The sequence below is a fragment of the Monodon monoceros genome, unplaced genomic scaffold (genome assembly GCF_005190385.1).
Source record: "Monodon monoceros isolate NGI ecotype Baffin Bay Population unplaced genomic scaffold, NGI_Narwhal_1 Super_Scaffold_8, whole genome shotgun sequence".
Lineage (NCBI taxonomy): Eukaryota > Metazoa > Chordata > Mammalia > Artiodactyla > Monodontidae > Monodon > Monodon monoceros.
The window spans coordinates 26,111,105-26,255,283 of NW_021703785.1; the positions used below are offsets into that span (position 1 = coordinate 26,111,105).

The following is a 144,179-nucleotide window of genomic DNA, read 5'->3' on the forward strand; positions in this document are numbered from 1 at the left end:
GGAGGTTCCTTAAAAAACTACAAATAGAACTACCATACGACCCAGCAATCCCACTACTGGGCATATACCCTGAGAAAACCATAATTCAAAAAGAGTCATGTACCAAAATGTTCATTGCAGCTCTATTTACAATAGCCAGGAGATGGAAACAACCTAAGTGTCCATCATCGGATGAATGGTTAAAGATGTGGTGGGCTTCCCTGGTGGCACAGTGGTTGGGAGTCCGCCTGCCGATACGGGGGACCGCATACTGCAAAAAAAAAGAAAGAAAAAAGAAAAAGGAAGATGTGGCACATATATACAATGGAATATTACTCAGCCATAAAAATAAACGAAATTGCGTTATTTGTAGTGAGGTGGATGGACCTAGAGTCTGTCATACAGAGTGAAGTAAGTCAGAAAGAGAAAGACAAATACCGTATGCTAACACATATATATGGAATCTAAGAAAAAAACAATGTCATGAAGAACCTAGGGGTAAGACAGGAATAAAGACACAGACCTACTAGAGAATGGACTTGAGGATATGGGGAGGGGGAAGGGTAAGCTGTGACAAAGAGAGTGGCATGGACATATATACACTACCAAACGTAAAATAGATAGCTAGTGGGAAGCAGCCGCATAGCACAGGGAGATCAGCTCGGTGCTTTGTGACCACCTGGAGGGGTGGGATAGGGAGGATGGGAGGGAGGAAGACGCAAGAGGGTAGAGATATGGGAACGTATGTATATGTATAACTGATTCACTTTGTTATAAAGCAGAAACTAACACACCATTGTAAAGCAATTATACTCCAATAAAGATGTAAAAAGAAAAATTTTTTAATTAAAAAAATAAAGAGTTTTCCTCCTCAGGTGGTTACCTGCTTAGTGAGAATCACATCAGGTGGGGCACATCTGCCACACTGCTAGGGCTCCTTCTACAGGCAAATATTTCAGCCAAAGCAGTCAAGTTCCCTGTTGTTTTTCCTTTCCTCCCATTTGTTTTCAACTTTTACTGAATTAAATAATGATGCACATGAAACCGTGCCCGGAAGTAACTATCTTGGTTCTTGCCTTCAGGCGTTTAGGGAAGGAGTGTGATACAGCAGAAGAGCACTGGATTTGAAGTCAGGGTGTGGGTTCAAGTCCTGGTCTACCACTTACACTGAACAATCACTTTGCATCATTGCTAGGTCTCAAATTCCTAATGCATGAGATGGGTAATAATAATATAGCGTTGTTAGGATAATGAGATTAGGTGTCTGGAAAGCACTTTATAAAATATAAAGCATGTTTCAAATAATAATTATTATGATTGTGAAAGGAATAAGTGAAAACCTTAGGCAAAGGATTAAATCGGTTCCATATAACAATCATTTAGCATCCCTCATTTAGAAGAGAAATAATTTCCCTTAAGTCTTTCCTTGTTTGCTAAATCTATCAGATCCTACATCCCTGTCTAAAATTTAACGTGGTTACCCTTATTCCCAACCCTGTAAAATTTGTCATCTAAACACAAAGCAAGTATGTCATTGTTGAGATATTCCTTTTCCCAGTGAACTCTTAGAAGGAAGATATGATGTAAAAAGCAAAGGGAAGGCAGCTAGTAGGCATTCGCTCATTTATTCATTCCGCAGGTGTGTACTGAGAACCTGCCATGTGTCTTGAGAGCCTGCCGGGTGGCCAGGGCTATGTGAGGAACTGTGGTGAAGTACCAACCAGGACGAGCGGGGGGAAAAGTGATAAATGTTACAACTAGGAAAGACGGCGATCATGAGCAGGAAACCTCACGGAGTCAAAAACTATAGAAGTGGGCTTCCCTGGTGGCGCAGTGGTTGAGAGTCCGCCTGCCGATGCAGGGGACACAGGTTCGTGCCCCGGTCCGGGAAGATCCCACATGCCGCGGAGCGGCTGGGCCCGGGAGCCATGGCCGCTGAGCCTGCGCGTCCGGAGCCTGTGCTCCGCAACAGGAGAGCCACAACAGTGAGAGGCCCGCGCACCGCAAAAAAAAAAAAAAAAACTATAGAAGTGAAGCTTGAATTCACCGTCCAAATGGGGCTGGGCAGGATTGGTGCCCAGGCATGGAGAACAGGAAGGTCTGGGTGAGAGAGAGTACGGTTCGTTAGAATAGCTGAAAGAAACTGAGCATACCTGGAGTGTGAGAGGGAAAGTGGTAAGAGGCTGGAAGGGTAAACAGGAACCCTAAACCTTGGAACCCCTGTCAAGGGATTTGGATGGTATCCTAGGGGCATTGGGAAATCATTAGAAGATTTCAAACAAGAGTGGGAACCTCAGATTTCTAGGGTTTTTTTTTTTGTGGGTTTTGCTCTGTTTGGTTGCAATTTGGAGCATGCTTTTGAGAGGAGAAGGAACGAGGCGAGGAAACTGGTTGTAATACTCCAGGGTGAAAATGCTTGTGATCTAGTCTTGTGACAAATGGAATCAGAGAAAGGAAGGGAGCATTCTTCCTAAAACTCAAATCTGATGATGTCACTCCCACACTTGAAACTCTTCAAACTTTTCCCATTGTGCTTGGGGTAAAATTTCAAAAACTCTTAAGACAGCTTAAAGGGCCCTTCACGTTCTGGAACCCCCTTCCTCCCCGCTTACACACCAACCCTCTCTGCTCCTTGTATGTACTAAGCTCTTTGGACCTTGAGGTCTATTACACATAAGCCGCCTAGAAACTTCATAATCTGTTTGGTTTACTGAGGAATAAATGAATGAAGTGAATGATTTAAGAGATATGTATCAGTTAGGCTTGTAATTGATAAAACTCGGAGGGGAGAAGGACATCAAGGATGAAACAGACGTTTCTGGCTTGAGCAACTGGTTGGTTTAGGGAACCTCTGAAGAAGAGGCAGAGAAGATCGTTCAGTTTGGCTTATATTGAGCTTGAGATGGCTGCAAGTTATCCAAGAGGCGATCCTAAACAGGCTATTGGACCTCAGTACTTAACATACACCTGATTCTGTGCCAGGCACTTTCACACCTATTATCTCCTGTAATTAACTAAAGCCAAATGTAGGTGAAAAACAATTAACTATATGATCTAATTTTAAAACAGGCGCTGCAGTAATTATGTTAATCCAGACTATGAGTAGCCCACATCTATTCATCTGGGGAAATGAGAAATTTATCCCTGGAGGAGTTTTAAACTATTGATTTCAATCACTTCCTTTCCAAAGTATCCCTATGGCACAATTATGGGAAGACTTAAAAAACAAAAACAAGCGTAGATGGGTTGGCGAATAATTTTATTCCCATGGAGCCATTTTAGCCTGTCCCAGTCTTTTGCATGAGTAATCATGGGGCCCAGCTCATTTTAAATAAGTACAACAGAGGTAAAGAGGAAAATGCCCTACCACCTTCAGCTCAGCCAACATTCTGCATTCCATATCACCGTCAACACCAGTCCCTGCAAGGGTTCTCCCTTCCTACTTTTGACAAAGTATTAAAATCCAGACCTGTGAAATATTTCTTCTACCTGGTTTATATATTTTATGTATGTTTGTTTCATCTCCAGGTGCAACATTAGCATTCCAGAATCCATTTCCATTGCATCCTTCAAACCTGCGGACTCTAAGTTCCCCAGCAATAGAACCAAGCTCCTTGCTCCATAATATTTTAAAACAATGTTTCTCAAAATATGATCTATAGCTCAGCACACTGGAATCAACAGGGCTGATCTCTTAAAACACAGACTTGGGTCCTTACCCCCAGATCTACTAAATCATCATTTCTCAAGACAGAACCCAGGAATCTGCATTTGTAAAAAGCTACCCAGGTGTCATATATTCACACTAAAGTTTAAGAATTCGGATAATTTTTCTTAAGTAAGGTAGACAATTCTCACTACACATCTTGCTATCGGAAATAGTTATGCCTTCTCACAGAGAAGTAACATACCAGAACAATAAATACGTTCAATAAGTTAATAAAAATTTGAATCCACAAGTAAAAACAAGAGACTGTTTTATCACTCTGAATTGGACTCCTTGAAAGAAAATTTTAGAAGATTTTACCCACCTACTGCTGCCACTAGAATAATTGCTGGAGAACAAATATTTTACACAGAACTACTAAATACCAGGTAAATGTTCACTGATTACAAAAAAGTAAGCTAATTAAAGGGGGTACTTTATTTTTTTAATTTTATTTCATTTTTTTTATACAGCACGTTCTTATTAGTTATCTATTTTATACGTATTGGTGTATATATGTCAATCCCAATCTCCCAATTCATCCCACTAAAGCGGGTACTTTATAATTAAGGTATCTTCCTGAGAGTAGGGAAGATTCACGTTACAGAGTAATTCCTGTGTTATGAGGGTTTTGTTTTTAGATTCTGTTTTGTTTTGTGCATATTTGTTTGGTTTTTGGTAAGTGCTTTTCAAATACGTTTTCTAAAAGGAATGGCAGAATTGACTCACTGAATTAAACCCTCAACTATTGCCCACAAACCTTCATTCAATGTCTGTATCTTTCCCATAGAAAGATTGTGTGCGTGTGTGTTTATATATATATTTAATACTCAACCTAAATACAGATATTTCAGTGTGTTTAAAACTCTTGTTTTCCGAGACAAATAAATACTGTTATTTGAGAGATGCTGGACAAACAGAGATATGTGAGACTTAATCTCTGCGTTTCTCTGCATTTTTTAAATTTGAAAAAGAGAAGACAAAATCACTTTTGTGAACATTTTCATTCACAAAGCTGCAGTCTTTCTTTTATTATTCAGATACTGAAAGGTTAATTTTTAAGTACTTTTCGTTTGCGAAATAAATAGAAAATTCTATTATCCATCAATTAAACATAGGTAAGAAGTAACAGACTTTGAACAGAGGAGAGATACATATTATGCATGCAAGGAAAATTAAAACTCGAGATGCTGCCGGGGTGTGGGGCACGTGCTTTGATGTACAAAAGAACCATTGTTCGTGTGGGACAAAACCTCCCCAGTATGGAACAGAGATAAAAAGGCGGGAGTTTCTAGCAGATCAAGGTCAACTGAGATCTATGAATAACATAAATGCTATTAATCTAGTACCGAATGAATCACGGGAGTTCAGCAGGGTATGGTTATGTGGCAGAGTTCGTGGCAGGAGTGTTTTATGTCACTTTTGTATTAGATAATGAGCATATTCATCCAGATTCCTAAATACCATCCAAACTGGCACAGAAGAAGCCTTAAGGAGCTTGAGAGAACAAATCAAAGAACTAGATCTGAAGCTCAGAAAGGTAATAGGGATGTTCAAACAGTGCGGCAAGTTATGTTTGCAGGCATCCGTACAATCTCACCCTGCAGGAAATAGCGTGAGAAAGGATTTCTTAGTTGGATGGCTAGCAGCTTATTATGTATAATGTTGCCTCCCTCATTATGTCCTAGTTTAATACTTAGAAACGATGCAGACAGTAATACCTTAAAAGACTGGATGCTGGAAAACATGGAATTCTTTTCCTCTGATGACTAATTTAAAATACAAAATGAGCTACTTCTTTCTTCGGGGAAACATTATAAGCTCAGTAAGTATCATTCTGTTTTTTTCAGATTAGAATCTACCTAAACGCTTGGGATTCCTTTCATCTAAGTCTTATTGAAAAATATATTTATTTTATATATATATATATATATGTTTATTTATTTACATTCCACATCCATTTATATTTTTTAGTCTTTATTGGAGCATAGTTGATTTACAATGTTGTGTTAGTTTCTGCTGTACAGCAACGTGAATCAGCCACACATATACATATATCCACTCTTACTTAGACTCTCTTCCCATATAGGTTATCACAGAGTATTGAGTAGAGTTCCCTGTGCTACACAGTAGGTCCTTACTAGTTACCTATTTACATATAGTAGTGTGCATATGTCATATATATGTGTATACATATACATATATATATAGTAGTTTGTATATGTCAGTGTGTATACGTATATTTTAAAAGCACAATTAAAGGAGTTGAAAAAAGGAAAGAGTTGAAAAGGAAGGAGAACTGGGCAGAAAACAGAGGACTTGTAACTGGTGCTAGTAAACTAATCCAACAGAAAATAGGAAGGAAACAAAAGAAAGAGAAATAAGAATAAAAGAAAGTAAAAGTAAGGAAATAATATAAAGATGAATTTTTTTAAAGTAGACTGCAAAGTAGTACGCCTTTCACTAAGGGACTGCATTTCCATCTACCCAGTGGAGCATAAAACCTTATAGAAATACATTAAAAACTCACAAAAAGCAAGCACCATAGAAGATTGGCCCATGATGACATCTTAATTTGAACACAGCTGGCCACATGTACTGAGCTCCTACCACTTAGACCCTGTTTCCACTTTATTCATTCTTTTATTCAATAAATATTAAATGCCTTGAATTGGGCATTGAGGATACTGCGGTGAACAAGACATACATAATTCCTGCCTCATAAAGCTTGTTGCTTTAAGATTGATTTCGGTGGTTAAAGAGGGTTGAATAGTGTTCTCCAAAAATTCACATCTATCCAGAATCTCAGAATGTGACCAACTGGAAATAGGGTCTTTGTTAGGATTTTGAGATTAAGTCAACCTGGATTCAGAGTGGGCCCTAAGTCCAAGGACTGGTGTCCTTACAAGAGGAGCGGATGTAGAGACACAGAGAAGGTGGCAGAGGGAAGGTGGGGGCAGAGATTGAAGTGATGCATCCACAAGGCAGGGAAAGTCGAGAACTGCCAGCCGCCCCCAGGAGCTAAGAGGGCACAGGATGGTTCTCCCTCTGCTTGCAGAAGGAACCAGCCCTGCTGACTCCTTGATTTCAGACTTCCTGGCCTCTAGAACTGTGAGAGAATGAATTTTTGTTGTTTTAAGCCACCCAATCTGTGGTCATTTGTGATGGTAGCCCTAAGAAACTCAGATAGTGATGCACAGAATTAATGCAGACGTCAAAACCCAGACTACAGTACCACTGAACATGTGAGCAGCCAGAGGAAACAAAAATGCAGACATCAACAAAATCCTTAATAAAGGAACCAAAGAATGAAGGTGGGCTCGCCAACAGAAGGGACTTTAAGATCATCTAGCATCATCCTATTCATTTTAGAGCTGAAGAAACTGAAGGGATCTGTCCTTTGGCTTCCTTTCTCCTTCGTCTCAAGTGAGATGTAGATGGTCTCTTCTGTGTCAGGCAGGAAAACTCTGGCTGGCTGACACCCTGAATGATTCAGCTGGATTCCCAGGGAGTGGGAAGTTCTCACCAGTAAGATGGTAATTATAAAATGCTTTTATTCTAGAGCACTTAACCTGTAGGTCACAATGGGAGAAGCAAGAAATATGGACTCCCTGTCCTTTAGAAACACATCCACAATCCCAAATATGAGACCTGTTACATTTAAGCTATAAGTCAAACAAGTATATTTTTGGTTCCTTGGGTTAAAACTAAAGGCTTAAAACAAGGCAGAAGGAAGGGAAAGTGTAGAATATTTCCACCAGTGGCATTTAAAACGAGGGCAGGATGTTGCTATCTGGCTGATAGCAGACCAGTTCTATCAAACCAGAAAAGCCGGACAACACACACACACACACACACACACACAGCCTATTTAATTATGTTGAAGGACTACGAAAGTAGCCAAAAGCTTGAGGGGGTCAAGATCCTTGGCAGAAGGAAAGTTAATTGAGAAGCCGGAGAGAAAGTGGCTGCTGAGATGCAAAGAAACTGAGCACAACCGTGAACGGTCTCATGGGACAGGAGAGTCAACAACGGGAGCTCAAGACCATCAGGAGACCCAAGGTGTGAGGAACCAAGATCCTAGAGAGAAGGGAAACACAGGAAAATAAGCCGCTTTTGCTCTTGAGACACTCATCCATTCGTCTGTAGAGCAGTCCAAGAGATGAGGAAGTAGATCCAAAAGGTGCTTTGCTAAGCGGCTGAAACACTGAGCAGAGCTATTGGCAGCCTTACTGCACTGGGAGATCAAAAAAAAAAAAAAAAAAGAGTATGGGGGCTGCCAACGTGGAGGTGCCCAGGCAAACATTTCAGGGTTTCAAGTGAGATTTCCTACACCTTCAAGTAAGGGCAAACCCCAAGTAGAGACGCCTTAAAGATTGGAACTCGGCCCCAAGTCAGCTTGTTTCCTAATTGGTTTAAGGTGATCTGCTTGTCTACTACCTGCCTTCCAGAATCTAAAGAAATTCTCTCTGAAGAAAGAGAACATCTTCGAGCCTTTCTACAGTTTTTCACATGTGAGGTCCAGCCTTCCCTGGAAGGTGAGCAGACACACTCGAGAGAGAGAACTAGAAGGAAAGAAACCATCATGGAACCAGACCCAGTTATGATTCGGATATGGAAAGGATCAGACCCAAACTTTAAAACCAGAGCAGATTTGCACATCCCTTTACCACAGACAGTCCACAAAGCATCACAGACAAACTTGTAGTGCATGAAACTAGAATGGGACCTAGCTAAGCACCTTGGTGACTCAGAAACTTCTCTTCTGAAGGCTGTTGTCCTGAGGGAGAAGAGGGAACACTGAACCATTGGGAACCATTGCCCCAGAGGCTCAGTCCTGTACCCCCTTAGTGGCTGAAGCCAGTATTTCCCCAAATACTGCCAACCTGGCAGTCTGCATAAGGGATATGCAGACCAAGTCCTGGAACAGGGATATCCTTGAGGTAACAGCTTCTGGGACCAAGACAAGCAGGCAGAAAGGAAAGTGAGGGGGCCCCTGGTTTTCCCCACTGGCAGCATCAGAAAGGCTCCGAACGGAGAGAGGAGCTCTGATGCTGACAGGTGCCAACCTGGGAGGGAACCACTGGCTCCACGGTACCAGGACAGGCGACGGGCTTTGCTCTGGTCACTCACGTCTGTGGTCTGGGTGTCTTTGCATGCTAAAAACCAAGGACAGGGCTTTTGCCCTCTCTCTCCCTTCCCCTAATGACTTTTAGTGGTGAAGCAGTTAAGGCAGTATTCCTCCTCTTGGCTGGGACTTTGCATTTTTTACTGGCACCGTCTTATCCCCAGAGACAATAGCAGATTGTGTGCCGTGTTCGCAGAGGGATCTTGTCCTGGCAGGCAGGCTTCCAGTCAACACACTTAACATCCTCTGCAGAGACCGTGCCACGTGCCTTGTTCCAACCTGACTTTCAAGTGTCTTTTATAAAGACAATCATCCTAATCACAACGGGCAACTGCGTGAGGAACTTGCACAGATCTGAAACCAAAAATATTCCTAAGAAAGGCTGAGGGAGAAGCAAAGAGAGAGAGAGGATGCCCCAAAGGGTAGTAGGGAAGGTGGCCTCGACTGAAATCCTGGGACCAAAATGCTCCTGACCTCCTGCCTGTTCCCTGATTAGAAAAAGCCCGTCTCTTCCTCATACCTCTGACCTGGTTAACAGCCCTAAACAGCTTTCTGTTGGGTAATTTTAACCACAGCCATCACCCAGGTGAGGAGCTTTCCTGGCAGAAAGGTAAGAAATTTCAAGATACGCAGAACTGCCAACCAGGGCCCGAAGGTCTGTGTCCCCGACCGGCAGCCACGCCCTGAAACCACAGTTCCTCCCCAACAGCCAGGGGGAAAGCACCCCACAGGTCACCCCCAGGAAAGGCTCTCTCGGGCGACGAGAAATATGAACTAAGAGAAACAATGACTAAAGCCCTCGTATAGTCACAGCTCATAAAGCACAAAGCATTCTGGACTTCCATATTTCAAAAACTTATGTGAAGAAGACAGATTTTAAACATAAGGAGACAAATTCATCAAGGTTAAAGCAGCTTGCCAGAGGTCACGTGGCTGGAAGATGACAAAGCTGGTTATTCAAATAAACTTTCTGGGGGAGAAAAGACAAATCCATCACACAGAAAAATTCCCAAATAATTTACGGAGATGCTCTGCCCTCAACGAGGTGGTACATAACTGCCCACTCCATACGTGTGGGCTGAGCACCGTGATGACCTTCCAGGAGGACGGTGTGGGATCGTGAGGGTAAGTTCACTGTGGAGAAACCTGACACAACCTCCGCCATCAGGTGGTCAATGGCAACATCAACACTGATAAGTCACAAGGATTGGATGTGATGAGAATGGCACTTTACCTCTGTGGTCTGCCTCCCAAAAACCCATCAACCCAGTCCAATCGTGAGAAAAACAGCAGAGAAATTCCAACTGAGGGACATTCTACAAACACCTGACCATTCTACAAACACCTGACCAAACACCTGACCAGCACCTTCTCAAAACTGTCGAGGTCAGCAAAGACATGGAACGTCTAAGAAAGTGTCTCAGCCTAGAGGAGCCTAAGGAGACATGATGATTAAGTGTACTGTGGTATTCTAGACAAAATCTAGACAGGAAAAGGTCATGAGGTGAAAACTAAGGAAATCTGAATAAATTATGGACTTCAGTTAATGATAATGTATCAATAGTGGTGCATGAATGGTAACAAATATACCATGCTAATGTAAGATGTTAATAATAGGAGAAACTGTGTGCCAGGTAGATAAGAAAGCTCAGTAGTATCGTCTCAATTTTTCTATAAATCTAAAACTGTTCAAAAATTAAAATTTCACTTGACTAAAATGCCCGAATATCTCTGCCTAACATCTTTCTATAACAGCACACAGTTCTGTCTCTTATTAAGCAAGCATTTTCTTGGTATGTAACTCAGTTAATTAAGTCTAGCTCCCTGACCAGACACTAGATTCTGAGAAAGCAGGGACCACGCCTGGTTTTGCTGAGCATTTGACCCCTACCACTTTGCACAGTGGCTGGCCCCTAGTAGGTGCTCAATAATGCTGAATGAATGAAACTAGTTCCAAGGGTGTTTAGAACAGCTTTCTCTAAACACATTAAATTCAAACATTCAAAGCTAGGGCAGAAAGGATGCTAAAATATTTAAAGTAGCAAAACAAGAAAACAGGATCCCAGCACTGATTTTAATTAAGGTATTAATTCTGATGGTGCGGATTAACATGGACATTTAAGAACAAAGCACAAAAATATCAAAACACTTAACACACACACACACACACACACACACACACACAAAGAGCAAAGCACAAACCATATGATCCAGCAATCCCATTCCTGGTCATACATCCTGAATAGATGAAAACTCTAATTCAAAAAGATACATGCACCCCAATGTTCATAGCAGCACTGTTCACCACAGCCAAGACACAGAGACAGCCCAAGTGCCTATTGATAGATGATTGGTTTAGGATGTGGTGTATATATATATACATATATATAATGGAATATTACTCAGTCATAAAAAAGCATGAAATATTGCCATTTGCAGCAACATAGATGGACCTAGAGAATATCATACTAAGTGAAGTCAGACAGAGAAAGACAAATATCATATGATATCACTTATATGTGGAATCTAAAAAATAGTACAAACAAATCTATATACAAAACAGAAGTAGATTCACAGAAATAGAAAACAAACTTATGGTTACCAAAGGAAAAAGGGAGGGGGAGAGGGATAAACCAGGAGTATGGGATTACCAAATTCAAACTACTGTACACAAAATAGATAAGCAACAAGGATTTATACAGGGAACTATATTCAATATCTTATAATAACCTATAATGGAAAATAATCTGAAAAAATATATGTATGTATAACTGAATCACTTTGCTGTATACCTGAAACGAATACAATATTGTCAATCAACGATATTTCAATAAAAAATAAAAAATTTTAAAAAGAGCAAAGCACAAACTAGAGCAAGGTTACAAGCATGAGTTGGAACCCACATTACAAAGAAGAGGAATCAAAGAGTCAATGAACTTCAAGATACATACAAACAATCTGGTATCACATTAAAAGTCAGTGGGATCCATGTGTACTCACAGAAATACAGCATTTGTAGGCCTGAAAGTTATCCTTTCACTTTCTTGGCTTCTTGGCTTTATTCAAAATTCTTTGTACAGTCTGAGTTTCCCTACAGAAAGAAGACAAAATATTTAAATGGTTACAGACTAGATAATCACCCCATGAAGAAAAGTTAAGAAGTTGAGAAAGGTTATCCAGAAAAGGAAAAAGCTAATAAGTGATCAATAAAAACTACTTAATATGTAACAAGTGTCTGTAAGGAGAGACCTGACTACTTTTGTGGCTTCACAGAAACCACATAAGAGAAAAATTAGCTTAAATTGCCATGAGGCTTTTTCATCAGAAACTTCCTCTCATATCTTGGATAGTTTTAAAATTAGAATGGCCAGCCATCTGGTTGACATGGCCCTACCAAGAAAGAAGGGTGGTCTTCAGGAAAGTCTTTTAGATCCTTATCAATCTATGATTCTATTATTTGACTCTGTCTTGACTCTGCACATATATAAAATGATGGCCACAAGGCCTTCTTCCATCACCAGCCAGACCACAATCTTCACGTGGGCAGAAACCATTTCTGTTTTGTTCACCTCTCTCCTCAGCACCCAACCTTAGTGCCTGGCTTTTTGGTGATCAATCAACACTTGTTGAACACGCACATTAATAAGTAAATCAACATTGAATCATGAAGAAGATGGCCAATTATTTTCTGCTTTTTAGACTTATGAGAACTCAAACTAGAAGAACAAGAGCAAACGAATGTTGCTATCGTTAATTTCTATTCAATCATCTAAAAGAACTTAAGTAGATATTCTACAGAAAAGCCTAGGAAAAGGCATTAACACAGGGCCTGAGCCACTATAGTCACTATGGTAAATGTAATTTACAAAGATGGCCACGTTTAATGTATAACCCATCCCACTCTTCTTACAAAGTGACACTGACACACCTCCATTAGGGTCCACATTCCCTTTCCTTGAACCCAGGCACACCTTGTAACTGTCCTAAATGTTACAAAAATGAGGCAATGTTATTTCTGAGTCTAAGTTATACAAGGCAATATATGGCTTTCTCTTTCCTTTAGAATGTTTACCCTTGTAACCCAGCTACCATGTTGGGGAGAGGCCTAGGCCACATGGAAAGGCCACAGGTGGTGACCCAACATCAAGCACTAGACATGTGAGTGAATGAGACTTCAGAAGATTCCAGCCCCCAGCCTTCAAGCCTTCCCACTGGGGCCCCAGTCACCATGGAGCCATCTCTCCTGTGCTATGCCTGAATTTTGGGCACACCAAAATCATAAAAGTTAATATATGATTATTTTTATCTTAAACAACTGAGTTTCAGGTAATTTGTTACACAGCAAGATACGTAATATAGGGATTACTCGATGTTAGTTCAATTAGTTTAACTGGCTTGAATATCCCCAGGTCAGCTGAACAAATTTGATGAACGCCTACTCTTATATGTCTGGCACAGTTTTAGGCGCTAGGAATACACACACTTGAGTCAGGCCCCTCCCTTCTACTAGCTTCCTGGCACAGTTTTAGGCGCTAGGAATACACACACTTGAGTCAGGCCCCTCCCTTCTACTAGCTTCCTGTAAGGGCAATAAACACAAAGTAAAAAGTTAATCTCAGCATAATATGATCTGTCTTTCTATTACTAGTGGATCCTTCCAGGCTCAAACTTGGATCCTGAAATGGGGAGCTGGTGACCCCTGTGGGCACCTCTTAAACTGATTGGCATGTGATCTCCTGGCTTTTCTTGTGATGGCGGGGACAAGAAAAGTAGCTAAAGAAGGAGGTGGAGGTTATATTTACAGTGGGCTGGGGCTCCTGAGGAGAGGGAGAGGTACAGAACAAGGACAGGCATCGTTTACACAACCCAGGCCTGATTCTGAGTCTCTTTGAGAGGGGAGTCAATTGAGAAGTGAAGAGAGTTAAGCTTTTGAAAGATCTTGTGACACCCTCAGTGCAGTCAGGGCTGTTTCAGGGGCCCAAGTGGTAAAGGCAGAGTCTGCAAGACGTCAATACTGTGTTACCGCATTGGTTATTTCTTATTAAGTTAATACATTCATGGTCTGGGGTTTTTTTTAACTGTGATAAAATATATATACCATAAAATGTACCATTTTGGCCATTTTGAAGAGTACAGTTCAATGGCATTAAGTATATTCACAGTATTGTGCAACCATCACCACCATTTGTCTCCAGAACTTCTTCACCATCCCAAACTCAAACTGAAGCTCCACATCCATGATAACTCCCCGCTCTCCCTCCTGCCAGCCCCTGGTAGCTTCCTTTCTACCTTCTGGCTCTACAAACTTGACCATCCTAGGTACTGGTTCACAAACTCAGGAGCATCCCAGTGAAATCTGAGACCGGCGCCTTACATGGAGGTGCACGGAGGGACCGAGAAAGAGGCAGCTCACTCCAGGGTGGTAGGTGGCAGTTTTAACAAGCAGGGGAACTTACTTATGAGGCTTGTCTTTAGGGGCCGCACGATGAGTGTCTGTCTGCCCTGCCCGCCAGCATCTTAACTGTTTATACAGACGCCTTAAGGGGGTTCAGTCACGTATGCATCCAGATGGTCTCAACAACACACTGCTCCCTCCAGCCTGCGTCCTTGAAAATGTCTCCTAGTGTGGGAATGGTGAGTGAAATATACATTCACAGAACAGGGGCGGGCGGGTAACGAGCCTCCCATTGCCCGCGTCCAGTTCACGGGTGAACCAGCGGTCACATTCTCGCGATGACCTCCTCCAACCCGCTACCCCTCACAACCTGCTCTTACAATTTTATAGGCCCCTCGTTTTTTGCAATGTGCCCCGAGCGGTCAGCAAGGGGTGTCACTAGCATGGAGGTAGTTCATTCGGTGGCCCTCTGGCTGCACTGGAGGCCAATAGCACAGCAATGATATAGGCACGTGCAAGAGAAAAGACAGATTAAGAAAATGATTCCCAAAATAAGTAAGAATTTTTCCGTTAAGAGTTCCATCATCCAAACTTTTGATTTTTTAAGTCCCCTAGGCCAGGGGTCAGATCATTCAGAGTGTTCACTAGTGTCCTCGTGTGATTTAATAAAGATGACACATGAGCAGACTCATCAGGTATGAACACACAACAGTCTGTTTGGATAATGACACAGGTGCCTCCTGCGAGGCAGTAATAATGTCCAAGGCCATCCTGTTTTGGAGCACAGCTTTTCTCATTAGAGATTTCAGTATTCAGTAATGACAGGCTTTGCCAAGTATTACTTAAGCCTTGTTCCAGGCCAATGGAAGGGACAAAGATGGTGGCCAAATGATTGTACCAGTGGAAAAGGGAACATGCGCACCTGGCCTTGAGGAGAGGGGGGTTGGCAATGTCTGTTACTATGGGGTGGATTCTCTCCTGCACCCAGGGAAAACCCAGGGCACAGCTGCCCAATCTCCCAGGTGGCAGCCGCAGCCACAGATGTGTACCATGTAACCACTGGGTCCCACTGGGGGTGACCCAATAAATACATGGGCGTGAGCGGTGCAACAAGTCAATGCCACACCAGTCACTATCCTTTAATGTGACAGAATGACTGCACAGTTCCAGTGATATCCACCCCTTATTCCTGGTACAATTCTGTTGGCTCTATTTAAAGTGATTTTTCTATTCCCAACATAGGGGTGCCCACGTGCTCAAATGTCTATTACCTGAGTGAGTGACATGAACCCACCTCAAGTCTGAGTATAGTTACCCATCGGTCTGGTGATGGAATTTTTAGGGCCCTGTCGGTCAGTAGGTTGATGCTTGCCTGTGTAGTTTAACTGACAGAAAAAGAACACCCATGCATATTGATAGCGTGTGTCATAGGCCAGGTGTCCGGATCAGTATGGGTGATATCAGACGAATTAAGAGCGCTAGTCCTAGCTTGTTCTTCCTTAATGTACTGCTTTAGGGCCTTCCAATCCCCTTCCTGGAGTGGCGATGCCCACCATGGCAATCCTGACAAGCTAGAGAGGGGCAGCTGCTCACATACCCAATAGCTGGATTGATTCCTTTGCCAGGCATTCAAGTGGGCCCGCTGAAGAAAAATATTTCCATCAGGTGCCCATTCTGTGACCAAACACCATAAGGGCAGCGAAGTCAAATGTTGAAAAGACAGATATTTAGTAAGAACTTGTATGGGAAGGTCTTCCCCTTCTACAAGAATTACGCTTGTGGCCTGACCCTTAGATGTTAATGGGGCTGCAGCGTTAGAAGTCTGACCCAGTTGTGCAGACCCTCCATGTTGGCCTGAGGAGGCAAAACTGGGAGGAGACGCCAGACGAGGACCCGCACCTTCTCCCATCTCTCAGTGCTGCACGTGCCATTCCAGGTAGAGTGCGTTTCAGCAGGTCCGGTGTGCAGCAAGACAACAGGATGCCAGTAAAAACTGAGGGCTTCCCCCTCGGCCAGGGTGCAAAGTAATCCATCCATCCCCGTGGGATGCCACATTGCAAATTCCAGTGGATAGCGCCTTTCCCAGGCATGATGGGACCTGGTGTTCTCCACAGCTTAGCGCGTTGATCCACAGTAAGAATCGGGACAGCGGTTGTTTCCCGTGACTTCCATAACTTTATAGTGTTGGGTGTTTCAGCAGGGGTCCCCAACGCTGTACTGGTTGCTCATGCGAATGTATAAAGGCTGGGATAGTACTTTAGTCCACTAGGCCAAGGTGGCTTTACCTGTTAGCCATTTAAGCTGCTGCTTTAATATTCCTTTCTTCCTTTTCTACCAACCTTGCTGCTTGCAGTTCATAGGGGAGATGGAACCTCCCTTCAGCGTCATGTTCTTTTACTCAGTCTTGCACATCATGACCTTTGAAATGTGACCCTCGATCGCTATCAGTTTGATGAGGTTATCTGTACGTGGTATTCAGCTTCTCTAATCCCCTAATGGTGGCAGTCTGCTTTCCATGGCAGCAGGGGAAAGCTTGGGTTAGGCCACATGTACTGTCCACACAAAACAGGGCATATTTAGAGCCCTCACTCAGAGAGGGAGGGGGTCAATATTATCCATTTGCTAATCTGTCCCTGGTTGGAAACTCCAGTGAACGGCTTCAGACTCCTTTGGCAGTTGCCATGGGTGTTGTTTAGAATACACAGAACGTGCTGTTACCAAAATAACCAAATCACTGTCTATCAAGGGCAAGCCGGCATCCTTGGCAATATGCCATCCCGCCCAGGTGCTATGGTTGCCACTTTTTCTAAGTCCCTAATCTGCTGTGTCTACTGAAGGATCAGTTGCTAGGGTTCATACCCAGGCTAGAGCAGCAGCTTCCCGATTGCCAGGGGGTGTCAGCACCTTATGAGCCAGGACGAGGAAGACAGTGAGGGTGTCTTTCCACACATCCTGACCCCACAAGGACTTATTCACGATCATCCACCCCTTGGCTTCCCACTGTCCAAGCCACAGGGTTAACCCCTTTAAAACAGCCCAACGATTAGTGCAAAGGGTTAACGGCCAGGGCTTCTGAGTGACCACCAGCCAGACTGCCCCCTTCAGCCCACTGGCTGCTGCAGTTCGTTCCTGTTTCCATCCAGATGGTGTCAGTGTTGGGCTAATAGAGACTGCAGTCCGTGTGGACAGATGGCCCCAACTAGACCATCTGCAAGCCAGACATCAGTGGGAGTTTCCCTCCTCCGTCTCTAAGGGTTGCAGGGGCCGCCACAGCTATGGGGTGGGGAGGGGCACCTGGAGGATCCACATACTCCACAGGGCCTGGAAGCACCCACGTTTCTAGAGACAGTGGGCTGGCGGGCAGGGTGCTCCTATGCGACAAACGGGTGTGTCATTTAATCAACGTGGGAGTTTAAGCCATGACAGAGGTAGGTCAACAGAACATATTTTTAACCCACCGCTTGATAGGAAGGGAAGTTCTTGCCAAGATATATTGTTCCTTCATGGGAGGCTGTACCTGAGGGGCTCTTTGTACACAGCAAGGAGCTAGTGCTCTCTGGGGGTATCAGGTTTCTGCCCTCTTCCAGAACTGAGACCAAAATCCTAGGGGTGCTCTCTCCTTCTGTTGTCTCTGCCACACGGCCCAACCCATACCTTCCAGAGTCACACATGCCTCTAACTCAAATGGTAGCCTGCTTGGGAGATGCCCAGAGCTTTCATCTGCTTCACTAGTTCATTTCTGCCTGCTTGAAGGGAGCTTGCTGCTCTGATTCCCAGGCCCACATGTGCCCTTTCTTTACCAGGAGGTATAAGGGACAGAGGCACTGTGCCAGGTGGGAATAAAAGTCCTCCCAAACCCCAGAATTCCTACAAAGGCTTGCACTTCTTTCACCTTCTTAGGGGTTAGACAGGCTTGCATCTTATCAATCATAGCTTATGGGACACTCTGGGTCTTGCCCAGCGAAACGACTCCCAAGAACTTTACAGTGGTGCCTGGGCCTTGAGTTTTCTGTGGGTTTGCCGCCCATCCTCTCCCTCACAGATGTTCCAGTAGAGTCTGCAGAAGGTCCTGCAGCAGAGACAAGACTTCATATGTTAACACTATATCATCAATGTAATAGGCCATTTTTCTGAAGTGGGGAAGACGAACAGGGCCAGATCTTGGGCTACCATCCCGTGACATACATGGGATGTCAGGTAGCCCTGGGGAAGCAATTGTTGCCCCTCCCACGTGAAAGCAAATGGATCTTATGACTAGGTGGCCAGCAGTGTACTGAAAAAAGCATTTGCTAAGTCTAGTACAGCATGGTACATTCCTAGGACAGCAGCCAAGATATCTCAGATGGTGGCAATGTTGAGCACAGCCCCTTGGGTGGGAGCAGTACCTTGTTCAGTGCTCTGTGGTCCACGATCATCTGCCATGAGCCATCTGGCTTTTCCACCAGCCATACTGGGCTGTTGAGAGCACTAAGGGCAGGACATAAGATACCCAGTTCTTGGATGGTTTCTTTTATTTCCTTATGCCCCCAGGCAGTTAACATTGTTTGACAATTACCACTCTTCCCCAGGGGCAGTAGATTTACTGGTTCCCAGTTGGCATACCCCTCAGCACTGGTTTGATTACCCTAGCCTGGAGGCAGAATTCACTGACAGAGGTTTGCAGAGTTTGATTTTGTAGAATATCAGTGCCCAATCTGTTCTCTGGTATTGGAGAGATAAAAACCTCGTATTCTCGAGGGGGAGAACACGCAACTTGCAGTGTCAAAGGGACCTTCGCCCTCCATAACCATTGATGGCACTAAAGGGACCAGAAAACTTCAGAGGGTGACCATGTATTAGAGTACATTTGGCTCCAGTCAACCAGAACTGTCACCTTTTGTTTACTTCTGGGGGAGTCAGTGAATAGTGAACTCAACAGGATGCCTCCGATAGCCTCCAATGGCCCTCACCTGGAGGTGATCTTGGCCTGCATCCTATACCCGGGGCATGGTGGCAGGGGGCACCCTGAATAGGACTGTATCCCTGAGGTCTCTGCTGGAGCAGGCAGGGCGTCGGGGATGGTAGGGGCAGATGGGCAGGTCTGCACTGTTCAGGTTTTAAGGGTTTCCACAGGAGACCAACACTGTGTTTCAAGTGGGTCCTGGCAGCAATGGGGTCAAACCACATTCGCTTCCGCATTACTTTTACAAGATTCTTTACAGCCATTTGGTATAGCCTTTCGGGTTTTTGAGCTCCCTTTCTATCTTGGGTCTCTCCCATAGCCCGTACCCGTTCCAAGGATTTGTCATTTCCCCCCCAGATCAACAGTGGATTGCCTAGCATCATAGATATCTTGCCCACCAAGGGGCTCAGCATGGATATCAGTGTCCAAGCTGGGTGCTGGTGGCAGACTGGAGTATTTTAGCCTTCATTCCTGCAGTGAATGTGGCCTGATCGGGGCTTTCAAAAACAAGGGTGTGATTGGTCTGTCTCATTCCAGCTCCCTAAGAACTTATCGCACCTCCTCTATAAATTTCCAGGGTCCCACATGCCTAGCGAGGGCCCCCTCATTGGGCCAAGCCTCCCCACAGGCTAGACTAATCCGACCTGTAACAGAGTGAGGACATACTGTGACCCCACCCAGGGGAACACGCAGGCACCACTGAAGGGCAGGGTGTGTGGCTATGTTGCTCATTTTCTCTGCCTCTTACCCAGTCATAAAAATGCCACTGTTCCCACAGCTACACTAACTTTGCCTGTTTACTTTCCCTCCCTTTCGCTTGAACTTAGCAGCTATACCAATAAGCTCAGTGGGAGAAACTTTTCTCATCATGAACGTGTCCTGACTTAGGGGCTGCCCTGTCGACTGGGGTTGTCGCTGTGCTTTTGCTTTCCTTTCTATTAGGGTCCTATGGCACCTATGTCTTAGGGGGCATTTCATCCGTTTCACTGTCAGTCACAGCATCCTCCCCTTCACTCTCCTCACTTTCCCAGGGATTCCAGCTCGTAGCCTCCCGATCAGCCTCTGTCACCAGCCCTCGGACCTTCAGCCGTGGGAGGTTGCACCCTTCTAGGGTTTTAAAACCACACCTAAGGTCTCCAGCCTCGCGTCCTGCTCTCCACCATGTCTGCCTGCCCTGAGCTAGTCCTCCTGTAACCTCAGCTCTTCTTCCCGCTTTCTAACTCCAGCTTCAGCCTCTAGCTGGGCATCGGTGGCCACCCAGCAGTCCAGCAGAAGCCGCCCACCGTGCAGCCGTTCGCTTCCTTCCAGCCCGCGGCGCGTCCTGCGCAGCTCCTCAAACCAGCGCGGGAAGCCAGCCGGCGCTCTCGGCTTCTCCAGACGCACGCGGTGGTCCACGGGCATCTAAATCCAGGCCACCCCTCCCCACACGGAGGTCAACAGCCAACCTGGGATTTTCCCTACGGATGCCTCTTTCCCAAGATCCATTTCTTCGGTCTCCTGGCTGGTTCACCAACTGTGGAATGGCAAACTCTGGAGCTTCCCGGATGAAATCTAAAACTAGCCCCCATACCCAGAGGGCAAGGAGAAGCCAAAGAAAGAGGCAGCCCACTCCGGATTGGTAGGTGGCAGTTTTAACAAGCAAGGGAATTTACTTACCAGGCTTGCCCTGGCGGCCGCAAGACAAGTAGCTGTCCGCCCCTGCCCACCAGCATCTTAAGTGTGTATAGAATCCTTAACGGGGTTTAGTCAGGTATGCATCTGAATAAGCTCAACACCACATTGTTCTCAAGCCTGCATCCTTGAAAACTGCTCCCACTGTGTGAACAGTGGGTGAAACATACACTCAAAGGACAGGGGAGGATGTGAGGAGCCTCCAACTGCCCTGGTCCAGTTACTGGGTCAACCAGCAGTCACATCCTCTCGATGACCTCCTCCAACGCCAGATACATCATGTAAGTGAATGATACAGTATTTGTTTTGTGTGTGTCTGGCTTACTTCACTTAACATAATGTTTTCAACTTTCATCCATGCTGTAGCATATGTTAGAATTTCATTCATTTTTAAAGCTGAATAATATTCTATTGTATGTATATACCACATTTTGTTTGTCCACTCATCCATGGATGGACACTGGATTCCTTCCACCTTTGGCTGTTATGAATAATGCAGCTATGCACGTGGGTGTCCCTGCTTTCAGGTCTTTGGGGTATATCCCCAGAAATGGAATTGCACTACATGCTGGATCACTAGGCTCCCTTTCTCAGTTTATCTCAATTCCCCTGCGCCTTCAATCTTTGCTCAAAGCCAAGCAAAACCCCATCCTGGGATCCATGCTGTCTTCACTGTCCTTGCTGCAGGTGGCTGGGCTGCTGGAACAACTCATACAGCCACATAGATTGGCTGGAGTACAGGGCCCACAACACTGCCCATCAATTCTTCCATTGCTCTAGAACTCCATAGCCCACTCCCACAGTGGCTATTCCAAGCCTTTACTGCACTCCTCCAGCCCCACACCTTCCTGGATTCTCTCCGCTCAACACCTTACTTCACCTCTTAAAGTGAGGTTTCCCAATCTCCTTCATTCACATTGCACCTTCATGATTTTTGCTCTAATCATTTACCCTGGAACTATCATTTAGTATGTCTCTTTAAATCATTTAATTTTTAATTATTTATTTATTGGCAATAACATCCGGAAGGGTCCCAGTTGTGCTACACAAGATTTTTTTTTTTTTTTTTTTTTTTTTGGCTGCGTTGGGTCTTTGTTGCCGCGCAGGCTTTTCTCTAGTTGCGGTGAGCGAAGGCTACTCTTCGTTGCGGTGCGCAGGCTTCTCATTGCGGTGGCTTCTCTTGTTGCGGAGCATGGGCTCTAGGTGTGCAGGCTTCAGTAGTTATAGTATGCGGGCTGAATATCTGTAGCTCGTGGGCTCCAGAGCACAGGCTCAGTAGTTGTGGCACACGGGCTTCGTTGCTCTGCGGCATGTGGGATCTTCCCGGACCAGGGCTCGAACCCGTGTCCCCTGCATTGGCAGGCGGATTCTTAACCACTATGCCACCAGGGAAGTCCCCAAGATATTTTTCTATAACACAGCTATTCAAAATGTTCATTCAGACACCACTTACAATTATTACCATCAGTAAGTATACCATAATTTGGAAAACTGTCTTCTGGGAATGAGATGAATGGCATTGAGAGCGTACCTGTTCATCCTCTACAAGCTCTCCTACATCCACCCCCAGGAGATCCCACCATCTGGAATCTTAACTCCATCACCCATTGTCCTATTAGGAAACTTGATCCATCAGGAGCCTCCTCTCTCCTCCCACATTTTGACCTCTTTCAGCTCTTCTGGTTCCCATCTCTTGTGCTAGGACTTCGTCACCTGTCCCACTTAAGTCTCCACGCTCTTCTTTCATCACACCCTACTTCTTGCACAGAAACACTAAACTGCTTGAGTTTTTAGCACATATTGTTTTCTCTTGCCTTCTTACCGTTGCCCAGGGTCTTTTCTCGGTCTATAATTCCTTTCTCTACCTCCCCACCTCATCTGAAAAAAAAAAGATAAGAATCTATGGACTGAAAGAGGATAAGAGGTTTGATTTCTTTCTTTTTATGATCTCTAATTTTAAATGGACACAACATATGGACAAGTCATATACATTTGCTCAGTTTTACCACCATCCCTCATTCCCAGCCACCATTCTTTTATAAAACTCTATTATAAAATTTTTAATATTTTTTCCATTCTTTACTCTGGCATCAAAAGACCTTGTGGATGTATAATACTGACAATAACACTACCAAGTCCACAAGTTCAGCTCTGAGTACAAAGTAAAAGAAATGTGTCCAAAATGTCTTTTGCCACAATATAAAGTCGCTCTCAGCAGATATAACATATTTTTCTATGTAACATAAATTAAATCTTTAAACCATATCTTGTTGCTAAAATAAAAGTGCTCTCTAATTTTATCTAGATATCAGACAATATAAATATTTAGAAAGTTTGTTATCCTTAATATAATGATCTTTCTATTACCAATTAATAATTATAGAATTACTATATATAATGCTTTTGATTTGCTCAAATTATTTGACCAAGGTAATCTTTCCTAGAAGACTTCAAATGGATGGATGGATTTCTTCCTAAGTTTTATTTTTCCAAGGTCACAGGAGGAACAGAAATTTTAGTTTGCCACCTCAGTTTCCAAGTCTAATACCTGCAACTTTTTATTGCAACAGTAAAGCAGCAGAAACTACAAGAACTTTCTTTCTTGCTACAGACTGCCCATAAATCCTACATTCCACTGGATTCTGGACAGTGGGTACTGGATGAGGCACATTTCAAGTGCCAGTTTTTTATAGAACACGTCTACAAAAAGATTAATCATTTTAATGTTGTTCATAGTTATCCTTGAAACCTGGTACGCCAGTAGTTAGAAAATATCCTATATTTTACGCTTCAAAGTTCTCAACCTATAAGAACATTTTTTATTCTTTCACATATCTCACATCATTTCATCGCAACCATAATCTTGGTTATGTGGCAAGTGCCCTCTTTTCTTATTCCACTTCCTTCTGAGAGAGAATTGCCTTAGTCTGCATTTGGGGAAGCCATATGCTTCAGGGGAAGCTGGGTAATTCTGCCTCTGCTGTGATAATGAGATTGCCTTTGTCAGTGACTGGTTTGTGAATGACAAAGAACTGTGAGGGCAAATCTCTGAGGGACCTCTAGGGAGGTTTTAAAGCACACTAGGGGAACCCCCCTCGTTTCCTGTCTCTGGAAGCTGAAGCCACAGAGGAAGAAAGTGAGCCCATAAGAGGCTGTAGGCCGAAGGCCCAGGCATTAAAGGGAGTGGATGGAAGGGAGGAGACAGAGGACAAAATACTTATAAACAATAGACAATATATATAAACGTAAAATAAGTATATAGAAAACATACAGAAAAGTGTACAATGGCACGCTGACATAGATCCTTAATGCAACCAAAACTCCAAAGCAGTAGCACACCTCAACAAAAGAGAGACTGATGCAAAAAACATCAAGGAATGAACTACAACTACATGTATTCCCTCACCATGTATCCTCTCTTATCGACTCTCTTCACCTCCCCCAACTGTAGCAACTTTATCTAGTCTTGGGGCTGGGGCGTTACCTGGATCTGTCCAATACTCTTCTATGCCTCTTGTTTGTGTCACAGGGTTATTATACTTGGGTCCTTCGGAGTTCTGATTTTTGACACTGATTTTCTTACAGCTCAAAATCTTTTTATCTTCAACTACTGTCCCTGCCATGAATGTCATATGTGCATTTGAGAACATGAAACTAAAATTGACTTTTTTTTTATTACTCAAGACCCTTACTTGATAGTCCTGACGCTGAGAACACGCTGAGAACTACTACCTTCCCTGCTGCCTGGCTAGAGGACGCATGGTATGACTCACAGGCAGATCAAGGAAAGAAGTATAGATTAATATTTTAAGTTATCATCTCGTTACACTAAAGAAAAGTTTGCAATTATTTTGATATCTTATTTCAAAATAAGTATGGGAAAATGTAAGACATTTTCCTTTAACTTACCTTAAATAAGTGAAATAGAACGTTTATTGATGACGTATTGATGAACAGCAAACCTATTCATGAAAACCCTGATTCATTTTTATTTTCAGTTTAATTTTGACATATTGTGAGGGTTCTTTGTTAAAGATATGATGTTAAGTTAAAACATTTCTTAAGTATATTTCCAATGGGACAACCTTATCCAACAAAAATCCAAAGTTCCAATTTGCCCGGCCAATTTGACGTAGTCCTGATGTGGATGTAGATCAGGACTGCAACTGTAACATGGGCATTAGTCACAACCTTGCCTCTTTCTGTTGAAGAACATTTCCAGTTTGCACTGGGAGGTGAATATTTTGCCCTATATGGGAACAGCCCTACCCAGGCTGCCTGCATCCAGGGTTTCAATGCAGTTTAATCCAGTCCCTCCACACAGTATCTTTTCCTATCAGGTTATTTTCTCCTATCCTGGATTTCAGAGCCAGGTGACCTAGGTCAGCTCACCACAATAGTGCTTCCTTATATAAGAGCTTGATGGGAAAGAATAAAGTCTACAACTTGTCAACTCATTTCTGCTTGTAGCACTGCCAAATTTGGGGGCAAATTTCGCTTCTCTTTTGCTCTACATGCCAATGAATGGTTGGGCCATCCTTGGGGCTCCCTTATTCGTCACTCTTCTCCTCCCATTCTGTCTGTCAAGTGAAGTTCTTTGTTCGAGACATAACACACAAGGCACTGCCGTAAGATTACTCGGCCTGCTGTGACAGTCAGCTTGACCATTAGGGTCCCTGGAGCTGACCAAAGAACCATGATCAGAATCTTCATCCTTTGGCTACTGTTGAAAAAAGCACTGATGTCACATCCCACACAGTTTATAGGCTGTGATTTACCGCTGCTGGACAATTATTGTATTCATTGTTTAATTATTACATATAAAGCTGTCATGAACGTCTGTATAAAGAATCTTTTCTTCAGTTGAATTTTTTCCACGTGATAAATTCCCATAAATGAGATTATTAAAACTACTACAAATGACAATTATGACAATTGTATAGAAATAAAATTTAGGGTAAAACCTATTTTAGAAAAAAAGAGAACAAAACTTGCCTGAAAATTTGTGGCAACTCTGCGTGGGGTCAAGACCTGCGAGGAAAGTGTCAAAATGAAAATTGTATTAAGGTAATGAGATTAGGAGTGATTTTGTTTTTCAAAAATTTATAAAATGATGTTAAATTTTGCTGCAATTTTTTAAAAGAGCACTGAAGTTTTCTAATTATAGGGGACATGAGTTTCTCATTGAAAAAGTATTTATTCTTATTCTCTAAAGAGTATGTGGAAAAAGAGTGGGTTTTCTTCAGAACATTAGAGCTTTTAATGACATAGTCAAACTATACTGGTATTGTTTGCTGGGGTTTCAATAGTTGAAAAGTATCTAAAGAAAAATAACAACAACAAAAAGAATCTCAAAGTACCCTGTTTTTATTGTGCTGCTCTTTGTCATAAATGTGCACATTTGGGGAGTTGTAATAATGACTGATCTACTAATTCAACATAATTGAATAATCATTTTTTCATATTTTAGTCTTCATTCATTCAGATTTGAATTTAGTTTACATCTTGTATGTAGATTCCAGAGGAAAGAGAAAGCAAACAATGAGAAGTAAAAAACACTGAGGGTTGGGTGGACTTGCTTCGTGTAAACAAGTAATAAAACATTTCCTCTATTTGTAAAATTGTCTTAAAGGATGGAGAACAGCATTAATGCGTTCTAGTAGCTTACTTTAAATCAACATTTAAACTTTAAGTCTTTATTCCTTTTGCTTCTAAGTATCATTATGTATCACTTTGTCCTTACTTCGACAATTAGGTAATCTCTAGCATTTAATAGGAAGCTTTTGTTTTATGTCTAGAATGCCCACGTTTGCTAAAGTAGATACTATTTTTAAAAATTAATGTGCCTCATTAATTTCATTCTGAAATCACAGTACAAAAGTGCTGTAGACTGCTGCTGTGAATGCTGGGTGGTTTTTTTCTTTTTTTGGAGGGGGGAGGTTGTGTGTTTTGGTTTTGGTTTGGCTTTTTACTTAAGATTTTATGCTGTATGGGGTCTGTGTGTGTGTGTGTATGTGTGTGTGTGTGAGAGAGAGAGAGAGAGAGAGAGAGATTTGGTAAGGTTCAGCAGGGGAAATACAAGGAAAAAGAAGTTACAAGAAGAAAGTTTCAAGTTTTGCAAATAGATCACTCATTAAAAGTTTATATGGTAAATGCAGGAAGGCTCATCCCGGGGTTTTATAGAGCATTCTGGGTGGGCAGAAGCGTCGGCAGAACCCAAAGCTTACGTAAACCATTGCTCTTTCAAATACCCCTCTAACTCCTCAATGAACATTCAGCTACTCCTTACCCTTAAGTAAACACACTCAGGAATCAAAGGAAGACGAACTCGGTCACACAATTCAACAAACTATTCATTTCTCATGCACCTTTTACAGATATGTGAATGCTAAAGAATGCTGGACCTGGAGGAGAAGAGGGATGTACAATAAATTACTTAAGGAATTAGCAGTACTTTTTATTTTCTTTACTTAAGAATGTCATCTTTTCCATTTTTAAAGATTTTCAAAAGTCACCCCCAAATCTGTGGCATGATCAACAACAATACACACTAGAGATGGAAACATCTAAGATTTTTTAAAGCATTTTTAATTTTTATGGACATGGGCAACTAAATAGATGATCTGCTTCCTTAGGAAAGCATAAAACACTTCTCCAGTAAAAGCTAAAAATGATTCCTACCTCCAAGAATCTTGCTAGCTTTATTTCCCAGGTATTTTTAGAAAAATTTCAGTTTATGGGCTCCACTGTATCTCTGGACTCTTTAGTCTCATAATTCAAGGTCACTACTTAATAGTTCTCTGGGTAACCTTGTTCCTAGAATTCCCCTTCCAAGCTCCCATCACCAGGGCTCTGGCTCTTATACTTTCCACACAGCATCAAGTTCAGGGCTTAATAATCATAAGGCTTTACCTGCTTCTATTAGCATTCTTGAGGTACATTAAAATAAATAGCCAATGACTAAAATTGCTTGGATTTTTCTCCACTCTAAATGACTTATAAGATTACATACTTACTTGAACAGTCACATGAGAATTTCTTGACATTATTTTTCCTGGTTTAAATTTTTAGTTAACTACACAATTGAAATCCCTGTTATATGACAAGAGATTTTTGAATGAAACCTGGAATTTTCACATTATGTTTTGAGACTGGATCTTAATGAATACCTTCTGTTTTAGAGGGCTTTCTCTGGCCAGGAAAAGGAGTTGCTGCCTTGTTACTGCAGGCAGAGTGGAAGCCCAGGTCTCCCGCTCGGCCTGCACTGACACCCAGGGAGGGGGCTCCCTCATTACTGCTGAGGAGGGAAGGGTACTCCAGCTCCTCACATGGTGTCCACTAACCCTAAGGAGGCGTGGCCTTGTTATCACTGGATGGCGAAAGTCCTAACTCCCCTCTAGGCCTCTTCTGACACCCAAGTGCAAGCTCCCTACTTGGCCTTCTCAGCCCAGTGGAGGGAGGGTGCCTCATTACAGCCTGGCAAGCACGGTAGTCTAGACTCCTCACTTCGTTGGTGAAGGTAGCAATGAAACCATGTTTATTTTCTGTGTGTTTGGCTGCAGCAGAGTGGCTATTGTCTAACAGTTTTCTGTCTTGTTAGGTTGGCCCTTTCCTGGTCCTTTGTAGAGATCAGAGTTTTGCTGGGGGCTGTTTGTGTCTGTGGCCTTTAGTGTTTCCGGGATGCTGGCTACTTTGGCTCCATGTCTGGGATATACAAAGCAAGGAAAACTCAGGGAACTCACCCCCATGTTGTCTCCTTGGTCCCAAGGTTCCTGGCTGGTCTGCCTTCTTCCCTCCACCTTTTCTTAGTTAGCTATGTTCTATGTAATGTTCAGATACAAGCCTAGCAAAATATGTGCAAGATCTATATGTGAAAAATTACAAAACTCTGACTAATGAAATCAGAGAAGAACTGAATAAATGGAGAGAGTTTCCATGTTCATGGATGGGTAGACTCAATATTATCAAGATGTCAGTTCCTCCCAACTAGATCTATATAGATTTAATGCAATCCTACCTAGGATAGACTTTCACATTTTGGTCAGAGCTGTTTTGAGAGCAAAATATTTGGGCTTTGAAGTTAAATGGAATTTGAGTGTAAATTGTAGTCATCTCATAAATGGTAGTTTCTTCAGATTTTGTTCTAGATAAAATAAAACTGCCTAAAAGATTTCAGCTGAGGACTCCAGCTTCTAGGAAGACGGAGTAAACATACTTTCCCTATTCCTCCCACTAAATACAACTAAAATTCCTGCTTTCACTACATCTGCATCAGAATTTTGCTACAAATTTTGATAACTTGTGTTTTCATTTTCATTTAATTCAAAATATTTTTAAATTTCTCCTGAGATTTCTTCTTTGACCCCCATGTGTTATTTAGACGTGTGTTGTTTAATCTCTACATATTTTAGGATTTTCCTGTTATCTTTCTGTTATTGATTTCTGGTTTAATTCCACCATGGTATGAGAACAAACATGGTATGATTTTTATCCTTTTAGGTTTTTGAGGTTTGCTTTGTGGTCCAGAATGTGGTCTATCTTGGTGAATGTTCCATGTGAACTTGAGAAGAATGTGTGTATTGTGCTGTTGTGGATGAAGTAGTCTATGATATCAATCGTATCCAGTTGATTGGTGGTGGTGCTGAGTTCAGCTCTGTTCTTACTGATTTTCTGCCTGCTGGATCTGTCCAAAAATCCTGCCCTAAAAGACTTCAAATATAAGAATTCAGATAGTCTTGCGTTTGAGGCATGTGTATTGAAGACAGCTAATGGGACATCTAGTCAACAGCAGACCTAATGGGATGTATATTGTGAGTTTCTGAGGAACCCCAGATTTGGGCAGAATTGGGCAGATGTACTCTCCCCAGGTAGTACTGGACCGTGGCTGGCTTCCCTGGGCAGGGGTGGAACAGAGCATCCCTGGAGAACAGAGCACAACTGGAATTCCTGTGAGCCACTAGCTGCAGAGAGGAAGAAGACAAGTTGAGCAGAGCATACCCAGGTATTTACGTTTCAAATTTACCCATGAAATAAATTATTCCCCTGGGGAAGAGCTAATAAAGAGGTGGACGAGGTCAGGAGTTATACCAATTACATTCCTTCCACACAGATGAAACATCAAAAGTGGTGACCTCCCACCCCTTCCAAGAGTACACATTAAATCTTAAAAAAAAAAAAAAAAAAAAACCTCACAAACATGTAAGATATTAGCATTATTGGAAACATTTTCCCAGAATTTGAGGACCCAGAGATTTGTCAACTGTAGATGAATGGCTGAAGTTAATACACAGGATGAAGCTCACATTACAAGTAATTTCTCTTGCAGAATATTTTATATTCAGCCTTTACTCTTGCCTTCAGACAATGATAAACTAGGTTTGTGTTAGCCAAGAAATAAACTAGGTTTGTATTAGCCAAGAAATGGTAAGAGAGGAGGGGGAAAGGAAGAAAGGTCAGGAAGTCAGGGAGGTAAGAACAAAGAAGAGACAGGGGAGAGAAAGGCAGGGAAGAGGTCATCACTGTTAATAAGGAAGTGTGAACAGTCCCAGGGTTTGTCTACCCAGAGTTGTGAGTGTGGTCAGTTTCAGAATCTGAACCCTGAGCAGGCAAGAGGTATTTATCTCTGCAGGGCTTCTTTATATCTTATTGCTTTAACTTTTCTCTGGTAAAAATTATTTTTGTCTGGGGGAAGAGAATTTGGGGTGGGGAAAAATGTATTTCTGATTAGTATTAAGGGGGAAGGGCTTCCCTGGTGGTGCAGTGGTTGAGAGTCCGCCTGCCGACGCAGGGGACACGGGTTCGTGCCCCGGTCCGGGAAGATCCCACATGCCACGGAGCGGCTGGGCCCGTGAGCCATGGCCGCTGGGCCTGCATGTCCGGAGCCTGTGCTCCGCAGCGGGAGAGGCCATGGCAGTGAGAGGCCCGCGTACCACAAAAAAAAAAAAAAAAAAATTAAGGGGGAGCATGAGGCAGCACTCAAAGCCGCAGTAATCACTGCAAACCCACTATGGGGAGGCATCTGTGCAAGGCTTTCCTGGCGTGGACAACCCGTGAAGCTCAGCGTCCTTCACCTCGCACTAGACCGGAGGGCAGAACCAGGGCAGGTGAGAGTGGAGACTGTGGGTTTTCTTTAGGCCCGTATGAGCAGCAGGGTCTTTACCTAGAACCCTCCTGACTCAAAAGAAGAATCAGACTTATAGTTTCATTTCTAAAAATAAAAACCAAGATCACGCATTTGGGAGCTGGATCACTGTAGAGGGAGTGCCTATTTCAGCTGGCCATTTCCGTTTGTTGTTTTACCAAGCAGAGGTTTGGAAATGGCACCTGCTTCCCCTGGCAAGGTTTTGTTGATGGCCAGTGTGGGTAGCACTGAATGATCTTTGAGACAGTGGTTAAATGGTTGCTGCTGACATTTCCACTAAGCCCAGCTCTAGAAGCAATTGTTGAGAAGTTCGTCACTCTGTGGGGCTCCCAACTGGAAAATGAAGAGAATGAAGGGGCAGAGTAAAGCAGATGTAAACCCACTGCTTTCACACTGCTGTTGCAATGACTTGACTGACAATCAATAAACCAGGTGCAATGAGCTTGGATGGTCAGTAACCCTGTGGGCATGCAAGACTTCTAACTTCTTTTTCATGTTGGTGGCTTCTGATGGCCTGAGCAGTTCTCCTGTCAATTTTGGGGAAACAGATAGTTATGCCTGTGTATCTGTTTGAATTGCTCTTAGGTATCAGTAGTAAAAAACTTGACTAATAACAACCAAGCAAATAATTTATTTTTCTCATTGAGCAAAAAGTTGGAAGATAGGTGGGTCCAGGGCTGGTGCAATGCTCGATGATGTCAGGGAACCTCACGGCTCCTCCTTCTTTACCACTCTACATACTTAGCCTACCAACTCTTGCCTCAATGGCACAAGATAGCTGCTTAAGCTCCAGATGTCACACTTGAGCCCAAGGCAGGAAAAATTTGGGAAAAGGAAAGGAGGGGCTTTAAATATCTGTTGCTTTAGTCAGAGAACCCTGGGACACAATTTTGGTAATGAAGCAAGGAAAATTAACTTTAAACCCAGAATCATTTTGTTCTTCTCTAAACCTACCCAGGCTGGTTATCCTCATCAACCCCAACCCCTTTCCACCTAATAACCTGGTTCCAGAGAATTTCTCACCAAAACAGCTGTAAGAGATCGTAAGACAGGACATTTAAATGCTGCAGATACCTGATCCTGGAGCAGCCCAGCTCCCAAAGGCCTTGAAGCCACAAGTCACCCTTCATCTAGAGACTAAAGGACCACGGAAATAAGCCTTGGTTTCTCAGGAATAAACTACATTCGCAGCAAGAAATAATACTCTCCCCTGAGAGCTGCCTCCGGGAATATAGAGAAAAAGGCACATTCTCTCCAACATTGTGCCTGGGAACACCTCACCTTGATGAAATTAGAAGTCATGCTGACATCACAGAACACAGGGCCATTCTAGTAAAATAATGTATGTGGGAAACATCTGTGAGAGTGTATGATCGTCAACAGTGGTTACTGCTGGAGAGGGAGAGGGAGTTGGGAGATATGTGAAAAGGAGATATCACAATTGATTCCATATATTTCTTGTACCCATATATTTGGAGAAGAGGGTGCTTATACTATTGCTGGCTTCTGAAGTTAGTAATATGTCAAGCGGTAAAGTGAATGGCTCCAACGACAGGTGGAGAATCTCGGACTTGACTTTTTAAAGGTGTAACCGTGTGCTGGGCACACTGGACTATGAAGTTACACTGGGCCTGGATCCTACCCTCAGCGGAAGTGACTAGGCGTGAATGCAAATTACTCCAACCCAGAGTAGAAGGTGAAGAGGTTCAGGTGCAGTATCACGGGAACTGAAAAGAGAATTAGTTCCTTCTGAGGAGGAGCAAAGAGATGGTAAAATATGAAATGTTTAAACATACTTGCACACTTCCATCTTTTCAAGATCTAGTTCCAGTGTCATCTCTGCAGTGAAGGGTGCCCTAGTTCTCTCAGAGATCAATTACTCAGACCCATGATGTTTGTTCCCATCTATCTCACGTTAGCACCTTTTTCTGTTTATAAATCTGCTTCCATTAGCCTCTGAGCTAAAGGGCAAAAGCATCTTACATATCCAGGGACACACACAGATCCTGGCCCTAGCAGCTATGCCACCCACCCCATCCATCCATTCATTCAATTTGTCAATATCTGTGCTAGGTGCTGGGGAGGCAAGCAAAGCTGAATAAGAGAAAATATCCACCACTGGGGACAGAAACACAAATATCAACAGTGATGGCGCAGTGTCATAAATGCCTTGACGGGAATAATAGAGGGGTCTAAGAACCAAGAGGACCAGAGTCAGGGCAGGAGGATGAGAAAGGCTTCCCCAAAGAGAGAGAATTCAAGCTCTTTTTGAAGAAGATGGGAAGAGGAATAAGGTAGGAGATGGATTTCATGTGGCGGCAACAGCATGATCCCTTCAAGAACTATGAACTGACACTCAAAAACATCTCACCCCAACTACGATCACGGTAGAGTCCAAGGGACTTAGCTCCAATCTATGTGTTTCCCTTTCAAAGTCATAGACATTAAAAAAATAAATAAATTCAAGACTAAGAACCCATCATTCATAAGAGAAAGCTGGTGAAGTAATTTATCCTAGAATCAGAAACCACCTGCCCACCAACCTATTTTCTGTTCACTTGCCAACCAGGATTTCAGTGCACTGGCTCCCTGAGCAAAAGCAATGAGTCACCAATGATAGAGTGACAGCATCTCATCAACTCACAGCGGAACTCTGAGGGGACTGGCCTGTAGGCTTCCGAGCTTCAGCCCAGAGACGTGTGTGTGCTTCCTCTGCCCCACCAGCTGGCGCGCTTCCACTCTTTGCATAACTGGGCCCCTTAAAATCAATGGTCATCTAGGCAACTGTTGCTTTAATTCCACTTGCCACAGAGGAGATACAGGGAGCCAGCACTCGATCAACGTGATGCTACTATAATCACCCTTTCCAAAGGGACTGGCAGATAAAATGCCCACATCAGGCAAGGGCTTACTTCAGGTCCCGGAGGCATTTGCTAACACTAACTGGCGGCCCAGTCAGCAAACACACTGAGCCGAAAGATGTAGTGTCTACCTTTTTCTTTGGCATAAATCTCACCTAATCCTCAGGTACATATTGTGCTTCCCAACAAACAGATGGGGAAACTGAGGTGTGTCGGTTAAGCAAATTGCCTGAGCTTGCATGAGAGCTGATATTTGAGTCCGGGGGTAATCTAGCTCTAAAACCCAGTCTTTCTGTTACACAAAGCTCCCTCTCTTAATCATCCACAGGCTCCTCAAGGATAGAGAAGGGAAGATACTAGTGGAAAAACATTATATTTTTTTGAGGCGAGAAAAATCAACTATATGGTAATTAATCCAATTCTGCTCACTTTACAGGATTACGGAGAAAGTAACTGCCTTCTCAGCACAAACAGTTCTATTCTGTCCCAACGCTCCCACACTGCCCTGCAGATACAGCCCTGCGGAGAGCCACGCTGTGTGTTTAAAGGCAGGAAAACCAGAAGGCTCTCAGTGAGAGAGGTCATGAAGCAAGAACTCCAGAAATGCTCATTAACCGTTTGAGATCTGTATTACGTGCCTCTTCCTTGCCCTGCAAAGTCTGACTTATGTGTTGATCCTAACACTTGTAACTTCCTATCACTTGTACACAAGGAGATACATATAGAGAGAAACACATGATAAGAGAGGCATCAGCAGGACTACTAGACCAAAATCCACAACTTCAAACTATGGGAAGGAAATGTGCTGTCACAGGGCAGATGTATTGCATTGGAACCTCTGGAAATTGAGGCTGGGATGTTAATTTCCCCCCAATTCCCAGTTGACTATAATGCACCATATTGAATAACAATCACAGCTCTAGAGAGATATTCAAAGAATCATTCAATCAAAAATTCACCTCTGGAGATCCTGTAGAATTAGGGATATGTACGACCCAGCTGTCTCTTGAAAGTTCATAACTCTCAGCTGAAAATGGTATTTAAGGTGAGGGTTTCAGCCATTTTGGCGAGTTACTCAGTTTTTCTGGGTCTTTCCCACGTATACATGTTATTAAACTTTTGTTTGATTTTATCCCGTTTGAAAAAAGAAGGTTCATAAATCTCAGTGAACTGACGCTTTCCATAGTCTCATCATTTTAAAAATCTGGATTTAGGAAGTGATATTTCACACTTTATTATATTAGAATGAGCGGTCACCAATGCTTGCTAGCAATTAAGGGTCTTTAGGTCTTCTCTCTGAATGAATAAAATGGGAATTAAAGGTTTACAGCCCAAATGCCATAGTTAGTCAAACCAAATCACTATGCAGGAATTTACATGGCTGAGAAAACTAAGTTTGATGGAAACAAAATAACATATTTCCACACTAGGGATTTATGCACAAGTACAGTTCTTATACCTCTGAAGAGTTCATCTTTCCAACAAGGTTATTTGTTACTTTTCACATTCTGAGTCCTCCAGATTGCTTCTGAGCTTTGGGCAAACTTTTGTTGTACTTGCTGATCTCACTATGCTTCTGGTAAAGCTAAAAGAAGACAAGAAACTGCTTTAAGGAAGGATAGTCTGTGGCCCTTCTCGCTGTCACTAAAGGTAAAGCACTGATTTAATTAAAACAAACACGAAGGGGTAGAAAAGTAATAAAGTGGGTTTGTTTGTTCTTTTTGTTTTGCAAGCTTGAGAGGAAAACCACCTCCAAGATTATGTGAACCAGTGTGTGATCTGGGCTTGCTATAACCTCAGCTGTTAAAGGGGCAATAACCCTATCTCTTCCCTATTTAGCTGCTGAATTTTTTTTTTAATGGTTTCCATGAAAACTAAGTGGGTTTTTTAGAAGCAGGTAGCTTAATCTCTCAAAACAAAAACAAACAAAAAAAGAAAGCTAAGTTGAAAACATCAAGAAAGAAAAGTGAAAACAAGCAAACATGTTGAGTTCAAAATAAACATTTTCTTTTTAACTGCTTAACTTTTACGAAGTATGGAATGAGCTTTTTCTGTTTTTCTAAATAACTTTAGGGAAGGTTGCATTTTAGGTCATATGTCCCAAATAAGAACACACACCCATAAGCAGGTCTGATCTACGGTGACGACTAACCTTTTGCAAAGTAGAAAGAAACATAAATTATCTTCATAAAGCTGATGCTTTTGCATTTATTAAAATTAAACTGCAATCTATCTCCCAACATACAAATTACTGAGACAAGTTAAATGATGTTCCCACACTCCAACCTAATTCCATGCCAGTTGTTTTCATGTAACATAAGTTTGATCATATAAACATTTTGTGAGGCCAAGGTGGTGATAATATATTGTGAATCAAACTGATTTTGAAAAACATGCATGACAGGTTCACATTTCCACATTTACTGAACTTTATTAACACATATAAAACATGTTTTATATATGGGCAAGGACATTCAATACTAAATGGCACATTATCATCTAACAGTTGAACTTTATATCAAGAATGAGGTTTTAGAATATAATACACTAATATTTCATGACTATTTGAAGAATTAAATAGCAAACAATTAAAATAACAATTAACAGCAGTTTAAACATACGAAAAGCTCACTGTTTACTATTTACCATAAGTGGAATCATTCCGATACAACTTCTATTTAAAAATTTAAAAAAAGGAAAAAAAAAATAGTACCATGTGTGTTCTACAGGCCAAAAAAACGGGTGTCTAGGCAGGGCTGATTAGGTGACTCCTGCCCTAATACTGCAGTTACTTCTCTCAAAGGGCAGTGGGTTTAGGCAGTCACTTCTCAGCACAGTGTAGAGTTATATACAGGGTGATCATATAATTTCTCCTCCAAATTAGGACACTTATGAGAGAGGAGGCACTATATAAGGTGAGGAAATAGGAATAACCAGATCTGTTATGAGCAAACTCAGGATATATATGTCACTCTAGTTAAATACAGTATCAGATGCACTATCATTACCTTTGTGCTTTGGGGGACAGTATAGACCAGTTGAAAAAAATTATATTAAATTAAGAAACCCTGAATTTTTCTCCAACTGGACTTTCTGAACTCTACTTTTCCTGTCATCAGAGGTTTTGCTGGAAATATTAGTGATTATTATCTTAACAGGTTAAAATTTATGAACTTCAAAGGCATGGGATATAGCTTATAGACTCAAAAGGCTAGAGATTAGTATTTTTTTCTATTAAAAAGAGATTTTCATTTTAACCAACTATAATAGAATTTGTCTTTTAATTTCTAAGATGTATCCTGAACACACTATATAGAAAATGTATTTTTACCTTAAATTCAGTTTACTTCATAAAAACATAAAAATGGATTTTTCTGGCCATAACTAGCTTATTAAAATATAATAGAAATAATGTAATATATTTTTTGTATTAACTTCCGAGCTCCAGTTCACACTCATTCAAAAATTGTTTATAGATAGACCTAACAAGGATTTTGATTTTCAATCTTTAAGGCAGGGTGCAAAGGCAATTAAGTATCTCCAAAACACAACAGCAGCTATTCTGTCCAAGCTCACAGGAAATGAGGGGAAGTGTGTAGGATCTGATAAATCCAGAAGAGAATGTTGTTTTTTAAAATAATATTCTGATTCTCCTGATTGGATGATGAGATTTAAGACTACCAATGAATTGTACCAATTAAAGAGGATCAGGTAACATCACACTTGAATCTTACAGATTTGGGGGGAAAAAAAATCAAAACAAAAAGTGAAGTTTTGACATTGGGTCAACATCCACATGCAGAAACTAAGTATTAACGCCACAGAAACAAAAATAAAATTTTAATAAATTGATGTATGATAGATGATCTAGATATTTTAACTTACTATGTATCATAGCTTAATTTCATTAAAAACTATTACAAAGAACAAAGTACAGGTCTACAGGAAAATTAATGTGCAATAAAGAGACCTAGCACGAGTTCACATTTCTTCTAAGTAAATTTTAACTTTAATTAATTTCCAAATCAGGCAACTAAATCAAATATTTTGTTTCTTTACCCCAGGCTATTGTTTTACTTCAATGGGTGTAACACAGGTACTTTAACAAACAATAAAAATTCTAGCAGAGGAGGAGAATAAATGAGGGAAAACAAGAAAATAGGAGGCTCAATTAGCAAAACAAAACATGTTTTATTTATCAAAGACAATGAAATAAATCAGAAAATACAGAGAAATACAAAAAAAGTTATAAAGCGTAATAAATTTTATTTTTTCAGGAATGGAAAAATGACCCTGAATAGTTTTAGATGTATCTTTTAGTAGTCAGTGTCTAATAATAAACAAGCAATATATTTTATATGTTCTATATAGCTGTATCAACTGATTTTTAAGTTTAAAAGATAATTCCCATCATTTTTAATGTTGCATTTCAAAAGCAAAGATATAACTGAAGAGAAAACAGATGAGACATAAAATGATTTGTAAAATGTAGTAGCTTATGAATGTAAAATAGATTCCAGTTGTAATAATATTCACACACTCTCGCAACACACTCACACCCCTATATTCCACAGACACATTTCCATAACTTGAAAACAGATATTTCACATATCTCAATTCAGGAAATGATTTTTACAAGTTAATCCTACAATCAGAAAGCAAGAAGCTATTAAAAGCACAAGTTTTTATTTGCTAAATTAAACTAAACATCTAAAGGAAAAAATATTACAATGATATTTAAAGATACTTTTTATTGGCTTTTTAAAAGACAAAATGCAAATGAGAGTATCTTATTCAGAAAATTAATTTTCAAAAATGTCTTAAGTGAAATAAATATAATATCTAATACAATCTCTTCCTGCAAGAATCTCTAAGATGAACAATGCTAAAAACCAAACTTCTCATTTGAGAAACCCTAAAACTGTCATGTCCCTTTAAAAAAAAAAAAAAAATTTTTCTTATAAAGGACATGTGGCATACCCACATTTTCTTAAAATTTGTCCTAAAACTATCTTTAACACCCAAATTTTCTATATATATTAAGTTCACTTAATTTAAAATTAATGAGGAGATATCTATCTAGACACAATTTCTAAGAAAAAGATGCAGAAAGTAATTTATGCATGGTTATTTACAGAAAGTCTCGCTAAATAATGATGTAAATATTGGTTCAACAATCTGACAAAGCCTAATAATCAGCACTGCAGGTTTCAAAAAACTTTATATATAACAAAGGATGTTTCATGTGTAGAGTTACTAGATAAACCTAAGAGCCAGAAACTAAAGTATTTGACATGGTTAATAGTTTCATTTTTATTGTTAAATGTCAGGTCAGAAGTCAATGGCATTTACATGCTGGAAGACTGTTTATCACTCAACTCTTTCAATTATATCAAACACTGATTAATCAAATGTGACTGCACTTTACTGCTACCACTTTATGGTTTCTTTCAAGTATACCCAAATCTTTTAAATGGGCACATATGCAACTGTGCAAAACAAATGAAATATAAATATTTAAGAGAATGGACAGAAATGGCTTTTAAGCATAAACCACTCTGCCATTCAGTTATGAAGCTCTATCTTTTCCTCACTAATTTGTCTTCTGCTTTTAGTAGTCTTCTATCTTATTAAAGTTGCAGGTTTACAGACGATCTGGAAATTTCACATTGATACAAGAAAGGAATGTCTGGTCGATGCAGTCTAGGGACAAAAAGAATTAGCCTTAAAATGTATTAAGTTGCAATTATCTAAACGACAGCATAATGAAAACCGATCTTATAAGCAGTATTACATCAAGTATATAATATCCTTTTGGTAAGAATGACATAAGGTAGCATATATCAAAATATGTTCTAAAGTTTAGGCTTCTAACCGTCTAGAAAATATTTACATTAGAGTTTAAACTCTTGAAAATGCAAACAAGGTAATCACACTGAATATTCACAGAATATCATTTAAATTAGTAAAATTACTTTGCCTTTTATCTTACAGGTAATACCGACAAACTCTTAAGGTCACTGCTTGTAAAGACATTTTACCAGTTAAAGAGAAAATGTGACATCTTCTAGGGGGAGGAAGAAAGCTTAGTGGAACATTTAAAGTGATATTTAAATATAATCCAGAAATGCAATTGTAATCATTGTTCTCTTTAGCAGAAATAAGTAAATCATGTCAGCTTATGTAAAACTCATATAAGCATAAAATTTAAGCAACCAAATCACAAACCATACAATTTATTTACACTTAAGTCACAGCAACTTGAAGCATTTTGTACTTAAAGATACATCCAGAAGTTAAGTGTTTTAGTAGACATTTTGCTTATGCGGTTCAACTACTTTAAAAGTTCAAATCAATGAAGTGTATGGTACTTGCTTTAAAAGTATCAATAGTATAGCGAGTAGAGATATGAGGTCTCTTCATGTGAAGATCTACTAGCTGCATAATAAATAAATGCCTTTACTATAGACACAGCCTCCAGAAACTCACTGGATAACCAGTAAGACAACCTCTGCTCATTTCTTTATATTCCCATTTATTCAAGTTGCAGCCTTGGTTGTTGATACAAACTGGCACACATTAAGAAAATAGTAACAAAGCTCCTATTTTCTTCACACAACTTTTATTCATTGATCCAGTTTGTTAAGATCAGTGCATGGCAAGTTGCTTTTCAATCAGACTTGTTTTTTTGTTTGTTTTATCCACCAGATATCTATGTGAATTTCACACTGTTTTATGCAAAATGCCCACTCTCTCTGTGTAAGTGCTTTGTCATATTTTGGTTTTCAAGCTTTCAAATGCTGTGCTGGTGGTTACTTCGTATACATCCTGTGGTCAAGCTTTAAAAAGAAATTTAAAAGTCTGATTTAAAGTTTCAGTTTACTCATAATACATTTTTAAAAATTAAAATGTATGAAATTCAATTTTTAAAATGGAAGTTATCTTAAAAGTTCACAACTTCTTAAATTTCAGTAAGTGACTGTTAGCAGTATAAAAATCTATTAAATATGCTGAATTTGAGTAAACAACATGAGTACACATTAAGCATTTAATATGCATCTGGTGAATTTGAATACAAAAGGAATAAACAATTAATATATTAATATTTCTTACCTCTATAATAAGAAGAAATATCTTGTTCTATGAGCAGCTGCCATGCTTTCAGACATGTTTCTGACTTTTAGATAATTAACAAATCCTCTGAAGAAAAGAAGCAGGCCTGAGAAGGTTGAAATAATACAGATATGTTATGTTCTTACACAGAAAGGGGACACAATACATTTTAGATAGACAATTATAAACAAGATCTTCTTGGTCTAAGGAATTTAACGTGTAGGATTACAGTCATTCCATAATATATTTTACATTATTATGACAAATCTATTGTAAGGAAATATAATAAAATTTTACTGCCACCCCCAAATTCTTTCAATTTGTTACACCTAGATGTATCTAAAGTAAAGTAAATCCAGCCACGAAAATCCAAAATTACACAAAAATACACACTTACTAAATTATTTCTTAAAAAGCAAAGCTACCTAATGCATTTAAACTGATTCAACTCACAGAAGTCCCATTTTATACCAAACTTTTTAATTACTATAACTACTAAGCAAACTAAGACATATTTATTGATATAAAGTATTCAAGAGAAAACATATGCATGTAATTGCTAACAATTGTGGGATAAAACCAATAACAAGCCTTCTAGCAAGATCAGGTGCCTGTCATCTGCAAGATTTGTATTTAGAGATATGTGCATTATGTAAATAATTTACTTATTAGTTATTATTTTCAAGTAATAAAAGACTAATTTATAATAAAAATTAAGTTGAGAAAAATCAAGAAAGAAGACTTTGGAAGCAGCCACTAGTGATTTCTTAAATGATTTGAGATGTATCTTCTATCTATCTCAGTGTTCTCCTCTGTAAAATAGTATTTTTAAATAATAATCATTTACATTAATAATCATTTATAATAATCACAGGTGTCTTTAGTAATCAATTAAACAAAGCCTGTGAAATGCTTCAAAGTTTCAGGTGAAAAATATTAGCTGAGTATAAAAAGCATTACCATTATTAGTAGAGCTAAGTCTTTGATATACTTAAGCATACAATTCTAAGGGCAACATTTATTGACTCTAGTAAATTTTTAACTAGGTAATGGTGGGCGGGAGGGCAGGGACCAAAAGATATGTACGCATGCAACTTTCCTCACCAGGAGGAAGAGTCTGTCAATTTAAAATGTAAAGTCTCAACTGAAATTTGTAACCCAATTCTAAGACAATAATCGAAGCACTAAAATAAGAAGCATGGTTATAATAAATTAGAGAGGAAAGATAGAAGAGATATACAAATAATGACTTAAACAAGTGGTATAAGTTTCACCTAAATCTGATCCCATCTGCTTCCCATATCCTCTTTCCACTTGTGACCCCCACTCTGAATTCTCCCCTCATGCCCTTCCAGATGCTGTTCAAAGATAATGATATTGTGAAAAATGTACACCAAAATTATTTGTGAAATCCTTTCTTTTGTCTATGAAGCTGCTGATTCTAAGACATATTTTGTTCTGCTCAGGCATTTTCCAAAATAAGCCAATTCACATCTAGAAACCGATCACTCAGCAGCTATTGTTTCTCAGCATTCTATGATGTGCTCAACACTCTTCTGAGTATTATGTGAGAGGAACATTTTGATCATGAATTAAGTTTTCACATTCCCCTAAATGCTAGATTATGGCTCTGATATGGAACTGGGGCTGCCCTCTGCATTCTACTCTGTCTTACAGTTGCCTTCCGAAGGCTCCTCAATCCGCTAATAATATTTATAAGCAAGTATCTCATTCAATATGCTTAAATACCTAAAAGACTTTATCAATTTTTTCACTTTTAAGGAAGAAACTCAATAATGAGCACAGAATCAGTCAGAAAACAATTAACAACACAAAAAACTGGCTAAACTTTTGTACAAGTCCGACTCCCGAACAAAATCACAACATTAGAATAATTTCATTATAATTATTAGAGAAACAATCTAGGATTTTTAGTGACCTTAACCGACCACTAAGATTTTGTTTCCCCAAAGATCCAAAAGATGCAACAGCAGGACTAAATATAAACTCAAGGAGAACACTGCCACCTACTGAAATGCTATTTTCTGGTATAATTATGTTACTAGAGAAATGTGGGCTCTTAAACCTAAAAAGAAACAAAATGTATTCTTCATGTCGGTAAATAAATTTGAAATGTGGATTAAAGGTATCATGTGATTTTAAGATTAACTTAATTATCATATATCTAAAGAGGAAAACACAAGGGATTGGAAATCGGAAATCCATAAAATTCATCAATATTAATAAAAGACATGCCTTGTAAGAAGAAAACTCAACAGAAGTACTGTGATCATTAGGCATGAAGCCTTTCCTTATGCCTGACTGATTAATGATTAATGCAGGGAACACTTCCAAAGTGTAAAGAATGTTTCAATGATCCAAAAATAAAAGAATGGACAGAATATCCAACTATCCTCCTCTCAACACTTCCTACGATCATTAAAAGAAAATTATGCATGTATATTTTCCAAAATAAATGCTGAAGGTAACTATTTTTTAATCATTTTAGGATTTTCAAGTTTTGTAGGATTGACTTATCATTCAACCACTGATTCTTTAAATTGACAGGCTCTGAATTTTAAATCAGAAATCCAGAATGCTACATAGAATTATCTGAATAGCCAAGATGATATAAGTGTTTGGATATGAGAATTTTACAACAGGAAAACTTTTTTCCACATAAATTATAAAACAGTATATTTACATCTCACATTTTTAGGAAACATCAAAGTTAAACTAAATACAAATTAGTCATACTGAAATGCATTAAGAATAAACTTACCAAGTACAAGAAATATCCACCAAAGCCAATACTGTCCATTGAAATATCCAGTAAAATAATCAGAAAACTGTGGAGCGAACATAAATATATTAACCGTATTTGTGTATCTAAATTTGAAAATCATAAGTCTTAGTTTCAGAATGATTTACCTCAAATAATCTTTAGCACTTAAAACAGCACAAAAAGAAAAACAGAAAAGAAAAAAATAATGACATACACATATAATTATTTGAGAAAAAAATAACAGCAACACACTTATGCAAAATATTTTAGAAACAAAAAATAGTTTCAAACTGCTTGTAAAGAAGAAAGATAAGTGCTATATATCTGAATCCAACATTTTCTCATTAAGGAGTTCACATGTCAGTTCTTTTTTCATAATCTCTCAAAGCCACAACTACCATCCCAAACACACTACAGCAACCTGCTGCTTTAGATATTAACACCAAAAGCCACATTAGTTTAATCTTATCAGATGGGGATGTTCTGCTGACCTCTAAAAAGAAGAGCTTTTGACCTTCTATACACCCCCTACTGTTAATCACTGCCAAGAATACTAGGCACATAAAGACCCCCAACTCATTAGAGTCTTTTTATTTTCAAACTAGATGCTCCAGCATTCATTTCCCAACAGTGAGCTGAGAACAGCGAAATGAACCTTGAAGCGGCATTTCAACAGTTCCTATTAGTGGCCGTGGTAGACAGTTTATATTCTCTGTGAAGTGAGGATATGAATAGGCAGACGGAAGGCAGGGTTTGATGATATTGGACACAGGTATCTTTTCCTTGATTAGACTAGGGACATGATGATTTATTATCTTCGAAAAGTTTTCTTTTTAAATCAGTCTAATATTCCTGCTTATCTACTCTGTTTCCATTGGTCTCTGAACCGAATCTGATTTAACTAAAAATGAGTTTGTTAAATGCAGATTTGTCCTCAGATGTATCTATCTCCAACTTTATAGGTAATTATTTCCAACTATTCATTGGTAATTTCCATAAAAGCTTAAAAATCTTATAGGTGTGGTTATAACAAAAATGCTTACAAATTGCAATGTTACTAGTGAGGAAGTATATCCACTAAAGGTTATCTAAATCTGTTTTTAAAAGCTTTCAAATTATTCTCACAGGAAGTATTTACAATATATGAACCATGATCTAAGTTCTCAGTTTAGAGTTTTAGAAATTACAAAGATTAGAGATTTCAGAGTACCATCATAGATGCAAATCCCACATACTCCTACACCTTTAAAATATGTACAATAAAGGGAGAACTAGAAAGTTGTGGAAATATATATAGCTTGTAAAGTAGGAAAGCACTACACTACTTTTTAATCAAATGATTAATAATTAGAAATAAAAGGTTTTCATACAGGTTTTAGAGATTATAAGAACAAAAGGAATAAAGAACCTAAGCAATACATTTTTAACTTTCTAATTTTTAAATATATTTAAAAATATATATTTCTAATATTTAAAATATATTTAATATATAATATTACCCGAAAAGAGGCAACCAGAAAAGAACAATGTCATTCTTCACCAAAACTACGAACCTGCAGCTATTCTTTATTTATTCCCAAGTGAAGAATAGAATTACCTTCACTTTGAAGTCAAAGAGAAAAACTCACCATGTAAAAAGGATAAACTAATAAGCTTTTGGGCTCATTACTAAGTTGTCAAGTGTTTCAAAATACTAAAAGTCATAGGGCTGAGCCAAGCTGTGTTTTTGGTTTTTTTAAAATAACTAAATAACTCATGTTGACTGGTCAACCACAGGCTGCAGAAATCAAATTTTGGAAAATAAATTAACCAACAGTAAGAATTTATCTGATTTAAATTTGAAAAAAAAGAATTCATCTGATTTTATTTTATTAATATGACACCAGTATTTTATTGTTTACATCCTATCTACTTTCTAAAAGACTTGTCAGTTTTTAATAAAATATATATGCCTTTTAAAACAAATAATAGAAACATCAAAAGCCTTAAAAATAATATCAGTACCTGGGCTAAAGATATTTACACTAAATATGAGGTTCGCAGCAGCTCAGAAACAAAAAGAAAAGCAGCAGTTAATTTATAAATTGCTTATTATCTAATAAAAGGAAACACCAGGCTTTCAGGAGAAAACCTTTCTCTCAGCATTGAACTACAAGGGAAACTTATTGCCTTAAGCATTATAATAAAAGTCAAAGTACAGTGTTACAGAGGCAGTAGAGAATTAGGAGAACAGGCACTGAACTGAAATCAAGCTAGATTCAAATCCACATACAAACTGTGGGACACTGAGCAAGTTATTAGACTTTTTATTCTTAGTTTCATCATCAATAAAATGGCTGGCTTGTCTCCAGCATCACTGATACAGACAGGGTTAAAGAATTTAGTGCCTGTAATGAATTATGCCTGGAACATAGTAAGTACTCACTGAATGGTGGCTACTGTTATTTTATAACAAAAGATTTTTTTTTTTTGGTACGCGGGCCTCTCACTGTTGTGGCCTCTCCCGTTGCGGAGCACAGGCTCCGGACGCGCAGGCTCAGTGGCCATGGCTCACGGGCCCAGCCGCTCCGCGGCATGTGGGATCCTCCCGGACCGGGGCATGAACCCGTGTCCCCTGCATTGGCAGGCGGACTCTCAACCACTGCGCCACCAGGGAAGCCCTACAACAAAAGATTTTTTAAAATCCTTCTCTTATATCAATTCTCAATATACACTACAGGTATAATATTAACCTTAACTCAGTAAAGGTATTTTAAAAGGAAACTCAACAGTCCCAGTGATTAAACTTGACGCTCTTATATACCTTACAAAACGTTGAGAAACTCCAGTCTTTGAATTTAAGGTCCCCATCTTATCACACTGACTGGAGTTGATTACTAGACAATCTAACCCCTTCTCAACCTGGGATTCTAAGAGAGAATTAGGCCCTAAAATCCTAGAGGCAAAGGTTGCATATAATGCACTAATTTCTTTTTTATGAATGTAGAATGATACTAGCAATTCAATAACTTTAGGAGAATTGAGAAAATCAAATCATTTTCTGTGTTCTGTGACTTAGACAAGAAATCTCATTTGAAAAATTGTAATTAATTCTATTACTAACATAACCAAGGTTGGACATTACCTAGTTCCAACTCTTTCGAGATTTTCTAGTAATAACTTCTGCAAAGGCAGGGGCTGTCTCTTTATCTCTGCATGCCCCATAACACCTAACAGATTTATGCTAATGGTGGGAACCCACTCTACATTTTTTAAATGAAACTGAAACAAGTAATTGCCAGGGGGGCAGTTCTTACAATGGCTCAGGTTTTAATCACCTTAGAAGAAGCCAGTCCACAGGTCCCACCAAGAATCAACTGTTTAATAACCAAATCCTATAATCTAGTCTGAACAGAGACAGGGTATGAGAAGATTACTGAAACCCTGGGAAGTAATAAAATAAGTTTAAAAATAATGAAGAAACACATAAAATTCAAAGTTTTAATATTTTTATAATGGGTAATTTTTTTAATCTATTTGACAATGTAGGTGCATAACTGAAGTGTGTGAAGCACTTAATAAAAGCCGACATATTAGTATATGATTCTACTGAAAATTTCAGGAAGACTTGACTCATTCAACTAGAAATCAATGTTTAAATATATATGACTTGTAGAAAGTATATATTTTATTAGTTGTATATAGCATTTAAATGCGTGGGTAACTTTTAAGAAGAGTTATTAATTAACAAAGCCACTTTCCTAGCCTTACCTAAAGAAATCAGGAGAAAAGCTTTGTAAAAAGGAGCCAAAAGGGGCCTTCAAGAGGCAAAGGAAAAGAGCTGGGGGAAGATTATGTTAACAATACTACTGCCTATACAACGGGTACAAAAAATTATTCGGGGGCTAGAAAAGCTGTTGAGATAGGAGAAAGAAAAGGACTTCTTGTTATCTCCCTACACACTACCTCGTAAATGATACGAGATAGATAGAGGGTGATTTCCAGGAACAACAGGAAAATGAGAAGAAAGGCTTAGAAGGAATGTAAAGGAAAAAAAGATGAGTTCTCATAACCACCTCACAGGCCTGTACTGTACTTTTTTAGCTCTTAATGTTACCAAAAAAGAAAAAATAAAAATAAAAAAGAAACAGTGAGAAGATATTTAAGTCCATGATAATTTCACTAACCAATGGAAATTTTTATGTTTTAAAACTGATTTTAGGCAGACCTACACTATATCACAATAGTGGCAGCCATGATTTACTGAGCACATATACTTGTGCAGCAACTGAGCAAGGTACTCTCAATATGTCATGTTCATGCCTCACAAAAATACTGAATGGCAGCTATTATCAGCTTACCATGAAGAAACTAATGCTCAGAACAATTTAAAAACTTAAATTTAGAACACTGATATACAAAAAGATGAGATTCAAACTCAGATTTATCTGATTTCAAAGTCCTTTCCACTTACTGAGGCTTCCCTGGTGGCGCAGTGGTTAAGAATCCGCCTGCCAATGCAGGGGACACGGGTTCGAGCCCTGGTCCGGGATGATCCCACATGCCGCGGAGCAACTAAGCCCGTGTGCCACAACTACTGAGCCTGCGCTCTAGAGCCAGCGAGCCACAACTACGCGCCTAAAGCCCATGCTCCACAACAAGAGAAGCCACCGCAAGGAGAAGCCCACGCACCGCAACAAAGAGTAGCCCCCGCTCACCACAACTAGAGAAAGCCCTCAGGCAGCAACAAAGACCCAACGCAGCCAAAAATAAATAAATTAATTAATTAAAAACAAACAAACAAAAATTTCTTTCCACATACTAACAAGCTCTCATATAATACAGTCATAAAATGTCCACACCACAGAGATCACTATGATAGTTAAGGATAGAAGTTAAGAATTAAGTCTCAAAATAATTGAGCTCATATACACAAAATGAACATTTGTGAACCACATAGGAAATTTTATGTATTTTAATTTTAGAGACAAATGTGATAGAGGCTATCAAGACACTCACCCTGACAATAAGGATCCATTTGATCAATGAAAGGCCAAATCCACAGATGGCACCATACCTTCCAGCTATGGTATTGGTGATACAGAAGGATAAACAAAATCCAAGCCAGTTGAAAATAAATGCCACTGAAAGCAAGAGAAATAATTCTTTTAAAGACCACACTTTGGAAACAAATTAACAGAGACATAATATAAACATCAATAATACTTCATAACTTAATGGAAACAGCAGTTCTTTCTCTTAATTCTGTACTAATTAAGTCTTGTTTATAGACTATAGTTTACCTTTTGCAAATGTATTAGTTATTTACTATACATTAACAAGTGGGTAAGCTTGGTTTCTTGTCAGTTTGGTCAACAAGAATCAATACCTTACAGCTTATCACCAAAAGGTGAAAGTGCATTTTTTTTTCTTTTATACATACATTTGTTATTGAAGCTGCATTTTTAAGCCAGTTAAAAATTAGGTCACAATGTAGCTCCCATTCGATCCTACCCAAAAAGTCTAGTCTAAGCCATCATCAGCCAGCCAAATTAAAAAGCAATATTAAAGATGAGCCGAATAAATTATAAACTATGGTTCCCAACGCAGATACTGTTCATTGCCTTTTCTTCTTACCTAACAAAACCTGTTGTTCCCCTTCCCAGAAACCCACCGACCTCTAGAGCCTGTATTTTTAGGAAAGGCTGGACCCCATACTTAGCCCCCAAAGGTGAGTCCTGTCTGGGAAAATCACAGAAGGCCCAAATCCCTTGCCAGTGAATTTTTTTTTAATAGGACTTCTGAAAAACATTCTTAAAAACACAGCAAGGAGAGGGAAGATGGAATATAGGTAAAACAACAGTGGTTTTGAATTGATCATTGTTGAAGCTGGGAGATGGATACACAGATGTTTATTACACTCTTGTCTAGTTTGAGAATTTCTACAATGAAAGTTTTTTAAAAAGAATAGAAGAAAAGGCCCTTCTTCCACTGGGTATCACGTTTAACTGTAATGCCTGGAACTGCTGCAGGGAGCTTGCTATCAGCCTGAGGATTAAACCATCACTCCAAAGAGTGGGGGAGTGAAGAAAACCGAAGTAAAGCAAAGCAGAGCCACAGCACTGATATGGTCTGTGCCTGAGGTCTGCTCATCCAGGGACTTCTTATTTTGTGAGATAATCTCCTAACTATTTAAAACAGTTGAGTAAGGGTTTTCTATTTCTCATAGCAGAAACCATTCTGACATAGGTCCTTGAGATATAATCAGAGTACCTTATTTACGTCCAAGACAGCAACATCATCAAAATAATAATAGTAATAATAATAAAACTAAAGATCAATTTGAACCTAAATCTTGTTCAGTGCCCAGCCTCTTACCCTAAATATCTCCAACCAAGCCTCAGGGAGAATAAAGTAAATTACCTAGAGAAATTCTAGTTTTTCAGAATTCTAAAGACAAAGAGGAAACATTTTAGGATAAGTTTAAATGAAATGGCTATTTCTTCCAAGTAATGCCCTACTCCTGTTAATTTCTTCCTTCCTAATACTTTCTAGTCGCAGCTTTTTTGATCATTTATGGGAAACTGTACTATATGGTGTGATAGTCAGAAAAATCAATTTTGAAATAAGAGACTCGTGTTTGAGTCACATCGTACTCACTCACTAGATATATGACCTTGGACTCATTGCTGACTTCTGTTGAGCCACAGTCCTCTGATCTTTAAGCACCTACTTCACAAGATTGATAAGAGGATTAAGTGAGAATGTAAAGAGTTTAAGCATAGTACAGAAGCTGGCACACGGTGACTGCTAAAAAAATGCTAGCCATCATCACTACCCATACAAAATGATCTCTTCACATTACAGACTAGGTCCCATCTTTCCTGCAAAACAATTTCAAGAGACACTACTATAAATAAAGCTTGTTTACTCTCTACCGTACTGTACAACAGAGATAGGATATTTCCATCATTGTAGAATAATCTATTGCACATAGCCACTCTGTATCAAACTGGCTAATATTTGTGTTAGGTTAGGGAAAGCACATAACAAAAAATAATTTTATATCTATTTAAACTAAAGAATTTATATTACCAAACAGCAGTAGAGATTCCCAACTGGTTGCTACCTATGTGTTAATGACAGGCTGAGATATGTCTCTCCTTAGCCCTTAGGGCAGGCAGGTGAGGTCTGGGGCAGAGGACAGACTGCCACCAGTCCTGAGCACCTTACTCTTTTATCTCAGTGTGCTATAAACATTCTATCATTTTGCAAGCATGTCATGTTGTTGAAACATAGGAGGCACTGATGGAGAAAACCCAAAACAGCAAAACATTCCAAAAGTGTATTTTCACCTGAGTATGTGTATGTTTAGCTTTGGGGAAAAAATAATTTAAACACTGTCCAATTTCTTCAAAATCAGATTTACCGATATCTATTATATGTATCATTGTAGCCAAAAGAGAAATAAGATTCAAAAGAACAAAAAAGTAGTTAATGAGCCACCATGTTTTCTTTATGCTCTCCGCCAGCAGTATGAATTCCTATAAATTGTGCTCATGTGATATAATTTGTTATAGACTGAACTCTGTCCCCTCAAAATTCGTAGATTAAAGCCCTGACCTCCAGTGTGACTGTACTTAGAGATAGTGCCTTTGGGGAGGTGATTAAACTTAAATAAGGTTATAAGGGTGAAGCCCTAATACAATAGGATTGGTGTCCTTATAGGAAGAGGAATAGACACGAGAAAGCGCTCTCTCTCTGCACACATGTAGAGAAGAGGTCATGTGAGGACACCACAAGAAGACAGCCAACTGCAGGCCCAAAGAGAACCCTCACCAGAAACCAAATTTTCTGGCACCTTAATCTTGGACTTCTACCCTCCAGAACTGTGAGAAAATAAATTTTCATTGTTTAAGCCACCCAGACTGTGCTTTTTCGTTATGGCAGCCTGAATAGACAAATGCATAACTTAATCATCTTTAATTGGTTTAAGCACTAGGAAAACAGAGAAGTTGTGACTACTGAAGCATAAATAGATTCACTTTTTATGCCCCTTGGCCTATAAAATAGAAGTAAAGCTGAAGAGGTCTTTACAGTACAGAAAGAGCAAAGCATTCAATTCTGGATCCTCTAGGACATGTCTGTCTCAGTTGTCAAAAAAGAGAATTTAATAAATTGTACACTAAACCTTAAGTATGTAAAATCCATAAAACAAATAATGTGTAGTAGAGGCAGGTGAACATATACATGCCTAAGAAAGAAGACAAGAACAGAAGGACAAGTTAAGACTGAGAACAGGTAGGCTCCACACAAAGTCACAAGCCAAGTAAGAAGCATAGCTGGGACTGGAGCATCCACGTCTTTTATGCCTATATCCAGTGATCTTTTCATTATATACACCTCCCACCTACCCAAAGAGGTTAGCAGAATAATCTAGAAAGCAATATTGTACACTGTAGTTTATCCATTAACTAGTAAGGCTACACTTTAAAATTTTCAATAGCCACAAGATACTTATTAATAATAAAGGGGAAAAGAGTAACTTCATAGTGAAGAAAGCTGGCGGACACTACCTTAACCTGACGAGAGTTAACATCACTAGTAATAAGACATATCTAGATCATTGCTTCTGATTTGATGTACTGAAAAGAACACATCATTTCTGTGGTATTCTTGAGGGGGAAAAAAGAAAAAAAAGGAAATAAATGCAAAACCTGAATCTAATCATGAGGAAACATGAGCTAAATCCTAACTGAAAGACATGCTACAAAATAACTGACCAGTATTCTTCAGAAGAATCAAAGTTGTTATGAAACAAAGAAAGACTAAGAAACTGTTCCAGGTTGAGGCAGACTAAGGAAACACAGAAACTAATATAATGTGTAATCCTGAAATAGATCCTAGATCAAGAAAAGGACATCAGTGGGACAACTGGCAAAATGTGAATAAGGTCTACAAACTAGTTAGTAGTATTTTGTAGTGTTAATTTCCTAATGTTGATCATTGGACTGAAGTTACATACGTTAACACTTGGAAAATGAAAGTTATATGGCAATTGTACTATTTTTGCAATTTTTTCCTAAATTTAAAATTATTTCAAAATGAAAAGTTTAAAAAGTTTTAAATTAAATTTTGATACTTGCTTCGAAAATAAACAAATGAGTATCATAAATGAATGAATACCAATATACTAACATTAAGCACTTATTAAATTTTTTATCACAGAAAAATCCTCATTATATATAAATGCACCAGGTTTCAAACACAGTAAGTTCCCAAAGAATAATCAGTTTCACTATACTTGATTCTGAACTGCATAAAGGCAAATTCCTATCTTATCCTCATGCAATTCTCTTTGTTTAAACTATCAGCCATTGAGAAAAACATGAAGCTAACAATTTATTAATTTTAAGACATTTCCACTAAATTATAAGCAATGAAATGACAAGATTATTTTTCTTATAAACAGAACAAATTCAATAAAATGTTCACAAATATGAGTTTCTTAAGGTGTAGTTATAAATCTTAGATGTCCCCCCTTTCTGGATTCACTTACAGTATGTGACCTCATCTAAAAACATAGCTTTACATGAACAGAATAAGTCATCAATGCATTGTTTTTCAATGTGTAGTGCCCAGATAACCCCTCTAAGAACTGTCACTTTTATGATTCATCCATGGTAGGTACTTGAAAGAATTTACTGAATAAAGATGCTCAAGATCACTAATCGTTGGGGAAATGCAAATTAAATCACAAAGAGATACTACCACACAACTATTAGATTTCTAAAATTTTTTTTTTTTCTGTGGTACCCGGGCCTCTCACTGTTGTGGCCTCTCCCGTTGCGGAGCACAGGCTCCGGACGCGCGGCAATGGCTCAGCGGCACAGGCTCAGCGGCAATGGCTCACGGGCCCAGCCGCTCCGCGGCACATACCCATGTCCCCTGCATCAGCAGGCGGGCTCTCAACCACTGCGCCACCAGGGAAGCCCTAGATTTCTAAAATTTTTAAAACTGTTAATACTAAATGCTGACGAGGATCAGACCAATAGGAACTTTCATTCACTGCTGGTAGGAATGCAGAACAGAACTGAAAGACAGTTCGGCAATTTCTTACAAATCAGAATTCACGTTTCAAAACACCTTTCTAATTCTTTTTAAAGTTACGTACAAGTAACTTAATATCTTTTAAATTATGTTTCCCTCAAGTCTAAAATGGGAATAATGCCGGTGATTAATTATTACTATAGCATGCTGACGTGAAGATTCACACACAGTACAAAAGGCTAAACCTTAGAAAAGTTTTCTAAACAGAATCCATTACATTTTTAAGCATTAGAGTTCAAGGTCATTTCCACAGAACGTCAATCATCGAACGAACCAAACCTTAATTTCTAGCTTTTAACTAACATATAACTGATTCTTTTAGAGACAAAATCTCTTAAAAGTATGCTCAGATACAAGCACATAAGGCACACATAAGGCATTTTTCAGTGACACTTCAAGGGATTAGGAGAAGCAAAACATTATCAGGGGATACACACATTTCGTTCTTTACATTTTCTGAACATGGACAAGCAATTATCTCACCAAATTTACGCGTAAACTTTTTTTTAGGGTTACATGTGGTAAGAGACTGAATTGTAGACATTGAAAACAGAGAAGGAAAGAATTAAACCAACAAAAGGTTTTAACTGAAATATTCTTATTGATAATCACTGCAGTTTTATTTGCACAACTTGTATAACCTGAAATGCTTAAATTATAAACCACGCTAAAGAAAATCTATTTCCAGACCTTAGAAATAGACAATAGAACAGAACATAGACAATAGCTACTGGATAGTTTAGAGTTTGGAAAATATAGCAAGTTGCAATTTGTAGAACAGCCACTAGATGGTAGTGACTACAAATAAATCTATGCTCATTAAAGCAAATAAACTGAAGTACTGGCCTACACCCTACCCAAAGAAATGTATCAGGAAATGAAGGTGAAAAATAATTTATAATCTTACTCTTATAATACTGGTGCAGTATTTGTACAATAGGAAGCATAAAGATATAAACTGTAGAAACAGAATTTAGTAAAAATGTAATAAAAGGCAGGTAATTTACATTAATATATTAAATGTAAATATTTATATTCATATTAATTAATGTAGCACCAGTGGCCAAAAATAAGGTCAACCTTATTTTTGTGCCTAGGTTACTGTGCATTTACAACACTGGTGTATCAGTGAAATGCTGTCAGGTCTAAAAAATAAAGATTGATAAGAAGATAGCATGGTTAAGTGAAATATAGAAATGGAGAGATAATAACTAAGCTCTGAGTCAAATAATTAGATGGTGTCAAATAACATGTTTTTATTCCTAAGAAACAGGTATTTATACTAACTACAAATAACTACAATAAATTTAAATTCTTTCTTTTTCCAATGAAGATTTCTTAAAAGACAACCATAAAAGGAATTAATGTTTACGCTACTCTTTTTGTAAAGAAAATATGTGGGAAGCCTGTTATTAATATAAAGGTTACCAGGTTGAACTTAAACTAAGAAAAAAATTAAAGTTCACTAGACTAACAGTACAAAACAGAGTTATTTGTAGCCAAAGTGTTCATTTCCTTTTCATCATCCTTAACATCATATCTAACTACAAATTATAACTAAAACCACAAGACATAAATATTGCATATACAGGGAGCTCCCCTGGTGGCGCAGTGGTTGAGAGTCCACCTGCCGATGCAGGGGACGCAGGTTCGTGCCCCGGTCCGGGAAGATCCTGCATGCCGTGGAGCGGCTGGGCCCGTGGGCCATGGCCGCTGGGCCTGCGCGTCCGGAGCCTGTGCTCCGCAACGGGAGAGGTCACAACGGTGAGAGGCCCACGTACAACATAAAAAAAAAAAAAAAAAAATTGCATATACATTAGCTGATTGCCAACCTGAATACAATTTAGTAAATCTGAAGAGAAAAGTGTAACTGCCTGCCCATCCACACACACATTTCTGAGCGGTTCAACTACTATTCTTCAGTAGATGAAATGAAATAAGGAAAGGAAGCAAGAAACCATTTGAAAATGGAGGAAAAGGTAAGGGAATTTTCAGACTCAAAAGTAACTCAACTTAGGAAGTATGTATTTTCTATTTTGTCTATTTTTTTTTGTCTGTTATTAAAGTTGAATGTGGTACTTTACATAGGTAAAACATTCCTCAGTTCTAGCTTCAAAATTAACTCTACAGCTGAAATAAATTAAATCAGCATTCTATCACAGAAGGTATGAAAGCGTGGTCATTTAACCAGGTTGAGGGCAGAAATTAACCCTACCATAATCTAATAAATGTACTTAGTTGAATACTGGGTTTCCAAACATTATTTTATCAATTTACAGTTTGAGTGCCATAATATTATGTACTGAGTGTACTATGTGCCATTCCTGAGATAGGAACTGAAATAATGAAGACTCTAATGAAGTCTTTCCACAAGTAGCTTAAGTCTACTTTATAAAGTCAAATGTTAATTTAAGAATGTTGCAAAAAGTTAAAATTTTACGGTTTCCGGTCTTCTAATTACTCGCCATTCCGCACAAATAAGACAGACCTTCATACTCCTGTGTCTCAAATCACATTGTTCCAGTTCCCCAGAATATCTCCTTTTCCAACCCTTCCTCCTGTTTAAAGACACTCAAGTGGAAGTCCTCTGCTCCAAAAGCAGAATTTATCATTTCATTATACATGCTCCTATAGCCCCAAATGGACATGCAGCATTTCACATACAAAAACATATTTAGCTTTAAATATGCTTATATATATCTCTATACAGTCAGCATCTAGCATAATAACTGCAATACAAAGTTACCTGATAAGTGTTTAACAAATTCTAGGATTTGTATCGTATGATCACAGCTAGTTAAATGTCAAGATCAATTTACATTTTAAACAAGGTAAGATACACACTGACAGTTATCTGCCTTCCCTCACTGTCGATGTTACTTTAAATACGTACACAACCAATAAATGCAAAAAAATAGTTTGGAAATAGTTTCAGTTTTCACTTACTGAAAAACGCCAGCATGAAAATCCCATCATTACCCACTCTGAGCTGGTCTGCATCACTGAAGTCATCTCTTGTTGGACACTCTTCCTCTTGAATCTGTAAAACATAAACTATTAGAATAGCTCACTAAACTATTGATAATTACAACTTTATTATCTTAAGTGTAAAGATAAAAATTTAAATAAAACCTAATGTCCTCAATGTATTGTATAGGCAAAATGAGATAATGAGTACAGTATCTGATACATAATAAGTACTCAAAAAACATTAGCAAGTATTAATTTTTCATGGACACCCCTGAAAAGAGTAACTTTAAAAGTAAACACAAAAAAGATAAAAATTGAATAACATCGAATTAATGAAAATGACATCACAAAAGATCGATGTGACACTGCTGCATCAGTGTCAAATGGAAAGAGGATTTTTCATAATCCGTGGTGAACTCTAAATTGGTACCAACTCTATGGTTGGCAATTTGGCAATATTTATCAAAAATTAAAACGTACACATCCTCCAACACAGTAATTCCAGCTCATGAAATATAAGAAATGATGTATTACAGATAATTCACTGCAGCAATGTTAATAAGAGCAAAAACTTAGACACAATCTAAATACCCATCAATAGTGGGCAACTGTCAGGAGATAATTCTCTGTGAGTCTTTCATGTTTCTACATGTCTCCCATGTAGAGGCATTGGCTACCTTTTTTATGTATTATCTTTTCAAGGATGTTTATATAGTAGATGGCTTTGGGAGAGAGAAATAGTATCTCTCTCCAGAGCAGAGATGTAGGCATGCTTATTAGCCATTAGAAAATATTGGGTTCCCCTGAACTCAGAGTTCCACACTGAGAGCAGAGGCATCACTTGGCCCTCTCTGAGTTGCCCTGCAGGACCTGAGGCTCAGGAAACTGCCATGAGAAAATGCTAATACCCTGGCTACTACTACTGCTGTGAAAAATAAAGTTTCTGTCTCTGACCCAGCAGTCCTGTGTCTTCTGTGAGCATCCACAAAACTGTGACAAGCTAATCAGTTACCTTGCAAGTAGGCTAAAATCTCAGACCGTTTATAATTCTTGAGATCAATGAAATAAATTATTGTATATCTAAAACAATGAAATTCAAAAAGCAATGTAAAGATTTAAAAATAAATTACAATCTCCAAAATATATTAAGTGAAAATCATTTATATAGTACAATACTTTTGTGTACAAAAATAATATACAAACACATTACTGTAGTTACTTATGAATGTCGAGAAACTTCTCTGGAAGCACGTACAAAGTCTGTTATCACTAATTGCCTCCAATATTCAACAAATTTTTTTTTTTTTAACAAATATTGATAGAATACCCATTCTACATAAGACTTTGCTTCCTGGTACTTGGGATATATGAATGTATGTAAAACAAAGATGCTTGCCTTTCTGAAGCCTATATCCCAGTGAGGGGAGCTGGACAATAAATAAAGACATAATAAATAAGTTACTAATACAAAAGGTATATAAATGCTCTGCAAAAAAAAAAAAAAGTAAGGAAAGGATGTTTAGGAAAAAAAAATGTAAGGAAAGGATGTTTAGAATGTTTAGTAAGGGCTACAGTTTTCAATATGGTGGTCGCATAAGCCTCATTAAGGTGACACTGAGCAAAGAATTAAAGGAGAGGTAAGAGAGTCAGCCATGCAGATATCTCATAGAGGAGTGTTTTAGGCAGAGGGATAAACCAGTGCCAAGTTCCTAAGAGAGAATCAGACCTGGCATGTTACAGAAATAGTAAGGAGGCTAACATGGTTGAAACCACAGTGAATAAGAGAGAAAACAGGAAGAAATCAAGCCAGAGTCCACTAAAGGACCCTGGATTTTACTAAGTGAACTGGGAGGTCTTACAGAGTTTTGATCAAATGATTGACATGACCTGATTTACAAACTCACTATCTCCATGTTACATATACATAACCTCAGTTGGGTGTTAATTTTCAATTTTGTGTTAGTACACACAGAGGCTCAGAGAAGCTCAGTGCCTTGCCCAAAATCACATAATTAGTTAGGTCAAGGCAGGACTTAAATCCAGGATACCAATGTTCTTTCCATGCAATCATGGTAGTCTCACTACATATATTGCTTTTCTGAAAGAAGAAGACTTTCAGGGACTTCCCTGGTGGCGCAGTGGTTAAGAATCTGCCTGCCAATGCAGGGGACATGGGTTCAAGCCCTGGTCCAGGAAGATCCCACATGCTGCGGAGCAACTAAGCCTGTGCGCCACAACTACTGAAGCCCCCCGCGCGCCTAGAACCTGTGCTCCGCAGCAAGAGAAGCCATCGCAGTGAGAAGCCCGCATACTCCAACGAAGAGCAGCCCCTGCTCGCTGCAACTAGAGAAAGCCTGCGTGCAGTGATGAAGACCCAACGCAGGCAAAAATAAATAAATAATTATATTAAAAAAAAAAAAAAAAGACTTTCAAAACCATATTGCTCCTTATTTAGGCAAAAAGATCCCTTCAACTCTGCAATCATATATCCTTATGGTCTTATGGTCAATTTAATAACTGGCAATGATTAAATACATATTAATGAATTTTTATATCATTTCAAGCTAATTTAAGAAATAAACATTAAAGCACAGTAGAAGGCCAAAAAAACACTGTCAATATGATGGCAAGAATATAAAATTTCATACTCTTTTTGAAATACCAGTCCAAGAGATTTTATCATAGGACATCATTTTTTTTCTTTTTTTAAATTTATTTATTTCTATTTTTATTTTTGGCTGTGTTGGGTCTTTGTTGCTGTATGCGGGCTTTTCTCTAGTTGCGGCGAGCAGGGCTACTCTTTGTTGCGGTGCACGGGCTTATCATTGGGTGGCTTCTCTTGTTGCAGAGCACAGGCTCTAGGTGCGCGGGCTTCAGTAGTTGTGGCACTCGGGCTCAGTAGTTGTGGCTTGTGGGCTCTAGAGAGCAGGCTCAGTAGTTGTGGTGCACAGGCTTAGTTGCTCCACGGCATGTGGGATCTTCCTGGACCAGGGCTCGAACCCATGTCCGCTGCATTGGCAGGCAGACTCCCAACCACTGCGCCACCAGGGAAGCCCAGGACATCATTTTTAAAAAGATAGAAGACATGTGCACAAAGATGTCCTTTACAGCATTAACACGAAAACACAAACACTCTTGAAAAGAATCTAATTGTTCACTAGAGAGGAATGGCCACTATATTATAGTATATTGATTCCATGGAATTTCACTCAACCGTTAACATAACAGAAAAATATTTACATAAAATACTTAAAAAATAAAAGATAGTAGCCATGCAATAATTTCAATTACATTAAACACTGACTTATAAACCCTAAAATTGGTAAAAAAAAAAAAATTAAAACGAAGAGCTGTAATAGGACAACAGTCGTATTTTTCTTTCTAATTTCCCACAGTGGCTAATTTAAAGAAAGCATTCATTAACTTCATTAACTGTTATTTATTAAACACCAAGGATGTGCCAGATAATAGCAAGGTGCTAGAAATGTAAACACAAGGTCGTCTTGGAGTTGTTCACAATTTATCAAGTGCTAGCTTTTACATCAAAAGACAAGTTACTGACACACAATTTTAAACAAGGTACCAAAAAATGAACACTATCCACTATATATGGTCATAATATGAGATTAAGTGACAAGCCATGCTCTAAAAGTTTTATAAAGTGAATCATGTGAAACAAATATTTTTCAGAGAAATATTAAAAATGGGCAATACACTTCAGTAGATCAATGAGTCATCACATAATCATACCTGCAACCCTACTCATGAGAAATACGAAATAGTAGAAAATAGTATTGTTTCCAAGTCTCCAGGCTACCTACATTCCCCCAATGAGACTGGATTTAAGAAATAAACTTTCAGCTCATCCAGCTGAGATTCATTTACAACTGAATGTACTCAAGTGCTAATCAGACCAGTTTTTTATCTGAATCAGGTATAGAAATTCATACTGAATGACACTTTGCAGAAAGAGGGTGCTGGAGCACTGGGATAGAAAGGGACGAATTTGAAAGATTTTTTTACAAGGACCTAAGTTATAAGTTAGTCTCTTCATACAACTCTGTTTTTGCTTTCCATAAAATTTTCCACAATTCTCACAAGCTAGAGTTACAATGGTATCGGAAATGGGTAAAAACAGAAAACTTTTCTTTATGGACATATTCCAGCTCAGGCTCGGAATCACATTACTTTCTAAAAACAAGACACTGGAAATGATGAAGAGTTTTTAATAGTAACACTTCAGAGTTTTCTTTCCAAAAGGTAAAATCACCTTTATGCTTACCTCAAAGCACAGAGAACAAGACTTAATGCTTCCTACTTTCTCTTTAGAGTTCTATCCAACTGTGTAGAAGTTAGGGCAATAGAGGACCCAAGGCCCTAAACATCCTTTAAGGACCTTTACCATTTCCAAAGTCCCTAGAAAAACACTCCCTGAGAAAAGGAGTTACTGTCCTACTTCACTGAGAGTGTGTGCATGTAAATATAATGCATGTACAAACACACATGCACTAATAAAAACTCCACACCTTAATAGATCTATCCTCCTTCTCCATAATTCTCCCCTCCCAACATCAAAAATCCTTATTGACTGAGCTATATTTATGCCACTGTCTTAACAGAAACTTACTTCCCCCTCAGAAGGAAAAGAAATCAATAATAGGGGCTTCCCTGGTGCAGGGGTGCAGTGGTTAAGAATCCGCCTGCCAATGGAGGAGACACGGGTTCGAGCTCTGGTCCAGGAAGATCCCACATGCCGCGAAGCAACTAAGCCTGCGTACCACAACTACTGAGCCTGAGCTCTAGAGCCCGCGAGCCACAACTACTGAGCCCATGTGCCACAACTACTGAAATCCGCACGTCTAGAACACGTGCTCCGCAACAAGAGAAGCTGGCGCACTGCACTGAAGAGGGGCCCCTGCTCGCCACAACTAGGGAGAAGCCCACAAGCAGCAGCAAAGACCCAACAGAGCCAAAAATAAAACAATTAATTAATTAATTAATTTTTTAAAAATCAGTAATAAATTTGAGGTTTACTACCTTTACTTATGTGCTCAAAACTATTTATGATGACGTTTAACTGTGTGTGTGTTGGAGGATGTGAGTGGGAGCAGGTCTGAAGAGGGTTGTGGCTGATGAAAGAAACCTGTCCAGGAAAAACGCTTACCCATCAAATAATCTACGTGCTGGGCTCTGGCCTGATGGCAGCAGAACAAGAATGCTATACATACAAGCACCTTCTTCTCCCTTTTCCCCTCACCTAATTCTAGCTTTCCTGTGTCACGTGATATTTCTGTGTCTTTTTCCTGAACAAAATGGGGTTAACCCAGAATCTGACATCTCTAAAGACTAAAGCAAGAAATAAAAGTAACAAACTCTAGTCCTGCTTGCAGTCACATTAAAATGTAAATAATTTCTACCTTTTACCTGACTGAAGAATAGCATACATACATCTCATTGATTCTCCATTACTGAGACAGCCACTCCTTTTACCAGAACAGGAAATAACACAAATAGTGTATCACTGACTCTATGACTAAGACAGGGAGATGAGGGAGAAAAAAGGGCGGTGGAATCTTTGACCATCATTCCCAAATTCTAGGGTGGCATGTGTTCAAAGGACAAAAAAAAAAAAAAAGTGAATTGACAAACATAATTTTGTAGGCCTGGTAACTTCCTTCTTTGTGTCTTTAACCTACCTTGAGTTCATTCATAGAGTCATGAAACTGGCTATGCTAATATATAAAAAATGAATAGAAAAAAAATGATCTATAATTATAGTTATGGACCACAGAGTCTAAACTATATAAGAAGGGAAATAAGGACATTGAAGACACTTCATTGACAGTGAAGAGGTCAACAGGGTGGGGGTAACTTGAATGAGGGAGTCAGAAGTATGGGGGGTGAAGGTTAGTGCATGATATGCCTGAAATCAAGACTTAGGAAATGATAAATTATTGGTAAAGATTCCACCTAGGATGACCAGGGTGGGTGCAGGAGAAGACCAATAGAAATCGAAATCGAATGAGAAGGTCAAGGAATGCAGAAGGTAAATTTAAATAGGAGAGTGCCAAAAAATGATGACACAAATAAGGAGTAGTAAATACTAAAAAAACTACAAGCACAAAGAACTACTTTTGATATTACTGAATATACATATCAATTAACACAAATAATATTCTCAGAAGGAAATGATAACATTGTCTTACTCTTTGAGATGTTTCTGCTGCTGCAGCTGCCATTGCAGCAGCTTTGGCCTTCTCAGCTTCATCATACGTAGGAAGAGAGGTAGCAACACTGTAAGGAGGTGGCACAGGATAAAACTCACTGTAAACTTCTGTATCTGAAGAAAAGGATTTTTAAAAAAGATAACCATTAAAACAAACTAATATTACGTTTATAGCCAGAACATAATTTAATAAGTTACAGAACGCCACTAAAGACTATCACTATTTGTAGTCCTATAAGCTATATAACATATAAATTACTACTACATCGTATATATTATTTTAGTCCTATATTTATTATCAAGAGAAAGAACTGACAAATGTCATCTAATGGCTGATATACCAAACAAGAACATCAAGAATGAGACTCTGAAAATGTGGGCAACACAAAGGAGGTAAACTCACCTCACCATATATGAGCATCCTCTATGTTCCTACTGCGATGCTCAAAGACTTTATTTGCCCATAATCTCACAGACAAAAAGTAAAAATATCAGGAATAATGGTAACAAACACGGAAACAGCACTAGCCATTTACTATAACACTGCTAAATACATTAACCTTAGCAACTCTGAGGTTCACTTAAGTGATTTGCCCAGTATCACACAATCAAGAAGTGGCAGAAGCCAGGGATTTCCTGACTCCAAATACTTTATTATTTATTTATTCTCATATTTACTTGATAATATATAAGACGTTAATTTTTCTACACAGGTCAATTTTAACAACTCCTAAGAAAACTCAGTATTTCTCTTTGCTAAAAGATTGATGATTTTTAACTCTTTTTTTTACTCTTGTCCCTTCTTCCATTTTCCCCCCATCTACCTAGTTCTTTAGGTTTTCTTTTTTAGAAGAATTTCTCCCTCCCCAATTTTTAAGCTATTTTTGAAATATGATCTCCAGAAGTATATTGCAGTATTAAATATAGACTGCTAATTTTTTAAAAAAACTGCATCATTTATTGCCAACTTTGGTATAAGTAAAATCATACACACAGGTCAATCAATTGATTAGACTTACGCTAGAATCACTGACATAAAAAACAGGCAGATTCTAAAAGTAGTACACACCACAACGTTTGACATCACCTCTGTGGTTTCCTCTATCATAACTACAGCATTTTTACGTCTTCCACATTGTTTACAATTTTACCTATCTTTATCAGATTTTCTTGCATTTTCCACATGAAAAAACACTGCACTCCAGCAATATTTTTCCTGTTGTGTTTTAATATACATAGGTGTTTTTTTTTGTACATAGGTTTTAAAATAAGTATTTTTAATGCTATCAATAAGAGCTAAGGATCTGAAGTTAGGCAATTTTCAATCTAATAACAGGAAGTGGTTAGTGGGAGTATAATACTGAATGTTATCCACCAAAAGTCACAAGAGTCATAAATTCTTAGAAAAGACTTATTATTAGGATGTAAAAACACCATATACCGTCAAGTAAATAGATTTCTTTAATTCTGAAGATGGGAGTGGAAGCAAAATTTAAGTAAAAACCATGATTATGAATTTAAGCAATAACATTAAAACTATACATTTTTAAAACTGGAACAATGGCATATATATATATATATATCCAAGGAGATGAGATCCTTACATTAAAAATAGATGTGTAAGTTTCTGAAAAATTTTAAGACCCAAGATAGAAAAAATATCTCCACCAATAACAGGTGAAAGTTGGGAAGAAGCACCTTTAATTTTCACTTGTTAATTTTACTTACTTTTCTTCTACCCTTTGAGGCAGTGGTTGGTTCTCAACCACAGAATTTAAAGTCTGGGGAGCTCCAATCCCAGCTCCTCTTCTTAGAAGTTATGTGACCTCAAGCAGATCACTTAAGCACTGTGAAGTTCCACTTTCTCATCCATAAAACTGACCCAGCGAGGCTATTACTTGCTATTATGGGACGAAATAGAAGAGTATTTAAGAGGACTCTGTGAACTGTGCAACACTATGCAAATGTCACCTTTTATAACTGACGTTGCTCAGATCTATAAAAGCAGCCATAAGGTGACCTACTGAAGAACATAATCTCCACAGAAAACGGGCACTGCCCATGCCTAAAATATAACAACACTGACTAAGAAGCTGAAGAAAAATAATATCAACAGTTTTCATTAAACAGAAACCCCAAATTCTAGAATTATTCAGTTCCTGTGCTCAATTATAGTCAGGAATGGCCTTTTAGCACAGGTGAAAAAATTAAAAAGACCAGAAATCACAGAGGAGACTGTGAGAATAACTGAACTTCTAGGTACCAGGCTCCACTTGTTTCACAGTTGAAATTTATCTAACCTTTAAAAATGTCATGCTACATTATCAAAACTATTCCAGATCATAGAAAAATGAGAAGCTTCTCAATTCACTTTATGTTGCTTCCATAATATTAATACCCAAACCAAAAAGACAGCACATAAAGTCATAGATCACACTAATAAAGCCACAAAAACTCTAAATAAAATATTAACAAATTTAAATCCAGGAAAGACTAGAACATGATGACAAAAAGAATTTATTCTAAGAATATAGGGATGGATTAGCTTAAAGAAGAAATCTGTTAATAATACATTTCATTACAACAAAAATTGAAGGAGAAAAACCATGTAATTTTACAATAAGGTACCAAAAAGATGACTACCAGGTTTCTGGCCTGCTGGAGCCATTTATTGAAATGGGGAAGACTGTCAAAGGAGAAGCTCTAGAGGGCGGTAGAGGGAAGAGGCTGTATACAGTTGTGGTGGTGATACTCTCTGAAACTCTTCCCATGAAGAGGTGGAGACTAATTCCTCAATAATCTTGAATAGAGACTAAGTGACTCACTTCTAACAGCCTGAATGTGACAGATGTGACACTGTGACTTTTGAGGCAATGTCACGGATTCCATTTGGCTTTCTCTCAGAATGCTTGTTCTTAGAAGCCAGCCTCCGTTCAGTGAAAAGCCCAGGCCACAACAAGAGGTCACATATAGTTGTTCTGGCCAACAGCCTCAGCTGAGGCCCTAGCATCAGCCAGCAAACGTGTGAATAAGGAAGCCTGCAATTACCTCCAGTCCCAGAGTCACCATCAGACAACAATCACCTGAGACCCTAGCAGAGAACTTCATAAAGAAGCCCAGTTCCCCCCAAACCATGAGAATTAACAAGCATAAATGATTGTTATTTTACTCCATTACGTTTGAGGTAGTCTGTTAAACAGCAATAGCAACAGTAGCCACAACAAAGGGATCGCAATTTCACTCTCAGCATCTTCCATCATAGAATGATTAACTTAGCATTACTGGGAAAATACAAATTGTGACCAGAGAAATAGATGAGGGTAGTTCTTGAGAATGACCTGCAAGGATGAGATGAACAGTAGCAAGCAGTAATCACTGCCTTGTATCCAGGAAATATTACCATGAGTAGGGGGGACATTATGTGTATGCTTCACCTCCATTCACATGTACTTACCACATTCTCACATTCATCATTAATAATACCTTGTTTATGACTATATAAGTAAACACACACACACACGGGTATGTTTATATATTCATGTGTGTATGCATTATATGTGTGCATGAACATATATGTATATATGGTTATTTCTTCCAAAAGCTATATGGCTAATCCACTGGGAAGGGATTCTAGTAAGCATAAGAAAGTTTAACAAGCTACACTTTTAAATTAATTTTTAAAACAATGAGACAGGTAATCTATGAAATATTTTATAAACTATCTTTAGAAAAACTTTTTTAAAAATAATCATAAAACCGAAGAAGCCCATTAACAGACTTGATAATTACACAAAACCATACTGGTAAAAACAAAACAAAAAATCGAGCTATTAAAAACATTACTAGGGCTTCCCTAGTGGTGCAGTGGTTGAGAGTCCGCCCGCCGATGCAGGGCACATGGGTTCGTGCCCCGGTCCGGGAGGATCCCACATGCCGCGGAGCGGCTGGGCCCGTGAGCCGTGGCCGCTGGGCCTGCGCGTCCGAAGACTGTGCTCCGCAACGGGAGAGGTCACAGCAGTGGGAGGCCCGCATACCACAAAAAAAACAAAAAACATTACTAGTTGTTTCACACTAAAAACAACAATACCTGAAGTTGTAGGTACTTCCACAGTAATACTGCTATAAGGTGGAGGAGAAGAGTCAGTCTCAAGTCCAGATGCTGAGGGAGCAGCCTGCACATTTTGTGGTGTTGCGTTTGAAGTTGACGGCTGCTCTACAGCAGATGATTCTGAATTATCCTCTTCATTGTGAAGCTAAGAGAACAAAGGAAAATGAAAACATTAATGTGAATCAAATTAAAAACAATTTTTAAAGATCGTTTCAGGCAAAGAATCATTTTTTAGCTAAAAACAAGGTAAAATAGCATTTAAAAAGATGAACAAAATTTTTAAGAGACATAATCAGTCATTAAGAAGTTTAGAATTTTTATAGTTTCTTTACAATAAGGATGAAGTTCAAATTGTTAGGATTTATAGAGGAAAAAAGTCATGATTACAAATAGATTCAAGTTCTTTCAGTCCTACAATAAATATTGTCTACCACGCATCAATCACTGTGTACTGCAAAGAAAACTTCTAATACAACCACAATACCATATCTATTACACTAGTATCTAAAATAACTAGAAATGTAAAATGAATTAATGAAATAGAATAACAATATATATACATTCCAAAAACGTGGAATACTCTGAGGAGGTTTTCCCAAGTACCAAAAGAATTACTAATAAAGCAAAATAAGTCAGTGTGCACATAAAATTCTGAAAAACATCATTACAACAAATTTATTGAAAGTTCAAGAAATGCTAGATACTATATTGAGATCTTTATCACTTAACTCATTCAATCCTCACAACAAACCTGTAAGATAGAGACTATTAAACTGTTATCCCCATTTGACAGATTAAAAGAAAAAAAGAAGAAAAAAACCAAGCCCAAACCACCCTGGACGTGTAGAGACTTAGAGTAACTTGCCAAACATCACAACAGCTAGGAAGGGTAAAGCCACGAATCACACCCAAGCAGTGTGGCTGCACACCTCTTACTTCATTTATATGGAAGGGAGGAAGGAAGGAAGGAAGGAAGGAAGGAAGGAAGGAAGGAAGGGAGGGAGGGAGGGAGGGAGGGAGGGAGGGAAGGGAGGGAGGGAAAGAAATTTTGTCACAGAGCAAATCTGTGTGTTGTGATATAATGCATTTTTGGATTTTAGAAAGAATAGGCGAATTATTACTCCACTTTCTAGGAGCTTCGATAAACTTATTTTCTCTGTACCTCAGTGTCTCCATATGTAAGTTCTGAATGCAACCAAAATCCTCACAGAATTGTAAAATAATATTTGAAAATCATCCAGCATAATGCCTAACACACAGAAGGCATTTAATAAATACTAGTTCCACCCTTCTTCCCTTTTATTTAATATACTTTATTTTATAAACTCAAAAGCAGAAATTATGTGGTACTCTGTCAGTCCAATAAGTAGTCACTCACTTGCCTCTAAAGAATTTTTTTAAATATGCCAAGTAAAACAGGAGGTCAATTTACTTCACTGCTGTCTGCATGTGTCTTGGTAAGCGATTACACTAGCAAAACACTTTTGGGAGTTCATAAAGGTATTGTAACTTTTAACAAAACAGTATAAACAAACCTAAAATCATCTCAAGTTTAAGAAGACAACTTTGTCCATAACACTATGGACAAAAAATGTTGCCTGCCATTCCAGTAAACAATGAGTGTTGCCCACCATCAAATCATCAGCCACTGCAGCCAACCCCACACAGTGCACCCTGAGGGGAACTCAGGATGGAGAGAAACAGGATACTGGCCCTAGATAGTCAAGAAGCATATCTAAAGAAAAATTTCAGTAAGCCCAGACTCTTGCATCTCCGCATACACAGAAAAGCCCTGAAATCATTAACTTAAGATGTCTGTTTCGTGTGATCAGCGGTAATCTTCTCATGCCCTACTCTCCCCCACCACCCCAGCAAGAACTCCAGTGCACCCCGGCTCCTCGCTGTCCTCTTTGCAACAGCACCTCAGAGCTGAGAGGCTGTCTCTGGGGCTATAATCCTCAGTACGGTCCTCAAATAAAACATAACTCGCAATTTTTAGGTTATGCGTTTTTCTTCAGTCAACAGCACCAAAGTTTATACAATAGCATCCACTCACAGAAACTGAATTCTAAGGTCAAATAAGCATAAAGTCAACTCTGTATGAGCTTTTACATTTATTTACTTGCAGCACTTTTCCAAGTAGGCACTAAATGAGCACCCTCTTGACTAGCAACACTCTGCCCTGGTGTCATAAAGCATCTTCTGTTTCCCGTACCCAGGAGAATTCCCAATGTAGTCATCTTTGACAACACTTTTAAGAGCAAAAATGTCAGATGAACAAGTTAAGGCAAATAAAGTACAGATAAATACTTAGTAATTTAGAATATATTAGTATATTTAGTATATATAGTAATTAATATTACTAGACAAATAATAATGAAGGTGTCAAAAAAGAGGAAGCCACTTTTCCATATCTACTATTAATACTGCAAATGTAGATGAAATGTACTAAAGAGAAAATCCTACATGACAAAAAACTCTCCTCTAGTTCCTCACAAGAAACACCCCCTACCACATCAAATATACAAATACGCTCCCCAGAATGACCAACTCTCTTCTTAAACCTGTCAAAATATATTCAAATAACTACAATAAAAAGAACTACAGATACTTTTACATATGATCTCAGAAGTAAAGCTTTGGAACTTATAAAACACACCAATTTATTTCAACTGCCTTACCTAATACCTCCAGTTTTATTTTTACAAAATTATAACATAGGGGACTTCCCTGACAGCCCAGTGGTTAAGACTCCGCACTCCCAATGCAGGGGTACAGGTTCGATCCCTGATCGGGGAACTAAGATCCGGGCATGCCACACAGCACAGCCAAAAAAAAAAACCATATATATATATATATATATATATATATATATATATATATTACAGTGAACAGTTGCTCTGTGTTAACCATAAAACCCAATAACTCAGTCAACAATCTCTACCCGCTGTAGCATAGAACTTCCAATTTACTTTAAATGCAACACTGTATTTTGATATCTCTGGTGTCTCCATAAATTAACCTACTGTGTGATGAGACAAAATTACTTTTAAGGAAGGACAAGAAAAATTTTAACATAAAAATTTTTCTGCCATTTGAGGCACTACCCCCTCCCCTTTAGTGTGCATTGCACATCTGCACTATACATTAACTAGATCCCCTTAGAAGATGCAGGAATGCCTCCTCACTCAAAAAAATTAATTTCCATCTGGTGCCAGCAAGGTAACTCCTTAGGAGATAACATTCCTTTCCCAATTCTGTAAAGAGTCACAATGACCCCACTACTCACCTTGTTGCACTATGTAAACTGTCAATATGTTACTTTGTCTCAAAAACTTATATAACTAACTGTGTTTTGACCTCTAACCAGCAGAACAGCCCTAGGAGCTCTCTGAAAGACTGTCTCCTGGTTTATAATCCTTAGACTGGCTCGAATAAAAATTTCCATTTTGGGCTTCCCTGGTGGTGCAGTGGTTGAGAGTCCACCTGCCGATGCAGGGGAAAAAAATTTCCATTTTCTTAGATTGTTTAATTTTTTCGACATTTGATTACCTTTTAACTAAGTTCTTACAAGGGTTCAAATTAAGTTACATGTTTATCAAATTAGACAATGCCAATTTGTAGAAATTTTTCCTTAATCATGCTGCTATGTTGTTAAATGGTTCTATTTTACATTCTATAACAATTACCTAAACAGCAAGAAAAAAGGGTGGGGGAGGAGTGGGGTGGGACCTACATATATTCAGTAATGAACCAGGCTCTGTGTCCCATCCACACATCACCTCAAAAGTTATCTTCCCAGGGAATTCCCTGGCGGTTTCACTGCAGAGGGAGCAGGGTTCGATCCCTGGTTGGGGAACTAGGATCCCGCAAGCCAAAAAAAAAAAAAAGAAAGTTATCCTCCCAGCTTGTCCTATTTATGAGCCTCCTGGAAAAAAATGTGGGCAATAGCACGTGAAAATTAAAATATCTTTAATCTAGTGACCAGGGTGATGAAAAGTTGCACACTAAACCACAGTTTTTTAGTCCGAAGGGTAAAAGGATGACAAGAGGGCTTTGTTAAACGTATTTATCTATTGCTAGTTTTTATAGATGTATATTAAGTATTTTTAATGATAAGGAAACTGTAATCATTATGATTAGCTAGCTGGAGGTCTAGCCTTCCTGTGTATAAACTATTGTTTCTTTTACTTTAATTGGCGTGTCTCCTATACATATCCCTTTATTCTATTTTAAGGTGATAAAATACTAATGTAATAACTAGTAACTTTATTTCTGAGAAGCTAGAGATCTCACTGAATGTTTTCTAAACATACCAAGATGAGAATTATGGAAGTGCAATCAAGTGTTGTTCAGTGAACAGTGCCATGTACCAGGGCCTGGTAGGTTAGCCAGTTGTATGGTCTTTTTTTCACCTTTCTTCTCATTTCTTTTCTCTTCTTTTGTTTCAGTTTGGGCACAGAAATTGAACTACAGGGCAGAACTGTAAGATTTTTGGGAAGTAAAAAAACGAGCTATCTCTAAAGTTGTTTATTTTGAAAAGTTTCTAAAGAACTAATATATGTTGTATACTGCCATATTCTGACTACATTTATTACCAAAGGGCAAAACTGGGGAAAAGAGTTAGTAGTTGCAAGGAGATAAATTTTAGCTCAATAAAAAAATTTTTTAATTTTTAGTTAGAACTTTTTAATTTTTAGAGTACTAGGTTTTCTGTGGGGCAACAAATCCTTTCAGATTTTGTATGACTGACTATCTGGCAAGACTGTTTTATAACTAGGATGACCATACAGCTGTTTTCCCCAGGACTGTCCCACTTTACACCTGTTGTGTCACAGCCCCATTCAATTTAGCGTTTTCTCCACCCCGTTCATTCTCAAAAAAATTGCACGGTCGGTCAACTGACATATAATGGGATTCTTGGCCTTTGTACAAAATTAGTAGATGACAAAGGTTCCTTCTGACTCTAAGATAACATGATTCTAGAAAAAAACCTCTGGTAGCCTCTATCATTCAATGTTGCCTTATCTAACACCTGATTTAGAGAAGCAAACAGGTATGTGTTGCAGTAAAATCAATCTGTAGAGTCAAGCTACTCATTTTAGTCACCCAAGAAGAAAGTGAGCTACCTTATCTATGCTCCTAGGGATAAGGTGCTAAGAAATTTCTACAAACAGCCCAAGTGTTAAAACCAATAGCTCAGAGGATAGAGTCCCACAAAACAGTGCTGCTTAGCAAAGGGAGCTAGATTTTCTACCAATAACACTAAATTACAGCAGTCGTCCTCACGCACACACATACCATTAAGCAAATGAACAGAATCTTCTTAATTTGAGGTTTACTCCCCACCAAATTTTTTCCACTAAACTTTTGCTGTCTCTGGGTACCTTTCTTCTGAGAACTAGCCTATGATAAAGCAATGATTAGCAAATGATTCGAAAATGATACAAATGATTAGGAAAGAGCGCATAAGCAACAAGTAAACATTAAAGGAAAAATATTTGCCGTGCCTAATTTTCAGCTTCTTCTTTTGGAAGTACAGAAGTTTGGTTACAGTTTTATATTTCATAATATAATACAGGCATATTTCTGCTCGTAAAAACCTTTCTTGTTAGTATGAGAGAATATCATTATTTCATGGTGTTCTACAAAGAACACAGTGGGCTTCAGATGCTCTGTCACCTGAACAAGTCTGCAAAACAACTGTTAAAAACCAAGTATCATCAGATATTCTATCAAGACATAACAAAGTGTCTTTTAAACAAAAAGGATTCTTACTTCATTTTTAAACTGTTACTGTCTGCTCGTGATATGTCAACTGAAAGAAAGGTGCAAAAGAATATATACAGTATAACTGAGTCTTTTTAAATAATGAGAGAGATAAACACAACATGGTAGATCAACTATACTTCAGTAAAACTTTCTTTTAAAAAGCTATTTCCTACAAATTCCAAAATAAATAAATAAATAAATAAGAGATTGCTTGTGTAGTACATATAGACAATCAAAATTTCTGGAAGGACACACAAGAAACAGCAAACAGCTGCAGGTGGGGAAGAGATTTCATCATTCTCTATTTGATTTTTCACCCTAAGCATAAATTACTTTGAATTTTTAAATTTTTAATAAATAAAACCAAAATGCAAAAGTCCTCTAATTTCTGGTTTGGCATGTCTCACAGGCAACAATGTTAAGGTAAACACTATATCCTATGATAAAAAAGCTTTTTCCACAGACAATGTAATATCACTATAATAGCTTCCCTGGGTTTATGTATATACAACTTTCTATTAAAAATGACACAATCTGAAACTGTAACCACAGGAAAAATATATGTGAAGAATGCAAATGAGGAACTGTATCTGTTTTTTTAAAGGAAAAATTGAGAGGGATAATTAATGGGGCAACAGTGATTAAAGAACATAAGACCAAATTTATATTGCCACACTAGACAGTTCTTCTGAGCTTCTGACCTAGATACCCACTCATTAATTCATTTCTTAAAACAACATTAAACATAATCACATACTAAAAAGGGGCTCTAGGCTCTTTATGTACAATTCTTTTCCTCCCATACTGCACTGCCTAGTTGACTTCTACACACAGTTCAGGTCTTAGCTTAAAATCAAGTTCTCAGACTTCCCTGGTGGCGCAGTGATTAAGAATCCGCCTGTCAACGCAGGGGACACGGGTTCGAGCCCTGGTCCGGGAAGATCCCACATGTCGCGGAGCAACTAAGCCTGTGCGCCACCACTACTGAGCCTGCGCTCTAGAGCCCATGAGCCACAACTACTGAAGCCTGCATGCCTTAGAGCCTGTGCTCCACAACAAGAGAAGCCCCCGCTTGCCGCGACTAGAGAAAGCCCGCTCAGCAACGAAGACCCAACGCAGCCATAAATACATAAATAAATTTTTTTTAAAAATCAAGTTCTCAAGAAAATCTTTCCTATCTCTCAAAAGTAGATTAGGACACAATCTTAAAGCACCCTGTTCTTTAGCACACTTACTACAATAGCAATTATTTATGTGCTCATTCATTTACAATCTGTTTTTCCAGCTAAAGTAAGAGCTCTACAAAACTGGAGGTTATGTCTGTCTTGTTGAACACTACAAAAATAAGCTCCAAAGTATTTGGAATCAACTTTGGTTAAAATTAAAAGGAAATGCAATATAGGTCACCAGTCACAACAGTATAAAATGGAAAGACTGGAGAAATAACCTTGCTATAACCCAAGTACCGTGAAGTCTGTAACAGCTAGTTATTACCTTAGTAAGTTAAAGGAGAAAGAGTTAGAGTATATTTACATCCCAATGACCTCCAAGGAACAAAGAAACCAAACAGATGGGATAAAGATCTTATATAAATTGCTATTTTCAGAAGAATTCAGCCTCCAGTTAAATTCCTTTTTATATGCTAAAACTGCAATGTAAATTGGCTAGATCCTAAGATTCTCTCTTTGAATACAAAGTCCTCTATATGGTACACTCATTAGTCGTGTTCATAGTCCTTTAATTAAATTACAAATACTTGACCTTATTCTTAAAATGTTTATATCAACAGAAAGATACACTTTTCAAAATTCTATTTAGCTTACTCAGATCTTACCTAAGAAAATACATATTTACAAATCTGCCCTATAATTATGCCTCTTTAGCAATAGATCAATATGATCTTAACACAGATTATCATAGTCCAAGGGAAAAAAAGAGAGAAAAGAAAAAAAAGAAAGGAGAAAAAATATTTGAGAGGCGGGGCTGGCAACTTCTCATACTTTCATCTAAGGTTGTCTGTCTACGGGGCACTGCTCCCTGCCATCCCCCACTTACCTTCTCGGTCTCCCGCTAATTTCTCAATCTAGCACACATGAATTGAGCATGAAAAGACCATAATGTATGCCATAACTGTCTATATATTTTATCATAGGAAGATGTTCAGCTTCAGCCTCATCTTTCGTGGTTTTATACCAAAATATGTGTTACATAACGTATTTTAAGTTTACTTTTAAAAGACTGCATTTTTCAAATCTGGCCAGTACTTGGGTTTTTGTCCTCTACAACTCAAGCAGCTTTTTGAGATATATTTGTTGATGACTACGCTGTGGTCTTAAGCAATTAAGTTATCTGTGGCAGACATGTGGTTGTCTCCCTCAAATCCCTTCCATCCCTCTTTCATTACAGATTCACAGTAATGTGGGTGGGACTGAGCCCACTCTACTATCTATGTTGGTCAGGATAATCTTCTCCTTTGGCACTGCAACTGCTTCCCAACCAGCCTGGCCCTCCTCCTGGGCAGGGTGCCTGTGTCAAAGGTGGGCAATAAAATAAGCTAAGATTATCCACTTAGAGGATATAGAAAACTGCTGTGGAAATAATGATACAGAGCAATTCCAGGGTTTAAGATTTCCTTAATTGGTTTGGGGACCATAATTTACAAACACCGATGGAGAAGGTGCCCCTACGCATTTTTTATAAGCAGAAGAAAATTTTAATGATAATGTTTGAATTTACAAAACTATTCAAACCCTGAGTTTTCAAAATAGCTCAATGTTCTGATTTTTATAAGCTAACATACTGGTATTTGTAAAGAAATAAATGTTCCCTGCCATTCCAGTTCTACAAGGATAAAGCCATTAGCTACTGCCATGGCCCAGGGACAGCGCACCCTGAGGGGGATTCAGGATGGTGAAAAACAGGAAACATTCTGTGCTTTGGATATACTGGCCCACTTAGATAGTTGAGATACATATCTAAGAAAACATTTCAAATGACCTCAGATTCTTGCATCTTCCCATACACAGAAAAGCACCAAAATCATTCACTTCAGATGTCTTCTTTGTGCTTAGCAGTAATCTTTTTATCTTGACTACCTGGTTTTCCCAGCAAATAAAGTTCATAGGCATCCTAGCTCCTCCCTTACCTCTGGAGCAGTTCCTCGGAGCTGAGAGGCTATCTCTCAGGCTATAGTCCTCAGTAAGGTCCCTGAATAAAACTGAACTCACAACGTTTATGTCATGCATGTTTATTTCAGTCAACATATCCTATCCAACATAAGCAATGATAAATATAATGACAATGGCAACTTGTAATGAAAGGTTCTCTTCTGTTTCCAAAATCAAATAAGAACCCTTTGACAGATTCTCCAGAAAGTTTTTTACCTGCATGCACCAAAATAAGTCAGGAAATGTCATAACTGGTAAAGTTTAAAAAGCAAAATTGGCTAAAGAAGTATACTTCATAATAGAGAAGTGAATCTCAGATATTAAAGTATAGTAATAATATTAAAATAAGCCCCCTTCTAGCAATCAAAATCTGAACATTCAAGAGGTTTTAAAAGCAAAACTATTCAGGCATGAGAATAAAAAACAAGAGCTAGTAAACTCTAACTGCAACCATTTCCTTCCAGGAAACTATCAGTTCCAAGTTTGTGCTGTACTTCATGAGTCCCTAGAAGCTTAGAGACCCTTTAATTAGATCTGGGAATATTATTACCTTCCTAGTCAGATCATAAGCATGTGAAATTTAGGAAGTATGCTTTATTCATCGTGGTATCCCCTAAAACAGGTAGCAGAGTTTAGGACACAGAATTAAGCTTCACATTAAATATGCAGTCCCCTAAGCCTCCCAGAGTTTTTCTTCTACCAAAAGGCAAGAGAGAGCTTGGTCAAGTAATGGATGCACTGAACATCTCAAGATCAATAATCACAACTCATATATTCTATGATTCCCATGGTGTTTTTACACATAGTAGAAACCTGAAATATTTAATCATGCAACTTTTGCGGGCAATCACCATAACTTAATAAGTAAATATTTGTCCCCCAAAGCTTACTGAATTAAACTAACGGTGTTATCCAAAAACCACAGATAACTGAATTAATACATGCTAAAGAAGAATATAAATTCCATCCCCACATCACCCAAGTTTTTAGAGTAACTACTCTAGAGACATTCTTACCACAGCTAGACAAGACAGTCAATAGTGAAGAAAGTCACAAAAATCACAAAGAGCTGCCCCCTCCCAACACAAAATCAAAGACCTGGCAAGGCTAGGTCAATGCATAAACTACCTGAGACTCTTTACACAATGAAGAAAGAAGCATCAGTGACTTTGCGCACAGAACAGTAATAACTGTTCATACATAGGACTTTTATCCATCAAAGAGTAGTTTACTATTAAAGAATAGAGATACAAAAACCAAAAACAGGTCACAACAGGGGTGACCTTTTGATATAAGTTAATAAAAATGAAGACTCTAGGAAAAACAGATTTTATTAGACAAAAGAAATGAAACAACAGCACACAGGAAGAACATAAATTATTAATTTAAAAAGTAAATATTTCTAATAATTAAAGACGCAAAAACGGTGTGTTAGAATGGAGTAGAAGTCGAACTACTGCTAGTAAGAATATAAATTCATTCAACCACCTTGCAGATCAATTTGGCAATTCCTAGTAAGGCTGAAGGTGTGTAGGACCCAATAATTCCACTTGTAAACGTCAATACTAGAAAACTCTCACACTTGCACATAAAGAGGCACATATGAGAATGCTCATGGTAGTACTATTTGTAATAGTGAGACACAGATAACAACTGTCTGGTCAGCACAAAATGAATAAATATTATTCCACTATTTGTATAACAATTCATTTTAAACTTATTAATTAGACCTACACGAGTCATCATAGATAAATCTTTAAAACACGGTAAGTGAATAAAGCAAGCTGAAAAAGTATAAAATAGTAAAATACTGTAACAAATACATGCTAACATCTGTTATCTCCACAGTGGATATAGAAGTATCTTTTACATCATTTTCTATACTTTCCTTTATGCTTGAAATGTTTCATAGTTTTAATATTTACATTAAAACAAACAAAAAAAAGCCGGCTAGCCAAGTTGTCTTCCATGTATAAAGTATATATACCATCCATGAGTCCTTGGGAAAAACTACTCCATGATGAAAACCAGGCAATCATAAAATTAAGCAAATAAAAAGTAAATAAGGAGAAAAGCAATGAGAAAAGATTTGGTGGTTAGCACTGAGTCCTTTCAAAGACAGAACTAATGCTAAACATTGAGCTAAAGACTAAATAGCCGCTGGCAAACAGACAGCAAACCTGAAAAAGTAAAAATATAAGCAACATAAAAATCAGGAACTGGGGAAAGAAAACATGAGAGAAAGTATTAATACCACTCACCTCATCTTTCACAGCAGGGATTTAATCTCTAATATCTAAAATTAAAACATGAGGTTTTAAAAATTACTCCAATTTCTTACTGATTTTTATACTCTTTTAATTTTAGTGAAATCCTACAGAACCTAACAACTCTGTGGTAAAGAAACCTTTATCTAGAATTCAGCAGTTCTTTAAGGATTTTTTCCATGCTGTTAAATCCAAACAAAATCGTATTTTGTATTCTCATTTAAAAAAAATAGAATAGTGGGACTTCCCTGGCAGTCCAGCGGTTAAGATTCCACGCTTCCACTGCAGGGGGCATGGGCTTGATCCCTGGTCTGGGATCTGATCCCGTATGCCATGTAGTGCAGACAAAAAAAAAAAAAAAAAAAAAAAGAGAGAGAGAGAGAGAAAAAAAGAGTAGTGTCCCATTCTTATTACATTATTCCTGTCCATAAGCACCAATGGAAATGTGTTCACCAAATGTCAACATAAGTTATTTCTGGTTGGTAAGATTTGGGTGCCTAGATTGCTTCTTTTGTACTTACACTGCTTGTATTTAAAAAAATAAGTATATATCACTTTTTATAAAAATATACTTTAGCCTAGTAATTCTCATTTTAAGAGAATTCTTAAATTCTACATCCAAAGAAACTAATCAGAAACTTAAAACAGGATTTCTTTGTAAAGCTGTTCATCATAGTGTTATAAAAATGGAAAACTGAAAACAATCTATTCATCCAAAATAAAATAAACACACTGTATCAATATAATAGAATCCTATACAGCCATTTAAGGTGGTGTTTCCAAAGGATACTTAATGAAATAGGAAATGCTCATGATACAGTGTTAAAGAAGTAACAAAATTGTGTGTGTGTAAATCATATATTATTCATATTATTTTAAATAAGATGAACTGTTAGCAGTTTCAAAATGATTGTTAACAGACAAATGGGTAGCATGGGTGCTTGAAAACTGTATTTTGTTGGGTTTTTTTTTTAACTTTTCTGTATTTTTTCTAAGTTCTCTAGAACCGAGATGAAAGAAAGTACGAAACAATCTTTTTTTGTTCTTAATGTAGGACATATGTGATAAAGAGATTTCCATCTATGCTTATAGGAATAAGTTTCTACACGTTAGAAAACTGACATTTATAAAATTGCTCAATGACACTAAAACTGAAAGAAAATCACCACAGACTTTATATCCATTCAATAACCTTTCATAATCATTCTTGTCTTTACAAGAAAAGAAAGGTACATAAACCCAGATAGATGATGCTTGTTATTTTCCATCAACCAGTTAACAGTACTAATACATAAAGTAATACCAGCATGTAACCATTTGAGTGTGATGATATTCTAGTGAAACTCATTTGGAGGTCAAAATGATTCATAAAGGCTTTTTCTTTGTCTCTTTCCCACCTATAACAAGAGTTTTCTTCATGGTGCCCTTCTGTCTTAACTAGTTGTTAATCACATTATATATTTGTCTACATAATCTATTTTCACAGTCAGTAATATTATCTATTCCTTAGAACTTCAATGAGGATGGCGCACCAACACTGTGAGCAACACACCACCAATGTTCCAACTGCTTTATTCTATGCCCAGCTGATAAAAAACCTCCACAAACTTTCCACAAACAACTCTGAGAAAATGCTCATTAAGCACTCAGCATAGCAGCAGTAAGCTACTGTGGCAATAACGGTTGTATCGATCACCATTCTTCCACTGCAGCCCTACATATAAAGCATAGACAGTGCTTCCTCCATCCAAACTAAACTTTAGAAAGCAGATACATTCACATTATCTAACTGCTATATGGTAGGAAAGTGCAAAAATGATAGGGACTTGTCACAAGGACATACGAGCAGATAGTCAAATCTGGGATGATCCGAGCCTCAAAATGATGATAGTATGAGACTATAATCAATAGAATAAAATTAAAATCCATGAATTCATACTAATATAAATGAATAAATAAACTGGAGGCTACAGGAGTTCTTCCTTATAGAATCCTACATAATAAATGCAGAAGAAATGACAGAATTAGGAAATCACCATTTGACAACCATCGTTATAACTCTTTCAGGTGATCATAAACAATGAGTTCTAAAACCAATGGGTGAAAGTATAATTTTTTAAAGGAACTTTGTGGGGTATACTATAAAATAACTGATATGAATCTTTCCAAAACATTAATGTAATCCATGACAAATAAGATTAATGAATTGTTCCAGCTTAAGGGAGACAAAAAGACACTAAGCACAATAGCTAATCATGGACTAGATCCTAATCTAAAAATAAGTTTTTTATTTTGCTATAAAAGACACTAGTAGGGAAACTGGTAAAATATGTTTATAGATTACAGTATTGCATAAATGTCATTGATTTTGATAACTGCACAATAGTTTGTAAAAGTATGTCGTTTTTAGAAAATATACACTGAAATATTTAGATGTAAAGGGATAACATGTCTGCCACTCATTTTCAAATGCTTCAGAAAAAAATATAGCGTATGTGTATATATACACATATATACAAAGAAAATATCACAAAGCATATGTGATAAAACGTCAACTTTTGAGGAAACTGGGTGAATGGTGTACAGGAAATCTGTGTACTATTTTTTCCACACTTTACTGTAAGTCTAAAATTAAAATTATTTTAAAATAAAGTTAAAAAAACAAAATGCTATATGGCAAGAAAATAGAAAAAAAATATGTTGTATTAACAAACAGATTAATTTAAAACTCTACAATCCCAGCTTCTAACTTCCACTCTATCGCTAGAGACCTATATGATCATTAAAAACCTCTACACCTTCAGTCAGTTTACAAAATGATTTCTCTACATTTAATCAAAATCCTAGTTTCCCTGGATGGCACTACGTCCCTCAAAAGCCTCTCAAATGCAAAATGTTAATCCTCACACCACCACCCCTTATCTGGAAACAAGAAGACAAAGAAAATGTTCTTGGATATAGCCAATGCCAGATCAAGAGCCTTTCTCGAAATTCACACTGTCTATACAACCTGCCAGACTTTCTCTCATCCTGTTCTTAGTATTTACAAGGGTCTAAATCATGCCCCAATCAGTAAAACTTACAAGCCAGCCCCCTACCTCCAATATCATCTCCTCTACCTTTATTCCTACTATAATACAAGACAGCTAAACCAACTTAACACTTCAGCTATGAAACAGGAAGCAATAATATGCAAAGTTGAATGGTCTAGTAACTCCATCAGTTCTCTACTTCTCTGACCTGAGAGTCATCTAGAACTGCTTCTACTAGAAACTATTATATTTCTACCTCTTAATTCCTGGTCACAACCTCCTGGCCTTTTTCACTCCCTTACTTCCACTTAGTCTATTCCTTGGGTCTTCCATTTGCTGCCACCTGGTTTACTTTCCATCCTACGTAGCCTGGATTATAAAGTGAAAAACCTGCATGACACTCACCCTCAATTTCCTAGTTCCCATATCCTCTGCCACAGCTACCCCACCAACACCCAATTTGGGGTGAGTCTGTCTACTATCTCCTGGTAGAAGGAGAGAAGCAAATCCCGTAACTGTATAGACGGGCGCCAAGTACAAATTTAGTTTCCAATTCCAGCAGGGCCATCAGAACTAGTCATCACCATGGCAGGCGTTTCAGCTCCGCCACTCTTCTAGCCCCAGCTTCCAACCATGGAACTCTCAGTCCAAATCTTTGCCTCCTACTTCTCAGAGGAAAACAGGATTTCAAGCAAAACCTCCTTCAGTTTCTCTCCCCTGAAGCTCTAAATTTAGCGTACGGCTTCCATTTATATTCTTTACTCCTAAATGCCAAATAACTGTAAAGAGAAGATCCTGCCTCCCAAAGGATTGTTTGTTTTTTCTTTATGATATGTCTCTCCTTTCTTTTCTCCACTAACTTCTTTCTTTTCTCCACTAACTTCTTTCTCTCTGCCCACATGTATATTTTATTCACAGCATACTTAGAAAAAACCTGCCCACAGCTAAAATTTAAATTTTTATCTTGTGCTTTTTGAACTATTTCCATCTCATCTTGTCCTTCTTTTCCTTCAATGACAAACATCCTAGAAGAAGAAAAAAAAAAATCTGTGCACTTCTAATTCCCATTTCCTACCCAATCCATTACCATCTGGCTTTCACTCAAACAGCTCTTACTAAGAACAATGACCTTCTTTCTAATTGTTAGATCCAAGAACCTACTCATCCTATCAAAAATCTTGAATACAGTCGTCCCTGGATATCCTGGTATTTATTCCAGGACCCTCCACTCCCACCCTGCAGATACTGAAGGCCCACAGGTGCTCAGATCCCTATATAAAACGGCATAGTACAGTCTGTCCTCCATATCCGCAGATTTCAGAACCCAAGAATACGGAGGGTATGGTGTACGTTCAACATAGTTGAATGTAGTTCTAATTGGTTTTTCTTTAGCTGCCAGCGAAGTATTCCCTCTGGTTTTCCTCCTACCTTTTTTTTTTTAAGATTTATTTTATTATTTATTTATTTAATTTACTTTTGGCTGCGTCAGGTTGTAGTTGCGGCACATGGGATCTTCGTTGCAAAACGCGGGCTTCTCTCTAGTTGTGGCGTGTGGGCTCCAGAGCACGTGGGCTCTGTAATTTGTGGCACGCAGGCTCTCTAGTTGAGGCACGCAAGCTCAGTAGTTGTGGCGCGTGGGCTTAGTTGTCCCGCGGCATGGGGGATCTTAGTTCCCTGACCAGGAATCAAAACTGCGTCCCCTACATTGTAAGAAGGATTCTTTACCACTGGACCACCAAGGAAGTCCCTGGTTTTCCTCCTACCTTTGACTATTCATTGTTTCTTTTGTAGGGGTCCTTACTTTCCTCTGCCAACTTTAAAGAGTCTTAGCAAAAACTGAATCCAGAGCTGTGGAACACAGAGAGTACACTGAAGCTCCAGTCTACGTCATTAATTAGTTTGATTTAGTTTCATTTGCAAAGGCATAAGGCAACTAATCCCATGTAATACTGTTAAAGTTACTATCACAAGCATTCATTTGTTGTTTAAAAAATTACTATAGTGTACTGTCTAGTTTGATTTCACATTCTTTAAGATAATCAAGTAGTTGCTAAATGAATAGAAGATAGTTTGATGCCAAAAAATCTAAATTTGAGTTCTAGATATACCACCTCCTGTATAACTCTGACTGAGTCTTCGAGCCTCATCTTCTTTCTACAATTCATTCATTTTCTTTCAGTCAGCCAGTTATCAGTCGCTCAACCAATGGTTACTAAATGCCTAATACAGTATGGGTGCAGGAAATAGGTGCAAATCCCAACCCATCAGTCCCTAGAACTTCGAGATTCTAACAACTAGGAGTTCTGAGGCAAGGGCATAATACAGTATGACTACAGTGGCAACAGGGGGAATAAAGAAAATTAAAGTTTGCATACTGTATCACAGGTAAACCAGGGAGCCAACACCAGCAAGGATCAGGCCTGAAATACGAACCTTCTTCAGGGTTAGTTTTGTTCTTTCCTCAGCAAACACAGAGAAGCTAAGAACAGAATCCTCAAGCAAAACTAAATACAGTAAAATCAATTACCAAGACATGCTGTTGTTGTTTAGTCACCCAGGAAGCACAGAAAATGCCAAGATGCCATTGGCAGCAATAGTTAAAGGGTTCATCCATCAAAGTGTTACATGCCAAAGCAAACCCTCAAAAACTGGCTGATAAAAGTAAATACATAATCTGAATAATTTCATAATATCAAAAGCTAAATACACATACAAATACACACACACACTCTCTCTCTCTCAAAAAGCTGACATTTATGTGTCCCTAAACTGATTTCTTTATTTCTGTATACTTATTCTCATGTTACAATGATCACTATAATGCCATATTTCTAAAGGTATTTATCAAGAAAAAAAGAAAAAAAACACTGTTACACCAAGATTTTCCACAACACTTGACATGACTTTTTCTAGTAAAAATTTACACCCACGAGAATTCATTACTGCATGGATTTGCACTAGGAGCAAAGATGCACAAGACAAAAATATGTTATAACTTGTGCCTTTGAAGAAACCAGAGCGAAAATACTATCCAGAGAGAAACTGCATAGGTGGTTCTTTATGGTACTCAAATTCCAACTGTCAGCAAACCCATCTCAGCACACATAATAAAACGAATTTACCAAATAGTTTTGGAAGGGTAGAAACTCTGGTAAACTAAGTTTTTAACTTTATCTTTTGACAGACTGGATTCTCCTTTAAAGAGAAGCCTTAAATGTTTTAGCCCACTAAAACACTGATAAATGTTAGTATGCTTAATGTTTTAGCATGCTAAACATTGATAAAAGAGGACTTAAAAATATTTCATTACATACTACAGTAATTTTTGCTTTTAATTAATAACTCAATGAAAAGCACTACGTAGGAATATATCATGTACCAATAAGCAAACTAACAAAATACTGGCACGAACAGTTCTGAGACTATCCTCAACCACCTACGTTGGACTAAGGATATGAAGCATACTGGTTAAGTACAAAGGCTTCGGAATCAACTTTTTAAGACTCAAATCTAGACTCGTGCACTTACCAACTCTGTGACCTGCTTGGACCTCATTTTTATCATCTACAAAATGGAGTCTATTTTCTTACAGGGCTTTCACAAGGATTACAGAAAATAACACCTGTAAGTACTTAGAATAATGTCTGACATAGTAAAGGCCCAATAAATGTTACTTAAAAAAAACTAAACAAAGACACTTTATGTATAGCATCTACTCTAGTTCCTACAACAATCCTCTGAGGTGAGTATGGTGGAACAAACTTTAAATAACTGAACTGACACACCTAGTTAGGGGCAAAGACAGGATTCAATTTCAGATTTTACTGTCTCTAAATTCAGACTCTTTCTATGTCAAGATGCCTCCAAAAAAAATTCACAGGTAGTAATCTACCCTTCCACAGGATGACCCTTACGAGTATTTCTGATGCTGATTCAAGTACACACACACACATACACTACACACACCTTTGAATTCACCCATCTACTTCTCTTTAATGCCACTAATTATCTAATTATCTAATCCAAGCCACCATTATTGCTTACCGAACTATTGCCATAGCTTCCTAACTAAATGGCAGACCCTGACATTTGGGAGGTCCCCAATGAAAAGGCTGGCTCACCAAGAAATGACACAAGCCTTGATTAACAAGTCAAAAACACACAAACACAGCTTATAGAATATAAATAAGCAAAGAAAGAACACCCAAATTTAAAGAAAACCTCCAACATGAAAGAAAAACAAAACAAAAATATTAGAAGGAAAGTTAATACAGGGAGTAGAAAAACAAAAACCTCAAAAATCTTTAGTTGGCTCAAGTTCCAGCATGGCAGTATAAGCCCCCAACAGTCCAACCCTCCCACTGACAGCCACTATAAACTTGAACAAAATATGAAAAACAACTATCTGAGCATTCTGAACATTAAGGAAAATAGGGATTTGGAGGGAAATTAAACCTTGGAGAAGCAACCTGCACAAAGAGTTTCCCCTTTTTGCAGCTTTGCTGCAAGGCAGAACCATAGTTGTGGAGAGGCACCTTGTCTTGGGCTACTAAAACCTCAGTAGAACCCTTGCTATTTCTAGCCAGAGGAAGCATGCAACAAATGGAGCCCAGGCAGGCCAGAAAGTGAGGGGAAATCACTACCCCTTGAACCATGCATGTGTAGGACTGAACTAAAACAGATGAGTAAAGGCCTAAGGAATTAAGCTTAGATCTGAACCACTGCAAACAGAATGGGAGACAGTATTTACATTTTCCAGAGTACCATAGCAAAACACTCAGAAGATCCAGTATAAATCCAAAATTACCAGAAATACAAAATACTAGGAAATATAAATCACTCCACAGGGAAAAGGCAATCAAGAGATGCCAATTCTAGGATGATTCAGATTACTGTTACCATACAAAGATTTTAAAGCTGCTATTACAACTATGTTCTGGGAAGTAAAGCAATATTACCTTGAAATCAATGAAATGGCAGGGAATCTCAGCAGGTAAATAGAAAACAAAAAATTGAACCAAATAAAAACTTTAGACTGGAAAAATAAAATACATGAAATAAAAAACTCACTGGGTGGGATCCATAGCACAATGAAGATAGAGGAGATAGTGAATTTAAATTAACAGAATTTATCCATTCTAAAGAAGAGAAAAGAAAAAGTATTGAAAAAATAAGCTAACAAACAAATAGAGCCACAGGGACTCTAAACCTTTAAAAGGTCTAGAAAACATGTCATTTGAGACTCAAAGGAAATAACAGACTGCAGCAGGAAAAAAAAAAAAAAAACTGAAGAAATAATGTCCATAACTCTTCAAAGTAGTGAAAGGAGTAAATTTACAAATTCAACCTCAGTTGGGCTAAAACAGAACAAATTCCAAGAAAACTACTCCTAGACACATCATAATAATAGAACTTCTAAAAATCAAGATAAAGAAAAGTTATTGGAGCAGCCCGAGAAAACAATATACTACATACAGAGAAACAATGATTCAAATAACTACAGATTCCTCATCAGAAATCATGGTCATCATAAGAAAATGGAACAAAACCTTAGAGGGCTGAAAGAAAAAAAAACTCGGCCAAGAATTCTACACCCAAAATATGTATCTATAGGGGAGATCCCTGGTGGCCTAATGGTTAGGATTCCACGCTTTCACTGCCACGGCCTGGGTTCAATCCCTGGTAGGGGAAGTGAGATCCCAAAGCTACGGAGCACAGTACTGCCCCACAAAACAAAAAATCTAATACTTCAGGAATGAAGGTAAAATAGACATTTCGAATAAAAGAAAGAAAATTGATTAGAGTTGATCTGCACTTTAAGGAATGATAAAGGAAGTTCTTTAGACTGAAAAAAAATTGATAGTAAAGAAAAACTTGTTTCTTCAGGAATGAAGAGAGAGCATAGGGAATGGTAAAAGTCTAAGTACATATAAAAGATTCTTTTTTCCTCATAAGTTTTATAAAATATGTGTTACAGGCTTCCCTGGTGGCGCAGTGGTTGAGAATCTGCCTGCTAATGCAGGGGACACGGGTTCGAGTCATGGTCTGGGAAGATCCCACATGCCGCGGAGCAACTAGGCCCGTGAGCCACAACTACTGGAGCCTGTGCTCCGCAACAAGAGAGGCCACGACAGTGAGAGGCCCACGCACCACGATGAAGAGTGGCCCCTGCTTGCCACAACTAGAGAAAGCCCTCGCACAGAAACGAAGACCCAACACAGCCAAAAATAAAAATAAATAAATTAAAAGAAGGCTCAACATTTAAAAAAAAATGTGTTATTATTTAAAACAAAAATGATAATGCTTGTTGGGGATGTCAGTGAATGTACAGGTAATACATATGACAACTATAGCATCAAGTTTGGCAAGGGGAAGGGAGTACACAGTATACAGTCACAAAGTTCTACTTTTTACATGAAGTCATATGACATTAATGTTAAACATATATATATATATATATATATATATACACCTAACTTTTCACTGATTATTATAATCTTAGAGCAAGCACAAAAATAATAAAAATAATAAAATTAACATTAATAATTGATAAATAATATTATTAATATTAATTAATAATAATAATATAAAGAGGAATAGCTTAAAAAAGCAATAGAAATTTTGAAAAGGAAACTAAAACAATTATTTTGATCAAATGATCCAAAAGGCAGCAGAAAAGGATGAAAAGAGGAAAAAAAAAAGGATAAACAGAAGGCAAATAATACAACAGTAGAAGTAAACCAACCATACCAATAATTACATTAAATACAAACACTCCGGTTAAAAGGCAGAAGCTGTCAGAGTGAATAAAAAAGCAAAATCCAACTATATGCCACCAACAAAAGGCACACATTAAGAACTCAGGTTGAAAGTAAACAGAAAAAGATATGCCATGCAAAACATAATAAGGGAAATAAAAAAAATAAGACAGGAATGGCTATATTAATATCAAATAAAACAAACTTGAAGACAAAGAGCACTGCCAGAGATAAAGAGGGGCATTTCACAACAATCTCAGAACATAGGAAGCAAGAAATTGAGATAATTAAATGGAGATAGACAACTCCATAACCACAGCAGATTTTAACACCCCCTTGCTTAGCAACTAGTAGAATAACACAAAAACAAAAATCAGCAAGGAATTCCCTGGCAGTCCAGTGGTTAGGACTCAGCACTGTCACTGGCGGGCCCTGGGTTCAATCCCTGATCAGGGAACTAAGATCCTGCAAGCCGTGTGATGTGGCCAAAAACAACAACAAAAACAAACAAACAGAAACAAAAACAAAAATCAGTAAAGACACAGAAGATCAGAACAATACTATGAACCAACCCGATCTGACATTTATATAACACTATATCCAACAACTCAAGAATATACATTCTTTTCAAGTACACATAATACATCACCAAGATAATATACTGGTCCGTAAAACAAGTCTCAATAAATTTAAAAGGAATGAGACCATACTGAGTGCGGTCTCTTACCACTAAAAAATTAAATTAGAAATTTTTTAAAAGATATACAAGAAAATCCCAAATAAATGGAAATCAAATGGAATTCAAGAAATAGCCGATCCAACATAGTAAAGTGATGAAGGGAAGTCTCAGTATGACAGCTGGGTACTAGGCCTAGAGAACAAATACTACAGATAGAAACAGGAGGATGGAGGGCTCTAGGAAGAATGTCTTCAAAGAACAAAATAAAGGAACTAATACTTATCCAGTGCATGTGACCATGCAAAAAAAAAATGTAGCTGGAAAGCAAATTCTGAAAAATGACCAGAGGATCTGCAAAGAATTAACAACAGATACACAAGGGGGGTGGGGGAGGGATAAATTAGGAGTTTGGGATTTACACACACTACTATATGTAAAATAGGTAAACAACAAGGACCTACTGTATAGCACACGGAACTATACTCAATATCCTGATATATATATCAATATATATTTGCTATACACTTGAAACTAACACAACATGGTAAATTAACTATGCCTCAATAAAAGTTTAAAAATTTAAAATCAATAAAGAAATAAAAGTCATAAAATGTGAACACTAATTAATGATTTAACCAAATATTAGGAGCTTTTCATACACTTAATCCTCACAATAATTCTATGAATGAAGTACTTATACTATTCTTACTTTATGGATGAGGAAGCTATGGCAGAGAGAGGTTAAGTAATCAGCCCAAGGTTACAAGTGCTTGTAAGTGAGAAGCCAAGATTGGAAACTACCAGGCTCATCCTATACCATCCGTGCTCCTCATGTCTGGCATCGCCGTCAATTAAAGAAAGTTAACTATAATGAAAGTTCTGTTTCCCAGGATCTTTTAACTCAGCTGACATGTTTACAAGTAATAGAATAAAATTTGTCCTCCAAGCTTTGCTGCATAACCTTAAGCAGAACCTCCCTCAGGCAGTCTTCTGTAAAATGAGACGGCTGAAGAAAATGATCACTAACCACTTTCACAATATCTGGAAACAATTTATTTTCCTTTTCCCATAAGTAAACCAAATAACCTACCCATGGTTAATTATCTGGCAAATGCAAGTCACCAGTCAGATGAGGAATTATGTAAAACTACCAGAATTCATCTAAACAGGTTTCTCGGTACTATTCTAAAAGCAAAGTACATACCCTAATTATGGATATTCAGAATATCAACACTGTATAGGCTGGGCAACATACTGTTACTTTTACATAAGAGAACTCTGGAAAACTGTTCACTTTATAAATATATCAGTAACCTCATGGATACACTTGAAATCATTCAGAAACGGCATTCATTTATTTCTTCAGTAAGTATTTACAAGGCACTATATAATGGGCCCAGAACTACACTGTATACTATTATAAACAAGACAGACCTAAGCCCTACTTCCCACTGAGCCTACAAAATACATACCATGGAATAAGGACTATGATAGGGATAAGTGCACAGTGTTAAAAGAATACACTGAACTTGGTAAAAAAAAAGGGAGGAAATGTAGACGGTGAGGGAAGGTTTTCTGGTGAAAAGAACATCTGAACAGATTTGAATAAAGAATAGAAATTCATCCTGGAGGAAGCAGAACGAAAAGAAAAAAGGGTAATCACATGTTCAAAAGGCAGAAGAGTCCGAAGGCAGGGGAGATCATGGTCGGGAGTGGTGCCTGGAGAGGAGCAGGGCAAGAGAACAAAAGTATTACAGTTTACAGTTCAAGACACGGCACGCGTGCAGGGCAGTAACAAAGTAAGCAAGGTGAGGTTAGCGGAGGCTCATGTTGTTCTCTAAGGTTACAAACAAAAACTTAAAAGGGTCTCAAGTGTTATTTCCAGTGTTAATCCTTCCCCTTGTGGGGAAATCACACAAAAAGTCATGCTGATATAAATGAATGCTCTACCCAAACGAGAACGAATGTTCTCTAAAAACTATTGGATTTCTTCAGTCTAACATCCAAGAGGCTACAAGTCCTACGAGCCTCAAAATTAGTAAAGAAGTAAAACTATCCAGTTTATTTCCTTATTCTCAAAGCCTCTGCCAAATAGCACAATTTCTTTACATAATGTAATGGGTAAGTCTGGAGAAACATCACAGACAAACTAAACCACAGCACATTTCTAAACTTTTAAAATACTAAATCGCTGATATTCAAATCTTAAAAGTCAAAACCTTGAAATAATCTGATAGTAAATCTTAGACTACTTGCAGTATTTCCCAACTTGCACTTGGCATGTCTTAAACAAGAATTTTACCTACACCTTAATTCCAGCTAAGTGATCAAACTTTTGGAAGAAACCATAACAACAACATGGCATGAAAACATAGAGGATGATTTATATAACCAAATGGTAGATAGGCTAGCCTTAATCACAAGGATTTTTTGAGTAAATTTACATTTAATAAAGTCAGCAGAATGTATTCCATAGTTATTTAAATTTAAGTCAGGCCTACACATGTAGAATATGTATAAAATTCTAAAATAATATATTATTAATACACATATAATCGGACAGTGTTTTAGCATGTAGGTGTGACATTAAGGAAAGAATAAAAAGGAAATAGTCTCTAAGTAGTCTATAAGTAGTCAATATAAAGCAGATGAGAAAAATCAAAGCAGTACCCACAACTCCACAGTCAATGAAGGTACCACTGCACATGGCTTCATGGGTTCCTTACTGAACAATCCTATGGGGCCAATCATATATCACAAACAACCTGAGAGAACCCAAGTCTCAGTAGCAAAAAAAAAAGAATTCTTATAAAAATAAGTGTGTGTGTGTGTGTGTGTGTGTGTGTGTGTGTGTAGAGAGAGAGAGAGAGGGAGAGGGAGAAGGGGAGAAGGAAGGAGGAGAGAGACACAGACACTAAGCAACATACTGTTAAGCTGCAAGGTAATGCAAAACATGCACACACACACACACACAATCTGAGAGAGCCCAAGTCTCAGTAGCAAAAAAAAAAAAAAGAATTCTTATAAAAATAAGAGAATAAAATAACATAAGCAAGGTTTTGAGTCTATGGAATTGCTCTTGAGCTAGCACCACTCATTCAGTCATTCTTATCAATTACTTCCTAAGTGCCTACCATATGCAAGATACTGGAACATACAGCAGTGAACAAAACGTACCTGTCCTCATGAAGCTTACACTCAGGGGAAAAAAGGAGGTAGGAATTAAACATGTAAAAGATTTGAAATTATCAGGTCGTGATAACTACTATGGGAAAAATGAAGCAGGTAATGGGGCTAGGGAGTACCGTGAAGGGGGTATTGTGATTTTAAATGGCCTCAATGAGGTGACCACTCCAACAGAATGAAGATTCCATCAGACATGAGAAACTTGTCTTTGCTGTTCTCATAGGAAATTTTATACTCTAACTGGGGTCTCCACACCAATTCTAGTGATAGACCAAGTGCCTGCCTGATTACCAGGTACAAAAAGTAAGTGATGCAAAACAACCTTTACCACGTTCCTAAGGGTTTATTTCAAGACTCAGTGAAATAAAAATTTGTCAGAAGCATCCTGCAACAGGCCCAAACTTAAGGCCTTTATGAGGTGCATTCCTCTTTCATCTACACCAGGGGTGGGCAAATTACACCTAGCAGGCCAAATCCAGCCCACCATCTGTTTCTGTAAATGAAGTTTTATTAGAACACAGCCATGTTAACTTGTTTACATATTAAGTATGGATACTTTTGCACTAAAGCAGCAGATCTGGCACACAGCTGTGACACAGACCACATGACCTGGAAAGCCTAAAATATTTACTATCTGGTCCTTTACTGGAAAGTTTGCTGACCCCTGGTTCTAGATCATCACCACCACCACTACCACCGTCATAGTGAGATTCCTTTCAGGGCCCTCTTCACGAACACATGGCCAGTGCAGTCACGTGGAACCTTGCCTCAGGAGGGCCTCATGCTTGGGGTTTAATACTCTATGGTCACCTTTAAATTCTTAATAATTTTATCTTTGAATCCAAGTTTTATAAGTGAACTCCAGTGGGACAAAAAAGCATGTGCCAGGGACCTGGTGCCTCGGCTCACAGGCAGTCTACCTCCCCAGGAAAGATTCTCAGGCAGCTGAACGCCCTGGCTCAGCTCAACTCACCACCTCATGACTAGGAGTACGGCAAGGTGGTAGCTATGCCCATCCCAGGCTGACGTCACCATGATACATCCCCAAGCAAAGCAGTATCTAGCAAGTCCTGGCATGGAGGCTGCAATCCCTTGGGGGTGCTGTGGGCTAAGACAGCAGGCCTCTCGGAAGTGGAGACTGGCTTTCCTACCCAAGGCCGGGACCCCACGTTTTCATCTGGCAATGCACCTTGCAAGGTATGTAACCGGACTTGACTGCTTTCACGAAACAAAAATTACAAATGAGAGTTCCATTCTTCTATCAAATCTATCATAAAATTGATTTCTTTGTTTTGTCCCATTCCACTGAGCCATCCCCCTTCACCTTGCTCTAGGCACACAGCTCTCTTCTTATTTCTTAAACCAACAAGCTCATTTGCACCACAGGCCCTTATCACACCTGAAATACTCATCAGCTAGAACATTTCAATCAAGTCTTGGCCTGAGTGTCACACCTGCAGAGTGGACAGAGTTTCCTAACAATCCTGATTCCAAGCCACTGAGGAGTCAAACCCACTGGTGAGGCACACCATCTCCAAAGATGCCACCATCAATTTTTTGCCTCCATGTATGTGCACTGCCTCTCCCTCATTGGGAAATGGAGTTTATTTCCCCTCCTTATGAACCTGGGCTGGATTTATGGCTGCTTTAACCAACAGAATGCAGCAGAAATGACATTCTGGAGCTCTAAGCTGAAGCCTTAAGAGGAATGACAGCCTCCTCTTCCCTCTGTGATGTGAAAGGCCAAGGTCACACTGACAGGGCACATGAAGAGGACACACAGAGGAGAACTGAAATGATCAACATTCAACAGTGCCAGCTGAGCTTCCAGTCAACAGTCATCAACAACTGCTAGCAAAGGGAATGAGTCATCTTGGAGGTTCCAACCCAATCAAGCCCCCAAATGGTTGGAGCCCCAGCTAACATCACATGGAACAGAAGAACCGCTTTGCTGATTAGAGCCAAACCAAGGGATCTTGAAACATAATAAAATGCTTGTGTTTTGAGTAGTTTGTTACAAAGCAATATAAAACTAAAACACCAAGATTTGAATACCAGATCCATCACACCTAGATCCACACACTAGATCCTGTATATATGTAACCTCTTTATGTCTCATTTTTTTCATCTGCAAAATGAAGATCATAACATTATCTATTTCACAGAATTATTCTATGGAATAAATGTGCTCATGTGTGTAAAGCACATAGCAGAGTTCTCAGCATACTCCTGACATAATGCAAAAAGATATTATTATTCTATTATTGCTATTTTATTATTGATAAAATGTATTATTTATACCATCATCCTGCTTTACCTTCTTTAAACCATCTATTACTATCTGAAATTATGCTCACTTATTTATCTGCCTCCCCTCCACCAAAGTATGAGCCATGAGACATGAACTTAACTGTCTTGTTCACCAGCACCTAAAACAGAATTTGACTGACAGAGATACTTTATAAATTAATATTGAATAAATGAGTTATAGGACCTCAGTTTCACAGTTAATCAATAATGATATCTAAAAACTGCTCCCATACCTTATCTTAAGTATAAATCTGACAAGAGGCACTCAAAACACAAGATACACACATAAACTATCTATAATATGTTATTTTCAGGATATAATTCCAATGCATTTACTTGTTACTGCACAAATACTACAACATTACTGGATCATGTACTGTTCAAATATGCCTAAGTGATGGCTAGCATCTGACTGAGCACCGTTCAGGTGTTCTAAAGTAGCTTACTCGTTTGTATAATTTTTTTAAAATGAACTGTACTCAATCAAACTAATGACACACTCTCAGTTACTATTGCTACATGCACAGAAACAGCCAGAGAAACTTCCATGTGGGGTCCATTCAAAACCAAATTACCCTGGCAACACAAATTAACATAATACTAATCTTCAAGCTATGGAAACTTGGTTTTAAACACATCTGAGAGTGAATTTCCTCAGTTACAGTATTTTAAAAGTTTAAAATCTATATTAAAGATGAAATAAAAATCAGACATTCACAGAGCCCTGAAGCACCTCTGAGGAAAAGCAGCAGTCTAGAAGGTACACAAAGATACACAAAAACACAATTCAGTGTAACAAGTTCTCTAATACTGTGATTCTCAACTTTTCCTCTACCGTGATGTAGAGATGACAGATGCAAGAAACTCACCCTGCCTCCCTCTTCCAATTATAATATCGTAGGAGTTTTTATATCTAGGTACAGGATTTTATAAGGCAAACAAACCACAGGGGTGTGGTACAGAACGTTAGGTGAGAAATAAACACATGTAAAGTCAGGGAAGTAAGTAAGAGAGAAGACATTATGGTTGAAGCTAATAATAAGTATACCCTGCTGAACTCCAGCAGTTAGTGCATAAAATTAAGGCAGGCAGGGGGGCAGGGAGGAGGGGGGCGGGATTGCTAAGATGTGGCATTGTACAGGTATGGAAAGGTCCATTGAAGGAACTTGTAAGTTAAGAACAGAAATTTATACTTCAAAATCCAATAAGCCTGGGCTTCCCTGGTGGCGCAGTGGTTAAGAATCCGCCTGCCAATGCAGGGGACACGGGTTTGAGCCCTGCTATGGGAAGATCCCACATGCCACGGAGCAACTAAGCCCGTGAGCCACAACTACTGAGCCCATGTGCCACAACTACTGAAGCCCGTGCACCTAGAGCCTGTGCTCTGCAACAAAAGAAGCCACTGCAATGAGAGGCCCGCACACAGCAACGAAGAGTAGCCCGCGCTCGCTGCAACTAGAGAAAGCCCACGCGCAGCAACAAAGACAACACAGCCAAAAATAAATAAATGTATATTTTAAAAAATCCAATAAGCCCACCAGAATGGCTAAAATTAAAAACTCTGAAACACCAAACTTTTGGCAAGGTGGTGAAGCAGCCAAAGCTTCCATACATTGTTGGTCTAAGTGTAAAATGGTACACTTGGAAATGGTACACAGACTTGGAAAAAAGTCTGATGGTTTCTCATAAAATTAAGCATACGCCTACCCTATTACCCAGTAATTCCACCAAAGAGAAATGAAAACCTTCGCCCACAAAATGATTTGCACAAGAATATTCCTAACCACTTTGTCCGTAAGAGCCAAAAACCGGAAACAACCCAAATGTCTATCAACAGAGCAATGGATAAACAAACTGACCTATATTCGTACAAGTTATACAATGAAATACTATTCAACAATAAAAAGGGATGCACTACTGATACACACAATAACAGGATCAATCTCCTAAACTTCTTGCAGAGTGAAAGAAGCTTTGTAGACTATATGCTGTATGATTCTAGAATAGGCAAAGCTCATTCGAAGTGAAAAACGAAACAGTATAGTCATCACCTGGTGGGTAGGAATTAACAGGGAAGGGTCATGAGTGAACTTTCTAGGGTGACAGTAATGTTCTTTCCCAGTAGTCAGGAAACTTTCTCTGTAAAGGGCAGAATAGCAAATATTTCAGGCTTTCTGGGCTCTGCCTCAAATACCCAATTCTGCCACTGTAAATGAATGGCATGGCTGTGCTAACACAAGACTTTATTTACAAAACAAGAGTTAGAATGTAGTTTGTTGATCCCTGCTCTATATTTCAAAAGTGGTTTGGGTTACACAGATGTATGTGCTTGTCAAAACTCATCTAATTGGCCATGGAAGATTTGTGCATTTCACTATATGTCAATTTTATCCTAAAGGAAAAAAACCATAAAGAAATATTGAACTCTAGGCTGATGATAAGCATGTGGTTGGCAGTGAGGTACACTGATATCTGCAACTTATTTTGAAAGCTCAAAAAATAAGATGGAGGGGCTTCCCTGGTGGCGCAGTGGTTGAGAGTCCGCCTGCCAATGCAGGGGACACGGGTTCGAGCCCTGGTCTGGGAGGATCCCACATGCCGCAGATCAACTGGGCCCGTGAGCCACAACTACTGAGCCTGCACGTCTGGAGCCTGTGCTCTGCAACAAGAGAGGCCGTGACAGTGAGAGGCCCGCGCACCACGATGAAGAGTGGCCCCCGCTCGCTGCAACTGGAGAAAGCCCTCGCATAGAAACAAAGACCCAACACAGCCAAAAATAAATAAATAAATAAATAAAACTCAAAAAATAATAATAAGAAGAAGGATTGACAGATATACGATTACACAGATGCAACAAAATGTTGGGAATTGTAGACCCTACAACTGGTATATGGTATATGGAAGTTAACCGTGCAATTCTTTCAACTTCTGTATATATTTGAAAGTTTTTTGTTTTGTTTTGTTTTTGGCTGCGTTGTGCGGCTTGTGGGATCTTAGTTCCCAGACCAGGGATCGAACCCGTGCCCCCTGCGGTGGAAGTGCAGAGTCCTAACCACTGGACCACAAGTGAATTCCCTGAAAGTTTTAATGTTAAAGTGGCGGGGGAGGATATTCAGTAAGAGGCCACTGAAGATATTTAAGCAAAGAAATGAAAATCAAATTTATATTCTACAAATACAATTTATGCAGCGCAAACAATACACAGAAGGATGGTCAGATGAAGGAAGAAAGCACTAAGCAAGCTATTACAATAGTCCATGCCATAGAAAGTATCAACATTTGAGGAGTAAGTACAAAGTGAGTTCATGCAGAGAAGGAAAGTCAGGGGAGTAAAGAGTAGAAAGCTCCTTTATTTCAGGAATGAGGAAGGAGTTTCAAGGAGAACGTTCACAATGTCAACGTAAAAGAACTTAAGCAAGAAGAGAACTGAAAAGTACCTATTAGATTAAGCAATGGAACTTGATGATGTAAAAGAGGTGTGGTAAGAATGTAAGCCAGATAAAGGACATTGATAAGTTCAAAGGAAACAAACAAGTGATGATCAAAGGAATCTAGCTGGGCCAAGAGAGGAAGGCAAAACTAGGGAGCATTGTAAAGTAAAAGACTGAAATACTTCTTTAAAATGGAAAACAAAAGTAAACAACTGCACCTAAAAATCACCATATATTATCTCATCCATAAAATGTACTCTTGGGTAAGGCAGACTGCTATGGGCCTGAGTGTCCCTGCACATTCTTGCTGAGTGTGAAAGAAGGTCAAGGTTACCACAGCATTTAACTGCCTCTCAGAGAGAGGTGAACTAGCTTGTTTATTATTTGCTACAATGTTTGCAGCTTGCTTAAAAAAAAAAAAAAAAAAAAAAAAGTGCTAGACCCTTGGTCCTGAGTTCCTTAGCTGTGATCCACTCTGTTCTTCCATTAGACCCATCACCCTCATGGGACATGGTTACAAGGAAAACCAGCACAAATATGCTGATGTTCGTGAGTCTGAAGGGCTGTGAGTCATAATGTCATTTGTTTCTGACCTGGGAGTCTCCTGTTTTTCTGCCAGCAACCATGAAAAATTAACAGAATATCAGCTTGTAAACACGGTAAAATCAGATCTTAAGACTTTTCACTGCTCTTGACATGGACAACAAAGAACTAGTTGATATTCATGTTGCTAAATAAAACGAGACAAAAACATAGTCACTAGCAAAAACTGAAATATATACAATATTTTATAGTTTATTTACCTTACATTATTCATAATATTTATCATGTACCAGTCTCTACACTATATTTTTTACTTGCACTACATTATATAATTCTCATAATAATCCTAATGAGGTAGGTACTAATATGAGGAAACTGAGGCTTCAAAATGCTATGTAACTAAGCCAAGGGCTCACAAATTGTAATCAGCAAAACCTAAATATAAGCCCAGATAACTTTAAAAGATGTGAGGGTTTTTGTTAACTATTAATAGTCAACCTCCTTCCCAGCTGATTTATCAAGGGCAACTCTAATTCATATATAACAGCAAAGTATCTATATCATCACAGTATGGATAGTTCATTATTTTTATAGAAAACTAACATTTTGGAAATGTTAATATAATCAAAGTTTTCTCTAAAAATCTGTGGTCAAGGTTTAGGAAGAGCTAAGTTAAACAAATCCAAATCACTGTCTTTACGGCAGAAGCTCTCATGGTTTTAAATGTGCAAATGTATGTCTTTATATGCTAATATATATTATAAATCTTTTAAGACCATCTATTATCATCATTCTGAATGACACAGTTTGGGAAACTACTGCTACAATCCACAGTGCCAATTTAACTTATACACAGAATACCTCTGAAAGCTGAGTAGTCAGCTTGGTGGTTCACATACACAAAACCTTTAAAAGGGAGAACATCAAAGTTAGAATGTGGCATAACAGCTCCAAGCCAAGTCACCTACTTCATAGTTTGGCAACACTGCCCATTTCCTACCAGACAAAATTGAATTTCCCATAACACAATGGAACTACCTGGCTTTTTCTGAAATTAGAAGGGTAACAAGTCAAGGCTTTTTGTATTTGTAGCTCTGTACATTGTTATCACTTAACAAAATTTGGACGCTTTTAACAATGGAGGAGAGATCACAGAAAAAGTAGTTTCCACATAAAGCTTGTGAATTGGTTAATGGTAGTAAGTCGTTCTGATGGTCCTAGGCATCACCATTAACTTACCAATATGGAAAGTTAAAATTTAACTCTATGAGTAAGTGGAAAATTAATATCGTATACCATTTCAACACCAAGCATGTTTTCCTGTCTCCTACTTAGTCAGCTCTAAACATTCAACAACTGAACCTGTTTATTGCTCCATTGTTATTAATCATTCCAGAGTTTTTTAAAAAAAACAAAATTGAGCTAAAGTCAGCCACACAACAGTTGTGTTCATTATACAAGCCAGAGCTGTAAGCTGTACATTGGTCCCTAGCTTGCTGCAAACCAACTCAGATGCTTTTTTTTTTTCCTTTGCCCTCTGCTCTGAAGGAATGCCTCCACCCATTCAAAGTCTATGTAGGACACATCTCCAGTAGTTTGGGGTGGGGGGCATATACCTAGGTAAAGTTACTAATCAGGCCATTCTCAACAAAACTAAGAGTTATTCTAGACAGATGAAATTACCATGTAATTACACAGGAATTGGAATCAAAATCTGAATGTAAACTGTACTAAGATTTTCAAACACTTCACATTACAAGGAAAACAAATTGATGTCCTACCTACTTGAAGCAAGAAGTATCTTTAGAAGGGCAGATTTTTGCCCTCTGCTCGGAAGGAATGCCTCCACCCATCCAAAGCCTCTGTGGGACACATCTCCAGTTTGGAGGGAAAAAAAAGGCAATAAAATATGATACTGTCGGGACTTCCCTGGTGGCGCAGTGGTTAAGAATCCGCCTGCCAATGCCGGGGACACAGGTTCGAGCCCTGGTCCGGGAAGATCCCACATTCTGCGGAGCAACTAAGCCCGTGCGTCACAGCTACTGAGCCCGCGCTTTAGAGCCGGTGAGTCACAACTACTGAACCCCGCGCACCTAGAGCCCGTGCTCTGCAACAAGAGAAGCCACTGCAATGAGAAGTCCGCACACAACAAACAGTCCCGCTCGCCGCAACTAGGGAAAGCCTGCATGAAGGAACGAAGACCTAATGCAGCCAAAAATAAATAAATAAAATAAATAAATAAATTTATTAAAAAAAGAAAAAAAATGATACTGTCCACTTATTTTGAAAGGAGTTGTAGAGAAAAAGAAAATATCTTAAAGCTGACAGCAATTCCCAACATTTTGGTGTTAGGAATTCTTAAAAATAATAATCATAACTACTGAAAGCAAATGTGACACTATAATAAATTACTTTAAGGCACAAATACATCAATTAAAAATGTTTTGAGGGCTTCCCTGGTGGAGCAGTGGTTGAGAGTCCACCTGCCGATGCAGGGGACACGGGTTCGTGCCCCGGTACGGGAAGATCCCACATGCCGCAGAGCGGCTGGGTCCGTGAGCCAGGGCCGCTGAGCCTTCGCGTCCGGAGCCTGTGCTCCGCAACAGGAGAGGCCACAACAGTGAGAGGCCCGCGTACCGAAAAAAAAAAATGTTTTGAGCAGTGATTTTCATATGTGAACATGGTGGATTCTGATAAGCAAAACCCCCAAAGAGAAAGAATTCGAATCAGTTAACACCATTAAGGGAAACAAATATCAACAGGAAAGAAAAGAGATTAGAGAAAAGAAATCCCACTGGTAAATGCAATAGGTATTCAATATTTACCTATTGCATTTTATTTTTACTAACATCTGCAAAAATAGGAATGCCTTAAAAAATAAAATGTGTATACACTAACAACCTGAAAAATGCCTTCCCAAACTGGCAACATTTTCCAAACCATTCCAAAAATACTGATAAATTTTCACAGAATTCAGAATATACATCATTTGGAGGTTTTACCGGATGTAAACCAGATGAAGTGGAAGCCTCCTGAGCTTTTATCTTAAAAAAAAATGCAAAATTACATACATTGGAATTTCATCTTTCAGTAGCCTTTGCATATGTCAAAATACACTTATTAATAGAAATTCTTTACTTCACAACTAAGTGCCTCCTGTGCAAATAGATCTGAAACATGAAATCTGCACTAATATATCTATATTTGTAAATTTCACAAACAGTACTATTAAATTGCATCGTCGGTGCTCCATATTAATGTTTTTCTTCTCTCCCTCAGTAAATAGGTTTAACTAAATTTCCACCTCAAAGTTTACAGAATAACATGCTACCTAGCTGCAACGAAACAGTCAACTATTGCTGGGTCCATTTTTTAAATAAGGTTTACATAGGAATCTCCAATGACACCACCGGAATTAGTATCAGAGAAAAAAAACATTAGAAAATTTGACACGGAAAACATAGAGGGGCGCTTTTCACTCATTTCAACATACAAAGGTTTATACGGTTAAGCTGGAAAACCTTGTATTTAAAGAAAAAATTTCAAACAAGATTAGCATTTTTTAAGTAAAACTTCCTGTTTCCCCTCCTACCAAAAAAAAAAAGTGACAGAAAACAGAATGCAATCACTTTTAATTCTAACAAAACAGAAAAGGACAAAATGACAAGGTTAACTAGAACTGAGAAACAAGTTCAGCCCCACGACTATTCTCTACAGTTGCACGATTTTTAAGCCCACATTTTTTTTTTTTACCAAATCCACTTCCCACCCTACGTAGGGCTTACACCTGCCTCCTCCCCACCGACTCCATCTATGACGGCGACACCTTCCCCGCAGGTATGTGAACTCATTTCCAGTATACAATACGCAGGAATATCTCTGAAGTGTCTGGGTCAGGGCATAACGAAATGATCGAGAAAGTGAGACATAAAACAGATACAAGTTTTAAAGGGAGGCGTAGGGGTGTCTAACAGCGGAGGGATGGGGACCTCGAAGGAGACTGGGGTCTGAAAAGAAAGGTCTCAAAGGAGCCACAGGCAGGCTCCATCCGAGAGGTGTGAAGGAAGCAAGGTCCTGCCAGAAGAGCCAAAAATAAATTAGCCAGCACGTCCATTCCGCGAATAACCCGAGGAAAGGGACTCTGGGGGCCACGGCGGGGGCCAATCCCGGGGTCCTCGGCGGCGCAGGAGGCCCGGGCTGGGGCCAGAAACTCACCACCTGGTAGCGGCCAGTCCCCGGCTGGTGATGATCCATCCTGCCCGGCTCGGGATCCGGCTTCCGAGCGGGCGAGTGCCCTCGGCGCTCAGCCCCCTCGATCACCCGGGTCGACGACGTCGTCGCCGCAGCGACCCTTCCGCCTCTGTTTCTGCCGCCGCGGTCGCCCAGCCGGACCACCTCACTTCCCGTCACGGCCGCAGAAGCCGCCGAAACCTCCGCGTCGGCCGGAGCTCTGGGCCGAAGGTCCGGGGCACCGTAAGCGCTACTGAGCATGCTCGGGATGGTCGCGCATGCTCGCTGGGTCCTCCGCCGTCCCATCCGCGTCGCGAGTTGGCGGGGGGTGGGGGGTGGGGGCGGTGTTTAGCTGGGGGGGTGGAGGTGGAAAAGTCAGGCAAGTCCCAGGGAGCAATCTAGGTTGTCAGCCTGTCCGGAGTGGGCGGTGGCAAAAGGATCGGGGAAAAAACATCACCGTCCTTGATTGGTCTTTTTGTTTGGACGGGTTTCGCGCAGGCACAGTCACAGCGCACAGATACAGATGTCGAGGAGAGCGGGGACGCATTCCTAGAACACCTGAGGACAGGTCACCCTGTTTCCCAACACTCCCTCGTATTACTCACCCAGCCTAGGACAAGGCACAGAGATCCGTCTCTAGGACCTTCCTAAAACTCTTATTCAGAATCATCAGTGAGCTAAGGGATGTCTTGTCAGCTTGTTTTGTTTGTCCCCTTCCTGGTAGTAAGAGATTTAAGAATCCAGCAGGGACTCTTCAGTCATACTCATGTATCTCGCCAAGGAAAGAGGCCTCTAGCCTCTAGAGCACTAGGTTGCTGGAAAGATACAAGAAAATAATGAAACAATATAGGACTCTTGTGGTCATATTCATATCAATAATTCCAAAGGGTTTAACAGTAAGGAATTACTCCGTGTGCAACATTGTCAGTCGATCTCAGTATCCGGTTAACCACACATGACCTACTATGTGTGAGTATCTCCCACGGGGTGCAAAGCATGTTTCTCTAGCAAGTAGAAGAGTATGATGGGGCAGCGTACTCTTTAACCCAAAGACCTGCTTTCTATACCCTGAAAACTATGATCCCACGTGACCTGGCTCAGCTATCTTTTTTACTTAACTTCCCTCCTGAATCGCCAAAGGAGATTCCTGGAATGAAGAAGGCTACTGGGTGGGCCTGATCACCTAATTAAAATAGCAAAAATACAATAAAGAGAGAAACTCATTGAGAGATCAGCTGAAAAAATGTAAGCCTTCCTCTGATTGCTTTATTCAAAGAGATGAGCAGTTCTTCGTATTTTTGCCGTCTTGACACATTTGGTGGTTAGAGAGTGTTAATTAATAGGCTAACAATAAGAGGCAATGATATTGTCATACTTAAATGTCCTTAAGCTTTCTTTAGGTCTAACTTAATGTGTTTTAGACTCTAAGATAATAAACATGACATTTCATTGTGTTACTGTACAAGAGCTCACTCTCACAATTTCACCCCAAATGGTATCACCTTTCAATGATCAAAACAACCCCCAGTTCAGCAAAATGAAATTAGATTCCTACACCATTTATGGTCTGTACGGTTCATTTAGAACTTAATTTTATATGCAGCTGCACTTTCATTAATCATTTATATGTCCATTTGTTTTTCAAATAGACTGCTGCTCAGGACAGAGGCCATTCTTTACACCTAGCACACCCGAACAGTAATGGGAACATACCGGTGAAAACCAACGTCCTGACAAAAAGCAAACATCCTAAATCTTGTTAGAGTAACAAATTCTTTCAATTTTACTCTCCTCCCAAGTTTTGTAAATGTTTTGCTAATCCAGAGAGGTGACAAAATTCAACAGGAAAGGGGGTCTTCAGTGAAGAGGAGGAAGAGAAAGAGGGGAAAGAGAAGTAGAATAACAGCTGATACGTATTGAGCCCTTCCCAAGCTAGGAACTGCACGTGTTATCTCATTTCATCCTCACAACTGTTCCATGATGTAGGCACGATTGCAATCCCGGCTTAACAAATCAGGAAACTAAGGCACCGAGAGCCACTTGTCCAAAGCCAAATCACTCGTAAGTAGTGACAGACTCCAGAGCCTCCACTATATTAGGCACCATGGTATAATACACCCTTAAAACGAACAAACAAACAAAACAAGTCTTGTCTCTTTCTGTCCACCACTACTGTGAAACTTCTGCAGAAGACCAAAAAAAAGGTGATGCGTCACAAAGAGCCAATCTGACTTCCTTAAATGCCACCTCCTTGATCTGTATGAAATAAGAGATTCTCATTGTTCTCCAAAGAGCTACTCTGAGCTCCTTTTGCCCATTTCTCCACGAAGCCAGTGTGACCTGTAATGGGCCATCACAAGCAGAGGCCCTGAGTTGTCCCACTAGGAGCAACTTTTTGGGGAAGATATGGGGGTAATGATATTCTTATCATTCTAGAGGCCTTAAGCAACATTTGAGATGTTGATATTTAATCTTTTGGTGGCGACAATTTGATATTTAATCTTTTGGTGATGACAAGTCTAGTTACTTAAGGAATTGGTGGTGGTCTACCACTATAAACTCAAGTGGGATTTTAGAATTAGAGTACACTTCACTAACACCTCTTGTTCTGGCCTAATCAATATTCATCTCCAAATACACAGCCACCAAAAATTTAACTAGTGCCACACTGCCAGTGTGACAGACATGGAGATAAGATGGCTGGATTCCCTGTCACGAAAGCACACTCTGCCTAGTGCCATCCAGCTGTTAGTTTTGTTGATGTTTCCTTGGCTTGGCTTTCTACCTTGAGGTCATGCTGTCTTCATTGTTGCACCCTTCTGTTTACTAAACAAGGCCGTAGTCTAGCCCCACTTTTGCCTCACATTGGACCCATTTAAGGGGCAATCTCTGCTTCAGAGTTCCCTGCTGAACTAGCTGAGATTTTGTCAGCTCTGCAGTATGATGTGACAGCTCTCCGCACCCAATCCTTTTTGTTCTCACAGATGTTAACTCTCCAATAAAGCTCCTGCACTCATAACTTCATATCAGCATCTGCTTCCTCGAGAGCCCAACCTAGACAAGTACCCATATTGTCGACTGAAAGAAAAACGCACAACATTGTTGTGAGTTAAGTTTTACTCAGGGAACTTTCTGAGGACTGCAGCTCTGAGACAGCTTCTCAGATAGCTCTGAGGAACTGCTCCGAAGAGGTAAGGGCGGAGCCAGGATATCTATGAACTATTTTTGCTGGGAAAAACATGTAGTCAAGCATAAAAAGATTACTGCTAATCACAAAGAACAGACATCTCAAGTTAAAATGATTTTAGTGCTTATCTACGTATGGGAAGATGCAAGAATCTGGGGTCCTTTGAAATTTTTCCTTAGATGTGCATCTTAACTATCTAAGGGCCAGCATATTCAAAGCACAGAATGTTTTCTGGTTTTCTCCATCCTGAATCCCCCTCAGGGCACACTGTCAGAAGACAATTGCTGTGCCTGATGGCTTGATCCTTGTAGTAGAACTGAAATGTTGGCCGGCAACTCTTTTTGTATAAGATATAAAGTGATAGAACGTTATTATCAAAATTATGTTCAATGACTACAACTGCCCTTTCACATAATTGATGTTTCATCTCCAGAATAACCCTCAGTACCCACCATTGTTACCATTTTCTCATGTGGACACAATGTATCTACAGCCTTCCTGTTAAGAATGACTTTGATTTTGTTCTTTAGAGTGATGCTGTCAGGCCAAGTCACAGGGACCCCTTTGCCTGGACATACTTCCCACTGGGAATCCCTCTTACCTTCCCAGAAGCAGAGGCATTCGCTCCAGAAGTAAACCAATTTCTTATCCTCCCTATCCTCCTCTGAACCTCTAACCAGGTATGCTACACTGTGTATACATGTGTAGGATTTTTGTTGAGATTCCCACCAATTAAAGAGCAGCAGAGGACTTCCCTGGTGGCGCAGTGGTTGAGAGTCCACCTGCCGATGCAGGGGACACGGGTTCGTGCCCCGGTCCGGGAAGATCCCACATGCTGCTGCGGAGCGGCTAGGCCCGTGAGCCATGGCCGCTAAGCCTGCGTGTCCGGAGCCTGTGCTCTGCAACGGGAGAGGCCACAACAGTGAGAGGCTGGCGTACTGCAAAAAAAAAAAAAAAAAAAAAAAAAAAGAGCAGCAGACATGCCATTGCCTGCACATGACCATCTACACTGGCCTAAATCACAGGTAGGCAAATGCTCCAAATTTTCCGTACTTCTTCAGTGATTTTTAGTTTTTATATCTCTTCCTCTACAACACAGAACTACTCCTCAAGTAGCTACTGATGGTTAGTGTGACCATAGGTCCTAATAGTTCGTTGCATTTGGAATATGTATGATTTTGTATATTTATCTAGAGAATGATCAAAAAGAGGTAAAATCACATTCTCTGTCTGAAGATTTCTATCTCTACCTAATAAAAATTCACTAGCCATTATTTTCTATATATTAAATTCTAAAGTAGATTTTAGAAAATACAAGACACTATCGTCATTTTAGTAAATGAAAATAAGCATAATTATTACTGCAGTTTTATGTCTGTTACCATGTATGTGGATTTTTTTAAGCAGTTTGTAGGCTCGAACCTCATTTTAGCTTCACATGGTGTTCCTTATTTAACTGGTTCTGACATTCCTGTCATCTGTTCAGCTCTACAATTTTAGAGAGGAAATCTTGTAAAGCGAGCAACTTGACAATCAGGTATCTACTTCCTTTGTCTCTTTATTCTCCTCCAGTATGTTGAAAGACTCTAAAACATAGCTAATGTTCTTTTTTTAAAAAAATGTATATATATATTTATTTATTTATTTATTATCTTTGGCTGCGTTGGGTCTTCATTGCTGCGCGTGGGCTTTCTCTAGTTGCAGTGAGCAGGGGCTACTCTTCGTTGTGGTGCGTGGGCTTCTCATTGCAGTGGCTTCTCTTGTTGCAGAGCACGGGCTCTAGGTGCACGGGCTTCAGTAGTTGTGGCACGTGGGCTCAGTAGTTGTGGCTCACAGGCTTAGTTGCTCCGTGGCATGTGGGATCTTCCTGGACCAGGGCCCAAACCCATGTCCCCTGCATTGGCGGGCAGATTCCTAACCACTGAGCCACCAGGGAAGCCCCATAGCTAACGTTCTTTATCAGTCAGAGTTCAACCAGAGACAGACCAAGAGCAGATAGATATGAAGAGATTGATTGCAAGGAGTTGGCTTACCCTGTTTTGGGGACCTGCTAGGCAAGTCCAAAATCTGTAACTCAGGCTACTGGAACTCTGGAAGCTGCTGTCTACAGGCAGAACTTCTTCCTCCTCAGAGAAGCCTCAATTCTGCTCTTAAGGCCTTTCAGTAGATTGAATCAGGCCCACCCAGATTATCAAGGCTAATCCCCTTTACTTAAAATCAACTTAGTTTGGACTTTAGTCATATCTCTAAGATACCTTCACATCATGCTTAGATTAGTGTTTGATTGAATAATTGAGACTATAGCCTAACCAAGTTGACAAAGAAAACTGACTATCACATGTTTATTTAAATGCTACAAGCAGAAATTGTCTCTGTATAATAAAGGACGGGGCGGGGAGGGCGGGGGGACAGACGAGAGAAAGGGAGGAAGTACCAGAGAGTTAGCTTAGAGAATTAAAATAAATTTTCATGTTAAGTTATTTCCTATCAGCTTTATTTTTGTGTAAGTACTGTTGTGTATAGAGGCACCACCAGGCAACAATTAGAAAAGGTTTGAATTTCGATAAGCTACAATATTTTTATTTAGCATTTTCATTTTCCCTTTGTGTGGTCATGAGCAACAAATGTGAGCAAATCGACAGCCATTTTACCTTAAGGATTTTTACATATTTAAATTGGGCTAAATTGTAAGTTATTAAAATGGTCTTTGCTTTACCTTGAATACGGAAGGCTGTTCTTTGACCATACTAAAGCAGGACATTTTTGTGTTGTTGTTTCCTTTTTTTCTCTGAAAGCCTGATAATCACCTTCGTCACAGAAGCGCAGGGCTGGCACTGAGTATATTGCCTATTATGACAGGTTTCTCTTGACTAACGTGTGATCATCGTGTAAGAAGACAAATACTATAAGTGTGTGGGAGCTGTGGGAGAGTAAAAAATACTAGGAAAGAAAAATGGCTCCTACATATCAAGGTGTTCTTAACACGTTAAAGATCATGCTCTTGCTTTCTTCATAAGAGGAACCAGGCCTTATTTGTTAAACAGCCTGCTGTCAGTATGCTGCTTCACCATTAACAACATAATACAACATTAACAATAGGGTCGCCATATAACAAAGTTGCCTGATTTCAGTACTGAGGATAAAGGGCATTCAACATCTGAAGGGACAAAATGACGACAGTAATTAGACAGAGTGACTTACCAGATGCTGCCTTTCTGGAACTAGGAAAAAATTCATAGCCATTACCAGGCCTTAAGATTCAAATCGGGGGAAAAATCTAAGGGCCTAACAGAGCCAAAGTAAGCCAAGATAATGAAAAAAAGGGGGGTGAGGGGAGGGGTGGAATTCCCTTTATATCTGGAAGTTATGTCCTAGAATAAATAAAATATTTATAATGTATCCCACTTCACCTGTCAATAATATGTAAAGTTCCCATGAAATATCTGTAAATTCTGCTTATAGAGAATGATCACTGAGAAATCTGGCATTATTTCCCCAATAAGGGTAAAGACACCAAGCTCAAATCTTCTTTATCTAGCGTCTTAGTCTGTTTGGGCTGCTACGACAGAATACCACAGATAGGGTGGTTTATAAACAATAAAAATTTATTTCTCACAGTTCTGGGGGCTGGAAATCCAAAATCAGAGTGCAGTATGATCTGGTTCTAGTGAGGGCCTTCTTCTAGGTTTCAGACCGCTGACTTCTCATTGTATTCCCACAGGGCAGCAGGGGCAGTGAGGGATCTCTCTAGGGACTCTTTTATAGGGATGTTAATCCCATTCATGAGGGCTCCACCTCTGAACCTAATCACATCCCAAAGACCCACCTCTTAATACCGTCAACTTGGGCATTGCATTTTCAACATTTGAATTTGGGTGGGACACAAACATTCACACCATAGCATCCAGATACTGACTCTTAAAAAGAAAAGCATCAATGTTACAAAAACACACACATACACATAAATATAGCACATAGAGTAGAAAATCAAGTTTAGTTTATTTTTGGTTTGAATGGGGCAGACGATTTGGCTCACTATAGGCCCCTGAAATTTCTTTAGAATCCAATTGTTTGTAAAAAAGAGAAATGTTTGTTTTCATGGAGCCATAAAACTTTAGCATTTGAAGGGACCTCCCGGATCACCAACACTTCATTTTGAAAACAAGGAGACTGAGGCTCAGAGTGGTGAATGCAGCCTTAGAGTGCTGTCTGCGAAACTGCCACTCCACTTGCAGCTTGGTTCAAATGCAGTAACTCATAAAACAATCCAAAATACTCCATTGACTGTTCCCACCACATCCAGCGAGAAATAGCCATCCAAAACAGTACAAATAAAAATCAAAAATTTAGAACTCCGACATATCAAGAACTCAACATGTGGGACTTCTCTGGTGGCGCAGTGGTTAAGAAGCCACCTGCCAATACAGGAGACACAGATTCAATCTTTGCTCCAGGAAGATCTCACATGCCGTGGAGCAACCAAGCTGGTGCACCACAACTACTGAGCCTGCGCTCTAGAACCCACGTGCTGCAACTACTGAAGCCCTCGCACCTAGAGCCCGTGCTCCGCAACAAGAGAAGCCACTGCAATGAGAAGCCCGCGCACCACAATGGAGACCCAACGCAGCCAAAAAAAAAAAAAGGAACTCAACATGTCAAAATTTCTTTGGAAGAAATATTATAGTCAAATGTACTGCCACCAAAAAGGATAAATTCTGAAATAGTTGCTAATTCTCTCAGGGGTTGCTGCTTTGGAAACAAGTAAAATATCTTCTTTTTAAAATACAATAAATGGACCCTCCAAAAATACAGTCTTTGAGAGCTGAGTAGATACCTAACATTAGTTGTATGCATGCAAGCTTAAACACCAAACAATCCCAACCCCATACATACATACATGTCCATTCATATAAGGTTGGGATATAAGATGACCTAAACACATAAAGTTAGCCCCTGACCATGGGATTTTACCATGATTCCTAAGACAATACAGCTGCACATACATACAGTGGCCCCTAGCTACATGTGACCATTTAAATTCAAATTAATAATATTAAAAATTTAGTTCCTCAGTGACACTAGCCACAAGTGTTTAGTGGCTACCGTGTTAGACAGTGTGCCGATAAAGAACACTTGCATCATCACTAAAAGTTCCATTGGACACCATTGCTCAAACAAAGATTCTCTTACTATTCACCTTAATCACCTTCATTTACTTCCTGAATGATCCACATAATTTTCTAATAGCTTTTGTCCCAACTATGCCATATCTTAGCAATGAGCCTCCTAAGTAAGTCACTGAACCTGCTGAGCTGGTTTACTCATCTTTTTTTTTAAAAAAATTATTTAATTTATTTATTTTGGGTGTGTTGGGTCTTCGTTTCTGTGCGAGGGCTTTCTCTAGTTGCGGTGAGCCGGGGCCACTCTTCATCGTGGTGCGCGGGCCTCTCACTGTCACGGCCTCTCTTGTTGCAGAGCACAGGCTCCAGACGCGCAGGCTCAGTAGTTGTGGCTCACGGGCCCAGTTGCTCCGCGGCATGTGGGATCCTCCCAGACCAGGGCTCGAACCCGTGTCCCCTGCATTGGCAGGCAGACTCTCAACCGCTGCGCCACTAGGGAAGCCCCTCCATCTTATTTTTTGAGCTTTCAAAATAAGTTGCAGATATCAGTGTACCTCACTGCCAACCACATGCTTATCATCAGCCTAGAGTTCAATATTTCTTTATGGTTTTTTTCCTTTAGGATAAAATTGACATATAGTGAAATGCACAGATCTTCCATGGCCAATTAGATGAGTTTTGACAAGCACATACATCTGTGTAACCCAAATCACTTTTGAAATATAGAGCAGGGATCAACAAACTACATTCTAACTCTTGTTTTGTAAATAAAGTCTTGTGTTAGCACAGCCATGCCATTCATTTACAGTGGCAGAATTGGGTATTTGAGGCAGAGCCCAGAAAGCCTGAAATATTTGCTATTCTGCCCTTTACAGAGAAAGTTTCCTGACCACTGGGAAAGAACATTACTGTCACCCTAGAAAGTTCACTCACGACCCTTCCCTGTTAATTCCTACCCACCAGGTGATCGCTATACTGTTTCATTTTTGTTTTTCACTTCGAATGAGCTTTGCCTATTCTAGAATCATACAGCATGTAGTCTACAAAGCTTCTTTCACTCTGCAAGAAGTTTAGGAGATTGATCCTGTTATTGTGTGTATCAGTAGTGCATCCCTTTTTATTGTTGAATAGTATTTCATTGTATAACTTGTACGAATATAGGTCAGTTTGTTTATCCATTGCTCTGTTGATAGACATTTGGATTGTTTCCGGTTTTTGGCTATTACGGACAAAGTGGTTAGGAATATTCTTGTGCAAATCATTTTGTGGGCGTACGTTTTCATTTCTCTTTGGTGGAATTACTGGGTAATAGGGTAGGCATATGCTTAATTTTATGAGAAACCACTAGACTTTTTTCCAAGTCTGTGTACCATTTCCAAGTGTACCATTTTACACCTAGATCAACAATGTATGGAAGCTTTGGCTGCTTCACCACCTTGCCAAAAGTTTGGTGTTTCAGACTTTTTAATTTTAGCCATTCTGGTGGGCTTATTGGACTTTTTTCATATAAATTTATTTATTTTTGGCTGTGTTGGGTCTTTGTTGCTGCGCATGGGCTTTCTCTAGTTGCGGCGAGCGCGCGGTGCGCGGGCCTCTCACTGTCGCGGCCTCTCTTGTGGAGCACAGGCTCCAGACGCGCAGGCTCAGTAGTTTGTGGGTCATGGGCCTAGCTGCTCCGCAGCATGTGGGATCTTCCCAGACCAGGGCTCGAACCTGTGTCCCCTGCATTGGCGGGCAGATTCTCAACCACTGCTCCACCAGGGAAGCCCCTGGTTTACTCATCTTTAATATCAGATCCTTATCTGTCTCACAGGTTGTATTGAAGTTCAAAGGAAATGTAACCATACAAATAAAAAGGGTAATTGTTTCTGAAGACCCTTTTCCTTTCTTTCATTTTCCAGTGGCTGCCAGAAAAAAAGTGATGTTTAATACCTTTTACACTTAAAATGTGGAATAAATATTACAATATAGGGAAGATAGAGACTACCTAAAAGAACACAGAAGCTGGTTAGGCCTCCCAACTAGGCCAAGTGACTGCGCTTATGCTCTACGTGAGTCATCATAAAATAAGTAATAGCTCCAATCTGTGTAACCATAGAAAGTACATCAGTTGTTGTTATCCAGGAATAAAACTATTCCATAGTATATTTGTCAGCCATTGTAATTATCATAATAATGGCTAACATTTGTTGAAAGCTGCCGCCATTTTTGCTAAGTGCTTCATATATATCTCACTATATTTCACAGCAAACATATGCTGTAAGTGCTATTGTTATTACCATTTTACATATCAGGAAACTGAGACTTAGAATCTTAAGGAATTTACCAGAGGTCACAAATCAGTGAAGGAAAGGGGATTTGCTGGGTTGGTTTTTATTTCACTTTTAACAATTTTTTAATTGAAATAAACATACATATAGAAAAGTAAAATTCCTAAGTGTATAGCACAAAGATTTCCCATAAACTGAACCTATGCTACCAGTACCCATTAAGAAATGGGATATTTCCAGAACCCCAGAAATACCCTTGGCCCACTTTCTGTCTCTACTCCCATGCAAAGGGTAACCATAATCCTGACTTTTAATACTTGTATATAAACATTTGACTTTATCTACATGGAATCATACTCTGTGTACCCTTTTGAGTCTGATTCTTTTGATTAAATTTATGTTTGTAAGATTTATTCATACCATTGAGTGTAGTTGTAATTAGTTCAATTTCATTGTTGTATAGTATTCCATTGTGTGAATATACCATACTTTATTTACCTGTTTTACTGAATAAATACAGCTGATAGACATTCGGGTTGTTTCCAGTTTGGGATTTGTATTAGTTTCCTAGGGCTGTGGTAACAAAGGACCACAAACTGAGAGGCTTGAGCAACCAAAATTTATTTTCTCACAGTTTTGGAGGCTAGAAGTCAAAGACCAAATACAGGATTGTTTCTTTGCAGGGATGTGAGGACTAATGCATTCCATGCTTCTCCCCTAGCTTCTGGAGGCTTACTGACAATCTTCGTTGTTTCCTGGCTTATAAAAGCATTACCCCAATCTTCCTCATCTTTACATGGCATTCTCCCTGTGTGCATGTCTGTGCACAAATTTCCCCTTTCTGAAAGGTCTTTAGACATATTAGATTAGGGCCCCCTCCTATTTCTGTATAACCTCATCTTAACTTATTTTTTTATAAATTTATTTATTTTATTTACTTATTTTTGGCTGCATTGGGTCTTCGTTGCTGTACGTGGGTTTTCTCTAGTTGCGGTGAGCAGGGGCTGCTCTTCATTCCAGTGTGCGGGCCTCTCACTGCGGTGGCTTCTCTTGTTGTGGAGCATGGGCTCTAGGCCTGCGGACTTCAGTAGTTGTGGCTCGTGGGTCCTAGAGCACAGGCTCAGTAGTTGTGGCGCACAGGCTTAGTTGCTCCATTGCATGTGGGATCTTCCTGGACCAGGGCTCGAACCCCTGTCCCCTGCATTGGCAGGTGGATTCTTAACCACTGTGCCACCCGGGGAGCCCCTAACCTCATCTTAACTTGCAACATCTACAACAACTGTACTTCCAAATAAGGACACAGTCTGAGATATTGGGGGTTAGGACTTCAACATATGAATTGGAGGGGGGACATAATTCAACCCATCACGGGACTATTATGAACAGTACTGCAAAGAATATTTTTGCACATATTTAGGTCAACATATGTACTCATTTCTGATGTGTGTATTCCTACAAGTGGATATGCTGGATTATGCAGTATGTATATGCTCAGCTTTAGTAGATACTGCCAACCCATGCACCTATGGTCACCCAATCTATGACAAAGGAGGCCAGAATATACCATGGAGCAAAGACAGCCTCTTCAATAAGTGGTGCTGGGAAAACCGGACCGCTACATGTAAAAGAATGAAATTAGAACTCTCCCTAACACTATACACAAAAATAAACTCAAAATGGATTAAAGACCGAATTGTAAGGCCAGACACTATAAAACTGGTAGAGGAAAACAAAGGTAGAACACTCTTTGACATAAATCACAGCAAGAACTTTTCTGACCCACCTCCTAGAGGAATGAGAATAAAAACAAAAATAAACAAATGGGACCTAATTAACCTTAAAAGCTTTTGCACAGCAAAGGAAACCATGAACGAGACAAAAAGACAACCCTCAGAATGGGAGAAAATATTTGCAAATGAAGCAACTGACAAAGGATTAATCTCCAAAATTTATAAGCAGCTTATGTAGCTCAATATCAAAAAAACAAACAACCCAATCCAAAAAATGGGCAGAAGACCTAAATAGACATTTCTCCAAAGAAGACATACAGATGGCCAACAAACACATGAAAGGGTGCTCAACATCACTAATTATTAGAGAAGTGCAAATCAAAACTACAATGAGGTATCACCTCACACTGGTCAGAATGGCCATTATCACAAAACCTACAAACAATAAATGCTGGAGAGAGTGTGGAGAAAAGGGAACCCTCTTGCACTGTTGGTGGAAATGTAAATTGATACAGCCACTATGGAGAACAGTATGGAGGTTCCTTAAAAAACTAAAAATAGAGCTACCATGCGACCCAGCAATCCCACTACTGGGCATATACCCAGAGGAAGCCATAATTCAAAAAGATACATGCACCCCAATGTTCATTGCAGCACTATTTACAATAGTCAGGACATGGAAACAACCTAAATGTCCACCAACAGATGAATGGATAAAGAAGATGTGGCACATATATACAATGGAATATTACTCAGCCATTAAAAAGAACGTAATTCGGTCATTTGTAGAGACATGCATGGACCTCGACGCTGTCATACAGAGTGAAGTAAGTCAGAAAAAGGAAAAACAAATATCGTATATTAACACATATACGTGGAATCTGAAAACATTGGTATAGACGATTTATTTACAAAGCAGAAATAGAGACACAGATGTAAAGAACAAACGTATGGATACGAAGGGGGAAGGGGGGGTGGGATGAAGTGGGAGATTGGGATTGACATATATACACTATTGATACTATGTATAAAAGAGGTAACTTATAAGAACCTACCGTATAGCACAGGGAACTCTACTTGGTGCTCTGTGGTGACCTAAATGGGAAGGAAATCCAAAAAAGAGGGGATATATGTATATGTATAGCTGATTCACTTTGCTCTGCAGTAGAAACTAACACAACATTGTAAAGCAACTATACTCCAATAAAAATTTTTTTAAAAAAGTAGATACTGCCAGATGGTTTTGCAAAATGGTTATACCAATTGCCCTCCTCTTATCAACGTATGGGAATTTCAGCTGCAAAACAATCTCACAAACATTTGGCAATCTCTGTCTTCTTTATTTCAGCCATTACAATGGGACTATAGTTCCATCTCATTGTGATTTCAGTTTACCTTTTCCTGAAGATTAATAAAGTTGAACTCCTTTTCGTATCTTTATTGACCATCTGGAGATCATCTCTGCTCATCTGTTCATTTACTTATTTTTTTATTAAATTGCCTGCATTTGTTTCAGATTTGCAGCAACTCATTTTTCTGAGAATAATTGGTTCTTTGTCATATTTACGGATATGTATATCCTTTTTCACTCTTCTTGGTGTTAAGAACAAGGCTTCAGGCAAGTGGACAGATCTAGGTGATCTGCTTCACTTTCTGCCTCCTTCTCTTATGCGTGTGTTCAAAATGCCAAAGGTGGGGACGGGGGAATCATACTCTAAAATAGGGTCAGGAGGAATAAATTGGTGCAGAACTATCCATCATCATCTGGTCTGTTTGAATATATTTTCATATCTGACCTTTAGTTTCAGAGAGTGAGAGTGAGCATGTTTGTCTCTGTAAGTGTCAGGCTGCCATCTCTCTGTCTATTCCTTTCAATGCTCCCTTCAAAAGGCTTTAGCTGTTTGGCCTGCTCACCTCTCTTTTTTACAGCTTTTTGTACTTCCCCTGCCTTCAGGCTGGCTGTAGAGGATAAGATGCGTCTACTTTCAGTACCTAACATGGGACCTTGCATAAAGTAGCATTGCTATGTAATAGATGCATAGCATCCATTCTTAGGATGCTGTCTTATTTTTTAAAGAATTTTTGATATCAACAAGGAAATACGCCAAAAGGTAACCAAAATATCACACTTTGTAAATGAGGTTTAGGAAATATCTAATAGTTCTCTATGAAATTTTCCCTCATTTATCCTAAATATAAATAGAACTAGGTCTGACCACTTAAATGTCATCTCACTAATGATCTCCCCTTCCCACTTCCATTTATTATTATAGGTAGAGACTTTTATGATCCTCAACCTTGTATTTGTTCTATAATGGGCTAGAACTCTGCTAAAGAGTTTTCATGAGTTACTTTTTATTATGGTAAAATATATATAACGTAAAATTTACCATTTAACTCTTTTTAACTGTACATTTCAGTGGCATTAATACAGTCAAACATTGTTGTGCTACCATCACCACCGTTTATTTCCAGAACTTCTTCATAATCCCAGACTGAAACTCCCTACCCATTAAACTTTAACTTCCCTTTCCCCTCTCCCCCTAGCGTCTAGCAACCATCATTCTACTTTATGTCTCTATGAATTTGACTATTCTGAGTACCTCATATAGGTGGAATGTATAATATTTGTCCTTTTGTGTCTGACTTATTACATTTAGCATAATTTCCTCAGGTTCATCTGTGTTGTAGTACGTGTCAGAATTTCCTTCCTTTTTTAAGGCTGAATAATATTTCGTTATATGTTATAAATCTTCACAGTTACTACCCCTGGCAGACCTGAATTTGAAAGCTGGCTCTGTCGCTTATATAGCAACTGACCTTGGCCATGTTGAATTTTCTCTTTGCATATCAATTTTCTCATTTGTAAAATGGAAATGAAATTACCCAGCTCACTGGACTGGAGTAAGGATTTAATAAGATAACAAAATACCTCGTGTAGTGCCTTACAGATAGTCAGTGTTCAGTAAATGGCAGCTGGTAGCATAATGATTCATGTTGATAGTAAGCAATTCAAAAAGTCTGTTCCGTACATTTCAGGAGAAGTCCAGACTAGTGTGTGCAATGTAGTCCCTGCTTTATGGAAAAGTCATCTTAGGTCGTATACATATGGCATATCCAAAAGGTATCTTTGGTTTCTAAAGTACTCAGATCAATGAAGGAAGACAAAAGTCATTTGTGAAACATGTACTTTTTATTCCACCCACAATCTATTTGCCAGCCTTAGAGAGGTTAAAATGTCAGTTCAAAGAGCTCAGTCTTAAAGACTACCAATGACTTGTTTCTTCAGGGAAAAAAATGTCTCATTTTGTTTATCAGACAAATAAGTAAAATCATATCTTTAAGGAATATGGACTTGATAACTTATTAGAAATAAAAGTATCTTCAGAGTCAACTAAGTCATTCTGAGAGTGAGCATCTGGGAAAATAAATAGCCAAAATTTTCAGGAGAATTTTTAATAAACGTTCATAACAATCTCAATTTAGAGTTCCTCTAATACCAAATATTAATATTAACCAAAAAGAAATTTTAAATAGCTTTATAATTTTAATAACGAAAGTTTTTTCATAAACATTTTTCTTTTTTTAAGATTTATTTTTATTTATTTATTATTTTATTTATTTTTTGGCTGTGTCAGGTCTTAGTTGTGGCACGCAGGATCTTCACTGAGGATTGCAGAATCTTTCATTGTGGTGCACAGGCTTCTCTAGTTGTGGCACGCAGGCTCCAGGGTGTGTGGGCTCTGTAGTTTGTGGCACACAGGCTCTTTAGTTGAGGTACACGAGCTCAGTAGTTGTGGTGCATGAGCTTAGTTGCCCTGCGCCATGTGGGATCTTAGTTCCCTGACCAGGGATCAAACCCGTGTCCCCTGCATTGTAAGGCAGATTCTTTACCGCTGGACCACCATGGAAGTCCCATAAACATTTTTCTTATTATAGAAAATTTGAACATATAAAAAAGATAGAAAAAATATTTACTTCTGGTCTTTTTTCCTAAGCATAGTTTTTTATGGGGGCAAGGAGAAATAAACATAGTGAATGATTCTCTGTATTCAATTTTATATCCTTTTTCACTTAACCTTATAACGCAATACGTTGCATAGGATTTTTCCAAAGTGATGAGAACTCTTTATGAACACATTTTAACAACTAATTAATCATTCTTTCTTAATCCTTTTCTAGGCAAATTATTTCTGGAGAGGAACTATAGCAAAGCAATTAAGAATGTGGACTTAAGCCAAATTTCTGGGTTCAAATCCCAATCCCACAAGTTGCTAGCATCAACCTGAGTAAGTTACTTCTTCACCAAAAAAAAAAAAAAAAGGAACTATTAATAGTGTCCCTACCTGTTAGGTTTGGTATAAGGATTAAATGTGTTAATCTTTAACACATTGAATACATAGAAAATTATTAGGTACATACAAAATGCCATAATAGTGCCTCACATTTGCTAAGGATTCTATAAATGTTACCTATTATTAGCTATTAAAAATCCTTGGTATGTTACACTAAAAACTATAATTGTAAAACAAGATAGATGTAATTGACTAAATTTAAAATACGTAATATTTGTAGATAACTTATAATGCTTTCTCAGTTTAAATTTTAACATCATCTATAAAGTATTTCAGATCAAGTATTATTAGACTTCTAATCCTCAATTTTTAATTTATGGACTAACTTTGTGATTGTTTTTCACTTGTCAAAGGCATATACATCTTCACTGACAAATATAATTTGTCAGATCTTCTAATGAAAAGCACTTAAAAATACAAATGAAAATCAATAAAATTTAAATTTTAATTTCCCAGTTGCACTAGCCACTTGGTCATACCAACCAGCTCAATAGCTGTATGTATAGTGGCTACTATATTGGAAAAAACTGATACAGAACATTTACATCATTGCAGAAAGTTCTGTTGAACAGAGCTGTATTATGTCTTTTGACAAAAGTAGCATGTTTGCATTATGTATCAATTTATGAGTAACGTGTATTTGCCCCAATTTTATTCAATTAATTATGCAAATTATAGTAATTAAATTTTTTTTCTAATATTATAAAAGCTTACTATCATTTGAGAACTGCACAATCATCTATGGTAAGGATCAAATGCAAGAAAAGCAATACGTGAGTGTGATATACATGTTTTATTTCACTTTTTTCTTTTCTGCATTAATTGAAAGGCTACACTCACCTTACTTAACAAATATTATCCTTTAAAATACTTAACTTACTAGATTAAACACAGCTTAAAAAATTTTTTTTTAATAATGAAAAATGACAATTTCTTCAGAAGTAGAGAGACTAATATAACAAACCTGCCCAGATCCATCACCCAGTTTCAACAATTATCAATTGATGCCCTATCTTTTTTCATCTATAACCTACCTGCTGTTACCCTCCATCCTCCACTGGATCATTTTGGAGCAAATCTCAGACATTATTTCATTTTTTTCTGTAAACATTTTAATAGGTATCTTTAAAAGATAAGAACTCTTTTTGTTTACTTTTAATATTTTGTTTTGTCTTTATTTTTTGTTTTATTGAGATATAATTGACCTCCAGCACTGTATGAGTTTAAGGTGTACAGCTTAATGACTTGACTTACATATATTGTGAAATAATTACCACGATAAGTAAGAACTCTTTTTAAAATATAATCATAGTAACCATTATCACAGCTAAAAACAAAGAGACCTAAAGTAATTTTTAATATATTCAAATATAGTCATTAAACAGACAAAAAAAGGCCAGTCACTTTTTCTGACTTTAAAAGCAAATTTTGAGGTTAGGAAGTACATGTGATATTGTCATCAGTTCAAGGTCACTGATCATTTGGTGTCAGAAACACTATGGATCAATATTCAGGAAATGAGAGCAGTATGTTTTATCTGTTATTTGCTAACAACAACAAAAAAGCTTCATACACGAAGTCAAAAATAACCAGTAGAAACAAAAGTAGGCTATGCAATTATTCTAAATAGGCCAAATCATCCTAATAATAAAAAGAAATTACCACCTCACACCAATTAGGATAGCTACCATCAAAAATCAGAAAATAATTGTTGGTGAGGACATGAAGAAATTGACCCTTCTCCACTGTTGGTGAAAATGTAAAATGGTACAGCAGTTATGGAAAGCAGCATGACATTTCTTAAAAAAATTAAAAATAGAGCTACCCTATGATCTAGCAATTCCACCTCTGGGTATATACTCAGAAGAATTGAAAGCAGAGCCTCAAAAAGATATTTGCACATCCACATTCATCGCAGCATTATTCAAAATAGCTAAAACATGGAAGCAACCCAAGTGTCCATGAATGAATGAAATGAATAAGCAAAATGTGGTATATAGGTACAATGAAATGTTATTCAGCCTTAAAATGAAAGGAAATTCTGACGTATGCTACAACATGAGTAAACACCACAGACACTGTGCTAAGTGAAATAAGCCAGTCACAAAAAGGCAAATACTGTATGATTTCACTTATATAGGGTGCTTAAAGTAGTCAAAATCATAGTGACAGAAAGTAGAATGGTGGTTGCCAGGGCCTAGGGGAAGTTACAGAGTTAAGTTTTGCAAGATGAAAAGAATTCTGGAGGTGAGTGGTAGTGATGATTGCACAATAATCTGAATGGACTCAATATCACTGAACTATACACTTTAAAATGATTAAGCTGGTAAATTTTATGTTATGTGTAGTTTACCACAATAAAAAAGATTGGAAAAACACAACGCACTGTACTATGCTCTTTGCAACAGAAGACAAACTGTGCATAAAGGGTGAAACAAAATAGATTAATAAATATTTTGCACATGTGTTTGCAAATATACCATACACAAATACAGGAGTGATTCCTGTATATCTTGAAGAGAACGGTATTATTCACATAGGAACTCATTTTTGCTCAGAGTTTTTATGATTTCTACATAATGTGGAGAAAATAATAGTAAAAATGTGCAGAAAACATAAAAAGTTGATGATAAATGCTTGCGCAGGTGGAAGGAAATAAGTTGTTTGACTCAGCTAAAACATCCTACTTATAGGCCAGAAATAAGAGACAGAAAATGGATTGTGAAACATTCAACCTGTCTGGCACAGAGATTCAGATACAGGGATGAATAAACAAGACATACTATCATTCAAATTGAGGTTACTAGTTGGATTTACTGGATGCATTGAGAAATTTGGTAGCCACTCTAGGATTTTATAATAAAGAGAAAGATAAACAAAGGAAAGGTCAAAGAATTAAGAGTACAGGAAAAAAAACCCAAAATAAAACAGAGAACATAGCTGAATACCGACTTAGTTGGTTCTGATAAGATGTATGTGTAAATTGGAATTACATTTATTTTTTATTTACTTATTTTTTACAGTATTTGTTAATGAATTTATTTTTTAACATCTTTATTGGAGTATAATTGCTTTACAATGTTGTGTTAGTTTCTGCTGTATAACAAGGTGAATCAGCTATATGCATACGTACATCCCCTCCCTCTTGCATCTCCCTCCCAACCTCCTTATCCCACCCCTCTAGGTGGTCGCAAAGCACTGAGCTGATCTCCCTGTGCTATGCAGCTGCTTCCCACTAGCTATCTATTTGGTAATGTGTATATGTCAATGCTACTCTCTCACTTCGCCCCAGCTTACCCTTCCCCATCCCCGTGTCCTCAAGCCCATTCTCTACTTCTGCGTCTTTTTTTTCTTTTTTGAATTTTCTTTATTTTTTTATACAGCAGGTTCTTATTAGTTATCCATTTTATACATATTAGTGTATATATGTCAATCCCAATATCCCAACTTATCACACCGCCCCCCCGTCACTTTCCCCCATTGGTGTCCATACGTTTGTTCTTTACATCTGTGTCTCAATTTCTGCCCTGCAAACCGGTTTATCTGTACCATTTTTCTAGGTTCCACATATATGCATTAATACACGATATTTGTTTCTCTCTTTCTGACTTACTTCACTCTGTATGACAGTCTCTAGATCCATCCACGTCTCTACAAATGGCTCAATTTTGTTCCTTTTTATGGCTGAGTAATATTCCATTGCATATATGTACCACATCTTCTTTATTTCTCTGTCGATGGGCATTTAGGTTGTTTCCATGACCTGGCTATTGTAAATAGTGCTGCAATGAACATTGGGGTACATGTGTCTTTTTGAATTATGGCTTTCTCAGGGTATATACCCAGTGGTGGGATGGCTGGGTCACATGGAGTTCTATTTTCAGTTTTTTAAGGAACCTCCATATTGTTCTCCATAGAGGCTGTATCAATTTACATTCCCACCAACAGTGCAAGAGGGTTCCCTTTTCTCCACACCCTCTCCAGCATTTGTTTGTAGATTTTCTGATGATGCTCATTCTAACTGGTGTGAGGTGATACCTCATTGTAGTTTTGACTTGCACTTCTCTAATAATTAGTGATGTTGAGCAGCTTTTCATGTGCTTCTTGGCCATCTGTATGTCTTCTTCGGAGAAATGTCTATTTAGGTCTTCTGCCCATTTTTTGGATTGTTGTTTGTTTTTTTGATATTGAGCTGCATGAGCTGCTTGTAAATTTTGGAGATTAATCCTTTGTCAGTTGCTTCATTTGCAAATATTTTCTCCCATTCTGAGGGTTGTCTTTTAGTCTTGTTTATGGTTTCCTTTGCTGTGCAAAAGCTTTTAAGTTTCATTAGTTCCCATTTGTTTGTTTTTATTTCCATTTCTCTAGGAGGTGGGTCAAAAAGGATCTTGCTGTGATTTATGTCATGGAGTGTTCTGCCTATGTTTTCCTCTAAGAGTTTTATAGTGTCTGGCCTTACATTTAGGTCTTTAATCCATTTTGAGTTTATTTTTGTGTATGGTGTTAGGGAGTGTTCTAATTTCATCTTTTTACATGTAGCTGTCCAGTTTTCCCAGCACCACTTATTGAAGAGGTTGTCTTTGCTCCATTGTATATTCTTGCCTCCTTTATCAAAGATAGGGTGACCGTATGGGTGTGGGTTTATCTCTGGGCTTTCTATCCTATTCCATTGATCTATATTTCTATTTTTGTGCCAGTACCATACTGCCTTGATTACTGTAGCTTTGTAGTATCATCTGAAATCAGGGAGCCTGATTCCTCCAGCTCTGTTTTTCTTTCTCAAGACTGCTTTGGCTATTCAGGGTCTTTCGTGTCTCCATACACATTTTAAGATTTTTTGTTCTAGTTCTGTAAAAAATGCCATTGGTAATTTGATACGGATTGCATTGAATCTGTAGATTGCTTGGGGTAGTATAGTCATTTTCACAATATTGATTCTTCCAATCCAAGAACATGGTATATCTCTCCATCTGTTGGTATCATCTTTAATTTCTTTCATCAGTGTCTTATAGTTTTCTGCATACAGGTCTTTTGTCCCCCTAGGTAGGTTTATTCCTAGGTATTTTATTCTTTTTGTTGCAGTGGTAAATGGGAGTGTTTCCTTAATTTCCCTTTCAGATTTTTCATCATTAGTATGATGCAAGAGATTTCTGTGCATTAATTTTGTATCCTGCAACTTTACCAAATTCATTGATTAGCTCTAGTAGTTTTCTGGTGGCATTTTTAAGATTCTCTATGTATAGTATCATGTCATCTGCAAACAGTGACAGTTTTACTTCTTCTTTTCCAATTTGTATTCCTTTTATTTCTTTTTCTTCTCTGATTGCCGTGGCTAGGACTTCCAAAACTATGTTGAATAACAGTGGTGAGAGTGGACATCCTTGTCTTGTTCCTGATCTTAGAGGAAATGCTTTCAGTTTTTCACCATTGAGAATGATGTTTGCTGTGGGTTTGTCGTATATGGCCTTTATTATGTTGAGGTACGTTCCCTCTATGCCCTCTTTCTGTAGAGTTTTTGTCATAAATGGGTGTTGAATTTTGTCAAAAGCTTTTTCTGCATCTATTGAGATGATCATATGGTTTTTATTCTTCAATTTGTTACTATGGTGTATCACATTGATTGATTTATGTATCTTGAAGAATTCTTGCATCCCTGGGATAAATCCCACTTGATCATGGTGTATAATCCTTTTAATGTGTTGTAGGATTCTGTTTGCTAGTATTTTGTTGAGGAGTTTTGCATCTATATTCATCAGTGATATTGGTATGTAACTTTCTTTTTTCGTAGTATCTTTGTCAGGTTTTGGTATTAGGGTGATGGTGGCCTCATAGAATGAGTTTGGGAGTGTTCCTTCCTCTGCAGTTTTTTGGAAGAGTTTGAGTAGGATGGGTGTTAGCTCTTCTCCAAATGTTTGACAGAATTCACCTGTGAAGCCATCTGCTCCTGGACTTTTGTTTGTTAGAAGATTTTTAATCACAGTTTCAATTTCATTACTTGTGATTGGTCTGTTCATATTTTCTATTTCTTCCTGGTTCAGTCTTGGAAGGTTATACCTTTTCTAAGAATTTGTCCATTTCTTCCAGGTTGTCCATTTTATTGGCATAGAGTTGCTTGTAGTAGTCTCTTAGGATGCTTTGTATTTCTCCTGTGTCTGTTGTACCTTCTCCTTTTTCATTTCTAATTTTATTGATTTGAGTCCTCTCCCTCTTTTTCTTGATGAGTCTGGCTAATGGTTTATCAATTTTGTTTATTTTCTTAAAGAACCAGCTTTTAGTTTTATTGATCTGTGCTATTGTATTCTTTATTTCTATTTCATTTATTTCTGCTCTGATCTTTATGATTTCTTTCCTTCTACTAACTTTGGGATTTGTTTGTTCTTCTTCCTCTAGTTCCTTTAGGTGTAAGGTTAGATTGTTTATTTGAGATGTTTCTTGTTTCTTGAGGTAGGCTTGTATTCCTGTAAACTTCCCTCTTAGAACTGCTTTTGCTGCATCCTTCTGCTGTTTGCCCTCTGGTGGATGAGGCTATCTAAGAGGCTGTGCAAGTTTCCTGATGGGAGGGACTGGTGGTGGGTAGAGCTGACTGTTGCTCTGGTGGGCAGAGCTCAGTAAAACTTTAATCCACTTGACTATTGATGGGTGGGGCTGGGTTCCCTCCCTGTTGGTTGTTTGGCCTGAGGAAACCCAGCACTGGAGCCTACCTTGCTCTTTGGTGGGGCTAATGGTGGACTCTGGGAGGGCTCACACCAAGGAGTACTTCCCAGCACTTCTGCTGCCAGTGTCCTTGTCCTCACGGTGAGCCACAGCTATCCCCCACCTCTGCAGGAGACCCTCCAACACTAGCAGGTAGGTCTGGTTCAGTCTCCTATGGGGTCACTGCTCCTCCCCTGGGTCTCGATGTGCACACTACTTTGTGTGTGCCCTCCAAGAGTGGAGTCTCTGTTTTCCCCAGTCCTGTTGAAGTCCTGCAATCAAATCCCTCTAGCCTTCAAAGTCTGACTCTCTAGGAATTCCGCCTCCTGTTGCCGGACCCCCAGGTTGGGAAGCCTGACGTGTGGCTCAGAACCTTCACTCCAGTGGGTGGACTTCTGTGGTATAAGTGTTCTCCAGTTTGTGAGTCACCCACCCAGCAGTTATGGGATTTGATTTTATTGTGATTGTGCCCCTCCTCCTCCTACCATCTCATTGTGGCTTCTCCTTTGTCTTTGGATGTGGGCTATCTTTTTTGGTGAGTTCCAGTGTCTTCCTGTCGATGATTGTTCATAAGTTAGTTGTGATTCCAGTGCTCTTGCAAGAGAGGGTGAGAGCACGTCCTTCTACTCTGCCATCTTGAACCAATCTGAGTTACATTTAATATTTTAACTTTTTAAAATCTGCAGGCATTTATAAAATAGACTATATGAACTCTGAGATCCTGTCCACATCTAAGTTTAATATTCTGAGTTTCAGTTGCCTTTTGAAAGTTAATTTGCATTCTTACTCTTCTTATCTGGGAAATAACTTGTAGCTTTTTAATATTTTGTAATTCAATCCTTCAGGAGTTCATCCAGGCATTCTTTCTTTTATGGTATACCTACAGCAATATTTTATGACACTGTGGTGTATAGTGTGTACACAAAAATGAATCAGATACCTTGACTGCCCTCAAGAAGGTCACTATCCGTATAGCAAGGATAGAGAGGTGTACAGGTAATTCCTTTATCTTTAAGACAAGAATAAGGAGGAGTGAGGTTAAGCAGTGGGTTAAAGGTGTTTCAAGTAGGAGGAAATTTTGAAAGTGCACAAGTACAACCTGGGAAACGAGAATGCACAGTGCCTGAAGAAACTGCAGGTAGTTAAGTATTCTTGGGGAAAAGGGTGGTGAGTGATTGGGTGGCACAGTTAGGAGAGCCCACATAATTAAAGACTATGTGGCACGCTAAGGAACATGGATTTTATCCTGAAGGCAAGGGGAAGTCAGATGAGGACTCCAATTAGGAATGTGACAAGATAAAATATGAATTTACAATTAATCTGAGGATCAGGTGGAAGTGTGTTCAGACAATTAGAGGCATGTAGGGCAACTGGAAGACACAGTAATCCTGGCAGGAGTTATGCTCCCCTGGACCAAATAGGGGACAGTGGGCTCTCAGAGGCCACTGGGATAAAGCCCAGAGATATTGAAGAGGTGGAATTGTCTAAACGTGGTGAGGGTCCCACCCCAGGAAATTGGGTGGTCTGGAGAAGGAGCTCGAGGCAGATAGTTTAATCAAATTTCCCAGGTAATGCTCTTGCTTTGTCAGGTGTGAAACCCACCAGTGTAGATTGCTTCTCAAAGAGCTTGAGTGTCAAAGAAAAGAGGAGAGAGAGGATGCCAGTAGAGGGCCAAGGGGCACCTTTGGTTAAAGGTCAGAACTATGACTGTTCACATGCCAAAGAAAATGAACCAGTGGGGAGGGAGAAGCTGAAGGAGCCGAGATCATAGAATTTTTCTTGCAGGGAAATGACTCTCAGTGGGAGCAGGATCTCAGTTCTGAGATAGGAACTAAAAAAGTATAGAAATGTAGACACAGACAGTTAGAAAGGGAGGGAAAGGGACAAGGTTGAGGGAATTCTACCTTCTATCCTTCCACCACCACTGCCCCCTGCCCCCGCAAACCCATCCATCCCAAGCAGGTGATGAGAGGGGGCTGGTGAGAGAAAGATAAAAAAAGATCAAGAGCCCTGTTCAGGGAAGAAATTGTGTGTTTGTACTGGTACCAATGGGCACACTTTGTTATTTTCTTCCTACACGGTTGCTAGATTTAGCAAATAAAAATATGACACCCAGCTAAATTTGAATTTCAGACAAACGATGGATAACTTTTTAGTATGTCTCATGCAGTATTTGTGACACACTTAAACTTTTTAAAGTTTATTCTCAATACTAAGCTTATACATACTTTTAAAAATTATTTATTAGTTTTATAAAATTCAAATTTAACTGGGCATTCTGTGTATTACCTGGCAACCCTATACTAGAACTTGAAAAATCGGCCGCGAGGCTTATGACCTAATACTTAAAGATAAGGTTGAAGTTTACTATGAAAGTCCTCTTCATTTATTAATACTTATTTTGTTTGTAAGCATGACACATTGTCAGCAGCAGACAGGGCCACAAACACATGCTTATAACATGGCAACAACTACAAGCAAGACTGGTAAGCATGTGACTGCTGAGCTGTTTCTTTCCTGCCTGCTCCTGTCCCATTTCCAGAAGCACCCTCCTTCACCTCCGGCTCTGGGAATCAGTGTTTCCTAACGGTGATTCATCTGTTAGGTTTCTGTTATCCAAGTCTGGAAAAATTTAATCATTTCTCTTATACTACCTTAAACCAGTTACCCTGATATTAACTAAAAGTGGGGTAACAAACTGTCCTGGTTTGCCCAGAACTGAAGGTTCCCAGGACTTAGGATTTTCAGTTTTTTAAAAAAATTATTTAATTTATTTATTTTATTTTTGGCTGCGTTGAGTCTTCGTTGCTATGCGTGGGCTTTCTCTAGTTGGCGGTGAGCTGGGGCTACTCTTCATTGCGGTGCGCGGGCTTCTTGTTGCGGTGGCTTCTCCTGTTGCGGAGCACGGGCTCTAGGCGCGCAGGCTTCAGTAGTTGTGGTGCATGGGCTTAGTCGCTCTGCGGCATGTAGGATCTTTGCGGACCAGGGCTCAAACCCATGTTCCCTGCATTGGCAAGCAGATTCTCAACCACTGTGCCACCAGGGAAGCCCGGATTTTCAGTTTTAACACTGGGAATATCCCAGGAGAAGCAGGATCTGCTGTGACCATGGTAGATTCCTTTAAGCCAGTGATGTCTCTATGCTGATTATGAAGCCTTAATTCTGACAGGAGAATTATAATTTTTCTTCTCAAAAAAACTTTATCTTCATTACTTAAATTGTTTCTCTTTTATATAAAAGGTAAGAATTTATAAAGGAAAAGGTATATTTTTTATATATTAGGCCATATTACATTTTAGTTCTTAGGACATTCTTACTGGAAAAGTTTGTATTTTTTTTCTAGGCTAATTTGTTTTGCCATTTTTAAATGATTGGGTCAAGAAAAGAGGTGATCCTTATATATAGGTTGACTTCATCCGTTATATACCAATTTGGAGATATCCTAAGGTTCATGAATAATACAGGATGACAAAATACATATACATGTATATATTTATATACTAAATGCAAAATACAAATGACTGGCAACCTGTCTTACTTTCAGAACTCAAAAATCTTAGTTTTGTACCTTGAAGTAAGTTATCCTCATATAAATTTCAAGGAAACTTGCATTCCATTGGCTCAAGCATATCTTTACCACAGGGCAAAACAAAAACAACGTAATTCTGGATCAGTGAAAACCTTCATTATGATGGCAATTCTAGGGTCCGGATTTACAGTTGTGGAAGAAGCTAGCTACCAAACCAATACCAATTCTCTTCTTCTTACTTAATAAAAAAACTTTGAGGGACTTCCCTGGTGGTCCAGTGGGTACAACTCCACGCTCCCAGTGCAGGGGGGCCGGGTTCGATCCCTAGTTAAGGAACTAGATACTGAATGCAGCAACTAAGAGTCTGCATGTAGAAACTAATAGAAGTCCACACGCCACAACTAAAAGATCCCATATGTTGCAAGGAAGATGCCGCATACCACAATTAAGACCTGGCACAGCCAAAATAAATAAAATAAATATTAAAAAAATAAAATAAAATAAAAATTAAAAAAGTTTAATTTTATTCCAAGTAACAATATGACCAACTAAAGAGGTCCTCACAGCCCACATTGCAGCTAGACATGGAATTCAGAAAGGATTCTTAATAGAGGGACAGCCAGCTTACACGAACCCTTCTTACTTTTTATTTATTTATTTATTTATGGCTGCGTTGGGTCTCCATTGCTGTGCACAGGCTTTCTCTAGTTGCAGCGAGTAGGGGCCACTCTTCGTTGCAGTGTGCGGGCTTCTCATTGCAGTGGCTTCTCTTGCTGTGGAGCACGGGCTCTAGGCACGTGGGCTTCAGTAGTTGTGGCACACGGGCTCAGTAGTTGTGGCTCACAAGCTCTAGAGCGCAGGCTCAGTACTTGTGGTGCGGGGGCTTCATTGCTCTGCGGCATGTGGGACCTTCCCAGACCGGGGCTCAAACCTGCATCCCCTGCATTGGCAGGCGGATTCTTAACCACTGCACCACCAGGGAAGTCCCTGCCACTTTTCATTTCATCCTGTTTTCTGTTTTGTTTTTTAGGGATGCTATGTTTGGGGGGAGGTTAGGAAGGCACGGGGATGTTTATATTTGGGCATCAGGTTAGGAAGAGATGGTTGGTAGCCTTCTTTGGAGAAATATGAGGAACTAATACATTAACACACTTTCTAGGATCACTAGGAATGATGTAGGCTCAGAATTCTTACTTCTCAAAATGGCTTCAGGACTGCCCTTGTTTAGACTACAGAACAACATTTTTTTAATTCAGATACAACTCAAATATGTGGATTAGGTTACAGTAGGTATTAGATAATCTAAGGGACCAAGAATGCTTTCTGACAAGACTATTTTCTTATTTTGAGCTTATTATATTAAGCTCTCACCAATATCAAAAGATCAGTTTAAACTTAATTTTGTCTTCTAATTTTCTGGATACAGGATTATTTAAGTTCAGAAGTAACTCAGACTGCTTCAGAGATGTTAGGTATTTGCCCAACTTTCTATTTTGATACTATGCACAGTAATAATTGAGGTCCACAAACTTTATCACACAGAATTATTTCCCTCAGCTTCCTTGTTATTTATGACTCTTACTCTTAACTAGGCTAAACTTACCCTTTGTAGTTCTCTCCATTTTTTGTTTGTTTGTTTGTTTTTGTCTTTACTAAAAGACCAATTAAGTAGCCAAAATCTATGCACCTTATCTACCTGTCAAATTAGCTTCCGATTTGTCTCTTTCTCTCTCTTTTGTTTTCCCCCAAAAGGATCCAACTGTATTAACTTCCCATTATGACGTTCTACAACAGTTTGGGCGGGGACAAATATCACAGCCTCACCCTTTCCTCCAGCTGGTTAGCCAACATTTCTATACAGGCGGAATTGCATTTAATATGAAAACAGGAGCAACTGGAATGTTGTTTAAGAAGAATAAGGCAGAAGCAATCCAGCTCTTTCTTTTGAAGGCAACGGAAGCTGGCATGTACCGATTATACAGAAACAGACTTTAGGCCTGTCTCTAAGCAGTGGCTGAGCCATTTCCTCTCTCTCAGAAGGAGTCGCTGCCCTGAGTCACTGCCTAGCTGTTGCTAGGTGCCTGTTTTCTAAGTAGTCACACACTCCACCCTCACTTCCCCACACACAGAGTTCTGGGGAATTGCCCCAATTTTCAGCTCTGCTGAGGTGGTTTGTGACTCATCCTCTTTTCTCTTTAATGACCTTTCAAAGCAACAGGAATAACCCCTATTTTTTTTTAATTTTATTTTTTAGTCATTTCTCTTGTAGGCCTCTTATTTGAAAACAGGTATAATGAAGTCTAAAATCAATAACTCTGTTTTGTATACTATTTATATAAAATTGGCTTTCTATTCTGCTTCCTAGATAAAATATTTTCTTTCCATTGGGGGAAAAAGGGCAGGAGGATCTTATTTCCTATGGGACAGTGGACGATATTTCCCATTAAATGCTCTCAGTAATTGTCCTAAATAAGGTATAGAACTGCAATCCTAGGCATTCTATTTAGGTTCTGTTTATTCATAACTTTACATACAAGATCTCTCCTCAAATGACAAGGATTGCCAGCGCAAGCAAAATTGCAGCATTTGATTTTTGTATTATGCTGCAATGTCAGGTAATTAAAAAAAAATCTTAACTCCAGTATCTTTGTTTTATTTTATTGTTATAATTTAAAACTGTTATCATAACTAAATATCTTCACCTTTAATAAAACCTCCTTACCAATATTTTATGTTAGAGTTCTTGGCATGCTTATTAGCATTTTAACCTCCCATAAAGTGGAGAAACCCATGTGGATGGGCTATGGAAGATGTCTTTGTGTATGTACTTAACTCCCATCACTAGCCCTGGAGCCGACTGGATTAGAGAATTTTAAGCACCCAATTTTGTTGGAACATAAGGTGTGAAGGTGGGAATAGCAGGAGATGATGTAGGAGAGATAGTGTTAAAGAGCTTGAATTTTGTTATTTTAGAGTCTGTCGTAGGTCTGGAGAGAAAGGCTGGGCATAATCTAATTTTAGGAACTCTAAAATCTAATTTAGATCAATTCTCCTAAATTTAAGAAATTATATATTTCAAAAAATTTAGAGAAAAAAAGAATAAGTCTCCTATATAGTTCAAGAAGGTTTAAAACTCCAGAAATACATTTCTCACTATATAATTCAAATGGCACTAGTAATCACATTGAGAAGTGTTATTGGTTAGTATATTCACGAGTAGGTGAAGGAGGAGATATCAAAAGAAACAATGAGATTCACACTGAATTTTTTTGTAATCTCACATTTAAATTTATGTGTATAGATATTTATTTTTATATATAAAATTTTTGTATATGAATTTGTATATATGTGATATTACACACACAGATGCATGTGTGTATGTCTATGTAGTAGAAGTAAGAAGCATATAACTATGGACAATGTCAAATGATAGAAAGATGCCTAAAGAATAAACAGATTATTTTTAAATACCATACATAGAGAGCTATTTCTTTTTTTTCCTTTCTGCTTGCTTCCCTTCCTCCCACCCTTCACTTCTTCCTTCTTTTTTTGGTTATATAAGAGGAAAGAAAGAGAGAGGGAGAGGAAGGAAGAAAAGACAGAGAGAGAGAGAGAGAGAGAGAGAAAGAGAGAGAGCAAGGAAGGAAAGAAGGAAAGGAGGAAGGGAGAAAGAGAAAGAAAGGAGAAGACCAAGTTCTGGCTCCAGGGGCTGGCACCTGCATGTGGTGGGTCCCAGCCAGGCCTGCCAAGCCTCGTGTACGTTTGCAGGTTGGTCATTGCTGCCCAGTGCCGATGAGACATGATTGTAGTGCCATTGTACACAAAGAAGGCCTAGTCATTTTTATATAACCTATGGACCAGGTAGTAAGATGGTGTCTATGACAGAGAAAAAACTGTACCTAGAACGTGGATGAGACACATGTAATATAGTTTGCTTAAGACAGTTTTAGAAACCATAAAATTTAATTATCCTGGAGTTTCAGGTGAGCATGATTTATGTAAGAAGAGCAGCAGCAAATCTAGGTTTTATGAGGTCTGAAATGTATTCAGTTTGGGAGAAGGGCCCTATTTAAGACAAAATAAAAGCTAACAAATTCAAAATTTCTATGGTCTTTCCCAAGGCCTTGGGAAGGACTCATGCAAGTAAGGGCCCTAAAGCTTAAGCTTTAATCTGCCTTTGCTTCAATAAGGGACTTTCTTTGATGTGGCAGGACCTTATCCTGGATAATCACAAAACCATTTCCACCACCCAAACACATGTACTTTGTAGGACTCAAGAAGCCACATTCTCTGCCCACTTGAGCCAAAGAACATGGAAAAATGATTTGAGTGACAATTTTCTCAATTCTCCCCAAATGGTTACATAACTAGAACTACTCTAGATGCATAGGAGAGAAGTTAATTTGTTGCATACAAGGGATGCCTTAGTGCAATTATGGCCTAATTTGCTCCGGGAACTAGTTGAGAAAGACTACACTAGCTTCATATCTTCTGGTATTCTTTGCTGCAAATGTATCACTGGAAGCTACACAATAAAACGTGTACGATATATTTGTCAGAGTGACCACTTCTACTACTCTTTATTTTATTTTTGTTTTTTATTTTTTTTTGCGTACGCAGGCCTCTCACTGTTGTGGCCTCTCCCGTTGCGGAGCACAGGCTCTGGACGCGCAGGCTCAGCGGCCATGGTTCATGGGCCCAGCTGCTCCGCGGCATGTGGGATCTTCCCAGACCGGGGCACGAACCCGTGTCCCATGCATCGGCAGGCGGACTCTCAACCACTGCACCACCAGGGAAGCCCTCAACTACTCTTTAAAGCCAGTTTCTACAAGACTGAGTCATCACTTTAGACTATGATCCCAGAAAAGGCTTACTCAGAGTGGACACATCTAGGCAGATATGATCTTCTGGTTATCAGAGGACTAATATAAGTCATTAGGGCCAAGAGGCAAAGATGAGGTCATAAGCAGGAAGTGAGGACAAACATCTGGAACGATGTTGGTCAGAAAGTGGTATCAAGTCTAAACACAGAGGAAATGTTGCAACCCTGTTCTTAACTGGGGCTAACCACATGATACAAACACAAGCTTGACAGGATGGGTCCAAAGTGAGAACCAATGGTGTACTAATAATATAAAGAAAGCCTACTTCTCATTTTCTATGCTGTTCTAATATTTTCTCTCAAGGGAGAACAATTTTTTGGTGGACAATCATGAAATGAATATTAGTAAAAAAATAGAAACCTAAGTTTCTATTAGGTTCTCCTAACCTAAGTTAGGAGACTTTAGGTAAATTCCATGTCAGTTGTGGGATATAAAGTATAGTTACATATTAGCTATGCCTATGGGGAGGAGGCATCTAGAAGGATTCTCAGAAAAGGCAATGCTTGAGATGAATCTCAGAGATGAACAGAACATTACAGGTGGACAAGGCAGGGTAAGGAAGGCTAAGTAGTGTGAACAAGAACTTGCACGGGATGGGGGGCTTCCCTGGTGGCGCAGTGGTTGAGAATCCACCTGCCAATGCAGGGGACAGGGGTTCGAGCCCTGGTCCAGGAAGATCCCACAGGCCACGGAGCAACTAAGCCCGTGAGCCACAACTACTAAGCCTCCGCTCTAGAGCCTGCGGTCTAGAGCCTGTGCTCCGTGTGCTTCTAACAAGAGAAGCCACTGCAATGAGAAGACCATGCACCGCAACGAAGAGTAGCCCCCGCTCGCCACAACTAGAGAAAGCCCGCGCACAGCAATGAAGACCCAACGCAGCCAAAGATAAATAAATAAAATAGATAAATTTATAAAAGAAAAAAAAAAGAACTTGTACGGGTATCAGTGATGCTTGAGGGGCTATGAAAGATGGATTCAGAGCAGGAGTAAAGCAAAGATTATACAACATTCAAAAGAGGTAAGAAGATTATGCTACAAATTTCTAAAATGGTTGATCCCAAGGAGGATTTTAAGTTGGATTACTAAAGAATGCTTCATGTCCTTCTAGCTTCCAGCATGGATTAACTTGAAAAGATCAATACATCCTAACCTCGCCTCTCCAAATCCCACACATACCATTCATTACGGGCAGTAAAGGAATGTGTCTGAGTGCTTAAAAGCGGGGGAGAGGAGGAAAGGGGGCATTGGCTGAGGGGCTGCAATGAAAGTTAGTATAGCATGACCCTGGGGACTAAAGCAGGCAATGGAAGGCTATGCAACAGGAGATGTTAAGGCCAGATGATTGAGGAAAGCCAAAGGAAAAAAAAAGTGCCAAGTTTCAAAAACATTAGGAAAAAAGTTACAGGAATTCAAGGCAGAATATGATGCCAAAAATATGAATCTCAGGATAATAATAGCAAGTGCCAACAGTCTGGCATTAAATCAGAGGAAAGGGAGAAAAATAGGAGAAGACAGGAAGTAAGTCCTGAGTGGTTGCCCTAAAACATTGGTTTGTTTGTTTGTTTTTTTAACACCTTTATTGGAGTATAATTGCTTTACAATGGTGTGTCAGTTTCTGCTGTATAACAAAGTGAATCAGTTACGCATATACATATGTTCCCATATCTAAAACATTGGTTTTTAAGTTGTGAAGCACCAGATGAGCATCACATGAGAATCTGTTAGAAATGCAGATCCCCAGGCCCTGCCCCAGACCTACCGAACCAGCAGCTCTGACTGGGATCCAGCAATCTGTGTTTTAACAAGCCCATCAGGTGATTCTGGCACAACTAAAGTTTCAGAAACACTTCCCTAGAATATCAGCTAGAGTTTGCAGCTTGCTTTAATGGGAGTAGGGAACTCAGTTTAACTCCAAGGGCCAGTTTCTATCTTGATTGTTATATGCTAAAGGTTTCTATTTTTAAAAAGCTACCCCAAATTTTTGCATTGTGTTTAGATTTCAGGGATCAGTCACAAATTGTTTTGTTAAAAAGGTCTGCTGCAGAGAAGAATGTCATTTTTTTCTAACCACTGAGAGTTACAATGAGTTTTTTATAGCACTGAAAATAAAAAACCTAAAAATAGAGAAAACTTAGTGAACTTGCCGCTGATTCATTTGTACCAACTGATAAAATTTATGAACCATCATCAATTTTCACTCTAGCTATTATATCATGACTTTAGGCAATTATTTACAACAATGCTTCACAAAACTTTAACACTTACTCAAGCACAAAGGTTCCTATTGTGTATTTCATAATAGATAAAATCAGGTTCCATAGCACATCCTCTTCTTTTTGGGGACAGGAGCTTAGAGAACAGAAAGTACACTGTAAAACAAAATGTAATCTGATTTAGGACATTTATTCCTATCCTACTAAATCCAGTGAGCAAAAGACAATTTACTTGATGAAAAAATAAATGATTTTCTTCTCAAAGGGTTTATGAGTCAGGGTCCAGTCAGGAGACAGAAACCAAACCAATTATTCAAACAGGAAAAGTTCAATATAAAGAATTGTTAGATAGTAGAAGGCGGTCATCTACCGAAATGAGTAAAAGGAGTCCAGAAATGTCAGGTGCAGAAAAAAACCAAAAAACAGCTACTATTTGTAGGCTGTGAATACAGACAATAAAGGAACTAAGTACAGTACCAAGAGAAGGCTTCCCCTACCCCGACCCCTACCCCAGACTAAGATTTGGGCCTCTTCAGAAAGAAAGCAGCTACCATAGTAACACAGCCTGCCAGTAGCTCAAGAAGTTGCCAGAGTATAAGCTGGCACAGGTCTGTGGAAGAAGCCCACCATTGCTGGAGGAAGTGGTGAGTGGGCTGGAAGTGATACACTATTTGTCAGACGGTGAAGGCAGGCCAGAGCTGTTCAGGCATCTGGTAGGGAGATCATGGCCTCAAGATATGATTGGAGCTCTTCTGCATAGTAGACTACTAATTTCCTGCTTTGAATAATCGTATCTAAGGACTGGAATCTGGAAGGCAAGTGTCTTACTGAGGCTATTGCCTAGAGGGTCACACCAGTGCCCCCTACTGGCAAGTCTAATATTCCCTTAATGCATCTCAAAGAATTTCCTGGGTTCCAGACATACTATTCTTTGCCTCTATGTGTGGTAGCAACACAACTTCCCCTTAGTAATTGGGATCAGTTATACCAGCCAGTAGAGTAACTTTTTTTCCTGTCACTTTCAAATGACAAGGTGGTAATCTTATCTTCCAATTCGATAGAACCATTATTTTGTCTTCTGGTGGAAGCATTCCCTCCTGAGAACTAAGACCTTCAAACCAGTGGAGCTCAAAACTGCTAGGACAGGAAGCAAAGATTCTATAAGTGGGTTGCTAGGCATAGTAGTAAGAGAAGCCACTGCTACTTCTACCCCTTGATTCCTACTACCATACATTAGGGGTAGAGAGTACCATACAAGTCTCTGACTCAAAGTGTATAACTGTATTCTGTAAGACAGACTCCTTGGCTTCAGGGTATTTTTTTCTCCCAAACTGGAACTGTAATCGAGTTTTTACATTTACTAATCAATTAGGCCAACTGCTTCTAAGTCTCTGGCTTCATACATTTTTCTAAAAGATAGGACTTTTATGTTTGTTTTTAGAGCAGATAGTAAAAATGGCTTAGATCTAGTGTGACTTGAACCATAGTAGAATATATGACAAATGGATCATGATATACTTATAAACCATTTAGGGAAATATGGATTGAATGGATGGCTTGGATTAGAAAAGAGTGGAACACCCATTCCCAAAAGATTCACAGGTCAATGTCACCTGAGAGGGACATGTCTAGTATATCAATACAGAAGAGTATTCTTGGCCCAGTAATGTATCACACTGTGATAAATGGCATGGATCATGATATGATTGATGTTAAGGGCATACACTTCAAATCTATGATAAAATAAAATTAGAAGGGATATAGAATAAATTCAATGAGTTAGGATATTAAAATCCTTAGACCTTAAATTTGGGACTTAATTTAACAAGATTAAATTTAACATAGAATCAATACAAATACTAATAAGCTCTTATGGAGTTATACAACTTGATACTAAAGTTCATATAAAAAAACAAACAGGCAAGAGTAGCCAGGAAAACACTGAAAAAAGGAAACACTACCAGGGAACTAGCCCTACCAGGTATTAAAACATAGTAAATATAAATCCTCCATAATTAAAATAGTGTGGTACTGGCACATGAATAGACAAACAGGCCAGTGGAATATAATAGACTAGATAGAATTAGACCCAAATATTTATGGAAATTTAGTACATGAGAAAGGTGACTACACAAATCACTGGGTTAAAGATAGACTTTTTAGTACATGGTGCTGTGACAACTGGGTTGCCATTTGTAGAAAGGTAAAATTAGATTAATATCTCACACCATACACAAAAATAAACTCCAAATGGATTAAGTATCTACATGTAAATGTAAAAACATCATACAAGTACTAAAGGAAAAATAGATGAATTCCTCCTCAACCTCCATGTAATGAAAGACTTTCTAATCATGACTCAAAATCCAGAAGCAATAAGAAAATAATAAATTTGACTACATAATAAATTAAAAAATTTTGCACAAGAAAACCATAGGACTTCCCTGGTGGCGCAGTGGTTAAGAATCCACCTGCCAGTGCAGGGGACATGGGTTCGAGCTCTGGTCCAGGCAGATTCCACATGCCGTGGAGCAAATAAGCCCGTGCACCACAACTACCGAACCTACGCTCTAGAGCCCGCAAGCCACAACTACTGAGCCTGTGTGCTACAACTACTGAAGCCCATGCACCTAGAACCCATGCTCGACAAGAAAGAGAAGCCACTGCAATGAGAAGCCCATGCACCTCAACAAAGAGTACCCCGTTTGCTGCAACTAGAGAAAGCCCGCACGCAGCAATGAAGACCCAACGCAGCCAAAAATAAATAAATAAATTTATTAGAAAAAGAAAACATAAACTAAGACAAAGTATAATTGACAAATTGGGAGAAATGTTGATGATACATAATACAAAGTGCTAATAATCTTAATATGCAACTACTCTTAAAATTGAGGGACAGTAGCTAAAGCAGTGCTTACTAGGATATTTGTGGCATTAAATATTTATATTAGAAAGGAAGAAAAGTCTCAGATCAATAATGTAAGTTTTCAACTTAGGAACTAGCAAAAGAAGAGAAAAAATAAAACTCAAGCAAGAAGAATGAAGGAAATAATAAACATTAGATCAGAAATCAATCAAATTGAAAACAGAAAAACAATACAGAAAGTCAATGAAAAAAAAAGCTGGTTCTTTGGGAAAAAAAAGTAAAATTGATAAACCTCTAGCAAGACTGACAAAAAAGAGAGAGAGGGGCACAAAATACTAATTCAGGAATAAAAGAGGGGATATCACTACAGACCCCACAGCCAATAAAAGGATAATAAGCGAATATGATGAACAACTCTATGCACACAAATTTAATAACTCTTATGCACATAAGATGAAAAGAACAGTTACTTGAAAACATAAAGAAATCTTTCCCTTCTTTCCATTTTCCCAGGGTATTATAACATTATCTTCTGATGATCCCAACCTATTTTGGTTAAAAAAAGCCAGAATTCCAAAGTGCAGTTTGTTTTAATATTTTATTTTTTACAAGACAGAAGTTCCTCCATATAAATAAAATGGATTTAATTACAGTTAGAACAAAGAAAAGTAATCCTGCTTGAAAAACACCCCCAGGTTTTTCCTCACTTAACTGACATTCAAAGTAATTTTATAATTTAGTTTGTATGGTGAAAGGCAATATAATTATCTTGTTTATGAAACACAACACATGATGACGTATTGCAATTCCAAATGCCTGCTTCAAACATTGTTAAATGTTCCCTTTAGAAAAAGTGTATCAATGAAAAGGCCCATATTTATTTTAATCAGTGAGTTCTATTTCTATGAGTTCTATAGTCTATATTCTATTTATGTAGAACTAGAGCTCTATATTCTAGTTTGGGGAATGGAAATAATTTATCTCATCAACTTCATTAATAGTTGCTTCTGCTCAGATGGAATGTTAATATAGCTTATGACAACTACTAAACTTTAATTAGTACACATAATTTTCCAAACAAATGGCTAAAAAAAGAGTGATTCTATAATTCATAATTCTTATTTTAAAATAATTTAAGTACTTATTTTTGCTTTCTCTTAGTATATAAACTAGAATTATAAATTTATAATACTGATATAAAGGAGTGTTATAGGCTGAACTGTGTCCCCCCCAAATTCTTATGTTGAAGTCCTAACCTCCAGTACCATAGAATATTTGGAGATAGTGCCTTTCAAAGAGGTCATTAAGGTACGATGAGGTCATATGGGTGGGCACTGATCCAACTTGACTGGTGTCCTTATAAGAAGAGAGTAGGACATAGACATAGTAACAGAGGAAAGACCATGTGAGGACACAGTGGGAAGGTGGATATCTGCAAGGCAAGGAGAGGAGCCTCCGAAGAAACCAAACTGGCTGACAACTTGATCTTGGGCTTCCTAGCCTCCAGAACTGTGAGAAATAAATTTCTGTTGTTTAAGCCACTGAGACCGTGTTATTTTGTTACGACAGCCCTAGCAAATGGACGCAAGGATATTCAATATTTTTTCCCACGTGTTGAAAAATGTCTGCAGTATGCTAGGCTCCGTGGGGAATACAAACATTTTAAGAAACAGTTGTTTCACTCAAGAAGTTTAGAATATTCAGACTTAAGTGGGTTGAAGACTGTGGCAGATCTTATATTCTGTAATAAGCAGAAAGATACATATATATATATACACATATATATATACATATATACATTCTCTTACAGCCTTTAAAAGTAAACAGAACACTGAGTTTTCTCTTCATGATGGATAAAACAAATCCTACAGTGTTTTTTGTTTTTTTGCACTGTAATATATAAAGCCCCATAATAACATGTAAATGCAGTTTAATCATGGACAAATTATTAATGAAGAGCATTTTTTTCTGCTCAACTGCACTTTCACAAGAAGTACAAGCGCAAATAGTAAACTTTATACTACATTTAACTAAGAATGTATTTAGGATCTCCAAACAGATGCTCATTAACACTGAATACCCACCGAAAGATAACAATCTGAGGCCAGGGGACTGACAACTAGAGCTGAGTAGAGACAGGGTCCATGCACCAATGGAGCTAGAATCCAAACAGTGGTATCTGGGATTTCACTCTTCTTACAAAACAGGAGCTACTCTTGTATTTGTGATTGTTCCGTGGAGTAATTACAGGAAATTTCTTTCCAGTAAAAAGTTTCAAAACTTACACACTGCTTTTTTCACTAAAAAACAAACAAACAAACAACTGTGCTATTAGTTAAAAGAAGATATGTTGATAAATGAAGGTGTTGTCTGTTCTCTGTGGTTTGGTACAAGCTGTATAATCCATTCCCATCCCACACATCTACATTACTCAACTCTATCACTGAATAATTGAAAGTTAGCCTTGCATTTAGGCACTTACTGCATTGTCTTCTCATACATTCTTAATACTGTATTGCTAATAAGTTGATAATGTACCCCCTTGGATTAGAAATAAATAATCAAAGGCACTGAACCCTGGGAGTATGAGCTGTCAGCTTTCCTTTCCTCACCAATATTGAGTTCATTACTTTGATCACTTGGGCCAGTGGTTAGGGTTAAGGATAGCTCATACTCTGCTGAACACTGAATCAGTATTTGGGGGAAGCTCCTTCTGGAAATGAATTAATTTTATCAGAAAGGGGCAGAGGCAAATTCACAGACAGACATGGTCATAGTACTTGCTAGGAAAGATTTTCAACACATAGTTATTGCTAAAAACTATATGAAGCTTTCTTAGGCTTGGTCTATAACTTTTATGATTAATATTAAACAGATTAATTCCATTCATTCAGTCAGTCCACAGAGATTTGCTGAATGCCTACTATAAGATGCTATCTTATGTCTATGTCAAGTTCCCTAGAAGCAAAGCCTGAGATGGAGATTCTTGTTGAAATGATTAGTTGAGAGAGTGATCTCAGGAGAATGGGGGTGAGAGAGACAGGTTAGTACAGGGGATAAAAGCTTAGCAGGGATGTAATCTCACTGGGATGCTAGCTTCAGTCCAGTCCCATGGGAAATTCTTTTCTCATCTTGCGGGAAGGCAGCCAGCTTTTGTGCCTCCTGTCAGTCAATTATTTGATGGGGGCTATATCCCTCAGGGTGTGGCTGCTCCAGTCTCCAGTTCCGCTGAAGGGAAGAGAGCAGTTCTCCTGAGTTAGGGACAGCTGTGAGTTGCTAACAAGAGATACTCATAAGTGCTAGCGGATGGACAGACCAGCCAGATCAAGCAGGGTGGGCACTAAAATAGTCCATCAGATACGGTCCTGACTTGTTAAATTTTTGAAAATTTAGAGGTAGAAAGTACCTTAGAGATTACATAGCAAATTACCACTCACTTTCCATATAAGGAGAACCGAGGTTCAAAGACAGTCTTAGAAGCGCCCGATTTGGCATAATACGGATTAAAGCACAAATCCGACTTCCAGCAGGTTAACTTTTATTATATCCCAACTCCTAATTCCAGAAATTTTTCTTTTGATTAGTATATAGGTAGCAGAAAACTCACCTCTAATCTTTTTCTTTCAGAGAGCAAAAGGACTTGATAACATATTTTGGGACAAAATTAATTTTGTAATGGGAAAGAATTAACTGATCAAGGTCAAATTACTGGACTTCTCCTTCTTGCAATGAGTTTAAGAAGAATTCAACAACTAAATTTAGATGAGAACAAAAAAATAAAAAGGCAGCCCGAAACTGGCAATAAAAATAAGAGACAAAAATCAATTTCTTCCTATCACAAGTGATGAGGCAGAAAAATCCCAGGCTGGAATAATGCTAGAAATAAAAAGCAGAAAGAGATGCCTCATCACCGGATTTTTTTTTTTTTTTTAACAGAGCTAAGTATTTTGATCACATTTTATGAGGAAGAATCTTGAAAGAAACTGCGAGTTAGGATTCTATTTTTGAGTCTTTAGACTTGACAAAACCAGGAATTTTCCTTTTCTCTTAAAACATCTTGGCTTTATATATATATTTATGCTGTCTTTAGGAGTTACGTAACTGTACCAAATAGTCAAAATGTGAGGATTATAAATTCTATTTACTGTATCTGTTTATATCAGGAGTTCTTAACCTGGAGTCCTTGGATGCCCAAACTGTCCATGGATAGAATTCAGTGGGTAGTTGAACTTGATGGGTAAAAACATTTACATCTTTATTTTCAGTAATATTTAACTGAAATTTAGAAAGTCCTCCAAGTATGAATGTTGGCAAAAATCTTAGTCTCTGTGACCTTATAAATCAATAGGAATCACCGAGACTTTCAAATCACAGTGAAGTTGTTGAATATCTCTCAAAATACCACTTATGCTCATCACTCCCTCAAAAGTACTGCAGTGTTAGCTCTCAGCCTCCCTGTCCACAGACACCCTTGCAGTGGAGCTGGCCAAATGCAGAGCAACTCTGGGCCTCCATATGGTGAAGCTATATAACCTCATAATAGAAATTTAACTCAAATAGCTTTAGAGATTTTTGATATTCCTTGAGAGAATCTACCCATTCCTTGTTAAGCAAGCTATGGAAACTTTAATTAAATTTACGATAATATGTTTTTGAGAATCTGGATTGTCAGCACTTGAAGCCAAAAAACAAAAAGTGGAAGTCAACTGGATGTCATACAACATGTATATTGCTCTGTCAAAGAAAGTTTATCATTCTTATTCATTTTAAGTAACAACAGCCTTCACACTAAGAGTTGTGAAAAATAAAATTTAAATTTGAGTTGCCTATATTTTAAATCTATT

General features: G+C 38.6%; 1 protein-coding gene across 3 annotated transcripts; it reads right to left on the bottom strand.

The window, feature by feature from the left end:
- Positions 1-35,338: 35,338 nt before the first annotated feature.
- NDFIP2 (Nedd4 family interacting protein 2) lies at positions 35,339-102,795 on the bottom strand. Of its 3 annotated transcripts, none has more exons than XM_029210257.1 (8): positions 102,475-102,795; positions 67,094-67,259; positions 62,987-63,120; positions 56,757-56,850; positions 48,720-48,844; positions 43,719-43,785; positions 40,937-41,042; positions 35,339-35,408 (listed from the first exon to the last, which is right to left on the bottom strand). In XM_029210257.1, exons 1-7 carry the CDS (start codon positions 102,793-102,795, stop codon positions 40,939-40,941), a joined length of 1,011 nt encoding a protein of 336 aa, XP_029066090.1. In that variant the 3' UTR covers positions 35,339-35,408; positions 40,937-40,938. The 3 variants fall into 3 exon arrangements, with proteins under 3 accessions (XP_029066090.1, XP_029066089.1, XP_029066088.1); XM_029210256.1 differs by lacking the exon at positions 35,339-35,408 and adding an exon at positions 37,265-40,662; XM_029210255.1 differs by lacking the exon at positions 35,339-35,408 and adding an exon at positions 39,112-39,526.
- Positions 102,796-144,179: the final 41,384 nt, after the last annotated feature.

Coding starts and splice junctions, on each gene's coding strand:
- NDFIP2 (XM_029210257.1), bottom strand. CDS start 102,795: ATGGGACGGCGGAGGACCCAGCGAGCATGCGCGACCATCCCGAGCATG. Junction 63,121..67,093: donor GGAAGTACCTACAACTTCAG/GTATTGTTGTTT, acceptor CCTTTTCTTCAG/ATACAGAAGTTTACAGTGAG. Junction 43,786..48,719: donor AATGGATCCTTATTGTCAGG/GTGAGTGTCTTG, acceptor TTCGCTCCACAG/TTTTCTGATTATTTTACTGG.